The sequence below is a fragment of the Palaemon carinicauda genome, chromosome 33 (assembly GCF_036898095.1).
Source record: "Palaemon carinicauda isolate YSFRI2023 chromosome 33, ASM3689809v2, whole genome shotgun sequence".
Lineage (NCBI taxonomy): Eukaryota > Metazoa > Arthropoda > Malacostraca > Decapoda > Palaemonidae > Palaemon > Palaemon carinicauda.
The window spans coordinates 29,039,966-29,184,144 of record NC_090757.1 but is presented as its reverse complement, the minus strand read 5'-3'; the positions used below and the strand labels follow the sequence as shown (position 1 = coordinate 29,184,144).

General features: G+C 40.2%; 3 protein-coding genes across 9 annotated transcripts in view; 2 read left to right on the top strand and 1 right to left on the bottom strand.

The window, feature by feature from the left end:
• homer (protein) overlaps positions 1-58,675 on the bottom strand; it is a 455,167-nt gene extending 396,492 nt beyond the window's left edge. For all 3 annotated transcript variants that reach the window (XM_068356886.1, XM_068356888.1, XM_068356891.1), the window contains exon 1: positions 58,564-58,675. In XM_068356886.1, coding sequence (XP_068212987.1) covers positions 58,564-58,589 — 26 coding nt within the window. In that variant the 5' untranslated portion in view covers positions 58,590-58,675. The remainder of the gene's footprint in view (positions 1-58,563) is intronic.
• Positions 58,676-65,173: 6,498 nt separating this feature from the next.
• LOC137625907 (uncharacterized) lies at positions 65,174-74,339 on the top strand. 2 transcript variants are annotated; one of them, XM_068356884.1, is made up of 2 exons: positions 65,174-65,263; positions 73,449-74,339. In XM_068356884.1, exon 2 carries the CDS (start codon positions 73,451-73,453, stop codon positions 74,333-74,335), a length of 885 nt encoding a protein of 294 aa, XP_068212985.1. In that variant the 5' UTR covers positions 65,174-65,263; positions 73,449-73,450; the 3' UTR covers positions 74,336-74,339. The 2 variants fall into 2 exon arrangements, with proteins under 2 accessions (XP_068212985.1, XP_068212986.1); XM_068356885.1 differs by having other exon boundaries at positions 65,189-65,273.
• LOC137625906 (electron transfer flavoprotein beta subunit lysine methyltransferase-like) lies at positions 65,264-142,564 on the top strand. 4 transcript variants are annotated; one of them, XM_068356881.1, is made up of 6 exons: positions 65,264-65,403; positions 82,961-83,163; positions 99,134-99,309; positions 117,955-118,085; positions 130,264-130,444; positions 140,654-142,564. In XM_068356881.1, the coding sequence occupies exons 2-6, from the start codon at positions 82,963-82,965 to the stop codon at positions 140,808-140,810; spliced, it is 846 nt and encodes a 281-aa protein (XP_068212982.1). In that variant the 5' UTR covers positions 65,264-65,403; positions 82,961-82,962; the 3' UTR covers positions 140,811-142,564. The 4 variants fall into 4 exon arrangements, with proteins under 4 accessions (XP_068212982.1, XP_068212980.1, XP_068212981.1 ...); XM_068356882.1 differs by lacking the exons at positions 65,264-65,403; positions 82,961-83,163 and adding an exon at positions 94,335-94,668; XM_068356879.1 differs by lacking the exons at positions 65,264-65,403; positions 99,134-99,309; positions 117,955-118,085; positions 130,264-130,444; positions 140,654-142,564 and adding an exon at positions 73,560-73,698 and having other exon boundaries at positions 82,961-87,048.
• The last annotated feature ends 1,615 nt before the right edge of the window (positions 142,565-144,179 follow it).

The following is a 144,179-nucleotide window of genomic DNA, read 5'->3' as shown; positions in this document are numbered from 1 at the left end:
AACCTTGATTACTAATTGTTCTTGGAGATGGAAACGGCATAGCCAGGCCAATCATAGCGTTCCTATCACATGATCATACAGAGAAGCTGACTAAACATCCAATTCTGATAGGCCCATCTCGGCATCACGGCCGATTTATGGATATTATTGGCATGCGAGTTAACCCTTAGTCCCGTAACCCCATTGCAAAATCTCGTCCCCCTTATCACATCATGTACATGCTACTCAAAAGACCTCTCGAAAAGTATAAGCATATAAAATATGAAGGCCTTTCCCCCACTCTCCATATCTCTTAAAGATTAATGTCCTTGCACACAGCTAAAAGGTACGAAGAGTTCATGAATTTTAATGAACACAGACGGAAAAACAGACAAGAGTTCTCTCCTCACGGCTGAGGGCGATTTCATTTTTTCTTTCATTTATTTCCTTAATTACAAAAGCCTCTCCAAAGTCTTACGAAAGCAAGGCACCCACTCTCTCTCTCTCTCTCTCTCTCTCTCTCTCTCTCTCTCTCTCTCTCTCTCTCTCTCTCTCTCTCCAAATGATGTATATAATTAATTAACATATATAAGTCTGAAAACTCAATTGTTTACTTCCATACGTCACCGTCTAACTTGAGTTTAAAACAACCAATTGACTTTCTTAAATAATTTAATATAGCAATTGATTCAGTAAAACCAGCGTTGCACAGTATCCAGATGACGTAAGAAGTTCCCACGAAGAGCTAAATACAATTAAAATCCATCCATCCATATACCAAGGCACTTCCCCCAATTTTGGGGTGGTAGCCGACATCAACAAAGAAACAAAACAAAAAGGGGACTACTCTCTACGTTCCTCCAGCCTAACCAGGAACTCAGCCGAGTTCAGCTGGTACTGCTAGGGTGCCACAGCCCAACCTCCCACAATTCCACCACAGATGAAGCTTCATAATGCTGAATCCCCTACTGCTGCTACCTCCGCGGTCATCTAAGACACCGGAGGAAGCAGCAGGGCCTACCGGAACTGCGTCACAATGAAAATAAAATCGTATTTTCTATAAGAATTATCTATACGTTGTCATAACGAGAAATTGTTACTGACATTTTCGTGCTTAAATTGCGAAATTAGTTTAATCTTTTTTTTCTCGTGTTTAAACCATTTTAATAATATCTTCGTGCTTCTACAATTATATTTCATAAAATTTCCTTCCCGTTCACATAAGCAAACTGTTTTAAAATACATCTCGCTTGTATAATATTACAAAATTTAAATAACTAAATTTTACTTCTATGCCCATCAATAACATTAAATCAATATGACATACGTATACATCAACGACCTAACAAAAAATATATATTAATTGCAGAACAATACAAATTATAAAAATCCATTCATTAATCACGACTTCACTCGAGTGGTAATAAATATTCTACAGAAAATAGAAAATTCAAGCCTGGAGATTACAAAGAATTAATCCGTGGATGATCCGGCTAAAAGCAAGAGACAACGTTTTACATAAACTATTTTTAATTACAAAGAGATTGTCCGTTGCCGTGCAATCAGTAATAATAATAATTATTAGGCTTTTTTTTTTAATCACAGTCTATAGAGAGAGGTGGTTCATAGTGTGCGGTTCCACGTATCATCATTATACATAGACAAGGATGGCAAGGTGCACACACATAAAACGAACAGTTGAACAAACCCTTTCAACTGGAGTGAAATGTACATGTTCAATGCGAAATCAAAAAGATTGGTTGAACCTATCGTGATGCATTGTTTGAGAGCTACTTTAACGTACGTAAGATAATAAAAATATAAAAATATTAGCGTAGGCTTAGAATTATATATTCGAACCAATGCAGGGGCAGCAAAGGCCATTAATTATTATGAATTAAGTGTTAGTGACAGGCTGGTTTGGTGAGTTTGGAGATGGTTTGGCTACGTGGAAAGAATGTATTCTCCGAAGCGTTACGGGGGAGAACCTAAAACGTAGGACTGGGTGAGGTGGCACAGTGTTTGCACGAACTTTAAACCTCCCTCTGAACATCGGGGTTCATCCACAAATCTAATTTTTCTATAGATTTGGCAGAATTGTTGATGTTGCTTTTTCCCGGAGCCGCAATTGATAGGAAAAAGCGATAAATGGTGAGATTATTACAGGGCCTAATATTGTAAAGAACTTGAAATCATATACGTGAATGGAATAGAACTTTATCCTCAACAAAATATGTCATATGGGGAAATGTCTTTTAAGACACCTGTTTTTTTTTTCAAAGACAATATTTTTTTCCTGAGACTGGCTGGTTGTTCGACTGACTCGGATTTACAACAGTAAGAGGTTCGTGAGCCAACGACAGCACCTTTATTATCATCATTATCATCATCATCATCATCATCAGTAGTAGTAGTAGTAGTAGTAGTAGTAGTAGTAGTAGTAGTAGTAGTAGTAGTAGTAGTAGTAGTAGTGAGTAACATTTAAACGAGACTACCCCGTCGTTACATTTGAGAGCTGATCCAAAGAACTTGTTCTTGAAATAAAATGTCATATAATTGAAACAAGGAATTGGACAAAGTGTTACGATACTAAAAGTAATAAACGAGAGGTGGGATAGCACAATGCACTAGAGGTCGAAAGGAAACCGAAGAAATATTTAACTCTGCTTGCAAATCACGAACAAGTGGCACCGAAAACAGCAATGCCTCCTCATCCTATATGTATGAGAATGGCACCGAAAGCAGCATGCTCCCTCATCCAATATGTATGAGAATTATAAATGGATTCCACGATCTACCACAAAGTAAACTTCATCACCAACTAAACACACACTATTCTTCAAGTGTACTCGTGTCAATGGCCTAAGGCCAACCTTCATTGAAGGGTTGAAGATCGATCCAGATCTTCCTTGGAGGTTAAATGGTGTACCTTTTCATTTTTTTTCTCTACCTTTTCTTAGATCTCTTTCTAATGATGATTACGTTTACGCAGAGTTTTGTAACCAAATCAATGATGTAAATGATCACTTTCACGTCACGCATGTAAGACTTACTTGCTCCAATCAATAGTTTTCAGTGCCTCTGCCTTACTTCTGAATAATGTACATAGCTGTGTTTTATGGTATGCTCAATTTTATTGTCTCTTAAGCGTTGCTTCAAGCCTTAAAACCTGATTTACTTTGCCAGAATATGCGAATAGCCTAAACTTCTTTTTCTTATTCAATTCATTATCTGCATGCGTATGTATTACCATTGGCCTCCATCGTGTCATGCCATCTATATTTGTTATAAGGACCACAATGGAAACAAGAACCATGATTCTTGCGCTATCCTAGACCGTATTGTGCACGTCATGGTATATAGTTTATTCTTGTGTTATCCATGATTCATATAACTACCGTATTTCGATTTCACAGCTTTGTATTTATAACCATGTAACATATGCAAATGTGCTAAATAAATCTATCTACAACGTAAATTAGACCTAAGTTGGAGGCAGTCCTAAACGAGCACAAAGCCTTGAACTGACCCACCATTTTACTAAACACTAAAGACCTGGCGCGGGCTCGGTTTATGGCTAAGATGGAATCTATTATAAAGAACAGATATTAGTCACAAAATTATCAATGCTTCATTAACAGATTCAACGAACACTGCTGCTCTTGCTGAGAGCATAGCCTAGTGGCCTCAGCAGGAGTGAATGGTTTTACATACAGACCATCACACTGGTATCTATGCGAGTGGTCATGAAAATAATCCGAATAAAAATCTGAAAATGTTCAAGCCATCTTTTTGTTCCCGTTTGGGATCAAAATAAATCTAGACTATTACTCGTTTGCGGTCCCTAAAAGAAGGCGATGGTTCTAAAAAGATTAGACAACGAAAACTAAATAAACATCAGTACCAAATTTAATATGTTCAAGAAAACTAAGCTTACTCAGATGATGATCCGTGCTTTATTATACAGAAATTCTCAAAGGTGTTGTAACTAGTAGGATCCAGATTTGCCACCATTACACAAGAGGTTAAGTAGCAAACAGTGGAGATTGATTGATTGATTGATTCGAGGTTTTCTGGCATCCTGACATCTAAGGTCACTGACGCCGAACAGGGGAGACTGTGACTGCAAAAAGGGAAGGATAGAATACTATCAAACGTGCTGCCATAAATAAGAGCATATTTCTGTGCTACTCTCACTTTCTTGTATTGATAAATGATATTGTCGAGTCAAGAGGGGAAGTTGTTGAAAAAAATAACTTGAAATCTAGAGTGAAATTAAAGGGATACTACCTTAAAACTTTTTCTTATCAGCAATATGGTAAAACAAAAAAGAAAATAAAACCAAATTAAACATAGAAATATTGAAAAATCTAATAAACCAAATATATAACTTAGATTTCATTATAATCTAAATTTGCATAAATTACTACCAAGTAAAATACAAAACCATATGCCATCAAACTGAAGATCCACACGATAGGCAGAAATCTTTGGGCAAAATATTAATCTAACCTCATTTTAAAGCCTACTAAAACTAAAACAACGAAATTACAGGAGAATAATATTTAGAAACATAGGTATTGCGGCTTTTGGGTCAATGCTTACATAGTTTTCGTGCAAATGACCCTCATGAGCTATTTTCACCACAAGTTCCAATTCGATAATCGCCACCGTCTTACCCTGCCACAATAAAAGAAAGGAATAATTTATAATTAAATCTTTCATACCCCTTAGTCCACTGGTTATCAACCTGGCCTTCCCAGTGACAAATTCACGATCTATTCCAGTTGCAATACCATATGCTACCTTCCTAAGATATATCTGACCACACTTTGCATAGGCAGTACTTACACTTACTTAGGTGTCTCTCACCAGTTTACCCAGCGATGATAATCGTTGTAAGTGTACTGATTTTTATGTCTCTATACCCAAGTATGTATGTATACAGTAATATACATAAGTGTACACACACAGATTTATATATAATCATGTGTAATAACTATATTAAACTTATAGTTATTACACATGAATGAATATCTATATATATATATATATATATATATATATATATATATATATATATATATATATAAAATCATGTGTAATAACTATAAGATTAAGCCTTACTATAATGAATGGGAAAAAATGCTTTACAAATTTACTTTATGAATAAGACGGCCAAGACAAAAACAATATCAAAATAACTTTTATGACACATCATCAATCAAATATAATGCATATATACATAAATAAAACCTTAAGGGGAGTCATACACACAAACATCAGTGATAAAATAGAACATAACTTCTCTTAACACAATATTGTTAATTGATGTAATTTCAGATCCTTTACATGACACAAGGCCGATGTCTTGGCCACGATGACCATGGGGGCTGCGACGCATGGCATCTACAAATCAATCAAACCAGTCTATGAGAAACCAATTCACCGTAAAAAACATTTTTATTAATGATTCCTTGCTGAGTTCCGATGCAATCTGGATACGTAATGTTCCAAAACATCAAATAAACACTGATATGTTTGTAAACTACATATAAATAATTCAAGGATGAAAAACAAGTTACAGATTCGTTATTAAGAACAACAAAAAATAGAAGCACAATTATAGACAGACGTAAACAAGTCCACACTATGGAAACCCTATTATCGACCAAAGGGAAGTCGTGATCAAGATCATCAACAATGATGATGTCACATGACAATGCATTTGCCCTCGTCGACATAACGCACACCTCACACTGTCGAATACCGACAGTCCCCGAGAGATGGAATCCTTCCGTAGAGTTTCGTGGCATCCAACTAAAATTAAAAGAAAATAAAAATCCCGACAAAGGCGTGGTAAAAGGTGGTCAACGACGACACCCACCGAACGCATCCGACTTTACCCACTGTCACACAGCCACTGGTGAGCCAACTCTGTGGAAGCCGAAGCAGGGAGAAGGGCGACCGGCAGCACAAGGAACACCCTTGCTCTCCTCCTCCTCCTCCTCCGCCTACCCCAGACCCATCTCTCTCTCTCTCTCTCTCTCTCTCTCTCTCTCTCTCTCTCTCTCTCTCTCTCTCTCTCTCTCTCTCGTTTCCGACCTCACCGGCCTGGACCCTTTTCACCCCAAACAGAGGGCTACCCCAAAACCATTCTAGGGCTACATGGACGTTTTTTCCTTTGAGAGAGAGAGAGAGAGAGAGAGAGAGAGAGAGAGAGAGAGAGAGAGAGAGAGAGAGAGAGAAATGCCACGAATACCTCAAAGCAAATCTTCAGGTGAGTGAATCTTAACGAGGTAATCAATCATTTGATAAAAAAAATAAATCTTATATTAACATAAAGATAATAAAATGTACAAAGCTTATCCCAAAATCACACTTAAAATGTCCTGGTTACAAGTGGCTACTTTCCTCTTGGTAAGGGTGGAAGACACTCCGTTGTTCTCTGATCTTAGGTAGTGTCACAGCCTCTGTACCAGGGCCATCCACTGTCTTGGATTAAGAGTTCTCTTGCTTGGGGGTACACTCGGGCATGTTGTTCTATCTTACTTCTCTTTCTCGTTTTTTTTATGTGAAGGATCTAGTACAACGCTTTTACTATTCTTGAAATATTTTATCATAATTGTTTATTCGTTTTATGTAGTTTATGTATTTCATTGCTTCCTTTCCATACTGGACTATTTTCCCCGTTGTAGCCCCTGGCCTTATATCATCTTGATTTTTCACCTAGGGTTATAGCCCAGCTTGTAACAACAACAACAATAACAACAACAACAACAACAATAATAATAATAATAATAACAATGAGGTGTACATAAATATCAGGTACAGTAACCTCAGCATGGTGTGTTTACGTATTGTCAGCTTATTTTCACTCAGGAGAGAAGCTATACTACATAACTGAATAATGATCACCATTATTATTATTATTATTATTATTATTATTATTATTATTATTATTATTATTATTATTAGTAGTAGTAGTAGTAGTAGTAGTAGTAGTAGTAGTAGTAGTAGTAGTAGTAGTAGTAGTAGTAGTAGTAGTGTAAGCTAAGCTACAAACCCCCCTTGAAAAGCAGGATGCTGAAAGCCACGGGTTCCAACAGGGGAAAATGGCCCAGTGAGGAAAGGCAATAAGGAAACAAACAGATTAGTGTGCTTGAATCTCCCCTCAAGCAAGTGAACTCTTAACCCAAAACAATGAAAGACCTTGGTACAGAGGTCATGACACTACTCAAGACTAGAAAACAATGGTTTGATTTTCGAGTGTCTTTGTAGAAGAGCGGATTATCATCGCTTAAAATTCTCTTCTACCTTTACCAAATGGAGAACAGCCACTGAACAGTTACAGTGTAGTAGTTAACCTCTTGAGGGAAGAATATTTTTTCAGTTATTTTAGTGATACAAGGTGTATGAGGAAAGAGGAAAGTGTGTAAAGAGTAGGTTAAACAATTCGGTATACGTGAGTGAGCCGTAACCAGAGAGAGATCCAATGTAGTACTATCTACCCAGTGGAAGGACCCAATAACTCTCTCGCGGTAGTATCTCATCGGGTGACTGATGCCTTGGCAAATATATGGAAACTTTTACACTCGATCGGGGAATGCAGACTTCAAGTAGCAAAGCAGAGTACTAATCACTAATATTATCACAATAGTATATAAGGAATAGTAGTAAATAGCTACTTTAGCAAACTTCAATTTTTTTTATTATCAATGTAGAGGATAAGAGACCAAGACATGAGATCGAAACAACTGACAACAAACCAACTAAGCCAGTATTATCCATCAATAACTATTCTTTCAGAAAAACAAGATTTTTATTTAAATTACATATTTCGAAGTAACATTAATTACTATCATTTATAATAGCAGTATTCTCATAATTATCGTCATTGTTATCCCTCAAAATAAATATTCATGTAAAACTCAGACTATAAGTAAAATAACTTACATAGTAGAGAGAGAGAGAGAGAGAGAGAGAGAGAGAGAGAGTCAAAACATATAACACATGTTACACAACCTTGAAGTATGACACAGCGTCGTTTGTATTCTTATAAATCACAGTTTTATCACAAGACATGTATGTATGTATGTATGTATGTATATATATATATATATATATATATATATATATATATATATATATATATATATATATATATATATATATTGAAATAAGCCATGTATGTTTTTGATATATTAATGTCTGGATTCTCTTAACGACCTCGAGATCAGAGCCCCAGGTGAAATCAAACAAAGACAAGAGCTTGTCTAAATGTGCAAAATTTATCTCATATATATATATATATATATATATATATATATATATATATATATATCTCATATATATATATATATATATATATATATATATATATATATATATGTGTGTGTGTGTGTGTGTGTGTGTGTGTGCAAATTCATGCACAAACACGTGCGTACAATATATATTAATATATATACACACACACACACACATATATATATATATATATATATATATATATATATATATATATATATATATATATATATTTATATACATACAATATAAATACATACACCATATATATATATATATATATATATATATATATATATATATATATATATATATATATATATATATATATATATATATATATATATATATATAAAGTGTACACGACAATGCAGAAAGACTAAGTAATTCCTAAACCCTCCTCCCGGCGTACACTTCGAATCTAATAATCACAATACGATTACATATTCAGGTCACTTCGGCCTCTGTAAGCCCGAGGTAATCAACGGTAATCTACCGCCCTGTATTTAATCTCATTTAACAGGATGGCAGCATTTCCAACAGCAGTGGATACCAAAACTTTCATACTGCGATTGCCTTCAATGTAGTAATCCGTAATAATACAATCATACAACAAGAAGAACTGCAATGCCCTAATCCAAAAAAAACATGTTTGAAGAACTGGTTCATCGTAGCTCGAACATCAATTATACGGAAATCTAGTCCTTGAAGATATACAAGATAACGAGTTTGTTTCACATAGCTGATAATGTTATGCATCTACTCTACAACGCTGTTTATATACACCATTCTCTTATAAGTAAAGATGTTACGTTATTTGAAGTGACGTCGTTCTACGTAATATATATATATATATATATATATATATATATATATATATATATATATATATATATATATATATATATATATATATATATATATATATATATATATATATATATGTATATATATATATATATATATATATATATATATATATATATATATATATATCACTTTTTTCTTTTATGCATTTAACCTATAATACTGCCTTTATGTATTTCACCCAAACGTTATTTCCTATTAAGGGTTTTACCTTCAAGTTTATTATACTATTCCATGTTATGCATTTTATCTTCAGTGCTATTTCACCCAATACATTGTATCTGCTATTACAAGCTAAGCATTTCACCTACAACAATGTTATACAACACCTATTCCAAATCCAATAAATGTATCAAGGCTGCTAATAGAATTCACTGGTAATGTATACCATCCTGTCGACACAAGAAACCTTTGTACACACGTGCGTGAGGAGATTCCAATGGACACTACACAAACGTCAATGAATATTTACCGCGAAACGTCTGACAAAAAACCTAGTCAATGATTAATGATTGACGGGTCTTCCATCTTCAATCAGCTTCTACTAATCGCCTCCCTTTAATCTATGTCCAAGTCTTTTTTTTTTTTCTCAAGCATACAAGACGAAACCTACCAGACCCATTTTAACAAGCCTACTGTATTGTTTTTATTTTTTTTTTCAAGCATACAAGACGAAACCTACCAGACCAATTTTAACAAGCTTACTGTATTGGTTTTTTTTTTTCAAGCATACATGACGAAACCTACCAGACCCATTTTAACAAGCCTACTGTATTGTTTTTTTTTTTCCAAGCATACATGACGAAACCTACCAGACCCATTTTAACAAGCCTACTGTATTGTTGTTGTTTTTTTCAAGCAAACATGACGAAACCTACCAGACCCATTTTAACAAGCCTACTTTATTTTTATTTTTTTTAAGCATACATGACGAAACCTACCAGACCCATTTTAACAAGCCTACTTTATTTTTTTTTTTTTAAGCATACATGACGAAACCTACCAGACCCGTTTTAACAAGCCTACTGTATTTTTTTTAAGCATACACGACGAAACCTACCAGACCCATTTTAACAAGCCTACTGTATTTTTTTTTTTTCAAGTATACATGACGAAACCTACCAGACCCATTTTAACAAGCCTACTGTATTGGTTCTTAACCACGACCTTTAAAATATATTTGAATGAAATTATATCAAATAAGAAATTCAAAAGAAATTAATCTTCATTTGTATAAATCAATTAAAACAATGAAGTTAACAAACAGCAAGATAAGGCGAAAGGACAAAAGTAGAACAGAAGATTAAGATGTACGCATGGCTGGGAGCCGATGCCGGCCTACTGCTAGGACCCTTCAGTAATGCTTACACTGTATCGTGTGAGGTGCACCGCCAGCACTTAACACCTAAGAGGTCAAACATGAAAGCAAAGCGCCCCCCCCCCTTTTTTTTTTTTTTTTTTTTTTTTTTAAGCTATATTCCTTATTCTTCTTTTCCAAAGGCAAGAACGTTATATGAGCGGCGTTCATAACGCACAAAGCCATAACTGTTTTTTCCTTACTATGTTCGGAAAAGCTATATTCCTTATTCTTCTTTTCCAAAGGCAAGAACGTTATATGAGTGCCATGTCTGCATAACGTTTAACTCACAGTATTTTGACAGGTCATATAACTATATATAAAATAAAAAGTATATAAGTCTTAAATAAATGTACGTCATCGTCTTACAGCCATACCTTTAGTCATTAGATAAGGAAAGTCTATTTCCTAGAATTTATAAAAAAAAAAAAAAAATTAGGAATTAGTTCCTGATTTCACAACAATACTGAACGATTATTGAAATTTATTCTAGACAGGCTTTATCAAACAAATAAAATATGCAGATTCAAGAGCTGCTGTCTAAGAAAATGTGTCAGAAAAAAAAAATCATAAACAAGAGAAGACATTTACTCACAAATGAACTTAGATACTTATGAAAAGTTTCCAACTGAACACTTAGCTATAGGGCAGCACTTAGCTGTAGGGCAGTTCTGTGGTTCTGGTATTTCCAGTGATTTCTACTTGGAATGTCAAGTATTTCTACATGGAATATCAAGACAGGAATACAACTAAAAAGGACAAATAAAAAAAAAAACCTAAACCAACTGTTTTCTTAAATTTACATATCTTCTACTTACTAAAACGACAATGAAAAAACCAGTCATCAGCAGTCATTCGTAAACATGATTTGAGGATGAAATTCTTTATAAAAAAAAAAAAAAAACACTCGTTTGTTTATAAAAAAAAATCCACATCTTATGAAAGAAAAATTGGCTGGTTGTCTTTTAAACATTAGGAAAACTGGCGTTCAATATGTCCTCCCTTCATTAACTTGAAAGTTTTAAAGGCCGCTCATTAATGGCAAAGGCAAGGAACGGTGACATTTCCCTATCAAGTAGGACAATGCCCTTGAGACTGACCATATATACATATGATCAGCGCCCAAGTCCCCTATCCACCCGAGCTATGACCAAGGAGCAACAAGCAATGGCTGCTGATGACTAAGCAGACATAGGCTCACAAGGATGGTGAGGTTGCAGCGACCAAAGAAACTAATGAGTTTGAGCGGGACTTGAACCCCAGTCAGGCGATCATCAAGCAGGGACGTTACCAATTAGGCCAGCAGTGCACTTGGTGCAACGTCATAATTTCCAGTTACAGAAATTTATACCTCAACTTTGAGAGTAACAATTACATCTTTAAAGAACAGATCTTGAGGATAGTAACAAAGTCTGATCCTATGTGAATACTGGTAGAAAACAAATTCAATTACATCAATCCTTGAACAGGTTTTTCAACAAATTACACAAAAATCATTGACAGTCTGTTGCATATAGTATAGAGCTTCTGCTTGACAATGTCTATAAAGTTCTCTCAGTATCAAACTTATATTCATTTCTCTATCTATTTTCCATCTGCATTTAGAGTATGGATCGCAATAATTCAAACTGTCTTGAATAGATCACGAGGTCCAGATTGACAACTGCTAAAGAAAAAATACGCATCTTACTTTAAGTAAGATGCCTAGTTTTTCTTAATTCTCTTTTATCATTGAAGATTTTACCTCACTATATTGTTTAAGCAGAATAAAGTACAACCCAAACTTACTCGGTAAAAATTTTGACAGCTTTATTTTGAAATGCAAATGAGGATGAACATTTCTATGGATGGCATGGTCCTTAGGAGGTTTAACTCTTGTCTGGTATGGAGCAGTATGTGTATCTTGACTCCCTCGAGAGATGCTTTGCTGGGGCAGATTTCCCTTTCAAAAAGAGAAATCTGAAGAGAACACTAACATCCATGAAGCTACCACCTATTCAAATTGAGTAGGGGTCCCCCAGATAACCAAACTCCAAAAAAGAAAAAATATTAAAATTGATGCCCTAGAACACTGGTTTATGCAAGGGAACATGCAAGGACTAACCAGTTGTCGGGCATATGATAACTTACATCTATTTAAGTAGGAGGCAATTAATTTATGACAGAAGCCCAGCATGTGAAGACATACGGAATTGTGCTTGGCAAAAGTGCATAAAGCAGGATAGGTCTTTCCCCTTTAAGCACATCTCAAGTATGTATCCAAACCTGGGAGGATGAGGACATGTGCAAATATGTCCTCAAGTAACTAATCAATAGCAGTTCGTCAAAGCTAATGACAAATTATAAAGTATTTGAGTAGATGATGATTATAGTATTCTTAGTATCAGATGTGGTGTTACTGCTTCCATCATCTGTGTGCACTAATATATCTCATCAGGCTAATCATGAAATAGCATACCTTGCCACATGATGGATATGTCGGATTGAGAGCTTGGAGCTATGGGGATCTCCCATCTAGCATGTCACTGCTGCCTTTTAGAAGAGATATGCTGAGTGACTCTGCTCCACAGCAGTGATACAGTTGTTAAAATTACAGTCCGAAGTTTAGTCAGTGGAATTTTCCATTTCTTTAAGGTTGACCTGGCTTAGTCATCTTTGCATCACTTCTTGGGGTCACCAGATCTACAGTGGCCATTTTGTGTATAAAATTTGTCTAGGAGACTAACTGGGAGGCATAACGACCATATGAACAAGCCAGCATACTTGGCAAAAGGTTAACATGGCTCCCATACTTGTGCATTGGATTAGTTTCAGAACGTGTGTGTAGAGTCTGATCTTTCCAGGAGTGTCTCATAATTTCCTGCAAACAAGAAATATGAGTTTCAATCGGTTAATATAGCATCGATATAAAACCCAGATTTCTCCACCATAAAGGGGAATTGAAGTACATAATGCTTCTTATACCTGGAGATTAGTCGTCAGAATCAGGGTTGTTTTTTCTTATTTATTTTTGTCTTGGTAAACCCTCGTCCTTGGCAAGCCAAAAACAAATGAAACCCTGTGCATCATTGTTAAATATAGTGGTGGATAAAATAATGCTAACGAGGTATTTGAAAAGTACCACCATCCATAGTTGTATACCATTGGTAAAGACAGGCATATTATGATTTGGTTTAGTGTGTTGTACTTTGACTTCTGTTTTTAATTTTTTTCATATGTAAGCCAAGTGTTAGGTAAATTGAAGAACGGGTGTCCAAGATGTGTTGCACCGAGTGTATAGTGTAGAGCAAAATAGCGACATCATCAGCAAAAAGCAGTAGACGTAGATGTTTTTGTATGAGCTTATAATCATCACACATTGAACAGTCTACCATCCATTTGGTCTCCACTTTGTCCCCAACTTCTTCTATAAATATTTTATGTAATGAAATCATAATTGAGATAAACAGAGTTAACAACAGAGAACAAAACATCACCCTACTTTACTTCCATTTTCATGGGGAAGGACAAGGATTGCAAGCCGTTAAAATACAGACTTTTCCTTTAATGTTGGAATAAAAGAACAGCAGTATTTTGAAAGTTTTGCTAGGATCTACGTATTTTACAAGTACCTTCCATAGGACTTCTTACGATGCTTCAAATTGGGAGATACAAGGTTCACACAAGCAAGCATATGAAAAAGGCCTTGAGTGGTTGATACCTCATTTGAAAGCAAATAGAATATAGAGAATAGGAGGATACACAAGACAAGTAAGAGCCACAACTACCATAAGAATATAGGCATAAAAGATTTAAACTTGCATGATTCTAAGTGATTTTCATAAGAAACACAGAAACAGTGCCAGACAAGAGAGAAGAATCATCGAAGATCAAAATGATAGAAAATGGCTCTAATAATGTAAAGTAAAAAAAGGATTGAATTTATAAATTTCGGCTATACATCCCAGTGCTGGGGCTTTAAAGCCATCTATCACCCAAGTGCAAGTGGGGAAAATCTACAGAGGAAATGTAGGATCTACAGCAAGTGCTAAGAGGTGAAGGAACACTGCAAACGCTATAAGTAATTCCTAAAGAGCTATGCAAGGTGTGCTGATAGCGTTTCCCCCATGGAGTCAAAGGGGGAGGCCCTTTAAAATGCACCAAGTTGCTAAAACAAGGCCAGAGTTAATTAAAGGTTAAAGGAGTCAGAATATGAAGGAGGCTTACCACTTAACTTCTCAGTACCCTCTTTCACTAGATGGAAGCACAAGCTATACTGTACAACCTAAAATGACTGATGATCTCCAAGTACAGTTCAGCCTGTCTAGAATCATTTGGTATGATATGAATCACTCTAAAAGCATCCCTTTAAATATCATGTAAGAAATTCCTTACAAATATCAACCCAACTACATTTTTGAAAGAGGCACACCTGTCTGGCAGCAAAGGAACTACTAGTTTGAGAATCAAGAGACCCAAAGCATCCTTCTCCTTCAAAAACAAGTTGGTTAACTGGTTCACTGTCGTGTGTTATCAAAAAGGGACACTGCCTTTCCACCAGATAGCACAAGTCTCGTGTATTTATCCAAAGAATTGAGAGTTGATAAGCCAGTTGTCTTTTCAAAGTAGGTCACAGTGCATGACCACTGATCAAGCTATAAAACTGCTTGGAGGGTAGCCATGGCAGAAGTCTCCATATTTGTTGAATCAGAAGCCAATAATGAGAAGGAAGCACTTTTTGGTCAGAGTCTCACAAAAGGGAAACGGCCCCCAGTGCACACACTGATGAATCAACCTGATGTGGGCCTGATGTAGAAGACTTTGGCATGTAGATCCTTGTTATATCAAAATTTCTGGGGGGTTAGGATCTTGTTGGACCAACTGGAAGCAGGAGTTCTCATCCCTAACAAGGAACAAAATAATGGCAGAATGCTCATATCTATTTCTCCTATGAATACGAGTGCTCTGTCCCAAGGACAGAACCAGCACCATAAATGGGGACAATAATTGCCATTGTTGGCTGTCATATCTCTAGCACAGATCAAACCAGAGACGAAGGAGGTGCTAAGTACACTTCCTTCTGTTGACCATGGTGGAGTGTAATGGGTGGACCTATGCTGATGAGCAAGGGTCCATGTCAACTCTGTTAGGGAAATCAAAGTCTCCATAACAGAGAAAGGAGTAGTGCTACCCCGTCCAGGTATATAAGTTGGTGGAAGGCACCCAGGTTCTGCCAACACCTGGCCAACTTCAAGAGTCTACTTCTCTCCACAGGGAAGTGCATATCTGGCTAGTCAGGTTACCAGGGCAGTCGAGCCAGCCACATGGGACTCCAAGGCCATGGACCAGCATGGCCAATGGCAAGATGCATAGTCCAGCATGGAGCTGTGTATCTTCGACCAGCCTAGCTGCCGCAGTAATCAAGCCAACCATCCCAATCTCAACCCCATGGGGCCAAGGAAGGAGGACATGGTCCCGGCCATCATGGGTCTCGGAACCAGTTTGGGTAATGGAAAGTGCATTGCCTAAGGCAGTGTATCTCCATCCAGCCTGGTTACTAGGGTAGTCAGTAAGCCACCAAGTATTTGGGCCCTTAGGGTACAACCGGGAGCTATCCACATCCCCCAAGAGGTGGTGGTGTTAAGAGACCTATTTTTGAGACTATAACTTGCCTTCCTGGAATTGTTTAACTTGTCAAAAAGAGAGTCACAGTTACATTCAGAAGAGGGAGAGAGGCTGCACAAACTCTGTTTTTCCTCTTACCAACTGGTTACATGCTTGGTACATTTATTCTTACTGTAAGTAGCATGTAAAGAACAGTATGTATGACATAATGCATTATACCAATAAGTTTTGTTGTCCCTGTGACGAGAACTTAACCATACAACCAAAAACAGTGCTAACAAATTATAAATTAAAACAAAATATGTCATGATACATCCCCTATACACAATGAATATCTCTACGATCCCCATAGCTCAACAACAATAACTGAAAATTTATGTGGCCACAGAGCTATAAGGATAGTCAACATTCTAGTGGCATCTAAGTGCATTGTCTAGTGGGTAGGGTTTACCCGCCACCCCAAAGTAACTGCCACAACCTCATTACAGTACAGTATATGTTCTGACAGCTACATTCAGCTTTGCTGAAGCATACGCCAATTAAAGGATAAAGGTTTGCACTGTATTAGTGTACAAACATATAGAAATTTGAAAGGTTTTAGACAATTACCATCCTTTGCATATTTTTTTCTAATTTAAACAAATAAAACTCTCAAAGCTAAAGGCTTGTTTAAACCTCAAGAGGAATTGGAATATTACAAAGCTATGAGTATGTACAGTAGAAGGGAGAAGAGAAGAAACGACTTACAGAAGGAAGAAGGAAAAATATTACTAACAGCAGCTGGTTAGTCCAAAAACACTATTAAAAAGTTTTAACTGTAATGTGTTCTGTACATTTTAGGCCTATATCTACATACATATCCAATTGTCAAACATGTGATATGGAGGGAAACCTGCATTTCTCCCTCCAATTGCCTGTACATAGCAGTGCAAAGTTTGACTCTAAGTTACTTGGAATACGTGTCACAGAGCAGGGTACAAAGATAAGTACTGTATTACAAAGGCCCACACAATACATGATTGTACAGTATTCAAGAAAATGAAGAAAATACTTTGTAGGCCTCCTAGTGTTGAAAAAGGGAAATATCTCTGGCTAACTAGAATATAAGTAATTCCCTCCCTTCTTTCTTTTTTATTTTTATTTTCCAATAGCCAATCTTGCCCCTCCAAACATATAGCATATGATTATTAACGATGATTCACTGAAACTCTCAATGCATTCTTCTATTAAAAAAAGTAAAAGAATAAGAGCATTTTCCAGATGAGAGAGATAGTTCAACATGTTACAACTCTTAGAAAATAATTTTAACAATTAAAGCAACAGTTTATATTTTTGTTAAAATGGCCTATCACCTTTAGGCACTTCTTACAGTCTAGCTGAAGTACTCTTAAAGATAATAACACCATGCCAGCAAAGCTTTTTTATTTTCGAAATACCAAAGGCATCTATACACTAAATTTAATATGACTGCAACCCTATAGTTTATGAGCAGAATTTAAACAAATGCACCTAGAAATTGATAATCAGCCTTCACAAGAAAAACTTTTAAATGAAATTTCCTTTGTGCAGTACAGTAAAGTACTGTACTATACCAGAGATTGATAAGATGACCTTGTTTCCATTATACCTAAATACTGTATAACAAATTTAAAAGTATTTTGTTTTTTCCCAGCTATGCAAACATAAGCCCTTTGAATATGGACTGTCTTAATCAGAGCTGGAATGGTTGTTGATATCATTATGACAGTTAGTGCACGGAGAAGTCTCAAAGTCTCTTCACTTTAGATCTTTGGCTCAGGACTGAGTAGGATGACAGACAACTGATAATAAATCAATCAATCAGGACTGAGGAGGCTGGATCAGGAGGGAAGCTTAACTCTCAAACGAACTCGAGTTTGAATAGCTAGGAAAAGTCTCAAACATAATCTAATTTTTGTGAGTGATTTGCTCTTTTGAAATACTTCACTAATATTCTATTTACTTGTACTGTGAGTTGAATCGCATAATGTTAACCGGAGTTTCATTAAAGTTACCAATGCCCGATATTTTATAGTTTTAAGCTCTGTGGTGCTTGATTATAAAGCCTCAAAAAGAGAGAGAGAGAGAGAGAGAGAGAGAGAGAGAGAGAGAGAGAGAGAGAGAGAGAGAGAGAGAGAGATATTTGAAGCTTTATGGCATCATGAATAAGAGAGAACTAATACTGTAATGAGTTATAAATATATTATATAAAAATCATCATAGATTATAACACAATGGTGCTTATGTAATACTATATTAACTATTTATAGATGTTTTGAATAAGTTAAGAAAAAGTATACACAATACTCTGTTACTGATTTGTTCAGACAGACCTACCTATCTACCTACTTACCTACCTACCTACCTACCTATACAGTACATACATACATACATACATACACACTCTCTCTCTCTCTCTCTCTCTCTCTCTCTCTCTCTCTCTCTCTCTCTCTCTCTCTCTCTCTCTCAATATTCAATTTTGTTTCAGAAGCATTATTGCATTTTAGAAAATGATTATTTAAATAGTTAATTGTGCTTTATTAAAACATTATGTACTTTCGTTTTAAATTTTGGCTGTATTTTATCAATCTAAGTATTTTGGGTGCCGTGATCAGATCAGCTGATCGAGATCACGGCGCCCAAAATACTTAAGATTGATAAAATACAGCCAAAATTTAAAACGAAAGTACATAAATGTTTTAATAAAGCACAATTAACTATTTAAATAATCATTATTTTCTAAAATGCAATAATGTTTCCGAAACGAAATTGAATACAGAGAGAGAGAGAGAGAGAGAGAGAGAGAGAGAGAGAGAGAGAGAGAGAGAGAGAGAGAGAGAGAGAATCAGCTGTTGAAAAGTAATCGAATGAACTGTTTTTATTGAAAAGAAACAATTATTATAAAGATATTTGAAGGTTTTAGTTTATAAAATAAGCTGTATTTCTGTTTGATAAAGTATAGATATACAGTAACATTCTGCGCAAGAGACAACACATAGGAAGTTGGTCATGCTTTGAAAACGTATTGCAGCGTAGGCTACCAGTCGTCTGAACGCAAACACCGAACACTTACAGTTAGTACAGTTAAGCTATACCGTAGCGATATTACTGTACATATACTGTATTACAGTAATATATAGTACAGTATCAGTGAGTATTAGGTTACAGTACAGTATTACTAGATAGGAACAACTTTTGCTATACGGAACATTAAGGGGATGACGACGACTCTAAAACTTTACAGTAGCACAATACAACCTGTGTCCAGTACATAGTGTACATGTAAGCAAATGTACTGTACACTGTCCCTATGATTATAAACTGTTGTAGAAGCCAAATTAAAACAGTATTAGGCAGTATTTACTGTGATAATCATCAGCTAGGGCACCCGCTCGTGGCCAGTGGTAGTGACTTTTTAGGTTAGGAATTACCCCGCCCTAGTGCATTATTTATTCGTGAAAATTCCCTTTTCTTGCCTGTGCCTCTGTGTCACATAAAAGTGAAATCGCAAAGTATAAGCTCACGTAAAGCGTAGGCGGACTGTAGATATAAGATAGGTGTACAGTGAGTTTGAACAGCACAAGTCAATCTTTCAAAAATAGCGATCACTTACAAGTGTTAACTAAGCTGATTAAGCTGTATTGTAGTAATAGTACTGCCCACATTTTAGGGTAATACTACAAACTTGATATGATTTGTATTTTTCCTAGCTATACAAACCTTAGTAATTTATATGGTTTACTACTAATCATGTTTTCTAAAAACGGGCAATAAAAATTTGGTTGTGTCATGCTTAGTACTAGGTAAACGAAGCGCATGCACATGGAGCAAGCAGAAGGTTACTCGTAGCGTTGCTCATAGCCTCTCCTCACAACACTCACCTGGTCAGAGTTTGCGGGGTGGTTTGAGGAGGGACCTTAGGAAGAATACAACTTATATAAAATTTTTAGTTTATTCCTCTTCCTTGCAATTCTATTTCCATCCATTCTCACTAAATGTCCCAGCCATCTCAGCTGTCCCTTCTTAATCTTGTTCAACATAGGAGATACCCAAACCATTCTTCTAAAATTTACATGGGACTGGACGCCTGGTGGGAGGAGATCAAGAGGTAGACCACGTTAACACTGGAGGGATGGAATTGAAGAGATTCTGACAAAGAACAACATGCCAACAATTGAACAGCTGAGAAGAGAGGGAATTTTTAAAAACAGAATTGAGTGGAGAAGACAACTGATTCCACTGACAGGCTGAAAGCCTACCTGGGAGTAGAAGTGAAGTGAAGTGAAGTGAAGTGAAGTTTATTCCTACCTGGATACAAACTTCTGAATCATATCTCTGGAGAGTCTTCATTAGGAGGGAGGAAGTCTCCTTCCTCTCTAGAAGATATAATTACTTTAAGTACTGTAGTAGCAAGAGATCAACAGTGAATCCTATAAAAATCGGGAATCATATGTGAAGCAAGGCCAAACTTCCGAATCTTGAGAGGTAAAAACTTTTTCTGATCCACTTACTATAGTCTGTTTCATCCTAGCTGGCAACTGGAGCCAAACCTCGGATGAAAGCTCGTCGATAATCGGCTCTTGGTTTAGGCATCCTCCCTCCCACTGACCGATGACATAGCAAAACATTGTATTTGTCTGTGGTGCATGATGTTCATTTTTGCCTTATACCTCACTAGTTTGCAACAATACCGTGGTACAAAGCCGAATATCTCACCATTATCTTTCTTCCTTGCATTATTTTCTAAGGTTCATGACGTTCAAGAGGATTTTTCCGACAAAATCCACCTATTTCTATTTACATTTGCATAACATTTGTAGGTAAAAAAAAAAAAAAGCACATAAAAAAAGCCGTGTAAAGTTTTTTCAGCACTTGTTTCACTTCAACTAGTATCTTTTCATATATTTTTTCAAGATATGGATACTTTTTTCAAGGTAATAATCATCATCTACCTTTAATCTGTGAGTGACCAAAGAACCATGTAGATATTACACAAACTAAGTGAGGTATGAAGCAAAAATGAACATCATGTACCACGGTCAAATGCAATGTTTTGTTTCGTCGTCGGTCAGCAAGAGGGGAGAATGCCTGAACTAACAGCCAATCAGCGACGAGCTTTCAAACCGTGGTTCTGCTCCAGTTGCCAGTTAGGATGAAACTTACTTTATTAACAACAGTAAGTCAAGGGGAATTGCCAGGGAATATTGTAGCCGGCTGGCAACGAGGCACAGCTGAACAATCAGTTATTACGATTATTATTAAATTATTATTAACAGCTAAGCTACAACCTTAGTTGGAAAAGTTCCTAAAAGGTAATCTTTGCCATGGGTGAAGTAGCATGAATATCAAGTGCTACACAATAAACAGGAGGGAAATTTTAGTACGCACAATAAATAGTAGAGATTGAGGCACACTTACTTGCTATGGGGTGAGGAACCCCAGGGCAGGCTTCAAGTGTAAAGAAGATAGTTTCCTCTTCTGCAGGCTTCCTAGCCAAAGATGTCCTAGTAATGGATCCTGTGGCTGTAAACTGGAATGCACCCTGTGAGACTGTCAGTTAAGTTATCAAAGTCCTATTACCCTGGAGTCCATTGAAAAAATGTCCACTGACTTGAATGTACCTTTTAAAGGTAATTATCCAACAGTGTTTTTCTTCCCATCTACTAATTGAGAATTGTAATAGAGCATGGTCTTGTGGAACGCTGAGGTTGAAGCAAACCCACATGTATCACATGCTCAAGGGGGGTCACTAGTACTGCTTACCTTGAAGATATATAGGTTCTTATTTACGTTTTTCTTTATATAAGGAGACAGGGCTCCTGAATGCATTCCATAAGAGCCTGCAAATGCTCAGTAACAATGTAGTTCTAGAGGCTATTGTAATCAAGTGGTATTGCCAAACAATAAGGTAGTGGCAAATCCATCTGAATCAAATGCTTAAGGGGGAACCCTAGTGACGCTTCCCGGGGAACCCTAGTGACGCTTCCCGAGGATTCGAAAGATCTTCTGATATGCTATACTTGGAGAGAAAGGTAGTCCCCGACTACCATCTTCCGGAGCGGTCAAAGCTTTGGATACAAATACTGTACAGGGGTGGGAGCAATCTGTCCCAGTTATTGTTTTATCACAAACTCGCACTGCTCTATGGGTCAAACCTTGTAGATACTAGTATGATCAGGTAACTCTTTGAGAGAGAATGTCATGAAAGTTACCTGGGGTCTCTCTAACTTAGTCTCCAAGGACAGGGGTGACGGAGAATTTGGTTATCCCTAGGCTTTGAAACCAGTTCATGAAAGTTGTTGATGGAGCATTTTAATCACCGTCTGGTAGACGAGTTCACCAATGTTCCAGTGCGAACTTTTCAGATCTGGTTCTCATACTAAAAGGAGAATAAGATCATCCCAGGAAATATAGTTTTCCTGTATTAGGATACCAGGAAAGGCAAAACAAAAAGTGGTCAGAGTATAGGTACAGTAGTTAGATCCCTAACTAGGGCTCTTCTGTCCGGTATCACGAGGATAACCTTAGGGGATGAAGGAACACCCTTCCTCCCAACTCAATAGTAGGGGAGGGAAAATTACTCTTTTGAGACCGTTTCGTCCACCAGTGGCCTTGATAACGAGGATGTCGATAGTTCTTCCAGGCAGGGAATCCTAGCATTTCAGGCCGGAGCCTATCCCGAGATCTCTAACTAGACCTGAACCTTCAAGACGGCTATGGGAACTGTTTTAAAGATGTCAAACGTCCTTATACAAAGATGTGTGATCTTGGAAATCTCACCGTACTAAAGTTAATCTAGCGGGGGTTCTCTAGGACCAAAACGGCCCTCATGCTTATGAATTCCTCCCTGGAAAGACGTTAGTTTAGAATTCTTATGTGACGTATCAAGCAAACTCATTGCGACTGGTCTGAGTGATCCTTTTACTTGATCTGATGGTCTCTTCTGACTCAGCATGAGACTAGGCCCATTGATCCTTCTTAATCAAAGCAAGGAGAGGTGTCCATCTGACTCACTTGTACCTCCCAATTTTATTTTGGAGATGAGGGAGGAGGACACTGGTCAATACAATAGTACTAGATGAAATTGAGTTAACAAGCAGTTTGGCATGATAAATGTTTCACAGTAGGGATATCATTCAGGGTCCAGCCTTGTTAAGAGAAATGGAGTATATAGCTCTCCTAGTCCTTTCCTGGATAGTACAAATAAGTAATCATGACCGTTTTTACTCAGTGCTGTCTCGACTCTTCTGAGGGAACATCTAAATTATACCCCTTCATAAAGCTCCTTGTCAGGCTTCCTAGATGAGGTAGATGTAATTGCTGCCCTTAGTTCATTATAATTAAGTGGTTCTTTCCTACAGAGGCTTGTAGCTTTTCTAGATTAAGAAGGAAGTACCGAAGTCCTATTTAACCCATGAACGTAAAAAACAGGAAGGCAACTTACGATTCTTAGAGGGTATATTTTCAGGGCGTTATGTCCCCCCCCCAGGTTAATTTGGTAAGGATTACAGTTGGTACCTCAATTTTGATTGCCAATACTTCTGCAATACACAAAACTTACAGCTATGTCAATAAAATACTGAAACAAAAAGGAGAAAGGGGGGCAGGGAGGGGGGAAGATCCAAAAGAGTTCTGCCACTTCCTGCAAAGCTAGGGGACGAAGGTAGCTTGCACCAGGTTCTACCCTTACCCGAGTCGTATAGAATACTCTTGAGCAAGAGAAAATCTAATACCTGGGCTTTTCTTGACACCTACACAGTGGAGGCTTATATCTAGAAGAACCAAAGTAGGGAAACAGCAGGAAAGTGGGGAAAATTCATATTCTGAACATATCAACTTCCACGTCCAGACAGTGGACCTCGACCAATATCACTTCCCTTCTCAATACAAGATCTCTTCCTCACTGTGGCAAGTCTAGGCACGCTCTTACACTAGTATGAGCTATTGGGTCTTCAGTTCCTGTCTTCAAGGGGAGAGGATCTCCATCTCCTGGTTCGAGCAGTTTGAACTCCTGGGTGCCTGTAAATCTAATACAGGCCTCTCTGTAGGCGCTGTACAGCATGCCTACCTCTCGTTGTTACTTCTCTTCCTGAAGTTGCCTCTTCTTGTCTAGTGATCTTAGCTATCACCGACTCTACTTCATACCAGGGGAGCAGGTATGAGGAATTTAGCAAATCTGAATTTCTCAGATTTACCATCTCACCCATGGATAGCTGCTCTGTGCATAAGGTCAAGATTGCATCACTTTTTTTCAAGACACAGTTCCCCCCCATAGGGGAATGGACTGAAGTAGCAGGAATACTAGAGCTGTAGACCCTGCTTGCGACAAATCTTTAAGTTTTCATAAGGTATCACAATCTCTAAGATCTTTTGTCGTTGCATAAAGGGATAGTGCTCTAGACCAATGGTCGAGCCATGAACAGGTATGGATTGAAGACATGGCTGCTATCTCCATGTCCATTATTTCTGGGCCTGAAAAGCCAGAGGAGAATGTCGTCACGTCCTCTGTTTTGGAGGACGGTACTAAGTTAACCAAGTTCTTTGATAACTGCAATGGGCTCTGAAGAGCCCCTGAGGGGGTAATACTATCCCTTTGCTAGGACAAGGCCAGCAGTGGTAACTCTGGGATGTTGGTTTTAAGAGAATTTTCCAGGGCCGAAACCTGACTGTTAAATGTTTTGCGCCTCTTAAATTTTCCAGGGCCAAAACCTGACTGTTAAATGTTTTGCGCCTCTTAGAATTTTCCAGGGCCGAAACCTGACTGTTAAATGTTTTGCACCTCTTACAGCAGTTCCAAGAGTTTCAGGCCATAATTGAGTTTAGCTGTGCTTGCTACTGAATCGGTCTTCCGGATCGTCTTCAGTGACAGGTTTCTCTAAGGTGACTATCCTCTTTCTTAGGTGAAGGATGTCATCAATTATTTTATCAGGTTTATCAGCAGAATCCTGATTGCCTCGAACATCTTCCCTTTCTTCGTTTGTAAGTACATTATGGCGAGATAAGGGGGCAAAGACAGGTCTGGTGAATCCACTTCCTTGTTCATGCTGTCCATCCTCAGGATGTACTTTCTCCTCACCTGGTGCATTATAGGCAAAAGGCTTCTTACCTGAAAATCCTGTATCATCTTCTGTGCCTTTTAGACAGGTTGACTTCCAAGTCAGAATGTTCCTTCCCTACTTTCACCTTCTGTGTGGAGAAGCGCAAATCCCTGAAAAATCGATCATTATATGCTCATCAAACACATTCGTGGGGCCTTAATTTGGCCACCATCCAAACTTTCAAGGAAGGATACCTCAAGCTCACTGCGTTGCAGAGAAAAATACTCGTGCCCAAAGCTAGAATATGATTATGGTCTTTACAGGCAATGGCCTGGTATGAATGGTTTGCCTTGCTCACGAAGAGAAATCTTCATTAGTAGCAAGGTTGGCGCACGTGATGTCGTCATCACTAGTTGAGATGGCGGCGCATATAGCAAAATTTGGCAGAACAGTTCTCCTGCTTGAATACTGACAAGCATAGGAATCGGTGACACTCCTACTCGACTTCCCTACTCAAGGTAAAGAAGGAGAGAGTGGGCTGAAAGGAATGTATAGTTTTTGGAAGCCTTGGGGCATGACCACAGGCAAAGCGGTCTGGCCGCACTATTTACTATACAATATAAGGTTCTAAGGATCCCTTAATACTCTGTAGAGATCTCAGCTCAAGAGCCCTATCGTCATTCGGCATTCCTGGTTCCTAAGAACGTCTTAGGAAATGAATTCTTTTCTCATCCAACACTTGCCTTTTGATTTACGAGAAAAGCTTTCTCAACTCTAAGTTCCCTCCAGCGGGATCATCTTATAGATCACGTCTGTTCATTTATCATCCTGTAAGGCGAGCTACGACCTCGCTCTTAAAGGTCTTGCTGTGCGTATTCAACTCTCTCTTGATGAGTGTCTTTTGAAGATATGGGTTTTGTTAACTCTCGACATGTAACACTGAAGGGAGGTTCTCACCGCCTTGGAAGAGATTGTTCTTTAAGCCTCGTCGAGAGAAGACTCATCAAAGTAGAGATCGCTTTCAGATTCCTTCAGCGAGAAGCAAAGCTCTTCCGTTGGGAGGGAGACCAATCCCTACAATAATTAAATGGAGATTCTCTTCAACATCTCTTGTCTAGGCAAGAGGGACAAAGAGTGTTTGTGTGTCCATGTCTGCTCGGCTCAAAAGGATGCCACAAACGTTGCTATCCTGTCCTGGGCAGACATAAATACCGAGATTTACTCGACACAAGCACTCACTCATAGCTCACAGTTAAGGGGACCGTCCGCTTTGGTGTTCAACATAACTTTAAAAAATCCAAAAATCGTTTTATTGTTTCTATGTATGCAGAAACCTATTGTACTTGCTCTCCAGAAGTTTCAGCCAATTATTTTTACAAATAATGAAGATAAAGCGGTCTTAAATGATGATGTCATCTTTACTGCATCGTCGGCACGACTGAGTTTGACAGAATCCTCTATGCATGTTTATTTTTGCACTTAAAGTGTTTTTTTTTCACTTATATTTCAAAATCTTGTACGTATGGCAGAAATGGAAGGCATTGGTAGAGGGTAGGCGAACGAAAACTACAATCTTACGAGAAAAATAGCCAGAGTTTCCACAGACATATAGAATTTACGTTGCATGTGTTTGTTTAGGCTACTTGGAGTTCATATACATTGTATTTTATAGCAAGGCCAATGTTACCTAAGATCAAAGAAAGAAAACAAAGTAAGCAGAGAGCAACAAAATTTACCCAAAAAGAAAGGAAAACATGACATTTTTATAATAAAATAAATTTTTGAATATACAGTACTTAAACGGTAGTTATATATATAGCTTTAGTCCCTGACGTCACGGCAGAAATTTCAAAACTCGCGGCAATCGCCGATTGGGTAGCCAGTTGTACCACCAGTGCGCCCTCTAGCCAGGTACCTGGAACCATTCCAGTGATTCCTCAGATCTTCCATGCCCATAGGTCTCTAGAGGGGAGGAGGGGGGGAATTAAATTATATACTGTATAACTAACGGGTAAATATGTTCAAAAATTTATTTTATTATGAAAATATCATTTTTAAACATCTGACTTACCCAGTAGTTATATATATAGCTGATTGACACCCTTGGTGGAAGATCACAGACAGCCAACATTGTTGGAATTTACTTAAGAGTTAATAAACAAGCTTAAGGGTTCGTACCTGATAAGGAAGCTGACTTCAATGAATTCTTTCATTATGTCCGCTTTCCTTACGAGATCCAGCGATCCACCTAGGGGGCTGAAGACCTCTAGGAGCTTCAAACCGGTCTAAAAACCTCTATGTGACAGGACCTCCTCCAATACCCTTGTTCTGGGAGCTCTCAAGGAACAAACTGACCACCTGACTAAAATCAATGATTGTGGAAGATTGTCGTCCAATTTGCACGAACAACCATAAAAATACAAGTTCCAAGAGAAGAAAAGGGTATTAGGTTACGGGAATGTAGTAGTAGAACCTTCCCCCACAGCTCTAGCTTCATGTGTCTTGACCTTCAAAAGCTTGAGGTCTGCCTCACTACAATGTGAATTAGCCTCTCTTATTAAGAGCATGATCAAGAAGGACAGTTCATTCTTCGACATATGTAACGAAGACTTCTTGACCGAACACCAAAGAGCTTTTGACTTGCCTCGTAACTCTTTCGTTCTTTCCAGGTAGAACTTCAGTGCTCTTACTGGGCACAGGACCTTCTCTAATTCCTCACCAACCACATCCGAAAGGTTCGGAATCTCAGAAGCCATGGGCCAGGGTGGAGAAGGGCGTTCATTCTAGCAAGAAAACCTAGCTGCAAAGAGCAGATAGCTTTGTTATTCCTAAAGCCTATGTTCTTGTTAAAGGCATGAATCTCACTGACCCCTATAGGTGTCGCCAGACTGACCAAAAAGAGTCTTCATAGTGAGATCCTTAAACAAAGCTGAGTGCCAGGGCTCAAACCTGTCACTCAATAGGAACTTAAGGACTACAGTATATCCAGATTCCAAGCTGGTGATTCCTGGTGCTGTTCCTTAGATGTCTCAAGGAATTGAGAAGATCCTGTAGGTCTTTATCATTAGAAAGGTCCAAGTTCCTATGCCTGAAGAAGGCCGCTAGCATGCTCCTGTATCCCTTGATGGAAGAAGATGAAAACCTACGTTTCCTTCTAAGGTATAACGGGAAGTCAGCAATCTGAGTCACAGAGGTACTGGAAGAGAAAACAGAGTTGAATCTGCACTATTCTCTAAAAACCTTAATGGTCAAAGACCTCCTTGCTCTTGCAATCGCCCTAGCTGCCTCCTTCGAAAAACCTCTAGCTCTTGTGAGTTTTTCGATATTCTGAAGGAAGTTAGACGAAGAGCTTGGAGGTTTTGATGGCATCTTTCCAAGTGGGGTTGTATGAGTAGATCTACTCTTAAAGGAAGGCTTCTCGGGTTTTCCACCATCCATTCTAGTACCTCTGTGAACCACTCTCTTGAGGGCTAAAAAGGGGCCACTAGAGTCAATCTGGTTCCCTCGTGCGACACAAATTTTTTTCTTCACTTTGTGTACAATCTAGAATGGAGGGAATGCATACACGCCCAGGTAAAACCAATCTAAAAGGAAAACGCCTAGGTGGACTGCCTCGAGATCTGGCACTGGGGAGCAGTATATCTCCAAACTCTTCGTCTTCGAGGTTGCGAACAGGTGTACACAAGGACGACCCCAAAACCGCCACAGGTTTTTGCAGACCTCTTAATGAAGCGTCCATTCTTGTGGACAGAACTTGACCTCTCCTTTTGAGACTGTCTGCCATCACATTCCTTTCCCCCTGAATAAACCTTGTTACAAGGGTTACATTCTTCTCTTTTGTACAGTAAAGAAGAACTCTCGCAGTCTCGTGAAAAGACCTTGAGTGGCTTCCGCCTTGTTTGGCTGTAGAATTGTAGGCATTGACCTGCACCACTCTGTTCAGTACTGACCTTTCGAAGCATTTGAGGGACAACAGGACTGCCAACAGCTCCTTCTGGTTTATGCGGACGCCGAGTCCAAGGCCTCAGAACACAAAACAAGGTCTGGGTTCCTCTGTTCCAAGGAAAAACCTTCTTGAAGTTTGACCGGATTGTTCCACCACTGAAGGCAACCTTTACGAATTCCGTAATGGGGATGCATATTGTCTCTATTTCCTTTCCCTTGCTCCAATGGCGTTTGAGGTGGAACTGAAGAGGGCGAAGATTCAGTCTTCTCAGGGAGACAAACAGTTCCAACGAGGAGAGGGTTCCAGCAGATTCATCCACTCTCTCACAGAACACGTCTGTTTCTCTAGAAAGCAAAGAAGCTTCAACAGAGCTTGCTCCGTCCTTGAGGCAGACGGAAAAGCCCCAAAAAACTTGACTCTGAATCTCCATCCCCAAATAAATTATCTCTTGGGATGGTGTCAGTTGAGACTTGTATCTGTTTATCAGAAGACCCAGTTCTTCTGATAAGTTCAACGTCATCTGCAGATCCTCCAGCCAGCGATTGCAGGAATGAGCTGTGAGTAGGACACGCTCCGGACTGCTCCAATAGCTGCAACCTGGAGCCTGAGGCGTCATGACATGAGACTGTTGGACAGAGGCAATCTTCCTCTTCAGAGGTCAAGATGCGATACGCCAGCCCCGTCTGGGAGCTGCGTCATCTGATGAGGATGAAAACACTTTCACCTCACCTTTCACATGGCGAGGGCGAGCGTCCTGTGAAGAGTCAACAGGTATGCTCGGGGAGACGAGTGCTCAGGCGCTAACGCCTCTCGTTTCCTTTCGTCGTTTGACATTCCTTCTCCCAGGGGTTGGGGAGCTTGGAAGAGGTCTATGGCTAGAAGAACGACAGGTCCTAGCAGACGCACCATCTATTTGAGGGGTGGTACTTAGGCCGAAACAAAGAGCCCAAAACTGGAAAAACTTCCTCCTTATACACGAACCTCAGGTATTGCTTGAAGTTCGGATGGATGGGGATGTGGAAGTAAGTATCCTGGAGGTCTAAAGAGACTATCCAGTCGTCCTTTCTTACTACTGCTAGGACTGATTTCGATGTTTCCATGGAGAACTTTGTCTTCTGAACGAAGGCGTTGAGAGCACTTACATCCAAGACTGGTCTCTATTGCCTCCTTCTCCAATAAGAAAGACATTTGATGTTGCATAGCCTGTCTTTGACTCCTCTCTGTATCTGGCAGAGAGATCTATCGGAGTTACTAATAGAACCTTCCTTGCTGTTTTAGACACCAAATCCTGTGTGGCCTTTTGGGCTAAAGCGTAAGAAACTTCTTTGACCAAATCTTGAGGAAAAAAAAAGAGGAAGAAAAAAGGGTGCGTACCTCAATTCTGACTTCTGAATGGGTGCAACCCCAATGGACAGAAAAGAACACATCCGGGCTCTTTTCCTAAGGACCCCCGCTGAGAAAAGGGCTGCCAACTCATTGGAACCGTCTCTTAAGGCTTATTCATGCCTGACATAATGAGGCTGAGACTATCAGTGTTCGCATCCTTCAAGGCAGAAACCTTCTTCCCCAAGGCTCCCAGAGTCCAGTCAAGGAAATTGAATACTGTACTTCTAAGGCTCTGAAGACGCCTTTGAGAGGATGATCAAGCTCTGACGTTGACCAGAGTATTTTGGTTCTTCTCATGGCCATCCGACGGGGAGCATCTACTAGACTCGAAAAGTCTCCTTGGGCAGAGGTAGGAACTCCCAAGCCGAGAACTTCTCCCGTCTCGTACCAAACACTAGATCTGGAGGCTAATCTAGCCGGGGGGATAGAGAAAACAGTCATTCCCTGGTCCTTCTTGGATTGCATCGAGTCTCCCATTCATCCTCAAAGCTCTTTTAGATGATCGAGACAGCACTATCTTTGTAAACAGAGACTCCTTCGACATCTTCCCTAGCGTAAACTCTGAAGGTGGGGGAACGAGGAGCCGCAGGCACAAAATAATTCGGAAACTCTTCAGTAAAAACTCTGAGTTTCTATAAGTCAACCGAAGGATGAAGGATCTCAGGATCTTCTCCTTCGAGACTTCCTCAGAAAGATCAGTAGGGGGAAGGAGATCGTCGATCCCTCCCTCCTACAAGTCTCTAACTGAGCTAGAGACGTCTTGTTTCCTAGGAGTCAACTCCTTACGGTCCTGACTTGTGGCATCAATAGGTCCAAGATCATTACACCTGGCGTCACGTTGTTCCAACGCTTGACGCTCGGGACTATGACGCTCGCGATCATTACGATCGGAACTAAGATGTTCGCGATCTCGACGCTCGGCTCGACTAACATCATCACGACGTCCAGGGCTCTTACTGCTTGATGTTCGGCGTCACGTCTAACTGCTTGACGCTCGACGTCAAGACTAACTTCACATCTAACTGCTTGACGCTCAGCGTCAAATCTAACTGCTTGACGCTCGACGTCACGTCTAACTGCTTGACGCTCGGTGTCATGAGGATCAGTTTCTAGATGCTTAGCAAGAGGATCGTCATTACGCCACTCAGCGTCACGCAATCGCGATATCATGACGTCTGGCGTCACATTGTTCCAACGCTTGACTCTCGGAACAATGACGTTCGCGATCTAGACGCTCGGAACTATGACGTTCGCTCGTCCAACAAGAGAGACATTAGAAGTTGCACTCAGTGTCAAACATCGTGTCTAACTCTTACAGCAGCGTTAGTAGCTTGCAGTCCAATGCTCTGATGCTCGGCGTTACGTGTCATGCTTTCAACTACTCGACGCTTGGCGTGATGTAGACCAACTTCTTAACGCTCGGCGTCTTCCTGACGCTAGCGTTATGGCGTTAAGAATCTAAACGCTCGGCATCCTGACGAGCAACTCTCTTCTTGTCTAGCAGGAAGGGAAATACATAAGACGCCAGCCCCGTCTCTGAGCTGCGTCATCCGATGGTGAAGATAACACTTTTACCTCGCCTTTCCCATGGCGAGGGCGAGCGTTCTGGGGAGCGTCATCAGGAACGCTCGAGGGGACGTCTGCTCGGGCGCTAACGCATCTTGTTTCCTTTCGTCGATCGACATTCCTTCTCCCAGGGGTTGGGGAGCTTGGAAGGGGTCTAGGGCTAGGAGAACGACAGGTACAAGCAGACGCACCCTCCACTGCACAGATTTAGCACTGAAACTTGCACTTTTTAACTTTCACATTAGATCATAATTTAGATCTGCCCGCTGCGAGAGATTATACTCTTTCGCCCAAGGCTTGAATGAGAATGCAATAGGATACGATTAGTAATAGAATTCCCAATATCGAAAAAATAAATAACGATACAAAGTAATTTGTGGGACTGTATCGATCGTCATGAGTACTATGTAGCGTAAATTTAACTGTACGCTAGTTTTATTTAATCTCTGAAAATAGATCAATGATTATCTAAAGAAAGTATACTAATAGGACAAATATTTTCTTAAAAATATAATATATTCCTTTTACATTATAGAAAATTAAATACTTTTGTTTTGTAAGTATTTTCTTTTCATTCCTTGCAAGAATTTTGTAAGTCATACTATGTAGTTCACGTCACCTGATTTGTGACGTCATAGTGTTGGCGGAATAATTTCCTTCCGCCATCATGTTTTTAAAAGTAGGTTCGCTAGTTTTACAGTAAGGGGAAAAAACTCCTAATCCTACCCCTTTCAAGCTACAAACATAGCGATCATATTCCAACCCCTAACTCTCAGTCAAAATAAAACAAAAAAACCAAATGAACGAAAGCCAAAAATAAATTGTACATCACCCAGATAACTGCAATTATACAAGTTACAGCGAGTGAAAAATCCAACGATGTTGCCCGTGCGGCGGCAGGGAAGACCTGAGGAATCACTGGAATGGTTCCAGGTACCTGGATAGAGGGCGCACTGGTGGTACACCTGGCTACCCAATCGGCGATTGCCGCAAGTTTTGAAATTTCTGCCGTGACGTCAGGGACTAAAGCTATATACTGTATATAACTACCGGGTAAGCCAGATGTTTAAAAATGAAAAATAGTACACAAGCTTGAACATTCTAACTAAAACTCTGGCAACAATGAGAGGCTGCTGGCAACTCATGACATCCTTACGGTCCCCTTAATCAGTAGACACTCAAAATGACCATGAATTATAGAAAAACACAAGTCAAGAATCCTACACACTAAAAGGGTAGGCAAGGTGAATGCGAAAGGCTTGATCGTAGACAGTAAGTGAGAGAACACCCTCTTCATTTCGCAACTGGTAGTGCTGTGAGGAGACGATAATGAGCAACTTTCCACTTGCTCCTTGCGCATGCGCTGTGTTTACCCAGCACGAAGCATGACGCACTTAACAAAATTTTAATTGGCCAGTCATAGAAAATATGATTGGTAGTAACCCATATAAATGAATCAGAAGTTTGCATCTGCGTAGGAATAAATAGACTACAGCACAGTATCGGCAAGTGTTATATTAGATAGGAACAACAGTGTTTTGTCATCACAGTACATTATTTACCTATAAGTGTGGCGATGACATGTTTTACGTGTACCGCAGTCTTACATACACAAGCGTACATGGACAGTACACTTATTGAAATTTGCTCATACCATTATACAATATTTATACTGTGATAAAAATCAAGTAAAAACAATAGACGGCTCAGTGGGTTACTTAAAAGTATTATTCGACCGCGCGAAGGCAATGGGCAGTGAGTTAACCTACCCTAGGGAAACCAGTATTACCATTCTCACTTTTCACTCACGCCTGTTTCTGTTACCTAACCCCCTGCGAATAAGGAGGGCTGAACGTAAACATAAGATTACATACAGTAGTGAATTTCCTTAAGAACTAGTACTGATATTTCTAGGCATACAGTAGGTCAAATCAGCAAAACCTAAACAAAATTGAAAGTTTCAAAATAGAAGCGCAACTTTAAATACAATACATCTGTACTGTATTGTAAAAATTCCCAAACATACCTGCCACTGTAGATGACCCGAGACCTATAGAACTTCATACGATTGTCACTTACCTAGAAAGAGAAAATTTAAACTAAATAAAACAAAATTACATGGAAACATTCATCAAATAATTGTATGTTTATATACCATGACATGACAATGAGATTAATTACAGCACTAAAGGATAGAAGTGGGATTTCAGCGAAGCTGGAACTCGGCTGTTAAAATTAATAACAAGGATGTGGTAGTTACTGAAGGGGGAAAACTTTGGCCCCTGCAAAAACAGCGAGTGGCCACTTTAACCTTCAACTAGGAATTGTGGAGTGGATGAGGGGGAAGTATAACTTAAAGGATGCGGGTTTGTATAGTTAGAAAAAATAACAAATTACTTAAGAAATTTGCGATTTGTTCCCACAAGAATACAAACCCTCAACATTTAAAAGGACCTTATATTTGGGAGGGAGGAAATTCCTGTGACTGAACTGGCTGGTTTAAAATTCCTCAGGTTTTTCCTGAAGGCTAGTATAGCACTAAAACCTCTAACTATGTGAGTCTACAAGCATTGGTTCTTGCAGGTCCCTGTTGATGTGCTCTCCTTATTGTTTACTAAAGCCTGAAGGAGATGATGTTCTTCGAAATATTTTTTTGGCACCTGCCTAAGCTAATAAGCAGGTTTTGGAGCAGCTGTCTGAAGAATGAGTTCACTTCACGCAGCGTCTTTGCGCCCACACAAGACAAAGCAACTAATCATCTGGATCATCGGTCACATCTCTAAATGAGATGGAAAAGGTCTCAAACCTGAGGTTGTCAATGGTTGGGTTCTAAGTTTTAGCCACAAAATCCGGGAACGAGGCAAAGTATGACTTAATATGTGAAATGCTGTTAAGTTTGCCAACGCGCTTTTCCAAGGCTAGGCCAAGCAAGAAAACTTTTAAATCTTTGAATGACACTTCCCCATTGGGCCGAACAGAGCCATCTTTAGAAACATGAGAGCTTTGTTGACGTTCCACAAGGGTGGTTTGATTTCTCTGGGAGGGTAGGATTGCTTGAGTTCCTCCTAAGTATTTACAATTCCTACATTGAGGAAAGGTCTAGGCCTTAGACCTTCAGTCTAAAGATTTGGCTTAAGGCTAAGCAATAACCGTTCACCGCTAAGACTTAAGAGCAGCTTCTTTCGGAGGTAAACGCGAAAATAAGCTTGTAGGCGTGTTACGATCCTCGTGGGGATCGAACCAGATTCTTGTGACTTGATTAATGAAATGGGGACTTTTCAACTGACAACCAATTAGAAACAATAGGAAATATAGAAAGAAAACTCGCAAAAGAAAACAATTTTATTTACAACTAGTCAAAGGTGAATGTTTCTTGATTGAGTACTTAGGAAGCACTGAACTAAACAAAGAAAATCATTTGATTAAACTACACTCCAGCAAATAGGGGAACAGTCAAGATGGTAGATAAATAATAAAAAAAAGAATATACTACTCTTCTCAGCAGCTCTCGACGGTTGACAGGGACGGAGATATCTCAGGTCTGGCGTTTTGTCGTTGGTAATGAGGGCGGGAGGCAACTCGGGTTACATATATATATATATATCTCTCTCTCTCTCTCTCTCTCTCTCTCTCTCTCTCTCTCTCTCTCTCTCTCTCTCTCTCTCTCTCTCTCTCTCTCTCTCTTGGGTTTCTTCCTCGTCTCTTTTTCGTACTGTCTCCCTCTCTTGATCGTGTGGAAGTTTATATATCCCTGTATGGGAGGGGTTAACTATGAACAGGTCCATATGAGGAAATTTTCTCGTTTCTGCATCCTCATTGGTGTTCCTTGAAACCGCTGATAACACCTAGGCGAATGCTCTGCTGATGTAATCAAATTCCATAACGTTGACTCCTTCAGCTAATGTATATCTTTCGGCGACACACTGTTATTCTTGTCCTATGGGTTCCTTGGTGCTCTATAGACAGGGGATCGTTGTGCTCAAAGACCTCCAACCTAGGCACATAACTTGACGATGACAGCTTCAATAAACAATAGCGGGACCTTATCTCTCTCTCTCTCTGCTTCTCTGAGAGTAGAAAAATCACGTGTTTTAACATTCTTTCCTATATTATTCCATCTACCCATGACAAGGCGTAAAGATTCTAACCAAAGAAGTACTGCTGCTATGGCACCAATTGCAGAAAATTACCCACTTTGCCTTGTAGACTGCCATAGAAGAATTGCAGAGGTTTTCAGATATCTGTGCAGTGCCTAGTAAAAACCCTTTCGATTGGAGAAGTTGAAAAGTCTTCACCTGTGATGTCATCAAGTTGTAGTACTGTACAGTACTTCTGCAGATGGGGATGGCAAAGCAGGTTGAACTATTTGGGTTTGCCTAGATGCCCTTGTGTGCTTCAAAGTGACAACACAGTGGCAGAGGGAGTCTTGACTTTGACTTCCCTGGGTGATGTCCTTAGCAGCAGCGTTGTCAGGAATTTGAGTCGGGCTCGCCAAAAGAAAGGCAGGGATTACCTGTTTCTCTGGGGGAAGTAGATAAGACCGCCTCACCCATAGTTTGCCCCCAAAGGAAAGTCGGAATTGTCAACCTTCATAATTTCGCCGTAGGAGGAGGGAGACACATATGGCTCAAAAGCTCAAGTACCAGTGGATTTATTAGATTACAAGGAAAACTCCCATGGGGGAAGAATCCCCATCTCAGCCAGTACTCTGGGAAGCCAATTTGACTTCACTGGCCAAGCTGGTTTAATTTTTCTTTTTCTTTTTACAGCAAGTAATTACTGTTTGTGAAAGGGAGCTTAATGTGAGGGCATGTGATCCTGCCTTGGAGTTGCTGGCACCATCATGAACAGGAGCAACATTGGCCCTCATTCTTTGTGTCCTTGCAAGGCATAATTGCTCAATGTTTTCCCCCTGTAGGAAGCAAAATGAATGGGTATTGCCACAGTGGGTAGAATAGGGCAAGAGGAGGAAGATAAAGACAATGTGCCTGTTCCCATTTGGGATCTTCCTTGAGGGTGAAGAAGCCTATTACTTCTCTTCTTTTGCCCTTATGTATTCTACCTTCTACCCTTTGTGCTTTCTACATATTCCCCCTGCAAGAGCTTGGCAAAGAAGCAAGAAAACCTAAATCTTCAGCATCCAGTAGTAGTGTGTGAGGTGGATTTAGCTGGTTCCCATAGTGAATCAGGCGAACCCCATTCTTAACTACGTACTGTACCAAACTTGATTCGCCATGAGCAAATTCTTGGTTCTAAAGACACTGTGGCCTTCATTAGGCTTGAAAGGCATTCTGTCCACTGAAAAACTACAGTAACCCATATTTACCAATCACCCATTGTTGCCACTTAAACTGCGGCAAAAGCAGTGTCTGACGTGACCCACTCCAGCATGACCTAGACTACAGTGGGTGCAGTCGACGCCTCACCTTCAGTAGCCCTGTAGCATCTGATAAGGTTTTTCTGTTGATGACAACAAGAAAAAGGGCAAAACAGTCAGATCTCTATCTGACACTCGCCTCAGGGGCTTGTATAGTGGATGCTTGCGGGAGCTGAAAACTTTCAATAGGTTCAACTCAGGGGGCCTCATTTCTCTAGGCAGGCAAAACTGCTTGAAGTACCTAATGAGCATGGACAACTGTGGGGAGACAGGTCCAGGCCTTTAAATCTAAAGACTGGGCTCACGGGTGAGTGATATCCTTTCACTGCTGTGACTGAGAATTCCATAGAGGCTCCAAACAGTAAAGAATCCCTTTTGCAACATCAATCCCAGATGTCCAATTTCCTCAGGTAGACAGTGGCAGAGGATGTCAGCAAATATCCAGAAATCTCCAGTGTAGTACCTAGAGGAAAGCCTTTAACAGGGATGCCACTGAAGAAAAGAGATTGGGCCATATGGGTCGTTCTCTCGTTACTTTGAAAGGGAGCATCAGCAAATCTAGAAATAGTTTACTGTGTGGTCACCTGGGAGTTACCAGAGTTAGCCTGACATTTGGGGTCATCAACACAGTTGATGATCCATTGTATCAGGCTCATGGGTGGAAAAGCCCAAGTATCAATGCTGTCCCAGGGATGTAGGAAGGCATTCTCAATCACTGCCAACAGGTTCGGGATTGGTGAGGAATACAAAGTAACGTTCTCATTCAACTAGATTTTCAAAGAACAAGAAGCATTTCTGCAGTGGAAGGGAAGTCCCATCACTCTGCTCCTACCACTTACCCCAGGATACAGTGTAGTAGTTTTTCATTAGTTTTTAAAAATATAATTCAACTCTCTTTTGTTTGCCTCACATTTGTCAGTTTCCACAATTTTGTTCTTTTTCAGAATGAGGTGATACAATATTGTGGGTAACTTTCCTTCCATTACCCAGCTGTTGTTATGAGACACCAGATCTGGTAATGTGTTTTAAAGTATTTAAGAAACTGTCGACAGGGAGACAGGTAAGTTTTTGTTAGAATTCAAAACCAAAACCTACAATCAGAAGGAAATAGAAGTCTAATGACAGTAATAAAGTAGTGAGGCCTTTGTAAATTAATTTTGTACAGACAACCGTAAGAAGAGAAAGGTGAATTTAAATGAAAGTAATGATAGACTCAAACCAGCACTAGTAATGGAATGTCACTTTGCAATTGCAGCAGGACTTCTTGGGGGAAGATAATGGCAGGACCAGTATTGGTATGCGTAAAGAGCTCCTGGTTTGTATAGTTAGGAAAAATAACGGCCAGCCAATCCGTGCGAATTTAGCATTGTGACTTGACCAGGTAAACGTCAACTTGGAGCTAAACCCCACACTCAACCTAGAAGTTGCCCGACTGCACCTCACATGGAGGTCGGGGACATAACAAATATAAAGTATATAAATAGATTACACAAGGGATGGACAATGGTACCCACCAGGAGTCAGAGTTAGAGTTTCTTGGTTGCTGAAAATCCCAAGAGAGAGGAAAATGAAGTACGAAAAGAACAGTCACACTTACATTCATTCTAAGCTTATTACTCAGTAACATCTTCCCTCAACCGACTGCTGCTTGTCCTACAGGAGCTGAGGTGTTCGTGACCACGTTTAGTGCAACCACCACGGGATCTATCAAAAAGGTATCTAGATTCCTGTGGGTCACGTCTTGCAGGTAGCAGGCTGTGAACAGAGTTCGAAGTTTCCACACACCCGCTTGCAATACTTGTGACTGACTAATTGATTGATTGATTGATTGATTGATTGACAGTGTTCTGGCATCCTGACAACAAACGTCATTGATGCCAGTATCATTTGTAATAAATAAAGAATAAAAGGAAATTAAATTTAAAACAATAAAAGTAAAGATGTCCTTATACAAGTTGAATAGCTTTCAGAAGACCTGCTTCTGAAATAAATCTAGAAATACCGCTAGCATGGTACGACATACCACAACCAAGAATCTTGGCAAGGATGAACCTACCATCCTCACCTCAAGCCTCCAACAGATATCTACTTCTCAAGGTGTTAAAAGTGGGGCATTCAGTCAACAAGTGCCTTACTGTCAAGGGTACCAAACAGTCATCACAATATGGATAGTGTTTCCCGGTTATCAGAAACTCGTGTGTTAATCGAGTATGACCAATGCAGAGACGACAAAGATTAGTCTCTCACTTTCGGGCATCATGAATACCTCCAAGGATATATAACAATGGTTTTTTCTCTCATCTTGTTTCCAACTAAACTGTCCCAATACTGTTGCCAATAATTATAACACAAACTCTTAAAGCTCTGTAAAACTTCATTACAGCAGCTGCATTCTTTGCCAGTAAATCGGCCTTCTCATTCCAAGACACACTTACGTGTGCCGGAACACAACAAAATCGAACTGTTATACCTCTCAGGGAAATACAGCAATGGAAAGCTATTCTAAAATCTTTAAAACTAAAGGGTTACTGGAATTAAAAATTTGTAAATCTTGTAGGACACTACAAAATGGTAAAACTGCCCTCCTCTTATAAGACTATTTTTTCAATAGCGGTTAGTATGCCATAAAGTTCAGCAGTAAATATAGAAGACTAGAGAAAGTCTACCTCTACAATTACAAACATTACTATATACTCCAAATCTAATGCCAACATCAGTTTTGGTGCCATCAGTATATACATACATACATATACCAAAGGCACTTCCCCCAATTTTGGGGGGTAGCCGACAACAACAAGAAACAAAACAAAAAAGGGGATCTCTACTCTCTACGTTCCTCCAGCCTAACCAGGGACTCAGCCGAGTTCAGCTGGTACTGCTAGGGTGCCACAGCCCAACCTCCCACATTTCCACCACAGATGAAGCTTCATACTGCTGAGTACTCTACTGCTGCTACCTCCGCGGTCATCTAAGGCACCGGAGGAAGCAGCCGGGCCTACCGGAACTGCGTCACAATCGCTCGCCATTCATTCCTATTTCTCGCACGCTCTCTTGCCTCTCTCACATCTATCCTCCTATCACCCAGAGCTTTCTTCACACCATCCATCCACCCAAACCTTGGCCTTCCTCTTGTACTTCTCCCATCAACTCTTGCATTCATCACCTTCTTTAGCAGACAGCCATTTTCCATTCTCTCAACATGGCCAAACCACCTCAACACATTCATATCCACTCTAGCCGCTAACTCATTTCTTACACCCGTTCTCACCCTCACCACTTCGTTCCTAACCCTATCTACTCGAGATACACCAGCCATACTCCTCAGACACTTCATCTCAAACACATTCAATTTCTGTCTCTCCATCACTTTCATTCCCCACAACTCCGATCCATACATCACAGTTGGTACAATCACTTTCTCATATAGAACTCTCTTTACATTCATGCCCAACCCTCTATTTTTTACTACTCCCTTAACTGCCCCCAACACTTTGCAACCTTCATTCACTCTCTGACGTACATCTGCTTCCACTCCACCATTTGCTGCAACAACAGACCCCAAGTACTTAAACTGATCCACCTCCTCAAGTAACTCTCCATTCAACATGACATTCAACCTTGCACCACCACCCCTTCTCGTACATCTCATAACCTTACTCTTACCCACATTAACTCTCAACTTCCTTCTCTCACACACCCTTCCAAATTCTGTCACTAGTCGGTCAAGCTTCTCTTCTGTGTCTGCTACCAGTAAAGTATCATCCGCAAACAACAACTGATTTATCTCCCATTCATGATCATTCTCGCCTACCAGTTTTAATCCTCGTCCAAGCACTCGAGCATTCACCTCTCTCACCACTCCATCAACATACAAGTTAAACAACCACGGCAACATCACACATCCCATTAGTATATACAAAAGTCAATTCCCTATGTTCTGCAACATGTTCATAAAAAGAGACCTGGCTTTTTAAGTCAGTCATGTTCGTTTTTATACCAATAATATTTCCAAAAAGATATCTCTGGTAATTTCCATGGAAGTGATATCTCAAATGGAAGCACCTTACTTCTAACTATATCAAGACTGTTTAATAATTGTTTTACCCAAAAACCATACAGTTGAGGAGATTTTGGGTGCAACTCAAAATATGTTGTGAACCTTACAATGTTTGCAGTCTGATAGGCTACAGAATTAGGAAGTCTTTGCAACCTAAACCAATACCAAACAATAGTAGACTTTCGGTAAAGGTCTAAAGGTAATTCACCTGCATCAACAAGGAGGCTTGAGATAGGCAAAATTCTAAAGGGTCCTGTGGCCAATGTGATACCAGTATGGTGTATAGAATCTAATATCTATAACAGGGTTGGGGTGGCTGAAGAGCATATTTCACACAAATAGCTAATTTTCTAAAAAATTAAAGCTTTGTTAACTTTCAATTTGAGATCGAGCGCTCATTGAAGGGAAACAAGAGTGCTGCTCGGATGTTTGCCTCTAGGTGTGAGAAATTCCCCTTCCGAAGGAAAGTCTGTATATAAATCTTGAGCACGATTGAGCACGATCACGCCGACGCTCAAGATCGTGAGTTAAACACTCATGGTAGAAAGCTCTCGATGCTCATGATCTCGATCATGAACGTCTTGTGGTCCCGATTATGAAACAGACACTCGTGATCACGAGTGAGATGCTCACGCTCAGGATCCTGAGCTACACACTCATAATCACGAGCGAGACGCTTGTGACCACGATTGCGACACTCGTCTCAAAACAACCCTTGAGGACGCTCACGGTCACAAGCTAGTCACTCGTGTTCACAAGCGAGACACTCACGATCACACTCGCGATCGTGAGTTGCACTCTCAGCATGATTACGACACTAGTCTCGACACAACCCTTAAGGACACTCACGATCATGAGTTACAGTCAAGATCACTCGTGATCACAATTGCGAGCGTCTTGTGGTAAAGATCAAAAGTTACAGTCTCATGATCACGAACAAGACGCTCGCGATAGCAAGCTAGACGTTCATGATCATGAGCTATAAACCCGTATCCAGGGCTAGATGCTCTCAATCAAGAACTAAAGCTCAAGATCAAGAGTTATAAGTTCACAAAATGGATGCTCCCAATCATGCACTAGATGCTCACGATCGCGAGAACGAGCTCGACGTGCATGATAACAGGCACAAGCCAGATACTAAACCACAAGCCGACGCCCATGATTATGAGTTAAATGCTTACAATCATGAGCTAAACGCTCACGATCACAAGCTACACGGTCACGATCACAAGCTACACGCTCGTGATCTCAAGCTACATGCTCACGATCACAAGCTACACATTCACGATCACGAGCTACACGTTCACGATCACGAGCTACACTCTTACAATCACAAGCTACATGCTTACAATCACAAGATTCATGCTAACGATCACGAGCTACACGCTCACAATCACGAGCTACATACTTAAGATCACGATCTAGACACGCAAAAGCTCTAGCCGTTTACGATCGTGAGCCAGACACTCACGATCGCAAGCTAGATACTCAAAATCATGAGCTAGATGGCCACATTCACGAGCAAGACGCTTGTGCTTTCGACTAAACACTCTTGCTTTCGTGCGAGACGTTCGCGCTGTCGTACGAGACGCTTATGCTCTTGTGCAAGGTGCTCGTACTCATGAGCAAGGTGTTGTTGCGAGACACTCATGCTCACAAGCAAGACGCTATCGCTCTCAAGCAAGATGCTTATGCTCTCGTGCGAGGCGCTCACGTGGGAGACATTCACACTCGGGAACGGGACTCACACAAGCTCATACGAGGCGTTCAAGACTTAGAACGAGGCGCTCACAATCATGAGCACAGTCACGAGCGAAATGATCCTCACCAATTTGGTAGGTCTCGAATTTTCCAGATCTTCGATGTATCAGCTGCCAATCGCTGTTTTTCAATGGCTAGACGATTCCCGATCGCTTATCAATAGCACCGTTCGCTGTTTTTATGTTCAACCGCTAGTCGTTTGTTATCTTACACGATGGCAACTCGTAGTTCTAACTTGCTTGCCTTTTTACTGGCCTGAAGTTCACTGGTTGGAGACTAAGGATCACTATCAGCCTGCTCCATTCTAGGCTTCTAATCCAGCAGCCAATTCCTGCGAGGGAGTTGCTGAAGAGAGCACTCTCTCCTAGATGGCATAAATCATCTTTCCTCACTTTTGGGTTTATACTACTTGGACCCTGCAGAGTTGATGAAATTACGGGTTTTTCCTTCTGGTTAACTAAGACTACACCATTCTTCGACCATAGGGATAATACGCTAGTACAAGGTTCAGTGTCCCTCGCTCTTTGGATTCTTGTTCGAGCATCACAAACAGGGCTTCTTGGGTTCCTGAAGTTTTGTCAGTCAGCGGAATCAGAGGGATCCGCATCAAGGCGACCAGATTTACGCATTGAATCCGGTACACTCACGGGAATTCATCTCCCATGAACGTACTGTAATGGGAGATGAAGGTTGTACAGTAATGGGAAATGCCCATTTTAATACACCGTGGCAAAGCCTTAGAAAGTAATATGCTTACCTTATCATGCAAAATCTTACTATCATTAGATGATGTATTTCTTTTCCTGGAATTACTGGCAGCACCACGTGAGTTTGATGTCTCCTGTGGTATATTTTCTTTTGATTTTAATGCCTTTGCATTGCTGTTTGGTTAATTCAGTAGTCTTATGTGTTCTACACTGTCAGTGGATTTATGGTTTAAATTTCAGTTCAAACAGATGGGCTCAAGTGTACAGTCTCCATGGTAAGGTCTGGAACAGATGCTACACATTTCTAAATTTTTACAAACTTTAGAAGGGTGTCCAAATTTGAAACTATGGAAACATTGTAGGGGCTTCTGTTTGAAAGGGTGAACTTTAATTCTTTCATTTTCAATAACAATGTGGAAAGACACATCAGTATCCTGGAAAGTAGAGATAATTATCAAAGTCCCAGGAACCTTAGGCACTTTCCACTGTTAATGGACATATGGCCAGTATTTCCTCCTCTGTAAATTCATACAGGTCTTTATTGAAAACTAATCCCCTCCCGTAACTGAAATTTAGTTGGGGTTTGACATCTAACATATCATCATCACTACTTGTTTTGAGGTTAGACAGTATTACCAATTGCATGCATGATTTGGCATGTATTAGAAGCTATTTTTTCCAAAGCGAGATATATCACATGGTGCAATGGTTCCTATATTTTTCTGAATTAGTTTGCTAATTTTAAAATAATTCCCATTACTCCCTATAAGCTCAGCAACAAGCCACATTGGAGGTTTTGGCTTTCTCTGGGGAGGCATAGTTATATCGACATCTTTTTCAAACCAGTCAACCGGTCTATACACATCCAAATTGTTTGGTATCTTATCACATAGGGCACCCATGACATTTAAGTTATTAATTTCAATATTAATTTTGTTACATATTGCATTAAATGCTTCTTCATGATTATTATACGATATCCAAGAATGGCATTTTTCATTTTCAAGTTTCCTTCTTATTTCTTTTATCACTCCATCGAATCTAAATGTTTTATATAGCATTTCATAATCAGTATCTACTGGAATTTGAGTAACATGAAGGATTTGAAGTTTCCCTTTGTTACCCGACATACTTGGTTTTAAAACCTTAGTAGAGGGGTCCTTTTTTGTTCCTAGATTGTCAACAGAATTTTTCTTAATTAAATTAGCAGAGGTCGTCAAAAGTGCTGGGAGAGAGTTAGCGTATCCAGGGAACGGGGGTTCGTAGCTTGAAGACTCCATAAGACGGGGGTTGAGATTGAGAAAGTGACTACATGTAGTTTGATTTACCTGCGCGAGAACATTAAGGCATCACACGTCAGAAAGGAAATTTGCATTCTCCACTATCAGCACAATTAGAATACACAGTACAGTACTTCCCAGATGGTCCACTCCATACCCTACCCGAAGGATAGCATCAAAACAGATATAGAGGCACAGGTGTAAGCTAAACCTGCCTGTTAGGACAGAAACCAAGAAACTATGGAATAATCCACCTAATATCAGTAATGATGGTCTTACAGCCAAAAGCCAAGAGTCCTACCCCAAGCATTAGATTTCCCCGGGTTCCGAAGACCCAACGCTTGAGAATAGTTCTGCCAAAAAGGTCCAAACCATCTTCGGGATAGCCGAGATCATCCAATACTCTCACATATAGCTTTAAATGCAAACACCTACCAACCGTGACACCTCCTCCCATCCATCGAAGCAGGCAGCAATAACGGATGTAGAAACATCAACGTCATTACTATAAATACATCCATACATAATACATACATATATATACATATACATGCACACACACACATACGGTATATGATAAGGGAAATTTTACTCATTGAGTTGGGAGAGCAACATGAAAGAAAGTTCATAAAATTAGAAGGTTGAAGTAATATTCAGAAAGAAAAGATGAGAGAGAGAAATTTAGATTAGAACTGGGGGAGCAATTTCCCCAAGTTCAAGAGCTCTCTTGACCGTCACAATGCTTCAACATGAAAATAATATTTCCTGTTGAAGCACGATGACTTCGACAAGGCACTCTCTTGTTAAGAGGGTCGTAAGAAGTAAGGGGAATGATACTTCTATATTGTATAAAAAAGTTGCAGGCTGAGTGAGGCTTATCTGTATTCGAATAGTCAAGCTGGCAAGGTTTCCAATAATGTACCCCAGAGAGAAGACCAAAAGGAAAGAAAAAGCCCAATCATTCTTTACTTTCATTCCAGATTCGCAAATAACCATGGCCCTCGATCCAAGGCTAAAGGCCCTCTGAGAGGACCTGAGGTAATTATACAACCTGCTATGCAGCAACCACAGGCCCCAAGGAAAAATGTCTAAATATCTGAAGGCAGTAACTATTGGCTGATCGTTTCCACACCCCTGCCTGTAGTACGTGTCAATGGATATTCTTCTTAAATGCCAAAATTGTACTAACCCTCCTGACACCACCCTCATCTATAAAAAAAGCATATTTTTTTTTTGTTTTTCACTTTCCCTTTGCTGACAAAAAAGTGTTGCAGGTATAGATGTTCATGTATATGTTTAAACGCATTCACAGGAAACAAAAAGCAACGGATCAGGATCATCAGTTACCTCTCCAAGACTTGCGATCTGAAATTATAAAAACCTAGAATCAGGAACTGACGGATTCTAGATCTGGCAAGAAACTCAAAGACAAAGGAAAACGAGACCTGCCTCAACCCCTTGGAATGGGAGACGTTATAAGTTTTAAGAGACTTATAGCTTGCTAACCAGTTGGTTAATGCAAGCAAGGTGACCATCTTAAGGCCAGCCTCAACGTTTCATAAAGTACCCCCTTTAAGGGACCGCAGCACTTTGACAACGTTCCAGGGTTGCGGTCTCACCTCTAATGAAGGGCAGGTCTCCTCAAAACTTTGTATGAGCATAGAAAGTTCCACCAAGAAGGAAACATCAACTCTTTTCAGCTTAAAGACCTGGCTTGAGGATGAGCCATAGCCTTTCACCAAACAAAATCAGCTATTAATGGAATAAAGGCTCCGAAAGAAGAAATGCCCCTTCTACAACCCCAATCACAGAAGATGGCCCACTTGGCTTGATATGACAGAGGTTGATGATCCCACAGAGATATTCAGAATCTCTACCGCAACTTTGTATGAAAAGCCTTTCTCTGAGAGGAGATGCTGGATAATCTCCACCTGTAAAGCCAAAGTGATTATAATGTGCTGTGGAGCATGTTTGTGTGAGGTTGGCAAAACAGGTAGGGAAGGGACGCAATTACTTCGGAGTCTCCACCCGCAGAAGTAGAAGGTTCGGGTACAATTTTACTTGAGGTTGGGAGTGGCTAGAACTATATTTAGAACGTACCTTATAAGGCAGAACGGCAGCAAAGCATAAGCGTCTAGGTCATCCTATGTTTGCTGGAATGTGTCCTCAAACACTGCTCTAGACATTTGTGGTTTAGCGAGGTCATGAATAGGTCAATCGTCGGTGAAGCCCACAAAATCAGCATCTAGGACCATTCAGAGGCAACTACTTGTGTCCTCCTACTCAGTTTGTCTGCCATGATGTTCTCCTTGCCTGTAAATAAGTGAGGTGCGAGAGTGATTGAGTTGAGCCCTGCCCACTAGTGAATCTCTACTGCAAGTTGACAATGCTGCATTGACAGTACCTTGTTGCCTGTTTATGTATGCCATAATGGCGGTGTTGTTGCTCATCAATACATACTAACGGGTGATCAATTAGAGGAGGGCAAAAATATTGGGAGTGCCAGCAGAGCTGCTAGCAGTTCCATCACATTTATATGACATCAGCAATCTTGCTTGGACCACTCTTTTCATGCCATACACTGAAGGAGGCGTGTTCTCCAGCCTCCTCTTGACGCATCTATAAACAACAAAAACTCTGAAGGAGGTTCAAAAGAGGAGAGCCCCTTACAAGCTTCGCCTCATACAGCCACTATTCCATGTCTTGTCTGGACTCTTCCCCTATTGGCACCAATGCCAGAGGATGGTCTAGATGTTAAGACCAGAGCCCCTTCAACTCCCACTGGAGCAAACGTAGGTGAAGGGGATCGTTTGGAATGAGATGTTCCAGGGATACTAGATAACCTAGGAGCTTCTGCTTCTGATGAGCTGACAGTTGGGCTGTTGAAGGCGTTCTATCCTGCCCTACGACAGGAGGATCTTCATGAGGACAGTATAAATGTCCATTCCGAGGAAAACTACTCTTTGCATTGGCACTAGCACAGAATTCTTCCAATTCACCACAATCCCTTAATTGCAGTAAAACGAAAGGAGTCTTGTCTCGGAGAATGAGAACCACTTCCTCCGAGTCTACTAAGATCACCAAATCGTCTAGGATTCATAAGAGATGAATACCGTTGGTTGGCATGTGCCCATGCTGACAGTAGCATGAAGGCTAGTTAATACTTGTGGTGCTGTTGAGAACCTGATGCAAAGCACCTTAAATTGTTAAAATTTGTTGGACATGATGAAGCACAAGTTCTTCCTAGAGACAGGATGGATTGAGATCTGGAAGTATGCATCTTTGGGGTTTATTGTCATCATGAAGTCCATAGGCCAGATTGCCTGCGTGACTGTGGCTGCGGCCTTAATCTTGAATGCTGTTTGAAGTAAAAACTCGTTTAGGGCTGACAAGTCTACCACTGGTCTCCAGCCTCCAAATGACTTCTTTACAAGAAAGAGTCGACTGAAGATGCCTGGGAAGCCATCCATGAACTCTTGGAGAGTGCCTTTGTCCTGCATAACCTGGATTTCTGCCTGAGGGGCTACATCCTTTGCCAATCCCTGGTGATAGGATGATGACATTGCTGGTGGAGGAATTAGGGGAGGACAAGAGCTGATGAACGGGAGGAAATATCCTGATTGAAGGGTGCCCACCGTCCACCTTTTTGCCCTGTGATACCACTACCTCCTCCATTTGGATTGCAGGCATCCCCTACTGGTGGCATCAGGGGAGGATTGCTCACCCCCCGGTGGGGCTGTCATCCTCATCCTTTGCCCCTTCACTCAACTCGCCCTGGTCCCTGTTAAACACTAATGGGCTGGCTCGTACCGTTTCAGAATGGACGTAATGGGGTGAGGGTGGAGGCAGACTGCAGCTGACAGAAGTAAACTGCCCAGTGCAGCACTGAGTCCCAGCTGGTTTTCTTCCATTCTCAGTCGCTGTTTCTCCTTCCTCCATGGGGAATAGAGCAGGAACCTTCAGGGAGATGTTTCTAAAATTTAACATCTCAGTATGCATAGGTGCTTAGGTTTGTTACTGTGCAGGAATCATCCACCTTTTACTAACCAGTTCTTTACTTCGAACTGTCCTTGCCAGAAGAAAATGGGGTTAGAAATGTTACTCCCAGGAAAAACAGGTAAAGGAATATGACTGATCACGAGTACGTGACAGGAATATGACCCACAGCGAACAGGAGAGCATTTGGATATAGACAACTATTTCAACAAATAGCTACAACATGCAAATGTTTGCCATGTCATGCTGTTCTCTTAAGAACATGTCAATCCTAGTAGTCCATATAGTCTAGTTCTCTGGGAAAGCAAACTAGAGAACAGCAGCTAATGACCAGTGAGAAAATACTAAATAATACAGAGATAACGTGCAAAGAAGGAAACATTCCTAAGATGTTTCAAAATCAATTGTGTGGAAACTTTCTAAAGCTGCTACAATCAGGGTGTCGTTCCAATGTTTGCTCGGCAAGAGCAGATAGCCATTCAATCGCAGTCATAGATTACCGATGGAGAAAAAGCAACAGCGTTCAACTATTATAATTTCTTCATCTTTGATAGAGGGCTGGCTAATCTTATTTCTTCCTATGAAAGATTAAAGAACGGTAGGAGTATTCACTAAAATTCCTACTAAATGGTCTTGAAATCTATGTGATTAAACAAAAGAAAATGGTTCCATTTTCTCTCACTCAATTGTCATCAGCTGACTAACTACCTTTCTGATACATAATATTAATCCACAAACAAAAGCTAGTGCAATATCCTCTATACATGAAACTTACCAAGAAAACTGAGAGCAAGTGAAGAAACAAATAAAAAAGAAATACGTTCCCTTGCCATGCCTAATGCTAGGTAACCTGGTTACCACTGTACCAAGGCATTCTAATCTTTCTCTACTCTGGGAAGGCTAGTGTTTCTCACAAGCACATCTGAATTCTTGTTGCTTTCTCAAAGATAGAGCCGATTGCCTTCACAAAGATAGAGTCGAAAGCACGAATGTAATCATGCATTATCGAAAGAGAAATGATATTAGTAAGAAAATGTCAAATCCTGCAAAACCTTTATCGCTTGCCTTAAGGCAGACTCAGGCTTTCAAAGGATTTTGTTTCCATAAACACGCTCTTAAAATGTGAACACCGGATAACGTACACATAAATGCAAACAATCAGCTATCGCAGGCGCACAGGTTTCTCAATAAGAAAACATACCCTTGAGCTCTTAGACTAACGTGATGTCGTGGCCCAAGCTTTAAATAAACCACTTACTCTAGATTCCAAAGTGCCTAAAGCAAGTTAGGGGCCTAGTAAAACAGTCACTAGCTTAAAAGAGCATTCGTGAGAGAGCCAAGCGACCACCTTGTGCCTTTAGCGGCAACGCTCTACGATCACTCAAGTGAATGTTGACAGAAACATGACAGAATTGTGAGCCCGCACAGGACAGCAATCAGCCACAGGTGTGCAAGCCTGGCTCATGTGCTCTACCAAGCTCAAAAGAGCCTGAGCAAACAAAGCTGCTGATCCAGGCTTGCTGTGAGCCTGGATCATGCTGCAATGTTAAATTGCCCGGCGTTGAAAGAACAGCTTTCACCTTTGGTGCTGTGAGCTTGAATCGCGAGGTGCTGAGAGATTGCTTGCTTCCAGCAAAACTCTCACCTGCAAACCCTGGTCGCGAGGCACTGAGAAATCGCTTGTACATGCGAAGCTCTTAGGTGAAAGGAAAGCCTTCACCTTTGGCTGGCGCAATCAGCCACTGAGACAGCTTACTAAGATTTCCTTGGAGTTCCAAAGAGCTGGAAATTCTTGCATAGATACGCAAGAACTCTTCTGAGCCACCTGGAAGATAAACTGCCAGGTTAGAACAACAGTTCGCGTTAGCAACTCCGTACTGTACACTGAAAAACCTCGAAGGGTTGGGGAGGTCAGAGGGAAAAAATGGTAAAGCATACCTCTCAAGTGAAATCTATCTTCCGCCTGAGTGCACTGAGAGATAGCTTGTAAAGCAAACCTCCCAAACAATTTGATCTTGGACCAAGTCAGGCAATCAGAGCGTTATGCAACTACTTCCAGTAAGCTAGGCTGAAAACATTGATTCAACATCACTTGGTAGGACACTTGTTGCTCACGTGCGTCGCCCAATGAATCAGCACACACACTTCCTCTTATCGGTTCTCTGATCCTAAGACTTCAGGAAAGTCTAACTCCAAGGAGTTAAAGCCAGTGTTCACTTTTAGCCAACCAAAAGAGTTATAGATAGGAGTCAAGATTTCCAACTCCAGGACAATATCCCCCAGACTTTAATGCGTCATACCATGAATGAAATCAAGAGTAAAAAGCTCAATTTGCCACAGCCAGTGAATGTAGTAGATGTCTTATCTTCAACCATGGTTGAGATCAAAGTGAACTTAACAAGGTATGAGTGAACATAGGGGGTGCTTCTCCCTGCTTCCACTGGTAACAACAGGAACAGTTGTTTACACCACCTTAAAAGTATTATAGCCGTATGCTAGCTTGCATACGTAGCGAAGTTTCCTGACGTTAGGGAACTTGGTGAGTTACTTCCTTATCAGCAGAGTGATACGACTGCATGTCCTGTAGCAAACTCAACTTAGGATCAACTTGCGGTAAAGTTGGAGTGGAAACGTCAGCAACAAAATCGCCTTCTTCATCACTTGCGTCACGCGTAGATCGCCCAGAGGACAACAACCAGTCAGATGGTAGCGGCGGAGCATGAACAGAAGGAATAACAGATCCAGGAACTTGTGCAGCAATAGGCTGGGCTGGACGCTTGACAGGGCAGACGTTCTAACAGGACGTTTAGCAGGAGAACCTTCTTCAGAAGAAGGAAAACACTCTGGACTGCCCCAATGACTACAACCAGGCGCTCGAGGTGATAAAATACGACGCTGATCTGCTGCAATCATTTTCCTCATGAGAGGTCTAGAAACTTGACGCTAGTCAGGATTCGACTGCTTGCTAGCTAACCACTGCATCATCCGAAGATGAGGTAAACTTAACCTCACCTTACCCAAGGTGAGAGCGAGCGTCCCGTGAAACGTCAACAGGAACGCTCCGTAGCAAGCGACTCAACTCTTACAACAAGGGCTTGAATAGCGATCATCATGTCCTTAAGTGTAGGCTCAGCGGTAACAGTAGGGGGATCAGGATCTACCACTACAGGGGAAGGATTAGGTTCAGTGACACGGGAAGAGGATAATTCTCTAGAGCGAGAAGAACTACGTCTAACTCTATCTCTCTCTAACTTACGAGTGTAGCGGTCGAAATCCATCCACTGACTCTCAGACAACAAAATACATTCATCACATCGATCCCTTACTGACAAACTTTACCTCTACATTTAGTACAAATGGAATGTGGATCGATAGAGGCTTTAGGAAGGCAGGTTTTACAGCCTTTTACACACTTTCTCTAAGCTGGGGAAGGGTCAGCCATTTTGGAAAAATTTAAGAGAGAGTTCAAAACAAGCAATGGTCAAAGTAAATCAAAATAAAAAAAGGCTCAAGAGAATCCGTAAGCAAAATCCTATCAAGCGAAAGCCAATAACCAATATGAGTACACCATCAAAGGTACTGCAAAAATCCAGGTTATAACGAGCGAATATTCCATTGTTGTCGCCAGCAATGGCGGCAGGGAAGATCTGAGGATTCATGGAATGGTTACAGTTACCTGGCGAGTGGTGGCGCTAGTAGTACACCTAGCTAGCCAATCTGCGATTGCCGCGAGTTTTGAATTTCTGCCGTGACGTCAGGGACTTGAGCTATATATGTATCCACCAGTTAAGTCAGATGTTTAAAAGAGAATGTTTGCCTTCTGAAACAACTTAGTGTGTGATGGTCTGTAAGGGGGAGGCGATGGGATTGGTGCACTCTGAGTGAACAATAAGTTAAATGAATCAAGGGATAAAAAGGCAAAAGTCTAAGATGATGTGAAGGGATAAAATACAAAAAAAAAAAAAGAGAGTCCATGATTAAGGGAAAATGTGAGCCACGTAGGTGGTTGGTTGGAGTTCCATGAATGAAGGGTGAGGAGGATGAAGGAGGTGGATGATGGGGAGGGGTGCGTTAAGGCGCAACTGGGCCAACATAATGAATAAAAAGCGTAATAACGAATGAAAGGGATTTGGGAAAATATTAATTATGAAAACAGTAATAAGAGTATGTGAACAAGCAAGTCTTGCAAGAGATAAGTAGAGAGAATTGGTGATAAATTGAAGAGTGGCCCAGTAAGCTGTGGAGACGTGGTAACAGTGGGGGCATCTGTTTAAAACCAGGTGTTCTCCCCTATCGGCCACCTCTCGCTACGTTAAGTATAGGATTAATTGGTGAGTGAGTTTGTCCTTATACAAACTTCTCCAAATACTTTACACAATTATTGCATGACCGGACGTCAATTTTCTATAACCATTTTCAGAGGTTTTTCAAAAGGGCAAAATTAAGGTAAACCATTCAGATATAATATCAAGTAGTTATGGATCTGGAATATTTGCCAGTCTAAATATTTTTATTTATGAAGTATAACCCGGTTTTCTATACTGTATGTAGTTAGGATGTAGACCATGCCCCATTTTTATTGATCACAGTCATAGTTTTTATTTTCAGTAAATATATGATACAGTACATACATTACCTCTCGAAACCCTGTACTTCACTATTTGAAATGGACGAGTACTTGCTATTTTGGCATGTTTACCTGTACGACTAAAGGGGCTGGGGCATAACAACTGATTTATCAACAGACTAAATGGGGAACACTATCTAACTGTCTAAAGCCATTGTTTACTTTTTTAAGAGCATCCAAGTATCTATGCAGTTTCCAGATGCTGTTTTATAACTATTTTCCCCCCATCCTTCTTCTTTGGTTCCAGCATGGCTGCCCTCATAAAATGACGTCTCCTAAAAAGAGTTTGAACCCTTTGTAGCTGGTTGCAAGGGCAAGTGCAGTAATTAAAATGTGGGTAATATTTACTATAGCACAATATTCCTAATGAAGAAAATAATAAGTGTTCCCAGAATATTTCTAGGTAATTTGAACTGTCCTGTGGCAAATAATTGTAGAGAAACTAATATTTTTAAAATTGTTGACACCTTAATATTCTTAAAGATGACTGTAAAATCAAATTTGAAAAGAGAAACAAACAAGAATATCAACTAACCTAACCTAGACACCCTAGCCATATCTACCAGAGGGCTGACCGGCACTGCTCCCTTTCTTAGTTTATCCTAAGACTAAGACTCAACCTTGTGCTTCCCAACTTAGGTTGTGGTGGCCTATTGGATATGTCCCTGCCTGGCGATCAGCTGGACTCGGGTTCGAGACAAGCTCAAGCTCGATAGTTTCTTGTAGTGTCTATAACCTCACCATCCTAGTGAGCTAAGAATGGGGGTTTGGGAAAGCCTGTAGGCCTACCTACTGAGTCATAAGCAGCCATTGCCTAGCTCTCCCTGGTCCTACCTTGGGTGGAAAGTGAGGTTGGGTGATGATTACATATACTATAAATATGGTCAGTCTCTGGGACTTTGTCACTTTTCCTTGCCTCTGCCAATTATGAGCGGCCTCTAAACTGGCTCCACTCCCCGCAAGACATCACAAAATCTTGTTTTGTAAGTTGTAAAACTATCTTAATAATATCATATTTCAGCCAAGATAACATTTTCCCCATATAGAAAACTGATTTGACAAGTAGGCTATGAAAATTTACGCCTGTCCCAACCAACTACATACACCCCAAGAGCTCAATTACATAGAAATTACTATAGTGTCACTTCTTAAATTTGGTAATTGCTTACATTAATTACTCTCCAATCACTTGAAAACTGTTGCTTCTCATCTGAAAGTAAATAATACTGAATCACCAAAATAATGACCCACATGGTTAGATGCATAGCAGATCCACGACATCATGCTGGATTCATACCTATATTATTATTATTATCATTACTTGTTAGGCTACAACCCTAGTTGGAAAAGCAGGATGCTAAAAGCCCAGGGGGTCCAACAGGGAAAATAGCCCAGTGCGGAAAGGAAACAAGGAAAAATAAAATTTTTAAGAAGAGTAACATTAAAATAAATATTTCCTATGTAAACAATAAAAAAACAAACAAAACAAGGGGAAGAGAAACAAGACAGAACAGCATGCCTGAGTGTACCCTCAAGCAAGAGAACTCTAACCCAAGACAGTGGAAGACCATAGTAAAGTGGTAAAGCAAGCATGTTAGTTTGAGAGCAAAACAAGCAACTGCTGAGCATAGACCAATTGAGGGAAATTATATGAATTACATATAATTATGATACTTTAATTTCCCACTGGTTATCTTATGCTTTATATGTATTTCTGACCATTAATATTGGTGAAAACTCTAAATTTGTGGTTTGCATCAATATTCATGGTCAGAAGGAGATAAAACATGATATAACTTGTCAGAAAAGTCTGTTTTGTTTATGTCTGAAATCTGTGTATCATATATTCACCTCGGTTTCTTCTTTTGGTAAATATATGATACTTTAATTTCTATCCAAATACATGAACCATATGTTTTTCCTACTCGTTATCTTGTATTTCATGCCTTTCTGACCATGATCACTGGGGCAAACCACCTGTTCATAAATTTTTGGACCCCCTTCTATAAAGACAATTATGAGGGACCCCAGTGGCAAATGGGGGTTTTTTGGGTGGGGAAATGTCATAAACGAGTGATTTGCGGCAATAATAATGGTCAGAAATGTAAAATAAGCCCAAGATAACCAGTTGGAAAAAAATATGGTTCATGTAATTGGCTGGAAATAGGCCAAAAACATGATTATTTAACTTTTGAGATTAGTATAAGGGTACAGAACCTAACAAACCCACCTAACCTAACCTAGTAGTTCCCAGGTCACAACCCCTTGCTGGGGGGGGGGCCCTCCCAAGCTCCCCAGACCCCCCTCCTAGGTCCAGCCCCTAGCCTGGGGGGGAGCCCATGGACCCCCCCTTCCCCGGACACAACTGCTAGCCGAACCCCCTTCCCAGGTCACAAACTAAAAGTAAATCACAAATAAATCCTTCCATCATGAAAAAGTAAATCACAACTAATTCCTTACCTTAAGAATGACATCATCGCCTTTTTTTTTCTTGACAATCTTTACAAAAGTTTTGCGGTAGAAAATGTTCTGACCTTCCCTGGAAATTAAGTCAGAATCGGACATTTGAGGCCTTATTTCGCTGTTATTTTTTAATTTCACATGAGTAACAATAGCTTTACACTGAACGGAGAGCATTTCCATCATAATCAATTGCTGACATAAACAAAATTAAACTAAATTTTGAAATAGATTGATGTGCTTCCCCTAAGTTCACTCTAGGAGACGTCTTTACGAGATGGTGGCTAACTTAAAACTGAAGGCGAAGGTGGGAAAAAAATTTCTGTTGTAGAACATCCAGTAACTTATGAAGAAGTACTTGTAAGGTGTCAATTGGTTTAAAAAAACCACCTGACAGATACGTCATTGTAAATGCACAGAAAGCTCCCCAAACTACGGGAATAAACGCATGTGCAATAAGTCCCCTTCGGTCTCTCAGATGTAAACAATGGACTTAGAGTAAAAAACGTAATTCACATTTTAATAGACCGGTATGTAAGTTATTATGCTCCAGCCCCTATTAAACATATAGAGAAAAATACTAAACTAGCCAGCAGTCGTATATTTTTTATGGCGAATTCCAGTTTCGCTAGAAATTAGAGTATCATATATTAACCTTTTTTTTTTTTATCACTGACTAGTTCACCACTGCTGTCAAAGCAAAATACCTTACTTGTTACTATTTTTCTCACCTATAGACTTAGGCATACCGGAGCCTTTGTAGGGTGACGGCCAGATGCCGTAGAAAACGGGAATATTCTGAACTGTGGCCGTCGTTCTAAAAACGATTTTGGCGGGAGAAGCTAACTTAAAAAACCCACCTAACCTATGCTAATAGCCGTATCCTTACCCCCTTACACAACATATTCAAGATCCGTAGACCATTTCCAAACGTTTTTATTCTATACAAGATAACAGTCGGAGCAATAATAAGCAAATTAGGACAATTGGCCGTAGCGCTACAAACTACCTGGCATACCAATATAACCACCTTAAAGAAATTGGCTGGATATTGGGAAGAGAGTTAGTTGAAACACAGTACTTATTGGTTAAAGTAGATGAATCACTTTAAAGTGATTTACCCCAAGAACTTTCACAAAGAAGGGGACCACGAATTACTAGAATCCACGGGATTTACTCGAATCCCCAGGTAAATACTGGAATCCCCTTGAAAATTACTGAAATCCCCTACAATGTCACTGCAAACCCTTAGAAATTGATAAATAATGTTTTAATTAATTTACATTATTTCTTTAGTAAATTAATTAAATAAAATGTGTATTTTAAAGTATTTTTCTATGTACCCTTTACACAATATATAAACAAACCTAACCTAACCTAACCTGCAATTCTATGAAAAAATATAAATGCTATAAACATAAAAATAACGTATTTTAATAAAAACACGTATTTATCAATTCCTAAGGGTTAGCAGTGATATTGTAGGGGATTTTGGTAATTTTCAAGGGGATTCCAGTAATTTGACGTACCGTCACAAAGAATGAAAATAGAGGGGGGGGGGGGGCGATGTAGACTTCATATGCTGAGGTAAAATTTATATTAGCCTATCATCTAGTTTACAAAAATAAATTTCCTTTTCTTTATAAGTTAATTACATGGGTCTATGTCTATTAATTTGTTACTAGAAACGCTTGCCATGAGAGAGAGAGAGAGAGAGAGAGAGAGAGAGAGAGAGAGAGAGAGAGAGAGAGAGAGACTGTAACAACCTACGGTACCTTAACATACATTAACAAGTTCAACCTGACAAACATTTCTCGAAAAGAAATAAATTACAAATTACAAGATACAAATCGTAACAACTAACATACGTAGGCCTAGGTGAAGTCAATGCCCAAATTATCCCTGGCATAGGCCTAAAAGGCTAAACTCTATCTAATAATTTAAAGATTTAAAATGACCATGAACCACAGGGTCTGACTCTACAGCAATCCATATCAAGATAAAGAGATAATGAGATAAAGAAAGATAAAAATATGAAAACATCATCTCCCGTCCGGCCCACAGCATCCTTTTATTGACAGATTCTTCTTCGTCCAGACACAACATCATGAAGGGAGAGGTGGGCTGGGCTCCTCCTCCTCCTTCACAAATGAATCCTTTTTTTAAATGTCCCAAAGGACCCTTCTTCCTCAGAGACACACACACAAGCCACAACAGTACATCTACTCACCCCATATTTAAATTTTCAATTGTCATTGACGTCTGGATTCTTAAAAAATAGTAATGACTTGTTTCCTATCCGAAGAAGTTAAGTGTTGGTTCACCATAATAAGGAAACAGACTCGACGTAATGATTATTATACTGGAAAGGGGGATTTTCCATAGGAGGATCCAATGCGTTGTTTACTTACTTCAATCCGCCATAGTCTTACTCGAACCTTCTATTTTGTTGACTTATCGACAGTCTTTTGTTCAAATCGCGCAACAACGACACCTTTTGTCGTCTATGAAAACGTTCCCTCCGGAGTTTATACTTGGTGAGCGCAAGGCAGGGTTGCCATTCGTACGATAATTATCGTACATGTACATTATTTTAGGTCCAGTACGATGTGCGATACATACCTTAGGTATATACAATGTATGTGTGTTTGTTTGATTAAACAATTATACTAAAATACCTTGAAGTAAGTTATATATGTTACTCCCTAATAATCATGTTGAAAGTGTGTACGATAATTTTGGTTAAAAAACGATAATTTTAAGGTCCATGTACGATAATCCAGTGGAAATAATCTGGTAACTCTGGCGCAAGGCAAAATCGTCAGTATGTTGCCGACTCCCCTTATGAAAGGTAGAGAATGGAGCACTAAAGGGGATGATCGTATGATAACATTGTAAGAGGAAATCGACCATTTATAGTAGTGGGCTGACACACTTATTAAGTTGCATTGGTTTATCTTTTATAGTCTTATATTTCTTTGAAACTCGTAATACTGGAAATTATCCATATCATCTTGGGGGTTCAGCGACCCCCGATTTTCAGATAGCCTTAGAACTGAATTAAATCTTACAGGAACAGAATAAAATAATTAAAACATTCACTAGTGTTTACAAAGTAACATGATCATAAACGGGGGCACATGTCCACCATAATACTTTATGATATATAATTAGCCTTGCTCTCTTCATGGATCGACATATATATATATATATATATATATATATATATATATATATATATATATATATATATATATATATATATATATATATATATATATATATATATATATATATATATATATATATACTATATGGAAAATATAAAATGCTCTAAAATTATGCAGGGACTTAAGATGCTTTCCTTTGATATATATTCATTACTTTATTTCCATATAATATACTTAGGTTTTATGGGATTGTACAAAGATTTTTTAAATTATTACGTGTTCTTTAAAACATATATGTAAACATTGAACTGTAACACAAGCATGAAAGACAATCAATATGCAGTGCCCCCCCCTTTTTTTTTTGCCTGCAATAGGCCCATTCCATCTCACTTCTGCTATTTTCGTTAATTAGGGCGCCCCAGCACTGAGCGATATAGCCTAAATAACAAAATCCTTGGATTCGTTTGAATGGCCGTTCTTTCATTCTTTTATTGTTATCATTATTAGCTAAGCTACAACCCTAGTTTTAAAAGCAGGATGCTATAAACCCAAACGTTCCAAGGAAAAAAATAGCCCAGTGAGGGAAAGAAATAAACTACAAGAGAAGTAATAACAATTAAAATAACACATTTCAAGAAAGGTAACAACATTAAACTATATCCTTCATAAATAAACTATAAAAAGAGACTTACAGTATGTCACCCTGGTCAAAATAAAAACATTCGCTGCAAGTTCAAACTTTTGAAGTTCCACCGATTCAACTACCCGATAAGGAAGATCATTTCATAACTTAGTCACAGCTGAAATAAAGTTTCTAGAATACTGTGTAGTATAGAGTCTCACGATGGAGCAAAAAGGCAATTAGAATTAATTGCATACCTAGCACTACGAACAGGATGGTCTGTCCGGGAAGATCTGAATACAAGAGATGGTAAGAATTTTGAAAAATCTTATGCAACATGCATAGCGAATTAATGGAACGACGATGCCAGAGAGTAATATCTAGATCGGGGATAAGAAATTTAATAGACTGAGCTTCAACCCAACAAATTAAGATGAGATTCGGCAGCTGGGGACCAGACAGGAAAACAATATTCGAAACACGGCAGGAGAACCTATGATGTCACCGCAAATCCTGAGATTCTCATTAAGCTATTTTTTTGTGCAATTGAAGAGAGACAGACCGAATGTGCTTATGAAAAGTAAATTTGCTATCAAGAATCACACCAAAAATTTTAAGTCATACAAACTTAGAAAAAAAAAAAATCAATGCTGAGATTCGGATGTTGAGAGCCACATTTTGTTAAGGTTCAACTTCATGACCCATAATTTGCACCATGCACGGACCACAATCAAGGGATTTCTGTAAAGGGAATAGCTGATTACCTTAAGCATACCTATTAAGGCGTTTTATCAAAAGACGTTCGTAACTTAGATAATATGGGAGTTATGGAAATTGGGCGGTTATCAGCAGGTTTAGAGCTACCGCAAGCAAATTAACCTGATGGTGTGACACTACCGATTCTCTATCGTGCAAAAGGAACCTTTTTTTTTCTAACTTGCGAAAATTAACAGACAGATTAGGAGCTCAGAAATCAGCTGTCTTTAAAAAATATTACCATCAAAGTCCAGTAAGTATTTTAATGTTGAGGGACCAAGAAGCTAAACTGGTCAGATAAACTTACGGAAAACATGAATGATGAAAATCGAATTATCATTGGTCTGCTTACAGTAAACACATCAGACGAAGTGGTCTCCTTTTCCTTTGGATAGTGACAGAGCCGTCTGGTTAAAGCAAATGAAGAGTTGTTAAGTATACACCAAAGAGTAACACACACACACACAAACACACACACTCACACACACAAACACACACACACACACACACACACACACATATATATATATATATATATATATATATATATATATATATATATATATATATATATATATACCAGTGTGTACGCAATCCGTCAAAATGACGGTTAATTCTTAAGATAGATATCCACACCCACATTCCTTCCCTCCCGCTCCCACCTACCTAACTCCAATCTCTCTCACAGGATAGTTGTCTTGCCACTGAGCATGACCGGATATATATATATATATATATATATATATATATATATATATATATATATATATATATATATATATATATATATATATATATATATATATATATATATATATACACACACACACACATATATATATATATATATATATATATATATATATATATATATATATATATATATATATATATATATATATATATATATATATATATATATATATATATATATAGTGTATAATCTTCGAAATAACCCATTTCATGAATTAGGCTGCCAGTGCGCCTAATCCATGATATTGGCATTTCATTGCTGTTACATAAAATATGCAGCAAGTTGCCTAAAATGTGTATGGACACTTAGAAATTGCCTAATTCACAAATTAGGCAGTCTATTTCAGGAAATATGCAACTTGCCTGGTTCTTGATTTAAGCAAATCATTTATAGCGGCACTATAAGCAGTTAATATCTTAATAATGAGGACTTTGTACTGGACTCCTGCACTTGGAAATTTCAGCAATTATACAGATGAATGTGATTCAGGTAATGCTTAAGAAACCCAGATTAGGAACCTTGGTTAAGAAATAGCAGAGGGAAGTGATTCACGAAGATTCGTTGATGAATCACCAAATGGGATAGATGTATTGAGAATCATTTTGAGTTTAATCGGTATTCCACGACAAGATGCAGCAATTGGCCAAGGAAGAAGTCTGGATGAAATGCTGCGAACAATTTCTGAAAAAGTTTGATACCATTGAAACTGGTGATTCTGTTTTTCTGCCCGTGAGTGAGTTTGACATTGGTCGCCTGTACTGTCGTAGGATGCCAGGAGTCGTTCTTGAAGTGGACCCAAGGGACTTTTATAAGATCAGCAAGGGTGCCAGGAGTCGTTCTTGGAGTGGACCCAAGGGACTTTTATAAGATCAGCAAGGGTGCCAGGAGTCGTTCTTGAAGTGGACCCAAGGGACTTTTATAAGATCAGCAAGGGTGCCAGGAGTCGTTCTTGAAGTGGACCTAAGGGACTTTTACAAGATCAGCAAGGGTGCCACGAGTCGTTCTTAAAGTGGACCCAAGGGACTTTTATAAGACCAGCAAGGGTGCCACGAGTCGTTCTTGAAGTGGACCCAAGGGACTTTTATAAGATCAGCAAGGGTGCCACGAGTCGTTCTTGAAGTGGACCCAAGGGACTTTTATAAGACCAGCAAGGGTGCCAGGAGTCGTTCTTGAAGTGGACCCAAGGGACTTTTATAAGATCAGCAAGGGTGCCACGAGTCGTTCTTGAAGTGGGCCCAAGGGACTTTTACAAGATCAGCACCAAGTATGGAGTAGTTAACACATAACATTGCAGAGACCAACTTCTGAAATCCAATGACGTACTAGTAAAGTAAGGTTAAGTTATAAAAGATGTGTTACCTTTCTGTTAAATTGCAGCACATCAATGTAGAACCGGAGGTCGAGGCTTCACAAAATGTTGTTTTTCTCTTAAGTGTGATACCAAGCGGTGCACTTGCAGGAAAGAAATGGCAAATTTGTCACCGCCATTGCCATCCTAATAACATTTGAGTAAATAATTATATGACGCCTATGATGATGATATGATTACAGTATTTTCTATTATGTCTTATGCATTTTTTTATTGTGTATCATATTCCTTTTCATTCATATCTTAGCCTAGGAGTAACAGTGAGGAGGGTGTCAGTGTACAGTTTAATCATAAGAATTTATTGCACATGGAAAAGAAATGCATAGACAAAAAGGATAAATAAAGTCCAAAGAAATACTCTTATCGCATATTAAGAAGAGAAGTGAACAAAATAACGACAGTTTATAGTTTGTGAAACAGACAATTTGCCAGAGTAAATTGAACTTCGTAAGTACAGGGGTCCTGTATCTTAATTTCATTATCAAGATATTAATAGCTTATGTTGTCACTAAAATTGATTTGCATAAATGAGGTACCAGGCTAGTGTACCTCCCGTGGTACTCCCTCTCACCAGGGTATGAGTACCCCCCTACCCGAGGGACAGGAGAGACTGAGTAGTCATGCGTTCAGTACTGCCACTCAGCGTGATACACACACACTTGAAAAGCCTACCTGGCGTCTGGTGAGAAAACACACACACACACACACACACACAGACATATATATATAAAAACAAGTTTTGTCTTCAAACCGGGTTCCAATAATGATAATCATCACCAAAATCACGTTTCTAGTCTTTTGTGACCTTTTTTTTTTTTACTTGGGATGGAGTGGGTTCAGATTAAATAAATACAGAATGAAAGGTATCAGACAGCGAGGTTTAGGAGTCCAGATGAAAAGGATGCGAGATAAAGAAACAGATGTTACAATATATCATAATGGGAAATGTTAAAAAGCTAAAGTTCTATGTAAAGGTGAACGCATATATATATATATATATATATATATATATATATATATATATATATATATATATATATATATATATATATATATATATATATATATATATATATGAACCAAAAATGATTCCCATGAAGAAATTATAAAGATGAATACTATGAAGAACTGCAGTGTAATAGATGAGATCCCAGAGAGAGAGAGAGAGAGAGAGAGAGAGAGAGAGAGAGAGAGAGAGAGAGAGAGAGAGAGAGAGAGAGAGATAGAGAGACACATATATATATATATATATATATATATATATATATATATATATATATATATATATATATATATATATATATATATATATATATATATATATATATCGGATTTTGACAGGAAAAATGGAAAAATCTATTTATGGGTGAGATAGCCATGTCGTCCTGAGGGCAGTTCCTCATTGGCTGCTTCTAATTGGGATATTTCTGCGAGTGATATACCAGAGAAATTTTACCTTAGAGGTATCAACAGAGTTCTGACCTCTGGAGCGAATATCTCGAGATTCTCTCTCTCTCTCTCTCTCTCTCTCTCTCTCTCTCTATATATATATATATATATATATATATATATATATATATATATATATATATATATATATATATATATATATATATATATATATAATACATACATACACACACACACACACATATATATATATATATATATATATATATATATATATATATATATATATATATATATATATGTATATAACTCTTGCTTGAGGGTGCACTCGGGCACACTAAACTGTCTTATTTGTCTTCCTCTTTTTTATTTAAAGTTTTTATAGTTTATATAGGAAATATTAAATTTTGTGGTGTTGTTGTTCTTGGAATATTTTATTTTTCCTTGTTTCCTTTCCGTATTAAGCTACTTTTCCCTGTTGGAGCCCTAAGGGCTTATAGCATCTTGCTTTTCCAACTAGGGTTGTAGCTTAGCAAGTAATAATATATATATATATATATATATATATATATATATATATATATATATATATATATATATATATATATATATATATCAGGCTGTGGCGTTATTTCTGTTTAAGGAAACATAACGGTCTTGCATACCTTTAGATTAAAATCATACTGACGCCGACCTACGCATAGCAATGGGATACATTACCATCTGAAAAGTAATCGCAGATTCATTTATTATCAGTTACTCGCACGGTCGCACCTGGCTGGCAGTCGGGCTCAAACTTCAGCGGAGACACTGCGACTCTGGGAGACTTCAGACCAAGACTCGGTGTCAGTGAGTATCAGTGAGTAGTAGTACTCTGTACGTACGTGAGAGCGGAACCCAGTTAAGAATAGTTCAATCTCGGATAGAATACTCGTCAAGGTCATCTGTTAAATACTGAATTTAAGATCTTGTTACTGGAATATACACAGGTAAAGCCTCTTAAATCCTATCATTTGAAATGATTAGGCATTCCGGGATATGAAGAGTTCTAAGAAAGCATAGTTTAAATCTTATCTGAAGTGGGTGTACCGTGCATGATGTAGGCTAGATCAGCTTTGATGTAGTGAGAGTTCGTCGTCAGGATAAGAAATGAAGTAATATTTTCACTGAAGTTTGAGAGTAGTCAAATTATATCACATTTTGTTCTGCTTTTAAAACCAAAATGTCACTGCGTATTCAGTGAAGTTATGATGGTTAAACCCGAGATCTATAGAACTTGGTTAAACCAGAACCAGTACGGAACGTGATGGCGGTGATGCTTGCATGGGGAAGAGAAGAAATGTATAGTGGGAACATCATTTTTCGATTCTAGATGCGAATAAACAAGTATTCGCACATGTGCTTTCAACAGAAAGATAGAACACTGGAAAATGCCGTAATTGTTAATCATGGGGTTGATAAATAGGAAGAAGAATGAGCGGAAGACTAATCGAAACACGAGCTGAGCATAAAGTGGTGCAATAATTCGGGGAAGGGGGTGGGGGGAGTCTGATTGTCTTGCTTGGGTGGGGGGGGGGAGAAGAATTTAGGGATAGCGTCGGGCGGGAACTTTGTTTGTATCGAATGCCTCGTTTAAGCTACCTGACAAAAGCAACAGGTGTCTCAATTTTGACATTTACTGTCGCTGTCTTTATAATGATTATTCCCTAACGCCGCAGGAACACTTCTCATTTCTTGAAAACGGCGAGTTTTTAGTTATTCTCGTGGTCCGTAATTCTATTTATTCAATATTATTTTGAAATTTCGAGTTTTGACACATATAAAGCCAAGTGATTGCATTGAATCTAATACTCTTATTATTATTATTATTATTATTATTATTATTATTATTATTATTATTTGCTAAGCTACAACCCTAATTGGAAAAGTAGGATCCTATAAGCCCCAGGGGCTCCAACAGGGAAAATAGCCCAGTGAGGAAAGAAACTAGGAAAAATAAAACATTTTAAAAAGCGTAACATTGAAATAAACATCTCCTATATAAACTATAAAAAAAACATTAACAAAACAAGAGGAAGAGAGATAAGATAGTACAGAGTGCCTGAGTGTACCCTCACGCAAGAGAATTCTAACCAAAGACAGTGGAAAATCATGGTACAGAGGCTATGACACTACCCAAGACTAGAGAACAATGGTTTGATTTTGGAGTACCCTTCCCCTAGAAGAGCTGCTTACTATAGCTAGAGTCTCTTCTACCCTCACCAAGAGGAAATTGGCCGCTGAACAATTACAGTGCAGTAACCCTTTGGGTGAAGAAGAATTGTTTGGTAATTTTAGTATTGTCAGGTGTATGAGAAACAGAGGAGAATATACAAAGAATAGGCCAGGCTATTCGGTGTGTGTGAAGGCAAACGGAAAATAGACCGTAACCAGAGAGAGGGATCCAATGTAGTACTGTCTGGCCAGTCGAAGGACCCCCATAACTCTCTAACGGTAGTATCTCAACGGTAGTATCTTACAAAGGATATTAGTGCGCATAACTAGCCTTAGAGCTTACTAAAAAAATGCCCATATAAAAAAAAATCTTTGAAAACTATTATTTAGTGATTGGTGCAGAAGTATATTAATCACTGAATACGGTAATAACTCAGGGATTTAGAATCCAAGTAACCTTAGGTTTGCAAGTTTGACATAGGTTTGGTCGAAGTGCTGGATGCTTTACTCTTCCAAAATGGGTTCAGGGCTCGGCAGAGAATGGATATTTAATCTCTCCACCTATTCGGGATTTCTTAAGGAATTTTAGTGGGAGGGCATCCAAATATATCTGGTATATAATTTTTTCCATTAGAAGCGGACAGTACGAGATGAGTAATACTAATATCTCAGAGTAATAGGATGTGAAACCTTGACATTTTTCCTGGTTCCAGCAAGCAAGTGCTAGTAGTGTCCATTTAAAGTTAGGTGGATTTGTGAAAGAGAGCTGTATGGAAATATGGGAATGAATATAGGCCTAGAAATTAGTAGCATGAGGACTAAATCGGATAGCCTGTCACAACAAACTGTACGTCCTACCCATCGCTCAGGGTTGCCAGATGACTCGCAGTACTTTTGGCCAAATCTTTATTGGAAATGGCCAAAAAGTTTCGTACATTTCCCTCAATACTGAAAGGTTCCAAAATAAATGGGTTTAATAAAGACAATTAAAGGAAAACAACTTACCTCAGTTTATTTTTGATTACCGGAACATTGCTAAGTCTTCCTGTTCTTCCAAACTTTACTTTTAAGTAGAGGCACCTGAAGTTGTACTACCATAGGAATAAAGAATTTCTGACTTGAAGTTATTCAACATTCTTGGTGTGATGCATAAGTCTTTGCAGCAGGTTGAATTTTCGAGGAGGTGTGCTTTGAATCTAATGATTGCATCTAGAAGGTCGAGTTGCATTTGGTTTTTAGGCTTTGTTTTGATTGAAGTCACAAGGGAAAATAACCGTTCCACCACAGCATTACTGGCTGGTGTGACCACACAATTAAGTGCATAAGTTGCCAACTCCTTGAAGTTCTGATGGTGATAGATACCAAACTAAAATATGACTGTATCTTCTGGAATTTCATTATTTTCAAAAACATTTTCCATTCTCCAATCCGTTAGGTTAATTTTCCTATACTGTTGTTCAATTTCATCCAAATTATTTTGAGCTAAATGCAACATGGGTAAATCTGAAAAAAGAACCCTTTGTTATTTGACTTAATAGTGTTGCAGGATTCAATAAGGCAAGATTTTTAAACACTTCAGTTGCATCACACAATCTAAAACGTAGTTGATAAATAGATTCAACAATAAACATTCGACATCTTTTTTTCATGTCAAGGACTTTATTTTCTTCTTCAACCGCATGCTGTCTAACCTTGAAGTCATTGAGATGTCTAAGAATTTCTTGCTTAAATTTGGCTCTAAAATCAATTTTTACAGTTACTTTTTCAGTGCCATCATAATTGTAAATTCTGTTGCAAAGAGTTTTTCTGAGCATCTCTAATTCATTAGATAGCTTATACGGATCTGTCTTAGTGGCCTGAAACATTGCATTGACAGCTTCAAAGTCTCTTATAATGGGTGTGGCAAACACAAAACATGAGTAATTAATTTTATCATATAACATTTCTTTTAATAATCTGGCTTTGTATTTTGTATTTGTTTGACCAGTATTTTCCAAGGCTGCAAAATAAGCCTTCAATTCTTCCCAATTTAGCAAAGATCTTCAACATCACCTTCCCTTTTACAAGCCACCTAGTTTTAGAAGCCTTCTGAAAAGGCAATGGTGCTTGGTACCTACATTCAGTTTCAGAATGTGAATTTAATGTCTCAAATAGATTTGTATTCTTCTCTACGTAAGTTACTGTTTGAGAACCAAAGTGGTATCTCACTTATGAGGAATCCAAGGCTAGATGGGAGTTTTTCGAAAGCATGTTGAATGCCTAAAGCCAAAGCCAATGAATGACAAACACACTTCATTTGTGTGTAGTTTAGTGCAACATCCTTGATTCGAGTCCAAACTGAATTTTTAGACCCAACCATAGAAGCAGCTCCATCACTGGAAAATGCAATACAATTTTCAAAGTTCATATCATATTCACGCAACTTAATCTTTAGTAACTCAAAAAGAGATTCTGCTGTTGCTGAAGATACAGGAAGCATGCCTTAAAAAGCAGTCAGTTTTGATGCCTACATTTTCAGAGAAATATCTCACCACTATGCATCAGTGCTTTTGTATTGCAACATCTGTTTATTCATCTATGAGTAATACAAATTTCTTGTCCTTTATGTCTTCTTTCAAATCTGCCTGTAATGCTACACTGACTACTTTTTTTTTATAATCTGAGTGCAGTTAGTTCGATGCAGTTTTGTATGTTCTAGAACACTTCCCTTCCCATGATCTTTAATCACATCACTCAAATGATCAATAGCCATCACTGAACAGTGATAAGTAACTGCCACCGCCAGTTTTAGTTCTGCCTTTTTAACTTCATCTTCTGACACCGTATCTTTCTTTGTCACTGCCACAAATGATGCTAGATTACTTTGATTCAAACCGGTTATCTTAGATTTGTGCGTAGAGGAAGTTGCTCAAGGGGTTAACTACTACGCTTTAATTGTTCAGTTTCTAGTTTCCTCTTGGTAAGGGTAGAAGAAACTCTGTAGTTATGGAAACAGCAAGATAATGACCCAGAGACTAACTACCAGTTTGTATACAGTACTGTACATATGATCAGCGCCCAAGACCTTCTCTACCCAAGCTAGGACCAGGAAGAACCAGAAAATTGCTGCTGATGACTCAGCAGGTAGATCTAAAGCCACCCCTAAATCTGTCCTCCTTAGCTCACAAGATGGTGAGGTTACAGACACTGCAAGAAAATACTGAACTTGAGCGGGATTCGAACCTCAGTCCGGCTGATCGAGAAGTAGGGACGTTTCTAATATGCCACCACAATGCCAAAGATAAATCCCAAGTAATGGTGGAATAAGAAATTTGATAGAGCTCGCATTTCATTATACATTTCAAGGTGCCATTCAGCTTCTGAAGAAAAAAAAAAAAAAAAGGGAAGTATTAATCTAGACAAAACAGCCTAAAGAAAAAATCCTCAATGTGTTGTACCATTTAATTGTGCAACTAGGGAAGAGACAGAATTTATATGCTTTAAAAGGTGAATTTGAAGTTCAGGTTGAAACCTTGAAGTTAATGATTTGCAGTTATAAAAAACAAACATTGTCAATGAAAATGTGGGCAGTGAGATCTCTCCAAGACCTATCATAGTTCTTTTAGTTTTGTTAAGTTTTAACAAAGTTCCTCAAAGGTTGCACCATGATCTAAGTAATCTTAACTAAATATCTACGAAGAGACTCGGCGATTACCTGCCTATAATCAATAGAAGATATTCCCCAAAATCGAATAAAAATGAAATATATGCATTCTAATCAGTTTGATAAGGTCAGGTGATGGTATATACTTTTATGAAATGGCATCTTTAGCAAGCGAATAACCAACTACTTGGTTATATACAGTATATACCATCAGGTTCGTGATTAAGGACTCCCACACACGAGCTAATTTTCAGTTGTCGATGGCTTCCACTGTTTCTAGTTGCCAGCTAGTGTTCGGGAATCCACAGAAACAAATGCGTTTGATTTCTTGCCACGAAACATTGGCAGCCACCGTCCACTGAAAATTGTCCTGTGTGTGTGGGGATCCTAATAGCTTAGGTCATCCGAAGCAAAATGCATTTTCGACTGATCTCCTGACTCTCCAGATGTAGACGCACAAAGGCTACTTAAGGTGACCGATGAACCATTGTATATGTTTTTATATACCCCTACGATTCATTTTTAAGAATCCAAGAAGCTCGAGTGTCACCTGACCATCATTATTCAATCGAAGCCTCGCGGCTACCATTTCAGTAACCAAGAGTCCGTGCCAAGTTAAAGTTTGGTAAATCGAAAAACAACAAATAACGGCTCCTTTTCAAAGGTGGCCTCAATTTTCTAATATATTTAGGCTATCTTAACTTTCTTTTAACCAACACCTCCCGTATGATTATTTTTTTATGTCAAATGTGGCCCTTTGTTCCATAGGAAATAGTGTAACATCTGAAATAAATTGCAATTCAATTTACATGCATGTATTTTTTATATAGATTTAGTTTCTATATATATATATATATATATATATATATATATATATATATATATATATATATATATATATATATATATATACGGTATATCATTATCATCATATCCCTTGTCTACTGACGCAAAGGATCTCTGTTAGATTTCGCCAGTGGTCTGTATCCTGAGCTCACACATCATAGTCCTCAGCCATGTAGGCCTGGGTCTAATGTTCAAATATATATATATATATATATATATATATATATATATATATATATATATATATATATATATATATATATATATATATATACCGTATATATACTGTATATATGTATATATATATATGTATATATAATATATATCTATGTATATATATATATATATATATATATATATATATATATATATATATATATATATATATATATATATTATTCTATGGCTCACGACTGGGAACCAAACATATAATATATACTACGACTGGCAAGTCAATCAACCTCTCGAATTCCAAACTCACTTGTTTGCTTTTATATTAAAACTGTTACACTTTAAAATATTAATACACGAACTCTGAGACAGTTAAATAACTCCCAGACAGCAATATATAAAACACTGAATATCCAAAGGTCTCTTAAGTACACTCACAACCATACTGAGTAATATTTCTTAAGAATGATTTAAAACTAACTACTACGGTTCTTAACAGGATACACGCTAATATTATTTCAAACAACGGTGATTGGAGTAATATACTCTTTACAAGAATAAATATATTTCATATAAATTACAACACTTTGAAAGAATTTACATAATTCAAATAAATCACTTGAAATATTAAGTCTGAACAAAACTTAGAATAAGACAAAAATGTTACCATCTGAAAATTATATATTTACTTGACTTTACATGTTAAGTCTGAATAAACCTTAGACTATGAGAAAAAAAAATACTTATGAAAAGTGTACAATCACTTGTTTCACTTGAAATTAAATCTGAATAAAATATTTAAGTTTGATACTTAAGGAAAATAGATAACCAGATCACAATACTAGAACCTATCACCCTCCTACAGGGCCGTTTACAAATACCCTAAGAGAATTTTTATGAGTACTCACTATCCACGATATATGCAGGGCACAAAATCACTTTGGAGAGGACACACTTCAGGTACTCAACACTTTTAAAACAATACTCTGATGCGTGCGAGAGTGAGAGAGAGGGGAATATGGCTATCTTAAGGCTGGAAATCTCTATCTCTGCAACCCAAGGGTTGCCTTATATAAGAGACTTAGCTACTTCCAGAATGTTCCAAATAGTTTTGGAAGCTTGGGCAGTTGGCCTAATGAGTCAGAGTTACCAAAGTATTACTCTCTCGAACGTGTATTCACGCAACGCCAGACAACTCTCAGACAGCTAGCTCCGCAAACCCTTTGTCCCCAAAATAAAAAATAAAAAAAGAGATAACATCATATCACTAGGTTTTTCGCAAAAATTCCAAAGCATATGGTACCCAAAACAATTGAGTATTTTCTCTCAAACATGACACAATACCTCATAAAAATATAAAACATCATTACATAAGCCCTTGTTCATATTTCATATGGTCACATAACACTCTCAAACAAATTATGTAAGACTTACTAACTAACAAAAATAGGTGAAATAAAAAGTTAATTCTTAAAAATAACGTAAATTTACATATACTAACTTGAATAAAGAATACAATGAAATTAATGACGAAAGTCTTATGTAATTTACATAATAAACTTACGTCTACACGAGAGGAGCTTATCTTAAGAGCTAGCTATTCATCTCTTTAATGCACAAATGTAATATATGTAAATAAATCATGAATAAACTATTGTATTCACTCTACACTAGACCAGCTTCGTAAAAATATACATACACACACACACACATATATATATATATATATATATATAAATATATATATATATATATATATATATATATATATATATATATATATATATATATATATATATATATATATATGATAACTGACTTAATTTCCTTATGATACAAAATGTGAAAGTTTTGACCTTCATCAAGACTAAGATACATACTTATCTGTGAAATTAATTGCATGTTTGATTGACAAAACTAATTTCAGCAATTTAAACTCATATATGTCCATAATATGTATCAATACGGTGAATTATAATTTTTGTAGGCTGTAAAAGGTTTTATGAATTTTCATGAGTGATATAGTTTCTATTGCTTTTCAAAGCTTATTTTAGTTAAGGACGCTTCAGTAAAGAATATAGTGCGTTTATTTTGTTAAAACTGAAAAAAAAAATATATAAGAGAAAACAGTTTCAGTATCCCCATTGGTTTTTATTCCAGGAATGGCCGAACGAGGACACCAAATTATGTTTAGAGGAAAAACCTCAGTTGCCTGGAAGCACAAGGATGGTCCCTACTCTCTTTTACTCTCTCTCGTTGATTACAGAGTTTTTCACAAGATTGCGAAAAATGTCCATTTACACGAAGTTGAAAGAATTCAGCAATCAAAGTGTTTTCCCCTTCAAAGGCTTGGCATTCAAAAAACGACAAGTCATCTGCTTTACAAAGAAAAGGATTTAGAACTTATATGGTATGATGTTGTTAATCCTAAAGAAACCACAAATGTCTATGGGAATGTAAGTTTTGTACTAGACATGGTTAAGTTCATGAATTATTGCCAACATTCATTTAATATATATTATGTTGAATCAGTGGATTTCAAAACATGTAATGTATCCCACATTCTTTTTACCAAAAAGCGCTACGACTATCTGACAGAATATGACCCGACAGTCTTTGGGGGTCCTTGGTATACTGACCCAGTTGGAAAACATTATTGCCTTAAAAATGCCCGAAGGCTTGATGGGAGAACAAATATCAATGGTCACAGATTAGAGTTTATGTTGGAGTTCGAACAAGATGATGCATTTTGGTTATATAAAGAATCATCTGTTCCAATTGCTGTTGATCACCAGGAAGCTAGGGTGGACAAAAGACACATATGCCTGAGGAATTGTAATGTGCCTTGTCCTTCTCCCTTTAACAGAAAACAAATGAGGGATTTATTAGTTGCCCAGGGCCTCACTCAATTAGAAGATGAAGTTCCCAGTGATGTCTCATTTTCTGTAAGCGGAGAAGAAGCAACTTCACCTTCAGATACTCAACAGAGGCAACAACCATCAGGCGTTCTATCTAGGGATACAAATACCCGTCGTTGCCTGTTTTGAAGTTGCTGTCATATACCCCCAACCAACCAAGAGATACAAAGCAGTGTAGCGGCATTAGCAAATACCCTCAAATCTTATTCAGCAAACCGACATATAAGTACAGGAATAAAAACGCATCACAGTTCCAAAAATTTAACCATCTAATCCTCTACAGTACAGCCCTCTCTAACCTCACCTGCACAATCCACACAATATTTGTATAATTTTACTACAGTAAATTGATTCTGTTTAAATTTCCTTAAATTTTTATGTTGAGGTGCCTCATGGGATACCACAAGGTTAGCTGCCCTCTTATCATTTATTAATTACGTCTTATTTTTCACACTATATATTGCTCCACATCACAGTTCTTCCAACCCATGATGGAAGAGAGAAAAGGAGGATAGTGTTGGCAATATATAACTAACTGCGAATTTTGTAGGCTTACGGCTCCATTCCTAATTTGTGTTCATTGTTTGAATATAACTTTTGCCACTTAGTAGCTTTCCTCCAGATACTTTATTGCTAATAATATACTTTCTAATTATATACAAGACATTTCACACAGAACTAGAGTTCAAATTTTAGGTAGAGCAAAAGTAGCCCTCCCAACTTCTCACTCCTTTCTTTTAGTTTCTCTTCATGCAGTTTTCCTTAGGATTCAGGAGTATTGAACCGTGGTCTGGTAAAACAAATTGAACTGCAATGACTAATACATATACAGTACAGTACCTGCATACACAAATTCATCAAATATATATATATATATATATATATATATATATATATATATATATATATATATATATATATATATATATATATATATCAGTACTTGATTAGAAATGAAAATATAAGAGAGATTACTCAAGTGCCATATTTGTATGGGATCATGGCGAGGGATAGACGGAGATGGTTTGTAGATGCTCTTCGCACTCCCCAAGAGAGATTAGTTTACCAAACTTTCAACTGGCCTCCATTAGGCACTAGAAGAGTTGGAAGACCGAGGCTTATGTACTGAGGACTATGAAACGTGACATGGGAGATGATGAATGGAGAGGTATTGAATTAAAAGTTCAAGATAAGAGACGACTGGCGAAATCTAACCGAGCCCCTTTGCGTCAATAGGCGTAGGATGTGATGATGATGAGTATTTTATGATATAGAATACCATCAAGCAGAAGTAGTGAAGGCCATTAAATCTCTCGAGCTTGCGCCTAGGGACTATAAGGCCGGGAGCACACTAGCGACTCTGTGGCGCCACAAATCCACAGCGTCGTGTGGCGGGGATGTGGTCTCCCATAGGTTTCCATTGTTTTCAAGTTTTGCCATGCAAACTAGCGACTGTGGCTCTCTGTCGCTCATCCCTGCCACAGGTGTGGCGTGGCTTTGTGGCGCCACAGAGTCGCTAGTGTGCTCCCGGCCTAAAGCAAACGGAAGTAGGTTTGTTGGTCGCAGAGTCGTCTTGCCATGTGCAAAACATTTTCTCTTTCTGAATGCTGGAGAGAAAAGATATTTTGAACAGTGTATATATCGAGATCATCTAATCTTTATTCATGTAGTGCTTCGCATGGTTCTATTTTCTTGAAATAGTTTCACTTCTCCCATGCTGCCACTTTAGAAATGTAAGACTTGGATTTGACATTTAGTTTTTCTTAGTCAGAAATATAAGGTATAATGATGGACTTCTCTTTATAAAGTATAGAGAAAAAGGAAGAAATGACATTAAAGACATTCTTTTGATAAAATTTTTCGCCTTCTATTAATACTCGTCAGAGGAACTTCATTTAATTTTTCTCGGATAAACAGTATATATATATATATATATATATATATATATATATATATATATATATATATATATATATATATATATATATATATATATATTTGACCAGATAAAATGTATAAAATCCAATGGTAAGAAAAGTTATTTCTTCATGAATAGATTTATTAGGAGCAAACACTTTTCCTCCATGTAACAAAAAATCAGTACAAATTATGTAATCAATTGACTTGGGTATTTAAACAAGCACTCGCCTTACCTTATTATGCACTATAGTCCATTTCTTTTAGCGAGTCATACTTGCACAGACTCGCAACGGTGCCCTCTTAGCTCGAAAAGTTTCCTGGTCGCTGATTGGTTAAACAAGATAATTCTAACCCATCAGAGACCAGGAAACTTTTCCGAGCTAAAAGGGCACCGCTGCGAGTCGGTGCAAATATGACTCGCTAAAAGAAATGGACTATAGTCTCTAATATACCTCCATGTTAACTTGTTATGCCTGCAAGAAAGTATTACAACATTTAAAGGTTTAAAGGTTACTCATGAATGGCAGAGGCAAAGGTCAAGACAATGCCCTAGAGACTAAACATATACATATGATCAGTGTCATAGTGCCCTCTCCATCAAGCATAAAAGGACCAGGCAATGATACTCAGCAGGTAGACCTATAGGCTCCCCCAAGCAGTCTCCCAATCCCTAGTTTACAAGGATGGCGTGGTTTGCAGACACTACAAGAAACGATCGAGCTTGAGCGTGTCTCAAACTCCATTCCAACTGATTGCCAGGCAGGAACGTTTACAACAGGGTACAGCTATTTAATAATAGATAAGGGATGGGGAAGCCTGTATGTCTATCTACTGAGTCATCAGCAGCCACAGCCAGACCCTTCTTGGTCCTAGCTTGCGTGGAGAGGGGGCTTGGGTGCTGATCATATGTATATATGTTCAGTCTGTAGGGCATTGTCTGCTTGATAGGGCGATGTCACTGTCCCTTGCCTCTGCCATTCATGAGTAGCCTTTAAAGCCTTTAAAAGCTAGGGGCCGAAGTAAAGCTGCGATTATCCTTTAGCAATACCAACACTGCACCGCGTGAAGTTCACGGTGGCAATAATCTACAATTGTCAGGACAAAAGATATAGGTGACCAACCAATGAAATATTTTAATTTAGTGAGTAAGACGCATAACCGAGTCTTTAAATCAATTAATAATTGAATAAAAAAAAATGAGAATTGTACAAGCAAAGGAAGACAGACAATTAACGGTTAGCAATGATGAAAACAGACTGTTTAATGAAATTTCATGCCAGATGATATTATATCTTTTTTAAACACAAACTTTTAGGGGAGTCAATTTTATTAATTAAATCTGGTTTATCTACAGTATGTCTTAGGTCATAACCCTTTGAATAATAGCCTTACTTCTCGCATAGCTTATTCTTCCAAGGCTTGAAATGAGTCTACATGGTTTTCGTTTCTTTCTCGGCTACCCATGTGTTATATACAATTGTGTTTTCCCAGTCTCATAATTATCAACAATCATAAGTAAGCTATTTACAAATATTCTCAAATATTGTTCCGCATAATATTTTTGGTCATATGCTGTTTTAATTGAATTTTGTATGATAGTGATTATGTGTTTTTCCTGTCTGTCATTTATTACGCATATTCACTAATGTAAGGAAGCTGGTTTAATAAATAATATATTATTTTAATTGGCTTTGCTTTAGTGAACGGACAAATTGTTGCTCATATTGTATACTGTATGCTCCACAATTTATACCCTTTCAGGCAATTTCGAAATCATGTAGTCATATTATTCTTGCCTAAAGGTAACATTTTCTTGAGTTATTTAATTTTTTTAGAATTTCAAAATAGTTTGTTATAAACTATATATCATGTTATTGACAGTGGTAGATTATAGAGCAAGTGCAATGCCTTTATGCTTGCTCTGTAAAAATGTGCTTAACAAGAGCAATGATGATAATACAGTAATATACCTTCGATGCCGATGCAGTATCTTTTTCGTTTTAGAGAACGTGATATCTGGTTTAACATAACAAATACCATGATGTACTAAACTCTCTCTCTCTCTCTCTCTCTCTCTCTCTCTCTCTCTCTCTCTCTCTCTCTCTCTCTCTCTCTCTCTCTCTCTCAAAGGTACTACAAGGATGGAAACTAGGCAATGTTCCTCCAGTCTACAAGAAGAGACCAACAACAGTCCTGTGTTTCTAACTTCAGTGTCTTGAATTTTTTTTTTTTAATCAATTATAGTATATTCAATAGTAGAACATACAGAAAAAGATAATCTTTTGATAGACAGCCAACAAGGTTTTAGACAAGAGATCATGTGTGACAAATCTTTTGGAAATTTTCCACATATTTAGCATTTATGACAAAAGCAGGACAATAGACATCGTATACCAAGACTTTCAAAAGGCTTTTCACGAAGTTCCTCATGAAAAAATTAATGGTCAAAATTAGAGCACTAGGCATCGTTGACGAGCCAGCGGAATAGAATGAAGCTTGGATAACAAACAGAAAACAGAGAGTTGTAATCAATGGAGAACTTTCCGAGTGAGCATCTGTTACAAGCGGAGTACCTCAAGGATCCGTCCTCGGCTCATTGCTATTTCTGACGACATAGATTTAGGATTAACTAGTAAAATACCCAAATTTGCCAACGGTACTAACCTAGGTATAAATGTTGCGAACTCAAAAGACGTAGAAGCCTTAAGAGAGGATCTAAGGAAGCTAGGAGAGTGGTTCAGAAAATGACAAATGCCTTTCAAATGTGGGAAATGTAAAGTCATGCACATAGGTTATATTACCCACAATCAGATTACTCACTGCTGGGCAATGAACTAGAAAGTGTGGACCAGGAAGAAGATCTCGGTATTATTATCAGCAAGGATTTGAAGTTCGCCAAACAGCATAAAAGCTGAAAAGAAAGCACAAAAACTAACAGGTTACATAAAGACACAATTCAAATACAGAAACAAAGACACTGTACGACAGCTGTACACATCACTAGTAAGACCCCATCTAGAATTCGAAGTCCAATTCTGATCTCCAAGCATTCAGGATTAGATACTCTGGACTGGAAGCAGTAGAAACTGGGCCACCAAACTAGTCCCAACACTAACTCAATTTGGATCTAGACGGAGGATGAAACGTTTGAACTTATTTGATCTACAAACTCTATGAATAAAGGAACAGTTAATAGAGGCCTTCAAAATTCTTAAAGGAATAACAAATGTAGATTACAAGCAATCTATTCACGCTTAGCATAAATCAGTCCAGAGATAACGGATATAAACTGGAATTTAAACGATACAACACCACTAAATGAGGCAATTTCTTTACATACTAAATAGCAAATACTTGGAATAGACTTTCAGCGGATGTAGTAATCAGAAACATGGGAAACGAGTTCAAGAATAAGTTAGATAAGATCATAAGAACTCTAAATGCTTAAAGTAAATTCTACCAGAGACCAAATGGAGTCTCCGTAGATGGACTAATAAGTATTTGAGACATCCAAAATCCTTGTAACTCCTTATAAGTCAGTCAGTCAGTCAGTCTCTCTCTCTCTCTCTCTCTCTCTCTCTCTCTCTCTCTCTCTCTCTCTCTCTGTGTGAAGAAAAAGAAGAACGATAGTGGTGGGGAGGTACAGATTACAAAATTTGTCTTTTCATCATGTCCACTAGGCATCATAATTCAGATGAAACCATCGATCAGTTCCTACTTTCTCTGAATAACCTAGCCAATGACTGTCACTTTACAGCAGTCAGTGCATAAACGAACCATAGCCCATTCGTACAAGACTCTTTCATTCGAGGACTTTGTCACCCAACTATCTGCACTCGACCACTGGAAAACCAAACCCTCAACCTGGAGGCAGCAATCCAACAAGCCAGGTACGTAGAACAGGCGCATCTGAATGCCGAATTATATGCTGCTACTGCTGTGCCAGTTGCAATTGTATTTTCCAACACTATTGTTGCATCCACAACTCAAGCTAATCATGATACAGGTGCTATGGATCCACTCGATAAGCAGTTAAATCTCACTGTATAAAAAAAAAAAAAAACATCATCTGAAATCAGCTTGCCCTGCCAGGGACTGTACATGCAACAAGTGTGGAACAAGTGAACACTGGAGAAATGTTTGTTACTCCAAATCGCCCTTCAAAGCTACGCCTTCAGCTTCCACTGCAAATTCATCATCATTCACAATTACAGCATCCAATTTTGCAGCAGCCACTCACAAGTTGATTAAAGCTACCATCAGGGTCAAAGATCATGAAATTAAAGCTCTCATTGACATGGGTACTGCGGTAAATTCCGTTAGTGTATAGTTAGCCGCTTTACTCCATACTTAAATGTATCAAAGATTGGCTGCTGCCTCTATGGCATCCTCAAGCCTCCCTATAGAAGTGAAAGGCTACTGTGTATCCGTCAATATTCAAAAGGATAGTAAAAGAATATAAAATTCTCCATCCTCCCCAACCTCTGCATGGACGTCCTCCTTTGGCATTGGGTGGATGTGAACCAGGACTAAGCATCTGTGGTCTCACATTAAAGTTACCAAACAAACGCTGTTCAGTAGCCTGCCTCCAAACTGTCTTATTGCAACTAAGGCTCAGCATTTCAATGTAGCAGATAAAAATTATAAACGACAAAGTCCAGTGGCTCTTGAAGGAGGATGTCATTGAATCAACCCATTATCCTTGGCATGTTTAAGTAGTAGTGATTCACAATGAAACCAAGAGGAAGTGTATGGTGGTGGACTTTACAGAAACCATCAATAGTTTTTTCCAGCTAGATGCCTACCTCCTCCCAACAGCCCCGAGCAAGACACCAAGATAGGCAGGAACAAGTTCTTCTAATGGTGCAGCAGCTTTTCAAAAAGTAATGAAATACATCATATCAGACCAAAATCTCAAGGAAACCTATTCGATGATATGATGATATGCAGTGCTAGCTGTGAAGAACATTATGGAACACTGAGGCACTTTTGTGAGGTTGTCAGTGCAGTGGGCCTGATATTCAACAAAACCAAACGCAAATTTGATTTGACATCAGTCAATATCAAGGAGTACTTTGTTGCCATGGACAGTTAAGACTAGACCTAGATCACCTTTCTCCTCTGCAGGAACTTCCAGTGTCACACCGCAACAAGTACCTACGATGACTTGTTGACTTATTTGCATATTACACTAAATGGATCCCCTGCTACTCTGTAAAGAATCGCCATTTTGTGAGGGCAGCAGAATACTGCGCTGCCATAGATCATCTGAAAGAAGAAATATCTTGGGCTATAAATCTTCACTATTGAGACTGATGGATCGGCGAAACTATAGCAGTCCCGTTACCTCTAGATGATTTGGACTCCTTGTAGCCTTTTTCCCTTGAATGCTGAATGATACTGAAAAGAAGCATCATATCATCAATAAGGAAACATGTCATTGTCGAATCTGTCAGAAAGTGGAGAAAATTCCTAACCAACAATTTCAGTTCTCTTACTGGCTAACGTAGTAGGCCTTCACGTTTAACAGAGTGGACAGGAAAATCAAGAATGAAAAGATCCTATGTTGGAGGATCTAGCTGTCACAATGAAGTTCAGGCCGGGCAGCAACAACATTCCTGCTGCAGTGCCCATGCCTCTTCCATCATCCCGTCACATATTTTTGCCTTCATAAGCTTCAATACTAAACAGTATTCCAGAAGTTTTATTCCAGCTGTGAGGGGAGTGTGGAATGATCTTCCTAACCTGGTGGCTGAATCGGTGGAACTTTAAAAGTTCAACTTTATTGTAACAGTTTTTCTGTCGAATGGGTTGACAAAAGCTTTGTTTCATAATATATATATGGCTACTGTACATAAGCATTACTGATTTTAATTCTTTATTTATCAAAAATAGTTTATTAGTTATTTCTCTATTTTTTTCTTACTGGGCTGCTTTTCCTGTTGGAGATCTATGGCTTGTAGTATCCCACTTTTCCCATTAGGGTTGTAGCTTCGCTGGCAGTAATAATAATAATTATAAGTCTTTCTGTCTCACGGCTAAACAGTGTCCATGCTCATTGCTTTCGCAGTAGAGTTTTTTCAATATCCTAGTTTCAGTTAAACTGGGGAACAAATTGCCTCCAAATTTTAACAGATGAATTACTTCATCAAATCATTAACACAATTTCTATGTACTACGATAGTGTCAATCTCGGTTGAAAACAGACGTTGAATTTTTAAGTCAAGTAAAGCAGAATAGTTTTCTAAATTCAAATGATAGCAAAAGTATTTTTTTAATTGTTATCCAAAAAGACACTAAAAGACATAAAGGTTTCTTTCGACTTAAACCATTCTTTCCTCGGGGAAAGAATTTGAATATTAGCGTCTTCCCGTCGAGTATCTAGCCGATGACATTGGTCAATTCAAAAACATTTCATAGGTGTAAAAATTATTCATAGCACTTACTTTATGTTTATATTAAAACTCCATACTCTCCGATACTGGCTATTTTGTGTAAAAGTAAAAAGCAGCAAATTAAACTAGTTATTTATGAAAATGGAGTGACTTGGTGAATTTTTAAAGTGATTCCATTTTGAAATATTTTGGTTAATGTTTTGTTGCCCTTCAATTATAGGTGTTTATTTCTTTAAGGTAAAGGTTGTAGGCAAATTAAAATTCTATCACAAAACTAATTGTATTACTCTTCCAATTTCTAGTCAGTTTATTTAAAATATTTTCAAGACTAACAGAAATACAGTTATTTTTCTTTTATAAGACCTACATAATACACTAAAGATAAATATATGAGGTGGTCGACCCAACCACGTCTAATTGACACTAAATTCCATTTCAGAGATGACCAGCAAAACACACAAAGTCCTCTACAAAAATGGAGACAAAATTGCCTGGTATCCCCAAGATGGTCCTCACTCCCTATTTTTTTCTCTTGGGGATAACCAAATATTTCATAAAATTGGCAGAACTGTCCACCTGAGAGAATACGAAGAAGTGCAAAAATCACAACGTCTAATTCCGAAGCACCTTGATGTACGGACAGTAAGTCAGCTAAAGGAAACAGAACAAGATTTAAAAGTACTTTGGTTTAGTCCTGTTGATCCTCACAAAGACGACAACAGCTTTTATGGTAATGTTAACTTTGTTGTAGATTTTGTGAAGTTCCTGTCCTATTGCTCACAGAACTTATTCAACATTTACTTTGTGGAAGTTTCGGATTTTAGGACGTGTAATGCGACTCACTTTCTCTTCACTAGAAAGAAATATGAATACCTTTCCAAATATAATTCAAAAACATTCGGTGGCCCTTGGTATACTGATCCAATAGGTAAGCATTTTTGGCTTCGGAATGTCAGAAGGTACGATGGAAAAACAAATATTAAAGGTCACAATCTTGAGTTTATGTTGGAGTTCGGGGAAAATGATGCAACGTGGTTATATAACGAGTCAAAACCCATTCCTGTTGAGCACTGTGAAGCTAATGCAGGTAAGAGTCACAAATGTCTATTGTATGGCATAACTAAAACATGCCCTACCCCATATAAAAAGGAGCAAACTAAAGAACTTTTGACACCACCGAAGTCTCTAGAAACAGATGACAAAAGCATTCGCAAGAGGCCGTTATCAAAAAATAAGGAAGAAACTCCTAGGAGTAATGGAGCTAAGAAGGCATTCTCTGAGTCAATGACGCCCATGTCTAAAATAAAACGTAATCTGTCGGAGAGATTCTGACCTACAGTACATTGCATAGATTTGAGTTTTAATTATAATAAGCATTGCATGTTATTTTAAAGATTTTATCCAAAGGACACTTTTTGGGCATCTTTTTTTTTTTTTGCCAGATTTTACCAAGATCTTTTTTTTGCCAGATTTTACCAAGATCTTTTTTAGCCAGATTTTACCAAGATCTTTTTTGCCAGATTTTACCAAGGTACCCATTACCATATTCTGCTAAGCTAAACATGAAACCAATTGCTGTTATTGGGGGCCCAGGTATAAGTGGTTATGTTGTTATCAGTTATGCGTCGTATTGATTGAATTATTTTTTTCTAATTTACCGACTTTTTCCATCACCGATACTATATAGCGACACTAATCAGCATTACAATATTGTTAGCAAAATCAAAGTCCCACTTTTTTCGTCACTTTCGTTTAGTTGGAGGAGATGGAAGGGAACGTCTGTCAAATACCTTCCCCTAAACTGACAGCAAAGCAATTTTAACCAATGCAATTATTTTGAATAATTTAGGCAATGAGATATTCGTGCAGAGGGTTACAATAATGGCTGATTATTGTAGACAGCCTTCGTAAGTAAATTCAATCGAACTTCACCTTCCAATGAAAATAATACGAAATTATGGAATATTTACTAAATCATTGTAAAATTAGAGTGAATATAATTCATGACTATTTCATAATGAATCAAAGTCACGTATCAACCGAAATACATTAGTTACAAAATGATGTGGTAAGCCAGAACATTGATCACCGAGAAATGTTCGTTTTCTAAGGTAGAAGAGAACATAATTCATATAGATTAATTTGATTCTTTCCAAACTAAAAACAAATTAGTCTCAATTAACATAAAAAGAAAAAGTGATCGCTCAAAAATCTATCTTAAAGTATGTGAATAATTAGCTTTGTATTTGAAAACAATACTGGATAATTATTTTCTTTTTATTTTGTCCTGCGCCGGTTGAGCTAGGAAGAATGGTTTGTTGATTACGGTCAACTTGCCTGTGCAAGTATATCCCGATGTCAGCTATACTGTAGTGGAAGCAAAGTCTATCACAACGTCACGATCATCATTATCAAGCTACAACCCTTATTCGAAAAGCAAAATATAGCAAGCCCAATGACGAACAAGGAAAGCAGTCAACTACAGATAAAAAAAGTAACATTAACCATAAGAGAGAAATAACTTTTTTTTAGATCATTCACAGTGTTAAATAGATAAGTAACATATAGACCATGAAGTGAGACTTATGCCAACCTGCTTAATAGAAAAGCATTTAACCTCATTTTGAAATTTTGCCACCTATTCGACTACTTGAATGGGAAGGTCGTTCTACAATTTGGTCATTGCCAGAATACAACTTCTAGAATACTTCAAAATATTGAGCCATATGAAAGAAAAATCAAGCCTTTAAGATTTAACAGCATACATTGAGAATTATACAGACCAGAGGCATTTATAGAGACAGACTGGGAAGATCTGCAGGTAAAGGATAGCCAAAATTTTGAAAAATCTTAGAGCCAACATAAATCCCTATTTCAACTATGGTGCCAAAGATTGATATCCAGGTAGGGGGTGTAGAATTCAATACACCTGAAGTCTTTGTCCAAGTTGAGACTTAGCTGATAAAGGCCAGACAGAGGAATAATGTTCTTAAAAGGGCAGAAGGATTAATTAAAACATTTCTTCACAATAAACATGGCTAAAATTCTTGAAAGTCTTTCTCAGTCAGTGAAAGGAACAATGTTAATGTAAATATCTTGATGTGGAGGATCATAAATTTTGATAGTATAACTTAATTTCCTGTTATATGCACCGTGCACTAATTTTAACTAGATCTTTGCTAAGAGAATCGGCCACCACGTGTCTACTGTACATTCAGATGGGTCGTTGTAAAGACAGTAGCATCATCATAAGTAGAAAGTTTGTTTACAGGGCCAAAATATATACTGTATATGTATATAGTATAAAAATTAAAGTGCCAAGAACACTACCATGAGGAACACCAGCAACTACTCTTTCAATCCATTGGTTGATTGATTGATTGATTTAAAGTTTTCAGCCATACTGACATCTAAAGTCATTGACGCCGTCAATCCATTGGGTAAAGATTCAATAACAATACTAAGAAATTTCCCACTAACCCTATCTCTTAATGTTTAAAAACAAGGGCCTCGTGATTGGTATGTTCAAAAGCAACATTAAGATCAAGTCCAATCATATGAATCATATGAACTTGCCTGACCACAATCAATGGGTTTGGAGATTGTAAGAAGAGCATCATGTGTTCCAAGGCCCTTGCAAAGCCCAACTGCAGACAGTGGAATAGATCATTTCTTTCAGCTGATTCATTCAGATATTTTGTCAATATTTGCTCAAAAACTTTAGATAATATCGCAGTGTTGGAAAGTGAGAGGTAATCAGCATGGCTAATTTACCTAATTAGTAATAAAACCAATTCCCTAACAAGTAAATAAAGAATCTCTTCTTGCCTAATTTAGCAACATAATGAATTCAGCGTGTTTGAAGTCGAAGCTATCATTAAAAATACTGAAGAGATGGCCTGAATACGAGTGACAGACCCATCTGGTTTAAGCACAGGAGCAACTGTTCAGTCTACACCAGAGTGCAGCCTAAGTGTAGCCCACCATTCATGTTCGTATTTGTCTCTGGGAGAGTCTCTTTTATGGTCAATTTGTATTAATATTCAGCTGAGGCATAAACTCTTTGAGTGACAACTCCTCCTACCTGAGTATAGTTATTCCCATTCAGTTCTGATCTATTTCATAAACACAACAACCAAAACACGAGCTATATTGTCCTTGATGCAATAGTGCAACACCTTAGAGGGAATGTACCTCTCAATTACATGGGGAAAAAATCCTTTAGAAGGACAACAGGTTCATCTTCTACATACAACTGTGACCAATTCAACTGCAAACATCCCTCAAAATGCCATTTTAATCTTCTTCAAATTTTATAAATATCTTACAAAAGTATGACACTAGTGCATCAGTGAAAAGCATGTCCAGATAATTACCACATTCATATGTAGCCTCATTTAAAGTTTGTTCACAGCCAGATTCAAAAGGAAAAGGCCAAAAGCTTTAAGAAAATATTCTATTAAGCCCTGTCCACACGATTAAGCATGCCCGATGGGCAAACAGTGATACCAGACCACAATAGTTAGTAAGAATCAGGGTTAATGTCGTCAGAAGCAGGAAAACCACAGGCAGGGATCTGGCATCATAAGTGTTGCCAGATCCCTGCCTTTAGTTGTCCGGCTTCTGACGTCATCAACCCTCATTTTCACTAACTATTGTGGCCTGGTATCATTGTTTGCCCGTCGGGCATGCTCGATCGTATGGACAGGGCTTAAAAAAAGGAAAAAGAGGAATAAGGATTGTTGAACCATGTCGAGTGGATACAAAAGTGACGGGTTTAATACTTGCACAGTCCTTAATGGGTGCAGCGACCATTATGATGCATTGTGAAGTGATTTATTGGAAATGGAAGAATTTGTGTAAATAAAGATGATGGTAGTCTTTAAAAAGTACAGTAAAAAAAATTATTAAGTGTTAATCTTAACAGTGCAATAAAGATTATTTTTTTCCTGAGATGCATTGTTGTGACATATAATATTTAAATGGTGTTATGCAACACCACAGTGTCTTTTTAATTATAGGTCAAATTAGTGTCTTTTAATTATATGTCAAATTAGTGTCATTTAATTATAGGTCAAATTAGTGTCTCTAATTATATATGTCAAATTCTTTCAATTATATGTCAAATTCTTTTAATTATATGTCAAATTAGTGTCTTTTAATTATATATCAAATTAGTGTCTTTTAATTATATGTCAAATTAGTGTCATTTTTAATTATATGTCAAATTAGTGTCTTTTAATTATGCCAAATTAGTGTCTTTCTAATTCTATGCCAAATTAGTGTCTTTCTAATTCTATGTCAAATTAGTGTCATTTTTAATTATATGTCAAATTAGTGTCTTTTAATTATGTCAAGTTAGTGTTTTTCTAACTATATGTCAAATTAGTGTAATTTTTAATTATATGTCAAATTAGTGTAATTTTTAATTATATGTCAAATTAGTGTCATTTCTAATTATATTCTAATTTTAGCGCTAAGTTCAATCATAATAAAGATATGTATGATACGTAGCATTAATTGAATTAGATGCAGTATATATTGAGTTAGATACTCACTCATTACTGTATGATTTTGTAAGTTTGTTAATGGTTGGATTATTACAGGGGAAGAAATTTTAGTGTTTTATTCTGGTCCCTAAAACCACCCAGTGTTTCCCAACCCTGGGGTAAATTACCCCAGTGGGGTAATGGACCCGTATTTTTGGGGTAATCAAGATGTTCTGAAATTGAGTTATTCACTGATGATGGTTCATTTTTATATCCATTAAAATGGAAAAGTTTGCATTTGTTTTGGATCCTTAACTATAAGCAGCCAATAGCGGGCTACATGATCCATACAGTTCATCAGGTGGCTGCAGAAAAACATCCGATGTTACCGGGTATATGTTCAATGGGGTCATTGATTAGTTGGAAATAAAATTTTGGGGTAATCATTTAAAAAAGGTTGGGAAACACTGCTTAACTACAACATTAGTGATTCAATGGAGGTATTTTCTCAATTCATTGAACTTGAATCAGAGCTGTGCAGACTGGTATATCATTATGACGTCTTGATACAATTCTAAAAAAAAGAAGAAAAAAATCATTGCAACTATTCAGCAGTATTGTGTGATAACATGCAGCTTAAGTTAGGGCAGAATAATTACACTCTCAAATACGGTTCAATATACTCACTAGGCTGTAGTCAATTTCTTTTAGCGAGTCATATATGCACGGACTCATAACGGTACCCTTTTAGGTCGGAAAAGTTTCCTGGTCGCTGATCGGTTGAACAAGATAATTCTAACCAATCAGCGACCAGGAAACTTTTCCGAGCTAAAAGGGCACCGCTGCGAGTCGGTGATAATATGCACCGCTAAAAGAAATGGACTATAGACCTTGGTTCAAAGTAGGCCTACGCTTACAAAATAACATGGTCCACAAATCATTCCTTCTTTACTCTGGGTACCCGTTTGAATAAAATAACTGCCGTTCTTAATAATCTAAATTAGAAATATATATGCAGGCACATGAAGTTATTATTTCAAAATATAAAAATTTATCGTTTATGCTTATGCTAGTTAGTCTTGCAATGATCTAAAAAATTATATAAAAGTATTACCAATATCTGTTTCAGTTTAAGTTTATTCTATTATAACTTCATTGATGGCTATTCATAATAAAGATCCAAGGTACAATCGTTGTTACATTAGATTTCATGGTAATTACTAAATATGTAGGCCTACATACTATTCCTAAAATCTATGGGAGAGACGTCAAGTGAAAACCTTTAAATCTGATATTCTTTCAAAATATTAGAATTTGATGTGTAGGGTTAGACCCTGTTATTCATTCAAAATGTTATAGTCTAACATTTAAGCCTAATTTCACAATTATATTGTCATTCGATGTGAAGGCCAATGTTGGATTATTTCCTCAATATCCGAACTGAGTAAGTCACTGCTGCATTTCTTGTTTAATCTACAGTACATTATAGAAGATCGTTTATGTAGGCCTATTCATGAGAAATAAGTTATACAAATTAGAACCGAGATGTTAATCCCTTTTTCGAAAGTTAATTGTCGAGAACCAAGTGAGTAACCTTTTATGAAATGCCATTTTTTTAAACATATCTCACCCAACTCGTAGCCCAGTCCTTCCGTAAAGCGGCCCACAAACGCTCAAATTTTTGGTCCAATTTTTTATGTTAAATTATTTGACATGAATTTGATCGTGTGTGGCGTAATTTGATGGCCTAAAAAGTTTGATGTCAAATTTTTTACTGATCTGATTTCAGTAGATTTTTTTTTTTTTGAGGCAACGTCAAATAATTTGTCCGTGTGTGGTACCTAGCAATAACTTACGCAAATTAGTTAATGATTAGACATAATCTGAGGACATGCGCGGCTCATCGTCATCATGGCTCCAACAAAACATGAAAAGAAATTTCTTCTTGAGCTTATTGATGTTTATAGAAGTTTACCACAACTTTGGAACATTAAGAAATTTGCCCAAAAATTTGAGCGCTTTACTTGGCTATTTTCCCTGTTGGAGCCCCTGGGCTTATAGCATCCTGCTTTTCCAACTATGATTGTAGCTTAGCAAGTAATAATAATAATGATAATGTGTATGTATGTATGTGTATATATATATATATATATATATATATATATATATATATATATATATATATATATATATATATATATATATGTGTGTGTGTGTGTGTGTGTGTGTGTGTGTGTGTGTGTGTGTGTGTAGGCGTAATTATAGATTATATAATCATATGTATTTATAAAAGTAAATATTTCTTTTTGTAAATATCTATGTATACATAAATATTTACTTTATATATATATATATATATATATATATATATATATATATATATATATATATATATATATATATATATATATATATATATATATATATATATATATATATATATATATGTGTGTGTATATATATATATATATATATATATGTATATATATATATATATATATATATATATATATGTGTGTATATATATATATATATATATATATATATATGTATATATATATATATATATATATATATATATATATATATATATATATATATATATATATACAAGGTATGTGTATCCTCATGAATGTTTTTTAATCGAAAATAATAACAAAATGCATATATATCCCATTCAGTTATAGATTCCAAGTTTATCCGTGTATTCCAGTACAACAAAGTGCAGAATTCATTGCAAATATATTGCAAATGTTATTGAGAGTCTTTCAAATGGTGATATCGCACAACGCATAGCTGTGTCTTCTTTGGTTATATATGGTCTCACAAGATCTAATAGTTTGTCAAATGATTCTCCGTCCATGCGAAGAAAGTTCTTGAAGACACCAGGTTCACTAATTCTCAGTTCATTTAATAAAGGAGCATGACCAAATCGTTCACGACACAAATACCATTTCTGGGCCCACTTTGGTCTCTTTCGTTTCTGTGTGCTCTTCCACGCTAAGCCAAGAGCCAACGCTGTGTATGCATCCATGATGCCACTCGGGAGAAAAATGAAAATTTGATGAGAAGTTTGAGCGTGTAGGGCGAACGTCAAATAATTTGACATAAAAAAAATTTGACTAAAAATTTGAGCGTGTGTGGGCCGCTTAAAACTAATTTACTAAACACATAATTATCAGTGAAATTAACTATGCGACAGAGGAGTTGATATTGAATTTAGTCAAAATCCACTTAAATATTCTTTGGTAAAGAAACTAGGCATACAATTAATGTAATGAATATTGAAACTTAACAGAGTAACCACAGGATATTGTTTAGAACGTAAATTAAGGTAAAATCTTTTAAAAGTTTGTGAAATATTTGAACAAGATAAAGAATATCAATGGAAGGGGGAGCATGGATATTGTTTGAATAAAAGTTATAAGCCTCGTGAGGTGGAATGAAAATAAAATTAATTTAATTCTGTGAAGGAATTGACATCTACTGACAGACCAATATCTTAATTTAAACAACTGCATTGACATGTTCTAATGTTTCATTTTGTATGATATTCACAGGAAAGTACATTGGCTCCAAAGATTGAGCCAGTTCTCCTACCAAGATAGAAGAAGAAAACGAAGAAGAGTAATAGAGTGACCGCAAACGGGTTTTACTTACTGTCATTCTGTCCCCCGTCATGGGCCAAGACATGAAGAATAGCTTGAGAGAAATTATAAATTAAATTGAAAAGAGAATAGAAATACCCGATGAATGGGATGAACTGGAAATATCCTCAGTGAGTAAGTCTAAAGGCAGCAGATTAGATATAGACAATAGAAGAGGACTATTTATTACGAATACAATTAGTAAAATGTTTAAAAAATTAAGGCTAATGAAAATTAAGGATAAAATTAATGAAAAAATTAGAAGACTCCAGAGTGGTGGGATAAAGGGTAGATCTACAGCAGACCATCTTATCACACTGAATGCTGTAATAAACTATAATCATTACTTGGGAACCTCAACATGCATATGGTTTGGGGATGCCCTCAAGTGTCTTGATAAACTGTGGTTGAAAGGTTGTAGCAAAAAACTAATTATGATGTGAGGGAACGATGATGCGAAAATGATATATAAATTAAATGAGAAAGCTAATACAATTATCAAGAGGAAATTAAGAAGGAAACGTAAAACAGGAAATAGTATTTGGACCAAAGTTATGTTCAATAGTCACCGGACAATGTTAATTCAACAAGTGAGAAGACGAAAACATTAAAATAGAAGCCTTAATTTATGTAGATGATGTAATGTTCCCTTGCAACAATCGATACAAAGTAGAAAGAGCCATTAGCAACTGCCACAGTTTGGAAAAACTTAAGAAATTTACTTTTAGCACAAATCCACAGAAGTCTGCGGTGTTAGTAATTAGACACACAAAAAAGAAGAGGTTAAAAAGGGCGAATGGAGTGGTTAGAAATGGAAGGATAGAAACATTTAATAAATATAAATACTTAGAAGAATGGTACTCGGATAAAGGAAACCAATGTCACAGCATGAGCAAAAAGGGAAGCAAAAATAAAATACATGGTACAAGAAGTTAGGAAGTATGGAGACAGTAACAAAGAGATTCGGCACTGATAGTTAGAATAAAGATCTATGAGATGGTAGTAGTACCTACAATGTCTGGAAATATTGAGTTCAGTTCAATAAAGATTGCCTTGCCTTCTGCAAGACACGGGCTCTTGCGTTGGCAGCCCGTAAAGGGCAAATATTGAGACATGGGGTGTAATAAAAGAAAAAGAAATGAAAGAACTAGAGAGTATACAGTACAAAATTATGAAAGGAATGTTTGAACAGGTTGCTACCACAACATACTGGGGACTAATAGCTGAAACAGGAATGTGGCCGGTTGAAAATAGAATATATTATAAAAAAAGGTGATGCTATATCATAATATCATAACATCAGATGACAAACTGCTAGTTAAGGTATTATTATTATTATTATTATTATTACTTGCCAAGTTACAACCCTAGTTGGAAAAGCAAGATGCTATAAGCCCAGGGGCCCCAACAGGGAAAACAGCCCAGTAAAGAAAGGAAACACGGAAAAATAAAATATTTTAAGAACCGTAACAACATTAAAATAAATATTTCCTATATAAACTATAAAAACTTTAGTGGTAGATCAAATAAGAGACCCATATGGGGAATGTTGGGGAGAAAGTATCATAGAAATATGTAATAAATATGAAAATAAAATGGAAGTAAGAAAGTATAAAAAGTAAAGAAAAAAGAAATAAGTAAAGTGGCAAATGAAATTAAAAGAAAAATAGAAGAAAAGAAAGCAGAGATGACCAAACTGAGGTTTGTGAATAGTATGGTAGAAGAGATTACATAGAACTTGACAGTAATGAGGCCGTAATAGTTATGAAAATAATGTTAAATATACCAGAATTAAAAGAAAATTATAGAAATAGGAATGATAATGATAAGCTTTGTGTGTTGTGTAGGAAGGTAGAGGATACTACAGAGCATATTTTTAACTGTAATGAGTTGAGGAAATTTAGAAATAATAACATAGAAATAAGGAATTTAGAAACCCCCACTAAATAGGTTCCCCGGTCTATAGGAAAGGTCCTAGAAGTTAGAAGTAAAAGTTATGGGGTCCTTTGACTGTCCAGACAGTACTACTTTGGATCTTTCTCTCTGGTTGTGGTTCTTTCCCTTTGCCTACACATACACCGAATAGTCTGGCCTATTCTTTACAGATCCTCCTCTGTCCTCATACACCTGACAACACTGAGATTACCAAACAATTCTTTTTCTCCCAAGGGGTTAACTACTAAACCGTAATTGTTCAGTGGCCACTTTCCTCTTGGTAAGGGTAGAAGACACTCCAAAATCAAACCATTGTTCTCTAGTCTTGGGTAGTGCCATAGCCTCTGTACCATGGTGTTCCAATGTCTTGGGTCAGAGTTCTCTTGCTTGAGGGTACACTCGGGCACACTGTTCTATCTGGTTTCTCTTCCTCTTGTTTTGTTAAAGTTTTTATAGTTTCGATAGGAAATATTTATTTCACTGTTTTTGCTGTTCTTAAAATATTTTTATTTTTCCTTGTTTCCTTTCCTCGCTGGGGTACTTTCCCTGTTGGAGCCCTTGGGCTTATAGCATCCTGCTTTTTCAACTAGGGTTGTAGCTTAGCATTTGATAATAATAATAATAATAATAACTAATGATTATGAATTTTCTGGAGACTGCAGCGGTTTGCAGCTATTACGCTTCATCTAGTAGTCTGACCACAATCAGTGAATCACAGTGTTGTGGAGAGAGCAACGAGGAACCTGGTGTAAACATTCTGACTCTGTGGCAAGGCTACTGTCTGGAGAAACTGCTGTGATAATATCAGTTTTAAAACATTCATGTAAATCCTGCCATTTGTATTTAAAGGAGCGGTGAAATATAATCTTGATTTAGATGACGACAAAGAACCGAATTTTCATAGAGTCAAGCTATATTAAGGTGGATTTATGATATACCCGATTTTGGCCTCATACAAACTATCCACAAGGATGATTCGTGGATCACTGAATAAACCTAATAACTTTATCCGAGGCCTACGGCATTGCAGGTTTTCTTCAGGATGCAACAAAAAACTCTCAGATTCCACTAAAAAGGTTGGGAAACCAATACAACTTTACCAAGTTTCCTGCTATCTGATTGGTTGGACAAGATAATCCTAACCAATCAGATAGCAGGAAACTTGGGGTGAATGTTGTTCGTTTGGACAGGGTAAGATAAGAGTAGAGCAGTCTAAGGGTTATTAGGGGGGGGGAGTAAATATGTAAGGATATGGCTCATAGGTTAGGTGGAGAACATTAAGTTGGGTAATATTTAGGTAAGGTAGGTTATGTTAGGTGGGGAACATTAGGTTAGCTTAGGTAGGTTAGGTTAGGTTAGGTTAGGTGGGGAACATTAGGTTAGGTGATGTTCTTATGTTTGTAAAATGTGGGTTTTCACTGTCCCAACAAACTACAAAAGGCTCCAGAAACTTTTCCGAGCTAAAAGGGCACCGCTCTGAGTCTATGCAAATGCGCCTCATTAAAATAGATTTTTTTTTTTATAGAAGTTGTTAGGCATTTCCTAGAATTAACTAGTTTGCTTAACTACTACCTCATGTTTTAGTTTATTGTATCACAATATTTGTAGACTGATTTTACTAACATAATTTAATACAACCTGTCATGTTTTTTTATTTTTGTTATTTTCATTATTAATAATAATTATTAAATTATTAAAATAAATATTAAAATATTTGGAATGTAGAGAAGTGTTCCTGGTGCTCTCACAGGTACTGTTTTGATGCAAATGATTGGGAAAAACTTGTATTTTTTAAATTTTACAAGTTTTAAAGCTTTCAAAGCTATGACTGAAACCACAGTTTTAAAGGGAAAAAACAGGAACACAGTTTTATTATAGTTCCTTATGGAAAAAGCTTTTCTACTAAAAAGACGGGTGTTTCGTATAAAAAAAACGTGTTTTCTTTAAAAAATGACTTATTTGCACTGTATTTATAAACAAAATTATCCGTAAAATAATTATCAATGGGATAAGCGTGTGCAGCTCAGCATGTACCACTTGCCAGTACATAGGACTTGATGTTTTTCTTTTTCCCCGAGGGAAGCGCGCTCACGACGGAGCAGAAACCTTTAGATTTCTTAAAAGATATCCCCATTCTTAGACGGTCTAATGGGTTTTTGGTTTATTTGCTGTAAAAATGGTCAATTTCAGTGAAAGCACATTATTACTAGAGGAAAAACTATCTTCAAAATCTTCTGTCCTTAACTATAATTTTACCCAAGAACACTACCGAAGGTAAGGTTCCCCACCTAACCTATGACCTGTATCCTTACCTACTTGCCTGCCACCACACCTTAGACTGCTGTATGTTTAGCTTACTCTAAGATTAAGTGTCGACCCTGTTATTGCTAACCAACTGGCTTCACTCCTGGTAGGGTAACACGAACTCACAATATTTTGTAAAACTAGCTTATATATCACACAAACATGAACAACATTTTCTCATAGAAAATCGATCTGACAAGTAATAAGTTTCTGTGTGGCCGAACTAATTACGTATACTCCTATAAGCCTAGTAAAACACTATTTTTCGGCTTAGGCTAGCTAAAAGATGAGCCATAAGATATTAGTGAGGGGTAACTACCCCAATCGCTAGTTAGCGTGAGCGATGATGGTAACTTACTCAGGCACTTGCACTGAGCACCCACTTTGCTTTTGGCTCGGTAGAGTGTGGACGTTGCCACTATCTCTTGCATTAAACCTGATTTGCCATTTGTTTGTTTTACAATTAATTCTGTTTTTTCTTTCTCTTTTCAGAGTGTGCATTTCTTCTGACTGGCCTCGTGTGCCCCTGACGTGGACCTGAGGGCCACTCCTGCGGTACCTTTATGTCTGCCCTTGAGACGAATCCTCACCAACTGTGTCCGTCTTGTCAAGGGCAACTGTGAGACCAGGACAGCACTTGTCCCGAGTGTTGGGAGTAGTCTGTCTCCCAATGTTAGTGGTTTGGGCGTAGGAAAAAAAAAAAGTCTAGCAAGATTCTTCACCTTCGGGGTCTACCTCGAAGTCGAAGAAATCTCAGACTACTTCTTTCACCCCGGTCTCTCCCCGAAGCTGCTCCTAGACTGGCAGTCCTCTCTGGGGAACGACTGAGTAGCAGCGCAGCCATGTTAACCCTAAGTCCACCTGGAGGATAGAGGAACAGTACTGTTTCCCCTGGCAAAACAGTTCTGCCCTTCCCCCGGGGAGCGCCTGCTCTTTGTTTTATTTGTTGCAGATGTGGCCGTCACCGCTGAGTGTAGATGGTCCTGCATCAAAGGAAGTTCTGTTCGAACTCCTTCAGTTGGGTGGTGAGAGGAAGCGTACTTTGACTTGCTCATAGGTGAAACTTTCCCCTTTGGGTACAGCACCGGACGACCTTGGCGTTGGGGTTTGCCACTCAAACTTTTGGTCCCCTGCTGTGGCTGACGTCGAAGACTACACTTCTTATCCTGCTGAGTCTGGGGGAGAGCAAACTCCAAGGCTATGTCCTACCTTCGGGAGGTCATCTTTCTCGTCTGTAAGAGTGACTTCAGAGTAGGCTCCCTTTTCGGAGGAACCTGCTAGACGTTCCCCTTCGGGGGTTCGTCGGGGGGAGAGGTTCTTAACTTCTCCTCACCTTAGTTGTGCTCCCCCTGCGGTAAGGAGACGCCTGTTCGATCCTTCGGACCGACTCCATGAGCCTTTGGGTTACCCTTCTTATACTGAGACTTTGGGCTCTGCTTACGCTGAGTCTTCGGGCTCTTGTGACACTGAGCATTCGGGCTCTTGTGACCCCCAGGCCTTTGGGCTCTCATTATGCTGAGCCTCTGGGCTCTCATGACCCTGAGCTTTTGAGCTCTCATGACCCTGGGCCTTCAGGCTGTTCTCCCACAGTTTGAGGACCACCCGATCTTGAATAGATTCAGACTTTTTTACTCGAGTCTCATCAAACTTTTCTGGGGGATATAGCCAAGCATCTAGTGCTCTTTTCCTTTCATAAGTTCTAGCTGGCTTAAGGATGGGTTTAGCCCGAGTAATAGTTCTCGTAGGACGGTAACTTTTCCTTTGTCGTTGGGACTTTTTACAATCTTGAGACCAAAGTTATGATGTGACAATTGCAGCCACCCTATAGGAATCACCATCACTACTAGAACCAGAACTCTCTGAGACTTCAGTGGAAGTCGGACTATTATCCACAAGTCTTGGACTATTCTGAGTCTCAGTTACAGGGTCAGGATCCTTCGGTTACCAGAGAAAGTGCCTCCTAAGATAGACCGGAAGTTCAAGCCAGGCCTTTAACTGAATATGGTGAGCTTTTACCAGTTCACCATCGGGCAATCTCTGCAGCTCATAGGTGACCTTATTCTCTTGTGCCTTCGTAACACGGAATACCCCCCTCAAACCTTGGGATGAGCTTTTTCGACAGAAGGTGTCGTAACTGGTGCACCTTCTTAAAAACCAGAGAACCCTCCTTAAACGGTTTGTACCCAGGATGCCCTTCAGCCCGTGGGTCTCTCGTTTCAGCTGACAGCAACGGGATACTGTCAATATTACAAGCACCCTTCAATATGTTCTCAGCTAGAGTATAGCCAATCTCAGTGTGGTAGGAATGGTTGTAGCTGAGAACTGCCTGGGATAAGTACTGGTCCCATTTCCAAGATTCCTAAGAAATCACCCTCAGTAACTCACCGATGGTACGGTTCACCAGCTCCACTGCACCATTTCTAGAGGTTGTATACGGAGTTGTTTTCACATGTACAACGTACCACTCCATCAACTCGGTAAATTCCTGGGAAATAGACTCGGGCCGCTATCAGTCAATATCAGGACTGGAACACGTGGAGTAATAGGAAAAACTCGGTCTTCAAGTGCTTGGCATATCGTACTGCTCTTCTTATTCTCTATGGGTACTGCCGTCACACACTTGGAATAATGGAATCCTGCCTTCCTAAGATTAAGTCTCTTATTAAAGGAAAATGTTTGAGTTACATGTAAGAAATAATCAAATTTTTAAAATAATTTGTATTTTTTATAACTATAGAAATCTTAGACTTTTAAGTTGCACTGCCTTTCTCAACCACCCAGTAGATCTTAAGTTTAAGTAAAAGGTCAAATAGTATGTTGCTCCACCTGTGGGATGGGCGAGGCCTACTTCCCACCCGACAGTCAACCATGGTTTACCTTGTTAAAAAGTTTAAATGCTGTTGTAGCTTCACTGAAGTCATACTGTATTCCTAATAAAAGTCTCAGGTTTGTATAGTTAGGAAAAATATAAATTACTTTAAATATTTATGACGTTAAGACTGAAGAGGCTGCTCACTGCATTGTCAGGTAGGTGGGGCTTACCTGCCACTGTGCAGTAATTATTGCCACCTCATTACAAATTTTAACTGCCGAATTCCAGCTGCATCGAATCCTACTCTTATTAAAGGACTAAGGGTTGTATAGTAAGGAAAAATACAAATATACTTAAAAAAGATTTTGTGATGTATAATTCTCTAATATTCAGTCTATCAATTTAATTTAATTATGAATTTTCAGAACCACAGGGACCACATTATAGCTGAAACTGAGTTAAGTCGGGATCATTTAACTCCAGAGCTTCAGCTTTATCTCATTACCCAGAACTGTCGACTGTGGAGGGCGCGTCCAGAAGATTCACCCTTTTATGAACCCTTTTGGGCATTTTATTGGCCTGGTGGACAAGCACTTTCTAGGTTAGTGAATAGTAACATTGAAATAGCATCACAGGAAATTTCTATGTTTTTCATTTACAGTCCAGATTTGACCTGTAGTTTACATCTTTATAAAATTAAATTTCCCTTCATTTCAGTTATATTTTTCTAGATTGACTTAAATATGTGTTGGTTGTAATTGTATTAACATCATCTAAGAGGTCAGTTGTGTTTAAATTATGTAACCAATATTTCTTCCTTCTTGTCTATTAATTTGTTCATACACAAATTGAAACCATCACCGTTTAATAGGAGTTTGACTTCAGTGAAGCTGGAATAGCCATTAGAATTTTAAAAAGGTAGTTATTTCTTCTGGCAGGTAGTGGTTATCCTTGCCCACTCGTCAGTCACCGAGACACTTAGTATTGAATTCGGCTATAAGCAGTACAAATGTACAGGTACTGTACTTTTGCTGCCATCTCAATCTCGGCTGTTTTAATCTTTTCTCTTTCTCTACAGTTTTAGTGGAGAAGTATGTTGACATGTGGTTGTGTCCGTTGACGCATGATAAGTAGTGTGAGAGGTTTATGTCTAATCTTGCAGTTGATCCCCGCAATCTGTATTTCTTGCCGAGGGCATAACTATTCACTGTCATCCCCTTGTGATGAGTGCAGGTCATGGCCTCTTCTGTAGCGAGTTGAGTTTGCCAATAAACTGAAGAAGAAGGCTATTAGAGATTTTTCGGTATCAGCACTGGCTACGTCTAAACATGCTCAAAAAGCTCTACAGTCGAGCGTATTTTCACACAGGTTCTCCCTTCGCGACATCCCTTACTCGCCACACAGAGAACCGCATTACCTATCAAGTAAAATTACAGTCGCAATAAACACTCAAGCAGCGCGGTGATTCACATAGCCCACGCTCCTCTACACTGGGAATGCTTTGTGCCACTTGTCTATCTCTCCACCCAGCTTGTCATAGCTCTCGCTGTTCACTGTACAGTATATCCATTTACTGAAGTAAAAAATTTCAGCTTCACTATATTTGAAATAAACCAAATTTTGATTAAACTGGTGTATTTAAACTGTATTTTTCAATATTAAACTTACCCGATAATCATGTAGCTGTCAACTCCGTTGCCCGACAGAATTCTACGGGAGGGATATGCCAGCTATCACTATACTAGAAGGGGGTGTACTCACAAGCGCCACCTGTGGCCAGGTACTACAGTACTTGTTGTTGACGCCACCTCACTTTTTCCTCTGTCGTGCTTCCGGCAAGACGTTCTTGGATACGCTTATGATTTTGGAGTATTGTTCACGGTTTGGTGAAGTATTTCTCTAAAATTTGCAGCTATTCGCTATACTGGAAACTTCTATATTAGCTTAGTTAGCTTTTGGAATTAATTTGATTAATTATGGTGACGAAGAGAGTATGAACTCTCTTTCACCTTTAAATGGCCGACCCTTCCCTTAGACGGAAGTGTTGGTGTCTAAGAGAGTATAGACTCTCTTTCTTAATTTTGCTTAACAAAAGTTATAGATTTATTTTATATCTCTCCGCCTTTTATAGGCCTCTTCGATTAACTTCCTTTTATTATAAACTTATTAAAATTAATTTTTATATTTGTTTATATTCGACCTTTCCTAATAGTAGGCGGTCTTTTCTTGGTACCGAAGTTAATTAACATTGAGCCCGTCATTTCGGTTTTACCTGTTAACATATTTTGCTATTTTAATGTTTTTGAAAGAATTTCTTTGATAGTCTCGTACTGTTTTCAAAGTTGAACTAACGTTTTGTTTTGTCTCTGCAGTTGTTGACGTTCAGAACGTTCAACTTGCGCTCTATCGTCACGATAGAGAGAGAATTTTCACGGTGTCACGTTGCAGTAAGAGTAACCGTGTCTAGCGTTTTGTTCATTCTTTCTTAACTTAATGGTTTTAATTCTAATAAATTGGGAAATATTTCAGTTTTTTCCTTTAACAATAATATGTTTTAACGATATATATGATTGGGCTCTTCTCTCAGGTTCTAAGTCAAGAGAGAGAGAGAGAGAGAGAGAGAGAGAGAGAGAGATAGAGACGGAGGGAGAAAGAGGAGGATAAACGTTTCGTTCAAGCGAGTAACGTTGTTATCGTTTTTGCTCTTCTCCCTAGTCTCTTTAGGGGAAGAAGGTAAACGTTTCTAGAGTTTTTTCTTGTTCTCAAGCTTTATGCGGTGAGAGATTTTAAACGTAGTTTATTTGATCTAGTGTTTAGTCTCTTTCCAGCCACTGAATTATTTATCTTTCATTAGATTTTTCTGTTACATTGTAATTCTGTTTTCGCAATTACTAACTTTTGAGAAAGGATAGAATTGCGTGTTTCAGGTACAAACCACTTAAAGTTTCGTGTTCAGTGAAATAAGTGCAAACAGAAAATCAAAAGTGATAAGTGATTAGCGCAAAGTGTGTCAGTGTTGTTCGTGAGGGTACTTCTGTGCGTGCCAGTCGTCCTCCCAGTCCGGGACCTCTTGCAAGCTCCCAAGCCCAGGGGAGAAGCAATGTCGAAGGGCAAAAGGGTTCGGCAGGCCTTGATCGGCGCACAGAAGTATCCTCGGTGGTTGCGGGCGTGTCTTACAGAGACCGTCACTCCCACCCGCAGACGATTGAGCCCTTATTTTGCTCGTCTGCAGAAGAAATTTCAGGGAGAAAACGCTGGTCTCAGGTCTCAAGACCTCTTAAACGTAAAGTCCAGACCTATGCCAGACGTACGAAGTTAGAGTTCAACAACCCGGATGCAGTCATTGGGTTAGCTCTGACCCTCCTCAGTCATCAGGTGACTGCACACCTCCTAAGAGAGGTAAGGCGATGCCTCTACAGACCTCATCTTCTATTAAGGCTTTGCCTTAACAGACCTTATCGTCTGTTGATCCCAAGACGACTTTGCTGCAGTCCATGCAGTCGCAGCTTGCGGTCTTAATGCGTGAGTTTCAGGCTGAGGTTACCAGCGGTGTGCAGCAACCTCCGCCTCCTCCTGCGAGAGCTCCGCCTCCGCAGTCCAGTCTGCCAGGCGTACGAAGTTGAGGTTCCTCAGGCTACCTTACCGCGTTCTGAGTTGCCAGTTACCAGCGTTGTGCAGCAACCTTAACCTTCCTTAAGGCAACCTCAGCAATGGGAGCAGGAGTCTTATGCCTTACTTCCTCCGCTTCCGCTTGCGGTTCCACCAGCGAGGCAACAATCTCTTGAGGTACGACAACCTCTTCCATCAATGGGGCAGCCACCTCAGCACTCGCTGCAGCGACCACCTTAGGCTAGCACCTCAGGAACCTCAACTCGCGAGACAAGAACTGCGTTCTGCGCAGCCGCTACCTCAACTCTCGCAGCTCACACCTCAGGAACCTTAACTCGTTCCTCAGGAACCTGCTACTGCGCATCCGCAACCCTTACAGCAAGCGCAACTCTTAAGGCAGCAACCTCATACTATGAGTCAGCCACCTCAACGCATGCATCTGCCATTTTTTCCTCAACTTGAGCTTCTTCCCATTCAACTTGGGAATAACAAATGACAATAATAACACCTCATTACTTTCATAACTTGCATTTGTAATCATATACATGTATGCCTACACAAACATTATGATAATGGAGGTTATTTGTATTACTTATATAAAAATATATATGTATTCCTTGCAATATATTTTTAACAAATCGCAAAATATGGCAAAAATATCTTCTAAACAAAAATGAATCATGAGTTATGAATGTAAGGTAATATTATGTTGATATTAAACCCCATGCAAGCATGCATGAAGTAATGCAGTGTTGCCAACAGGGCGAGTTTCCCTTTCCTGAGGTGAAGTAGATTATAGTACATTTAGTGTAGCTTAATTCTACGATTATCATGCCGGCTATCAAATTCATCAACAAAACAGTCTAAATCAATTCCCTCGGCACGTGCACTTTCAATGAACGGTAATGCGATATTACTCACTCTAGCACTGGTCATGGAATTTCTGAGAAATGTTACACGCCATGCAACACGCTCTGCTTACCTTACAGCATGCTCTACATACAGCATGCTCTGCATACAGCATGCTCTGCATACAGCATGCTCTGCATACAGCATGCTCTGCATACAACATGCTCTGCATACCTTACCGCATGCTTCTCAGTCACACATCTTTGGTTGTTGCCAACTCACTAGACTGTCAAGCAGTTTCATAACGTTGCCTTCTAGTCTGCTGCTTTTGCACCAGTGAAACCCTCACTGAGAGAACTTAGCTTTTCTCGGATATGGTCCCTGTAGATGAGAAAGTGCTTTTCTCCCTCCTTCTGATATTCCCTTGAGGACTCTGTCATTTGGAGAGGAGCCTTTAGCTGCGTAGCCTCCTATGGACTTTTATTTAAGCATAACATGCTTCCAGGGAAGGTAATGGTTCCACTTCAGTCGCTAATCCCGTCTGTTACCACACCTGCTCCCATAGACCTTGAGCTGTGTTGCAAGACATGCAGTCCAAGCTTAGTCCTTGTTAGAGGATTTTTTGTTTACGGAGTCAATGTGTCACTGGGAAGACGTTCAACAACCAGCAGAAGTGACTTGTTGTGACGCAGTGCGGCAACCTCAGCAACCCGATAAGGAGTTGTCTGTACGACCCAGACAGTCTAGACAGCTTCGGGTTGTCACTGTACTTCCTCGCTTCCCCATGGTTGACAGTTCACAGACTGTGCAGCAGTACCATGATCTTGTGTCCGGCTCCGTCAGACGACTGGCTTTTAAGAGCTCCCACAAGTCGTCGCTGTCTGGAGATTCTCAAATGGACTATGGATCTGACCAAGGAACTGGGCCTCCTGGTCAATTTTGAGGAGTCTCAGCTCGTCCCATCCCAGACCATTGTCTCCTTGGGTATGGATCTTCAGAGTCGAGCTTTTCGGGCTTTTCCGTCGGCCCCAAGGATCTTCCAAGCCCTAGAATGCATCCAGAGCATGCTGAGAAGGAACCGATGCTCAGTCAGGTAGTGGATGAGTCTAACAGGGACACTTTCATCGCTGGCCCTGTTCATCGTGTTAGGGAGACTCCACCTCCCCCCCCTTCAGTATCATCTAGCTGCTCACTGGATAAAGGACATGACGCTAGAGACGGTCTCAGTTCCTGTTTCCGAAGAGAGGAGGTCTTCTCTCGCGTGGTGTAAGAACAGCTTTCTTCTCAAGGAAGTCTACCTTTGGCTGTTCAGAAACACGACCGCCGTCTCCTCTCGGACGCATCAGACACGGGCTGGGGTACGACTTTGGACGGACAAGAATGCTCGGGAACATGGAATCAGGAGCAAAGGACACTTCACATCAATTGCAAGGAGTTGTTGGCGGTTATTCTGGCCTTGATAAACTTCAAGTCCCTCCAGCTTAACAAAGTGGTGGAGGTGGACTCTGACAACACCACAGCCCTGGCTTACATCTTCAAGCAGGGAGGGACTCTTTCGTGGAAGTTGTTCTAGATCGCAAGGGACCTCCTCATCTGGTCTAAAGATCGAAAGCTCACGCTGGTAACGAGGTTCATTCAGGGCGGTATGAATGTCATGGCAGATCACCTCAGCCGGAAGGGTCAGGTCATCCCCACAGAGTGGACCCTTCTCAAGAATGTTTGCAGCAGACTTTGGGCCCTGTGGGGTCAGCCAACCATAGATCTGTTCGCTACCTCGATAACCTAGAGACTCCTGTTGTATTGTTCTCCGATTCCAGACCCAGCAGCAGTTCACGTGGATGCTTTTCTGCTGGATTGGTTCCATCTCGACCTGTATGCATTCCCGCCGTTCAAGATTGTCAACAGGGTACTTCAGAAGTTCTCCTCTCGCAAAGGGACACGGCTGACGTTGGTTGGCTCCGCTCTGGCCCGCGAGAGAATGGTTCTTAGAGGTACTGCAATGGCTGGTCGACATTCCCAGGACTCTTCCTCTAGGAGTAAACCTTCTAAGTCTACCTCACGTAAAGAAGGTACACCCAATCCTCCACGCTCTTCGTCTGACTGCCTTCAGACTTTCGAAAGACTCTCAAGAGCTAGGGGCTTTTCGAAGGAGGCAGCCAGAACGATTGCCAAAGCAAGGAGAACATCCACTCTCAGAATCTATCAGTCTCAAGGGGAAGTCTTCCGTAGCTGGTACAAGACCAATGCAGTTTCCTCAACCAGTACCACTGTAACCCAGATTGCTGACTTCCTGTTATATCTAAGGAAAGTAAGATCCCTTTCAGCTCCTACGATCAAGGGTTACAGAAGTATGTTGGCAGCGGTTTTCCGCCACAGAGGCTTGGATCTTTCCACCAACAAAGATCTACAGGACCTCCCTAGGTCTTTTGAGACCTCTAAGGAACGTCGGTTGTCCACTCCAGGCTGGAATCTAGACGTGGTCCTAAGGTTCCTTATATCATCAAGATTTGAACCTCTCCAATCAGCCTCTTTTTAGGACCTCACATTAAAAACTCTTTTCCTCGTGTGCTTGACAACAGCTAAAAGAGTAAGTGAGATCCACGCCTTCAGCAGGATCATTGTTTTCACATCTGAAACGGCTACATGTTCCTTGCAGCTCGGTTTTTGCTAAACGAGCTTCCTTCACGTCCTTGGCCTAAGTCGTTCGAGATCCCAAGCCTGTCCAACTTGGTGGGGAATGAACTGGAGAGAGTACTTTGCCCAGTTAGAGCTCTTAAGTACTATCTAAAAAGGTCTTAACCTTTACAAGGACAATCAGAAGCCTTATAGTGTGCTATCAAGAAACCTTCTTTTCCAAGTTCTAAGAACTCAGTTTCTTACTATTCAGGCTTCTGATTAGAGAAACACATTCTCATCTGAAGGAAGAAGACCTTGCTTTGCTGAAGGTAAGGACACATGAAGTGGGAGCTGTGGCTACTTCAGTGGCCTTCAAACAGAGCCATTCTCTGCAGAGTGTTATGGATGCAACCTATTGGAGAAGCAAGTCAGTGTTCGCATCATTCTATCTCAAAGATGTCCAGTCTCTTTACGAGTACTGCTACACCCTGGGACCATTCGTAGCAATGAATGCAGTAGTAGGCGAGGGCTCAGCCACTACATTCCCATAATCCCATAACCTTTTAACCTTTCTCTTGAATACTTTTTATGGGTTGTACGGTCGGCTAAGAAGCCTTCCACATCCTTGTTGATTTGGCGGGTGGTCAATTCTTTCTTGAGAAGCGCCGAGGTTAAAGGTTGTGATGAGGTCCTTTAGTATGGGTTGCAGCCCTGTATACTTTAGCACCTTTGAGTTGATTCAGCCTTCCAAGAGGAACGCTGCGCTCAGTAAGGAAGACGATCTTATTAAAGGCAGAGTAACGGTTCAAGTCGACTTCCTTACCAGGTACTTATTATTTCATTGTTATTGTGGATAACTGATTATATGAAATACGGGATACTTAGCTATCCTTTAGTCTTGTACACTGGTTTTTCACCCACCCCCCTGGGTGTGAATCAGCTACATGATTATCGGGTAAGTTTAATATTGAAAAATGTTATTTTCATTAGTAAAATAAATTTTTGAATATACTTACCCGATAATCATGATTTAATTGACCCACCCTTCCTCCCCATAGAGAACCAGTGGACCGAGGAAAAAGTGAGGTGGCGTCAACAACAAGTACTGTAGTACCTGGCCACAGGTGGCGCTTGTGAGTACACCCCCTTCTAGTATAGTGATAGCTGGCGTATCCCTCCCGTAGAATTCTGTCGGGCAACGGAGTTGACAGCTACATGATTATCGGGTAAGTATATTCAAAAATTTATTTTACTAATGAAAATAAGATTTCAGTAAGAAGTTTGCTAAATCTAGAAAACAAGTCACAAAAGGCAAGATAACTGTTTAATATACCAGAAAATGCGGAAGGTATGGCAGAAGTTTAGAAAATTAATGATTCCTATAGCAGACCTGTAAGACATACATTAAAGCATAATGGCTCACTAATTCATGTACAGTAACACCAAATTTCCAATATTATTGGGTGTAATGTTTAAACCGTGCTGGGCGGTATATCTAGCAATTGATGGTTGCTAACGGTTATATAAGCAGATGAGCAACTTGATGGAGTAATGAGAACTTTAGGTGTGGAGGAAATGCCCCCTTAAATTTTGATGAAGTAACTGGCTGCAGGGTGACAGATTGGGTTTAAGGTGATAGACAAGATGTCTTTCAGGCTTTTACTCCTGATGCCTGGCAGATGATCTTAATGGAATTAGTATGGACCAGCAAGGGTCTTTTGCCTTAGTTAGATAGGCACTGTGCATCACAAGGAATTGGCTATCCTTTGATGAATTTAGCCAATGAATCCTCTATTGATTTAGTCTGTCAAAATGACAGAACTAGGCATCATTGATGAGAGCCAGCTGAATCGATCGAAGATTGGCTAACAAACAAAAAATAAAGAGTTGTAATCAGTGGAGAAGCTTCAGAGTGGGCAGCTGCTACAAGCGAAGTACCTCAAGGTGCCGTCCTTGGACCATTGCTATTTCTGATCGACACATAGATTTAGGATTAACTAGTCGAATAGCCAAATTTGCAGACGTTACTAAATATGGCATTAATGCTGCGAACTCCGAAGACGCACAAGACTTACGAGAGGATCTAATGAAGCTAGGAGTGGTCCAGAAAATGGCAAATGCCTTTCAACTGTGAGAAATGTAAATTCATGCACACAGGTTGTAATAACCCACAATCAGATTAATCACTGCTGGGTAATGAAATAGAAAGTGTGGACCAGAAGGAAGATCTCATTATTATTATCAGCAAGGATTTGAAGTTCACCAAACAGAGCATAAAAGCTGAAAAGAAAGCACAGAAACTAATAGGCTACATAAAAAGACAATTCAAATACAGAAACAAAGACACTACTACAGCTGTACACATCACAAGTAAGACTCCAACTAGAATATAGAGTCCAATTCTGGGATCCAAGTATTCAGAAGGATATATATAGATTGGAAGTAGTACAAGCTAGGGTCACCAAACTAGTCCCAACACTAAGGCCCTTTGGATATAGATGGGTGATGGAACGTTTGAACTTACAAACTCGACAACTAAGGGGACAGTTAATAGAGGCATTCAAAATTCTTAAAGGAATAACAAATGTAGATTACAACAATCTGTTCACGCTTAGCTCAAATCAGTCCAGAGGTAACAGATACAAACTGGAATTGAAAAGATACACCTCTCAATGTGGCAATTTCTTTACATACAAAATAGAAAATACTTGGAATAGACTTCCAGCAGATGTAGTAAACAGTAACATGGTAAACTAGTTTAAGATTAAGTTAGACAAGATCACAAGAACTCTCTAAATGCTTAAAGTAAATCGCTCTACTAAAGAGCGAAGAGTCTCTCTGCGGATGGACTAAAACGTCTTTGATACATCAAAAATCCTTGTAACACACACACACACACACACACATCTCTCTCTCTCTCTCTCTCTCTCTCTCTCTCTCTCTCTCTCTCTCTCTCTCTCTCTCAAATCATAGCTTTAAATATCTGATTTCATTTTGGAAGCATTATTGCATTCTCAAAAATTCCAATTATTTAAATAGTTTATTGTGCTTTAATAAAACAGTTCTGTACTTTTGTTTTAAATTTTGGGTGTATTTTAACAATCAAAGTATTTTGGGTGCTGTGATGAGATCAGCTGATACCCATACAAATCAATAACAAAGAATATTGTTTATACTATTTCTTAACTTATTCAAAACATCTACTATATATAATTAATATATTTTACATAAGCACCCATGTGTTACAAGCTCTCATAATTTTCATATACATTTATATCTCATTACAGTATTATCTCTCTCTCTCTCTCTCTCTCTCTCTCTCTCACACACAAATGAAATCTTTGCTTCTTTGCAAAGTCTCTATTGGATACTCTCTGGTAGAGCCATAATAAATAATTTAATAATTTCCTAAGCTTTATAATCAAGCACCACAGAGCTAAAAACTATAAAATATCTTGCACCGGCAACATGAATGAAACTCCGGTTAACGTTATGCAATTCATCTGAACAGTACAAGTAAATAAAACACAAGAAATGTATTTCAAATAAAACTATTGAAATTAGTATATTGGAAAATGATGGATCAAGCAATAATTGTTTCTTTTAATAAATATGAAATATCCTTTGGTAGCATCCCTTAATAATAAGGGAGTTATTTGATCCAGAAATTGAGGTTGACATCAGGTTACTCAAGGTTGATCAGCTAATTTGAATGTAAACAACGCCTAGGATTATAATTCGCTCTATTTCTAATTATAAATATGATACAGTACTAGAATATGAATATTTCATACATTATTATTGGATACAGTTAAGTGAAACACCAATTTAATCAAAACCGGGGTTTATTTCAAATATAACTGTAATTTTTAACCACAGTAAATGCATATATAAAGTGATCCCTTGTTTATCGCGGTTAATGTGGACCGGAGACCCCCGCGATAGGTAAAAATCCATGAAGTAGGATTTGTACCCTCCCCTGTAATTTTTGTGTGTGTGGGGGTACAGGAATGTTTAAAATACTGTATTTATATATATGCTTTATATACAGTAAATTATGCTTAAATCTATTGTATTTAAAGTATAAAATCATTACAGTACAGTAATAAATCTACTAATAATATACATTAACTCTCTCGTATATTTTACTTAAATCTACAGTTTTTAATTACTGCATGAAAACCATTCTCACACACATGCACCCCCTCCCCTCTCTCTCTCTCTCTCTCTCTCTCTCTCTCTCTCTCTCAGGATATGATATTATTCACTAATGACAGTGGTATTTTCACTAATGACAGTGGTATTTTCAGCGGTAATGACGACGATAAAGGCGGTGACGATGATAAGGCTGATGACGATGAATGTGATGATGAATGATGATGTTGGTGTTACTGTACAGGTATAATGAGGCCTTTAAAGCAATTCTGGAAGCACCTAATCATCATCAGATATCAGCGCTGGGTCTTCGTCTTCTGCTTGTGAGAGGCACAGCGGCTCCCACTCCACTCGTAGATGGTCGAGATTCACCCGAAGGCTCTTCTGCTGAAGGCGCTGACGGTGTAGCTGGTTTTTTCAACTTTGTCAAGAACATGGTGGTGGGTAGTTGCTGTCGTTGCTTTTTCTTTTGTTGCAAAATACCCTTGTATAATGCCATAACCCCATAAACACGGTTGCAAAATTCGACAGCTCGAACCATGTTCTCATCGACTTCTTATGCAAAGCGTTGCAATGCCCTTGCCATGTTGCATATTTCTTGCAGGTTCTCCAGAGTAAGGCCAGTCTTATTCATCTCTTCGTCTTGCTCTTCTTCACTTGCTGACTTTGTCATTTCAAGGAGGTCTTCCTCTGTCAGCGGGTCTGAATGGGCCTCGATAAGGCTGTTCAAGTCTTCTTCCGTCATGTCAGCGAAACTTTCACCTTTAATTATGCAGGCCAGTGACACTGCCTTCTCCACTGCCGAATGATGGATTTCCTCAGGAGGGAAGCTTATGTAAGCATGAACAGCAGCAGGGCTTAATTTCTTCCAACTTGAACTAATGGTTTCTGTTTTCATTTCTTACAATGCTTACTGCAAGTTAGTCAAACATGACGCAATGTTGTACTTGCGCCAGTACTTTTTCAAGGTGAAGCCTTCTTTGTCGTCTTAATCATTGTCATCGTCGTCAACTGCCGCGATGAGGCCCTCATCGTGGCACGAGTGTAAAGTGCCTTAAATACACGAATGACCCCTTGATCCATCGGCTGTATAAGCGCTGTGATGTTAGGGGACAGAAACTCGACCTGCACCCGATCATACGGCAGGTCTGTTGCATGGCCTCCTGCACAGTCCATCAAGAGAAGGACCTTGAAAGGGAGGCCCTTCTCAGCCAGATACAGCTTTACCTCGGGAACAAAGCAGTGAATGAACCAGTCGGCTGTCAGGGCTTTAGTTATCCAGGCCTTTGCACTATTCAGCCAATAGATGAGGAGCATAGCCTCAATTTTATTTTTCAAGGCCTATAGCATTACCACACAAGTGTGACTCAGTCCTTGTGCTCCTTGTAGCCTGGTCTGTGCACTTCATCCTATAAGAGGAATGTACGTGATGGCATTCTCTTCCAAAAAAAGACCTATCTTGTCCATGATGAAAACTTATTTGTGGAGGTACTGGCCATCCTTGATCATTTTTGGAAATTCAGCCCCCACGTAACGACGAGCAGCATTGGTGTCGGTAGAGGCAGCCTCGCCATATAAAAGCACGCTTTTGAAACTTTGCGAACCAGCTTTTGCTGTTTGTAAAGCCTTGTCCTCGAGGCGGAAAATCACTCGTCATAGTGCTAGTACGCTGTGGTTCGTCAGCATTATCTTCATCGGCTTCTTCTTCTTTGTTGTCATCATCGGGCAAGATTTGATTAAAGAGAGACTTGGCTTTTGTTCTGATCATATTAGTATCCAAGCTCACATTTTTTTTCCTACAATCTGCAATCCACAAGGCTAATGCAGCTTCCATGTTAACAATTCGCTTATTATGCGGCGTTACCAAACGTTTGCTTCTTTGTTAAACGTTATTGTCGCAGTGCTGTGGATGTTTCGTTATATAGTGCAGAGTAGATACGTTCATGCTACAATGGTGTGCCACCGCGGCATAACCTCTGCCTTTCTTCAATGTATCTAAAAGTTTTACCTTTTCAATGATTGTCATTATCTTCCCCCTCCTCTTCGGCTCAATAAAGGAATCTTTCATAGGGGCATGGCGCTTAGCAAGCATTTTAATGGCTTTGCAAAAGTTAAATAAATCACAGAACACTACGAATGCGAGACCCTTGTAAGAGTACAGTACAGCTTGAACGAGAGAGTGGCGGAGCGGCGGGATACACCAAGGGAAGATGCTAGGAAAGGATGCGATAATGCGCAGCCAATCAGCTCACGGGATACAACCACTCGTGCTCTGATTCGTCGATCTAGCGCCGGTAACCAATCACATGCCTTGTCTGACTTCCAGTGGGTATAAGAGCAAACTGCTCTCCTTGTCTGGCAGCCCGGGAAGGCGTTTCTTTCGCACATCAAGATGAAACGTGGCTGCTTTCCGCAATACGGCGGTATTTTTTAATTTTTATTTTTCTATAAAAAAAAAACCCTCAATGCACTGAGTCCGTAATAGTCGAACCGCGTAGTGGCGGCGAGGGATCACTGTACACTGTACAGAGAGATAGGTAGTGGCACAAAGCACTCCTAGTGTAAAGGAGCGTGGGCTACTTGAAATAATCATGCAACGTGAATTTTATCGCGAATATGAGAATTTTTATTTAATAGGTATTTCGTTGTTCTTGGTCGTGTGAAACTGAAACCGCAAAAAAAGAACCTGCAATAAAGGAGGGCCGACTGTAATATCTGGGACTTCTCCTCTCTACGGGTTAATGAATGCATCACAACACTCAAATGGCTTTGGTCTCTGATAACTGGTGATCTCCCTTACTCTGTCATGTCCTCAAAGAACAACGGTCTCCTAGGATATAATCCTTTGAGGTTATTTTTGTAACCCTCAATTTCCTAAGGAATGGAATCTACTCATGCTTACGTGTTCGAACGACAGCACACCTGTATTTGCTTACAAGTACACTTGTCCCATCCAAGGGTGGGGAAGTCCCTTTTACCGGTAGAGCTCATCGCTTCGTTAGCTATATGCTCACGAATATTTTCATGTTCACAAGGCTATAGCTAGTCGATGGAGTTGATCCAGTCAGGGGCACAGAGGAAGTGCTTCCTCAGAGGTTGACCTTGGTCTTCTTCCTGGAGACTAAAGTTAACACACTAGCTGTGTCTCTGGTGCCCCTACCTGGTTCTGTACCCTCGGCTGCTTTGTCACTGCTTGAACGGGCAACCTTGGTACTTGTGTAAAAGCAGCTTCGATCCAGCACTCCTCAGAGTTCTCCGTCGGGATGGTTAATGCGGCCAATCCAGAACTTGACCTCAGTCTTGCTTGCTAGTGCAATGACGATGACACTTTCCCTCAACCTGAAAACGCTCGGCCTGCAGAGAGTTTGCGAAGTCTGAAGCATCAAGCTGTCCCTCTCAAAGGGGGTACCACCTCTCTAGTTCGCAAGTTAGGTCTTCTCCTGATTGGTCTCCTCTGTGCGGGCTGATGGAAAGAGTCATGAATTCGTATATGCTCCGATCTATCCTGTTGGAGCGAGGTTCATCGAAACGAGACGACTAGGTAGCACTTGGGCTGGATGCAGCTGTGATGCCTCGCTGTCAAGTTCTGCAGACTCATCTCTCTCCAACCAACATGACTCAAATAGTCCTTGTAGCAAATCCTAATGCTGGATTGCACAGGCTCACTCGCCAAAACTCTTGCGGGAGTACTAACGAGTGTCCCGCAAGTAACTTAGATGTGTTAACAGGTATCGACGCGTAAACAGGTAATCCTGGAAGCACTCGCCGACGACGATCCTCACGAACCAGTGTGTTCGCCAACGCCAGTTTGTGATCCTCATAGCAGAGTAGATCACAGTTTGGCGAGAAAGCTGTACGCACTGTCGTGTACCCATCCGCTGGTTGATGTGTGAGCGAGAGTTTCTCTTGCTGACGGCGACATACTTTATCCAGAGCTGTCACATAAACATCCAAACTTAGGCCTTACATCAACAACGCGTTATTACAACACATGGTCACAAGCAAGGGAATGCTATCTCGCTACCACCTGTTCTCCAAGGAAGGAAAGCAGAGCATGCTCGACAATAGGGGTCTCCAGGCCTCTACTGTTGACTCTTTCTTGTAGAGAAGACTCCTGGAGGCTGGAGACCAGTTATTAACTTCTCCTCTCTGAACAAGTTTGTTCAACAAACTTCATTCAGGATGGAGATGACAGACATAGTCAGACAGGCCTAGACACCAGACTAGGCAAAGTCTATCCGTCCGAGAGCAGAATAGAAAGACTAAAGAAGATGGTAAGCCCCTTCTTGCTACCAGCACATTGGTGACTCCGTCTAATAGGCCACTTATCCGCTTTGGAGCTCAAGGTGACCAATGGACAACTACGCAGTGGCAGCTTAAGTCCAGTTGGACCCAGCAAGGACCCACTGAACCTTCAGGGTCCAAGAAGCAAAAGAGAAACCTGAGGTGTTGGGCATTAGATACCAACCTCCTCAGGGGGGTTAGATCTTCTTTCCCCTTCTGGAATTGATGATCGTCACAGATGCATCAAAAGAAGGGGGTGGGGACTCTGGCCCCGTGTCCGAGCGACATCGCCACAGAGACCTCCTAGAAATGAGGGCAGCCTTTCTGGCCCTCCAACAAAAAACATCCAAAGAAGACTCTGTTTTCATTTTGACGGATGGATCCAAATCCAGCACTGGCGTTGGATGTGAGGTACAGTATGTTTTCCAAATTTTAATCAAAGTGTTAGATTACCTAATCAGGCATCCATTTTTACAGCTGAATGCCATGCTATTTTAATGGCAGTCAAGGAAATCTTTCAGCTACCTCATAAAGATTGTGTTATTTTTGCAACTCCATAAGTGTATTGATGGCAATGAACCACTTTAATTCATTGCATCCAATAATAAAAGAAATTCTTGAATGACCCTATCTACTTGGAAATAGAGGTAAGAATAATAAATTTTGGTGGGTTCCTGGTAATATTGATATAAAGTGAAATGAGAAAGCGGACTCTCTGGCAAAGGAGGCAGTTTGTAGGTCTAGAGGAAATGACTCTATGGTACCTGCAAAAGATATGTACCCCATAATTCATTCTATACTTACAGAAAATGGGTTATATTGTCAAGCCATCTCACCCAGGAACATATTTTGACATGTAAAGATCAAGAGAATTGGTTTTGTGCCAAATGAGAATTGGTCACACCAGTTTGACGCACAGCTTTTTGATGAGTGGAGAACATCAGCCATTCTGTGACTAATGCCTGGTACCATTGACTGTTAAGCGGTATTAGTTGAGTGTCCAAGTTACTTGACCAAGAGATTGCACCAATTTCATAATTACATGGATATCAGTGGCATTTATGTGCTATTTCAAGTTTTCAGACCTGAATGCAATGTTGATTGCCATTTTAAGTTTATTGCGGAGACTAGTTTACTTAATAAGATTTAATCATGATTTGAAATAAATATATAATAATTGTTAACTAAATTTGTTGGCATCAATGACCATTGCTGTTATAATGCCAAATAATATCTCAGAATCAGTCAATCAGCTCTTGTCGGATCACTCCATGGTATTGATGAGCAACGACACTACGGTAGTGACATATATAAACAAACAATAAGGTACCTTTTCACAGCACCTATGCACCTGGGGAGATACTAAAATGGTCAGAAGACAACTCAGTGTTCCTATCAGCTTGCATCATCCCAGGCAAGAGGAATGTGCTCGCAGGCAACCTGAGCAGAGCGACTGGGATAGTGGGCTCCGAGTGGTCTTTGAATCATCAAGTAGTCAACAGAGTCCTGACTTTGTGGGGTTCCCTGATGGTGGATCTGTTTGTAACATCACTGAACAACAAGCTCCCGCTGTACTGTTCTCCAATGCTGGATCCCCAAGCACTTTGGCAAGATGCTTTTCAACAACAGTGGGACAGCATAGATGTCTATAAGTTTCTCCCTGTTTTGCCTAATGAGAAGACTACTCAACAAGGTAAGAGCATCCAGCAGCCTATCAATGACCCTTGTAGCTCTGCTATGGTACCATGTAGAATGGTTCCCGGACCTTCTACATCTTCTCACAGAGTTCACGAGAGAACGCCCTCCACGCCACGATCTACTCTGACACCCACACGTAAAGATTTATAACAAAGCCGTAGAATCCCTACGTCTTTACGCCTAGAGCTTGTAAAGAGAGAGAGGTTGCGAAAGGATGTCTTATTACCTCTGGGAATCTTCATCGGCAGTATACCAGGCAAAGTGGGCAGTCTTCTGTGGTTGTTCTCGTGGAAGGAGCATCTCTTCTCTCAAAGCCACTATCCCAGTGATAGCGGGTATCTCCTGTACCTTCGAAAAGGAAGACTCCTCTCAGTCTCGGCATTGAGAGGGTATCGCTAAGCCTTAAGCCTTGCATTTAGACTGAAAGGAGTTAATATTTCCTGATCGTTGAAATGCTGGAAGTTAGACCACCTCCAAAGGAAATTAGTTTGTATACGAGTACTATGATTGCTCAAAGGAGCTCCGTACTAACTGTTACGTCGGGCATCAGATCTTCATTCAACTCCTAAAGCGGTGTTCCTGCTAGCTCGGGCCTCAGCCAAGGCAGTAAGCAAACTTCATGGTCTTTCCTACGACATCTTCCATTTAAGGTGATTGGAACAGATAATGCTCAGCTTCGTCCCTGAGTTTATCGCCAAGACCCATAATGCGGCAGTAGTGGACCTTTGATTTGGGCCTTTCCAGATTGAGAGTCTCTATAACGTAACCGACAACCCAGATCAATTGCTACCATGCCCAGTGAGGGCTCTTAGGTGTTACCTCAAATGACCTTCAGGAGCTTGTACCCGATTGAGCAGATTGTTTGTTAGCACAGGGAAGGTTAAAAGGAAAATGACAAAGAATACGAGCTCAGCATGGATTCGCGAGGTCGTAGACTTAGCCTTAAATCCAGATTCTCTTCCGCAGACGCGGAAACCTAGAACTTACAACGTTAGGGGCATTAATACGTCCCTAGCATTCAAGAAAATTACTCTGTGGTGCAGGTTCTTCAAGCAGACGTTTGGAAGTGTCAGACGACCTTCAACCCCCCATTACCTGCAAGACGTAACCCTCTGGAACATAGAGACATTCTCCATCGGACCTGTGGTGGCTGCACAACAAACGGTTTAAACACCTCAAACTTCTTAATGGACAAGTAGCAGATGGTGGAGGGCAGACGTTACCCCAGATTAAGTCTAGGATTAATGATAGGAGGGACTGGCATCTTCTTTCTTTCATTTTCCCCCTCGCTTGGGGCACAGCACCTATGCTACACTGCAAGCTGACCTCCGCTGTCTGCAGGTTATGCCATTTCTCTTGTGTAACCGACTAGAGGAGAGATGGGAATTGGGCAATGTCCATTGGTTTGTTCAAGGAAGTCCTAGGATTCTAAGAATGCCTACCTGGTCAAGTCAGAGTGCTTAGTTATCACACAATCATACTGGTTGATAATGCTTGCACATGCACGGAAGTGTAGCTAGGTGTCAGGGTGATTCCTCTATATCTATAAATTTACACCCCGGGTCAAAAACCATGAAGTTAGTTAAGACTAACACTCACCTTAGGGTGAGTCTTCCCTAATAAAAATCAAAAGGGTTTGTAATAAGGATGAAACAAATGAAAAATTTAGTCATTTTTATTTTTCCTAATCATACAAACCTTGAGCTTTTAATACAAATTTGTCACGTCAGCACCTATCCCCCTGCAAGTCCTACCTGCAATCAAAAGCGACGATAAAACACAGGCGTGTGTGTGAGCATGGTAGCCAGTACTACCCTCTACCCCCCCAACTAACTAGCGGTGCGGTTGTTATACCTCGCTAAAATTCTTAGGGCTAGTCTTCCAGCTTCTCCAAAAGTATACTCCCAAATAAAGAGCTCAAGGTTTGTATTTTTAGGAAAATACAAATTACTTTAAAATTTGTCCTTTTAAAGTTGTTTTGTACTCATGTTACATGCATAAAGTATCTAAGGCCATTTGTTCTCGTGTTTTTCAGGTACCTATTTGATAATAGAGATGCTGTAAAAGGAAGAAAAATACTTGATTTTGGCACAGGCTGTGGGGCAAGTGGACTAGCAGCAAAGATATCTGGAGCAGGGCATGTTACTTTTAATGACATTGATCCTAGTAAGGCAAAATGTATAAAGCAGTAGCATTTTGTTCCTACATATATACAAATATTTTGTTGTTTAAGATAGGGAATGTCTTTAGTGTAAGTTGAGTTTTTCAACAAAATAAATATTTAATGACAGGTAGTGGACGTTGGTGAATAGCCCCGCCTACCTTCCTATCGGTGACACACTCGTTTCATCTTTGGCAGCAATGAGTACAGACATACTGTTGTGATCTATCCAAAGGCTTTGATCTGCAGTATTTAATTTTCTTTCAGAATTAAATGGTCAATAGATCGATTCATCATGGATATGAAACAAGAGTTGTGTAAGTGTGGGGTAAAGTGTGGACTTTGCAACTGGTTTACGGTAGGACCAGTGGTAGTTCCACACACTGTGTACACTTTTATGTAGTGGGTATGACTGTTTACAAGCATCACTATTTTCCGAGTGCAGATTGTTGCCTTCCATTTTGTGGCAGGCTTATGCTTTGAGGAGGAAGTAGTTTTGTCTTCTCCGGTGTCATCCTTGGCAATTCCTAAGATAATGCTGAACAAGCTTTATAGCTTCTTCTCTCCTCATCAAGTTCACCTATTGCTGAGGCTTCTGTGATTACAGCACTGGTTTAGATTGCTTGGTAGTATGCAGCAGTAACAGGGAGAACTCTGATCTGCATCAGTGAGATATGTTTTTGTGAGGGAAATGGTCAGATATGTAAGAGTTGAGCGTGATTCACTGGTCTGATATCCTCTTTTAGTAATAATGATTTGAGGGAGTCGGTAACTAACACTACTTTAGCACCCTTGTCCCAGTGCCAATAGATTGAGTGCTGACCCGAGTGAATGGAGGTGTGATGTCAGTGATACCAGGCTGATCCCCGTCAACCTTATGCCCATTATCCCCGTGCCTTTCGCCTCAGTACCTTTCACCCTTGCCCTTATGCTCATTTTCATGATGAAGGAGTAGGTTTCCAGGAGTCTGCCAAACCCTCTACCCACGCAAGGTATGAGGGTAATCATAATTCTTTTACCCACAGGTACCAGACCTTGGCCTGATACCAACAGAAGCAAAGGACGCTGAGACAGAATCTTCTGTGATTGACTTAGTTGCACTCATTCGGGATTGCTATAAACTAGGTGAGGCGACCACGGCACCGTTTTCAGGTACGATCTTGGTCATCGATTGATGCCCTTTAAAGATTGAGTTCTTTTTTGGAGCTACCATCCCTCTTAATGAGTTAATGCTTCGACTTAGTCATTTGGCTTTAACACAAAATAGTGTCATTTCTGTGTTGAAGCCTTGTGATGGAGAAGAGGGCTCTCAAATTTGGTAGCAATTTTTTCCTGTTTGACTCTAAATTTCTCATACTTTTAATATTGCTAAATATTATTTCACCCTCCATATTTTATAAATTGTTTCCAACCTTGCTGTCCAACCTCTCCCCATTTTCACAGTCTAGATTTTTGGAAAGGGATACCATTGCTGGAATTGGAGTTTTTTTCAAAACTAATTGTGGAAGCTGTGTTGGTCTGGCTAATTACCCAATAATGTTTGGACCAAAGGAGTGACGGTATTCTCATGTTGGCATGTGTAACTATTCTCCTGAAAAAAAATTTGGCCTTCAGATTCCTACCCTGGCCAGTTTATTAGCGATATCGGCTGTAGTGTTTGCATTTTTTACATGTTTTTTGCGTTAATCAGTACAGAATTAAGTGAATAAGCAATGGGTCCAAAGCAAGCAAGTGCAAACAAGGGTAGTCAAAAGAAAAAGCGTATGATAACAATTGAGATAAAGCATGAAATAATGGAAAAACATGAGAGTGGTGTACAAGTGACTGAGCTGGCTTGCCAATATGAGAGGAGTACATCAACAATATGTACCATCCTCAAGCAGAAGGATGCTATAAAGAGCACCAAGCCTACCAAAGTACTAACCATCCTTTCCTAGCTGAGCAGTGATATTCATGGCGTGTCGTGACAAAAGGCTAACTTACAACCACACGCCAACTTGTCCAGGTGCCTCATTTCCATAAAATCAGAAAACTCCTGCCACTTCGCTAACATGTCTCTTTTTCAATATTAAACTTACCCGATAATCATGTAGCTGTCAACTCCGTTGCCCGACAGAATTCTATGGAGGGATACGCCAGCTATCACAATACTAGAAGGGGGTGTACTTACCAGCGCCACCTGTGGCCAGGTACTCAATCATTTGTTGTTGACACCTCCTCAATTATTCCTCTGTCGTGCTTCCGGCTAGACGTTCTGGGATACGCTCATGGTCTTCGAGTTTATTCATGGATATTTGGTGAAGTATTCTCTTAGATTAACGGCTGTCTCATACTGGAATCCTTTTTATATTAGCTAGTTAGCTTTTATATAAACTCTGATTAACGGTTAATGAATTTTTGCTTGTTTTTGGATCACCCTTTGACTTACTCTTTGAAACAAGATGTCTGACGTTTCGCAAGCTCCCTCCCATAGACGATGTAGGTCTTGCAATAGGCGTATTCCGAAGGTCTCGGTAGATCCTCACACCGCTTGTTCTGACTGTAGGGACAGGCCCTGTCTGTTAGAAAATCGGTGTGAGGAGTGCGCCGGACTTTCGGAATTGGATTTTGTACGTCTTTTAAAATATTCATCCAAGTTAGAGAGAACTAGAGTTAGGAGAAGTTCTTCTCACTCTTCTATGTTTTCCTCACCTCATGATCCCCTACCTTTTCCTACCCCTGTAGTGGCTACCCCCGAACCTACTGTGTGCCCTCCGCCTGATATGTCAACTGTTTTGCGTGCTATTCAGGCTTTAGGAGATAAAGTAGAATCAGTGGTAAGTGACCATAAGTCTCTGATGGCCGAGGTTAAAGAACTGAAGGTCAAGAGTGCAGTGGGTGGAAATAGTGCCAGTGCTGTGACGAGTGCTAGTGTCTGTGCAGTGCCAAGTGCTAGTGGTGCCAGTGTGGTGCGTGAGGATTTTTCTGTGCGAGCCAGTCGTCCTCCCAGTCCGGGACCTCTTGCAAGCTCCCATGCCCAGGGGAGAAGCAATGTCGAAGGGCTTAAGGGTTCGACAGGCCTTGTTAGGCGCACAGAATTATCCTCGGTGGTTGCGGGCGTGTCTTCCTTAGACCGTCACTCCCACCTGCAGACGATTGAGCCCGTCTTCTCGTCCGCTGATCTTCATGCAAGGAAGAAACGTTGGTCTCAGGTCTCGAGACCGCTTAAACGTAGAGTTCAGTCAGCGAGTGCTCAGCCAGGTTGTAGTCATTGGCTCAGCTCCGACTCGCCTCTGTCATCGGTCGACTGTACTCCGCCCAAGAGGAGTAAGATTCTGCCTATACAGACCCCAACTGTGACTTTACCTCAGTCTGTTATCGTTTCTGCCGACCCCAAGTGGACCCTGCTTCAGTCCATGCAAGTTCAGCTTTCGGACTTGATGCGTGAGTGTCGGGCTGAGAGGGTTGCACCGCCTGCACTCCCTCCACCTGTTCTCGCTGCACCTGTGCTCGCCCAGCCTGCACCTGCTCCGCCTGTGCTCGCCCAGCCTGCACCTGCTCCGCCTGGTCGCAGCACCATCTGCCAGGCGTACGATGTTGAACCACTTTCGGAGTTTGCTGTTCACAGTGTTGTTCAGCCTCAACCTTCTTTAAAGCAACCCTTGCTTTGGGATCAGGAGAGTTACACTCTTCCTCCTCCTCCCCTTGCTGCTCCACCAGTGGTGCAACTCTCGGTTGGGGTACAACAACCTCTCCCCTCCGTGAGTCTGTCTGCTCAACCAGCGCTGCACCGAGTTCAACCCTCATCTAGGCAAGCTCATCTACACCATGGACTTGCGCCTCAGGAGCCTCAGCTTGCTAGAACTTTACCTTGTTCTGCGCAGCCTCAACCTTCTCATGCTCCACTCATCTCTCAGGAACAGGAACGGACTACTCCGCCTCCGTCCTCCGCTCAGCTGGTGCAATCCTTGGGTGCAACTCTTGCTAGGAGTCAACCTCCTTCACCCTTGCACCTGCCTTCTGCTCCGACTGTTGTTCAACCTATGCAGTCTGAACCTCAGGTTTTCCCTCAAGTTGAGGAAACCTCTGTTGTTGTTCCTACCCGTTCTGACTCTGCGGTTCAGCATTCTGGTCCTTTTGCTTCGCTACCTTCTGCTGATGAAGTGTCGGATGATGAGGAGGCACATCTTGATCCCTCATCAGACGTGGAGGAGTCTAAGCTTTCTCCATTGTCTATTGATTTTAGAAAGGTCTTGGCTCTACTCAGGGAGCTTTACCCTGACCACTTCGTCTCTGCTGTTCCCCGCTCTCCTCCATCTGAGTTTTCGCTAGGCGTACAACAAGCTAAGTCGAGCTATACTAAGCTTGTCCTAGCTAGATCCTCCAAGAGGGCCTTAAGGACCTTAGGGGAGTGGCTTCAGTCTAAACAACACCTGGGCAAGACTTCCTTCATGTTCCCTCCAACGAAGCTCGCTTCGAAAGGTTGCGTTTGGTATGCCACAGGGGAAGCACCAGGCTTGGGAGTTCCTGCCTCTGCCCAGGCTGACTTCTCAAGTCTGGTGGACTCGCCTAGGAGGACTGCGATGAGACGCTCGAAGGTTTGTTGGACCTTCTCAGACCTGGATCATCTTCTGAAAGGGTTGTTCAGAGCTTTCGAAATGTTCAACTTTCTCGACTGGTGCCTGGGAGCCCTCAGCAAGAAAACATCTCCTGCGGACAAAGACTCTGCCATGCTAATTATGTCCTGCATGGATAAGGCTATCAGGGATGGATCGGGTGAGCTAGCGTCGTTATTTGTATCAGGGGTGTTGAAGAAAAGGGAACAACTGTGTACCTTCCTCTCAGCCAGCATTACACCGTGCCAGCGGTCACAGCTCCTTTTTGCTCCACTCTCAAAGTTCCTCTTTCCCGAGGAGCTAGTTAAGGACTTGTCGGCTGCCCTGATACAGAAGGACACGCACGATCTTGTAGCCTCATCGGCTCGTAAGTCTAAGGTTACCACCTCTGTCCCCAAGACTTATCGCTCTCCAGTGGCTGATACCCCGGCCACTAGGTTCATACCGCCCTTTCGTGGTAGAGCCCCCAGCCGAGGAAGCTCCCGTCCAGACTCTCAAAGGGGCAAGTCTAGGAAAGGACCCAGGACATCTAAGGGAAAGCACTGACTCTCAGATTCTCCAGACAACAGTAGGAGCCAGGCTCAAGATCTTCTGGCAAGCCTGGGAGAAGAGAGGTGCAGACGCACAGTCTGTCAGTTGGCTGAGGTACGGTTACAGGATTCCATTCTGCCTCAAACCGCCTCTGACCACATCGCCCATCAACCTCTCTCCCAACTGCAAAGAAGAGGACAAGAGGCTAGCATTGCAACAGGAGGTGTCGCTACTTGCGCAGAAGAAGGCAGTGGTTATAGTCCGGGACCATCAATCCCCGGGCTTCTACAACCGTCTCTTTCTTGTGGCCAAAAAGACAGGAGGTTGGAGACCGGTGCTGGACGTCAGCTCTCTCAACGAGTATGTCACCAAGCAGACGTTCACAATGGAGACGACCAAGTCGGTCTTAGCAGCGGTCAGACAGGAGGACTGGATGGTCTCGTTGGACTTGAAAGATGCATACTTTCACGTTCCCATTCATCCAGACTCCCAACCTTTCCTGAGATTCGTTTTCGGAAAGGTTGTCTATCAGTTCCAAGCCCTGTGTTTTGGCCTAAGCACAGCTCCTATGGTCTTTACTCATCTGATGAGGAATGTAGCGAAATTCCTGCACTTATCGAACATCAGAGCCTCCCTCTACCTAGACGACTGGCTGTTGAGAGCCTCCACGAGTCGTCGTTGTCTGGAGAACCTCTCTTGGACTTTAGATCTAATCAGAGACCTAGGTCTATTAGTCAATATAGAGAAATCTCAACTCATTCCCTCCCAATCCATTGTGTACCTGGGAATGGAGATTCAGAGTCGGGATTTTCGGGCTTTTCCATCGGCCCCCAGGATAAACCAAGCCCTAGAGTGCATCATGAGCATGCTGAAGAGGAGCAATTGCTCAGTGAGACAGTGGATGAGTCTCACAGGGACCCTCTCATCTCTGGCCCTGTTTGTCGAGCTAGGGAGACTCCACCTCCGCCCTCTTCAATTCCATCTTGCAGCTCATTGGGACAAGGGCTCGACTCTAGAAGCAGTCTCTATCCCTATCAACCAAGAGATGAAGACCACTCTCCGGTGGTGGAAGCACAATCTTCTTCTCAAGGAGGGTCTATCATTGGCCATCCAGACCCCCCATCTTCATCTCTTCTCGGATGCATCGGACTCGGGCTGGGGTGCGACCTTGGACGGACGGGAATGCTCAGGAGTATGGAACAAGGAACAAGGATTACTCCACATCAACTGCAAGGAACTGTTAGCAGTCCATCTTGCCCTGTTGAACTTCAAGTCCCTCCTGCTAGGCAAAGTGGTGGAGGTGAATTCAGACAACACCACAGCCTTGGCTTACATCTCCAAGCAAGGAGGGACCCATTCGAGGAGCCTTTACGAGATCGCAAGGGACCTCCTCATTTGGTCAAGAGGTCTAAACCTCACACTGGTCACGAGGTTCATCCAGGGCGATATGAATGTTTCAGCGGATCGCCTCAGCAGAAGGAATCAGGTCATTCCCACGGAATGGACCCTCCACAAGAGTGTGTGCAACAGACTTTGGACGTTGTGGGGTCAACCTACCATAGACCTGTTTGCCACCTCCATCACCTAGAGACTTCCGCTTTATTGTTCCCCTGTTCCAGACCCTGCAGCGGTTCATGTAGATGCTTTTCTTCTGAACTGGTCCCATCTCGACCTGTACGCATTCCCTCCGTTCAAGATTATAAACAAAGTTCTGCAGAAATTCGTCTCGCACGAAGGGACACGGCTGACGCTGGTTGCTCCCCTTTGGCCTGCAAGAGAATGGTACACAGAGGTACTTCAATGGCTAGTCGACTTCCCCAGGACTCTACCTCTAAGAGTGGACCTTCTACGTCAACCACACGTAGACAGGTTGCACCCAAACCTCCACGCTCTTCGACTGACTGCCTTCAGACTGTCGAAAGATTCGCTAGAGCTAGAGGCTTTTCGAAGGAGGCAGCCAGTGCGATTGCCAGAGCTAGAAGAATTTCCACTCGTAGAGTCTACCAGTCTAAGTGGGAGGTCTTCCGAAGCTGGTGTAGAGCCAATTCAATATCCTCTACCAATACCTCTGTGATCCAAATAGCTGACTTCCTTCTTCATCTTAGGAATGAGAGATCCCTTTCAACATCTACGATTAAAGGGTATAGGAGCATGTTGGCCTCAGTCCTCCGCCACAGGGGTTTGGACCTGTCTTCCAACAAGGACCTTCAAGACATTCTCAAGTCTTTTGAGACGTCTAAAGAACGTCGTCTTTCCACTCCAGGCTGGAATCTGGACGTAGTCTTAAGGTTCCTTATGACATCTAGGTTCGAACCTCTCCAGTCAGCTTCCTTTAAGGATCTTACCCTCAAGACTGCTTTTCTCGTTTGCCTTGCAACAGCTAAGAGAGTCAGTGAGGTTCATGCCTTCAGCAAGAACATTGGTTTCACAACCGAATCAGCTACATGTTCTTTTCAGCTTGGATTCCTAGCAAAGAACGAGCTTCCTTCACGTCCTTGGCCTAGATCGTTCGAAATACCTAGCCTCTCCAACATGGTAGGTAACGAACTAGAGAGAGTTCTTTGCCCTGTCAGAGCTCTCAAATATTATCTGAAGAGGTCTAAACCTATTCGAGGACAGTCAGAAGCCTTATGGTGTGCCATCAAGAAACCCTCGAGACCCATGTCCAAGAATGGGCTTTCGTACTATATAAGGCTTCTGATCAGAGAAGCACATTCTCTCTTAAAGGAGGAAGACCTTGCATTGCTGAAGGTAAGGACCCACGAAGTAAGAGCTGTAGCTACTTCGTTGGCCTTTAATAAAAACCGTTCTCTGCAGAGCATTATGGATGCAACCTATTGGAGGAGCAAGTCAGTGTTTGCATCATTTTATCTGAAAGATGTCCAGTCTCTTTACGAGAACTGCTACACCCTGGGACCATTCGTAGCAGCGAGTGCAGTAGTAGGTGAGGGCTCAGCCACTACATTCCCTTAATCCCATAACCTTTTTAACCTTTCTCTTGAATACTTTTATTGTTGTTTTTATGGTTGTTACGGTAGGCTAAGAAGCCTTCCGCATCCTTGGATTTGGCGGGTGGTCTATTCATTCTTGAGAAGCGCCTGGGTTAAAGGTTTGGTAGAGGTCCTTTAGTAGGGTTGCAACCCCTTGTACTTTGGCACCTTTGGGTTGATTCAGCCTCCAAGAGGAACGCTGCGCTCAGTAAGGAAGACGAACTTTAAATAAAAGGCAGAGTAACGGTTCTATTCGACTTCCTTACCAGGTACTTATTATTTCATTGTTATTTGAGATAACTGTTATATGAAATTTGGGATACTTAGCTATCCTTTAATCATGTACACTGGTTTTCACCCACCTCCCTGGGTGTGAATCAGCTACATGATTATCGGGTAAGTTTAATATTGAAAAATGTTATTTTTATTAATAAAATAAATTTTTGAATATACTTACCCGATAATCATGATTTAATCGACCCTCCCTTTCCTCCCCAGAGAGAACCAGTGGACCGAGGAATAATTGAGGAGGTGTCAACAACAGATGATTGAGTACCTGGCCACAGGTGGCGCTGGTAAGTACACCCCCTTCTAGTATTGTGATAGCTGGCGTATCCCTCCATAGAATTCTGTCGGGCAACGGAGTTGACAGCTACATGATTATCGGGTAAGTATATTCAAAAATTTATTTTATTAATAAAAATAACATGATTTCCTTCAAAGAAAGGTGGTCCTTCTCTTGCACCTCCTCCTCGCTACTGAGCTCCTGCAACACCTCTGTATGTTGCATCTCCTGGAGCTCAATCAATTCCTGTGTCGTGAGCTCTTCCTGATGCTCCTCGATGAGGTCGTTCACGTCAGCCTCATCTACCTCCAGCCCCATGGACTTTCCAAGAGACACGATTTCATCCACCACAATAGGTTCGGATTCATCAGGGTCTGGCGGCGTATCAAACCCTTCAAAGTCCCTCTCAGCGACAGAAGCTGGCCACAATTTCTTCCATGCTGAATGAAGAATTCTTCGTGTGACACCCTGCCATGCATCGTCAATAATTTTTAAGCAATGGACAATATTGAAATGTTCCTTCCAAAATTAAAGAAGGGTGAGATTGGTGTTGTCTGTGACATCAAAGCATTTCTTAAACAAATGCTTTGTGTACAGTTTTTTAAAGTTGGAAATTACTTGGTCCATGGGCTGGAGGAGTGACGACGTGTTGGGCGGGAGATAAAGGACTTGATGAACCTGTACTCATCAAGAATTTCCTCTTCGAGACCAGGAGGGTGACCAGGGGCATTGTCGAGGACCAGGGGCATTGTCGAGGACCAGGGGCATTGTCAAGGACCAGGAGACATTTCATTGGCAGGCTTTTCTCGGCCAAATATTTTTTGACTGCCAGACCAAAGCACAGATTATCCCATTCTGTGAAGAAATTGCGCGTAACCCAAGCATTAGCATTAGCGCGCCGCATCACTTGCAGTTTTTCTTTCAAGATCCTTTGTCTCTTGAAAGCACGTGGATTTTCTGAGTGGTACACCAGCAGTGTCCTGACCTTACAATCACCACTGGCATTGGCACACAAGTACAAGGCTAGAGTTAACCGGTCCTTCATGGGCCATAAACCCGGTAGTCTCTTCTCCTCTGCCGTTATGAATGTCCTCCTGGGCATCTTCATCCAGAAAAGGCCAGTTTCATCGCAGTTGAACACTTGTTGGGGGATGTATCCTTGTTCTGCGATAACTGAGGCAAAGGTTTTGACGTAGTCCGCCGCGGCTTTCAAGTCAGATCTCGCTGCTTCCCCATGCCTCATAACTAAGTGCATCCCAGCCAGTTTTTTAAATTATCCAACCAGCCACGACTGGCTTTGAAGGTTTCCACTGGCGTTGAAGTCTCCCCTCTCTCAGCTGCTTGCTTTCCTTTCAAGTCATCGTAGATTCTGCTGGCCTTTTCACAGATGATCGTCTCGGTCACGCTATCTCCTGCCAAATGTTTCTCCTTTATCCATATTAAAAGAAGCCTCTCCATCTCGTCATGAATGTCACTGCGCAGCTTGGAAAGGATGGTTAGTCCTTGGAAGGCTCGGTGCTCCTTATAGCATCCATCTGTTTGAGGATGGTACATATTGTTGATGTACTTCTCTCATATTGGCGAGCCAGCTCAGTCACTTGTACAACACTCTCATGTTTTTCGATTATTTCATGCTTTACCTCGATTATCATCATACGCTTTTTCTTTTCACTACCCTTGTTTGCACTTGCTTGCTTTGGACCCATTGCTTATTCACTTAATTCTGTACTGATTAACGCAAAAAAAATGTAAAAAATGCAAACATTACAGCCGATGCTCGGAGATAACTTTACGCGATGGAGATGACGGGAAAGAGCGTGTGATGCTGTCCTCGTGAGCAGCCTCTCGCACACTTGGCCACCTAGTAGCCGCATAGGGAACCGTCTCTTATGATGACAAAAAGAAGCCTCTCCATCTCGTCATGAATGTCACTGCGCAGCTTGGAAAGGATGGTTAGTCCTTGGAAGGCTCGGTGCTCTTTATAGCATCCTCCTGCTTGAGGATGGTACATATTGTTGATGTACTTCTCTCATATTGGCGAGCCAGCTCAGTCACTTGTACACCACTCTCATGTTTTTCGATTATTTCATGCTTTACCTCGATTATCATCATACGCTTTTTCTTTTCACTACCCTTGTTTGCACTTGCTTGCTTTGGACCCATTGCTTATTCACTTAATTCTGTACTGATTAACGCAAAAAAAAATGTAAAAAATGCAAACATTACAGCCGATGCTCGGAGATAACTTTACGCGATGGAGATGACGGGAAAGAGCGTGTGATGCTGTCCTCGTGAGCAGCCTCTCGCACACTTGGCCACCTAGTAGCCGCATAGGGAACCGTCTCTTATCCTCATACCTCAAATTTTTCTCATCTCGGGGCAAAAATTTGCTTGAAACTTTCCTTGTATCTCAAATTTCTTGTATGTTGGGACACTTCTATGTCGAGGTATTACTGTACTATATATTTTATTTTTTTATTTATTAGCTTTAATGTAAACAATATTTTTTTTCTCCCAAATTTAATCAGGCCAGCTGTTTAAGACTTGGGCTTAACTCATTGGGCTAGTTGAATTATTACCTTTTAATAATAATAATAATAATAATGATAATAAATTGGTTTGGCCAAGGCAGCAGCAGGCACCCTTTGAGATACTACCACTAGAGGTTTAGTTGGTCCTTTGAGCTCTACACTGGATCTCTCATTTTTCCTTTGCCTGCACATACACGAATAGCCTGGCTTAATGTATGCAAACCTATTAATTATAAAAGATCATGCATTCAGACAGCATATCCTCTACACATAATATAGATTTCTGCTTGACCATCTATAAGTCAACTGTTAGGAACCTAGCCTAACACCTGTAATACCTATGATATCTTCATGCCCAGGTCATTAAGAGGTTGATGCTTTGGTTATTTTACAGGACCGAGTGCCTTGACAATCCTGGGAAAGTGAACCAGCCATGTTTGGTTCTGGGGTTTCTTCCCTCCTAAGGGTAAGTCTCCCATTAAAGGGTGATTGTTTGTATTAGAGGAAGAACAGATCTCAAATTTTAAAAGTAATTTGTATTTTTCCTAAAAATACAATCCTGATTCCTTTAAGTTTCACTTCCAACTTTGACCATCCCTAGGTTTAAGGTCAAAAGTTAGAGCTTTACTGACTGCCAGGTGGGCAGGTTTACCCTCCACCCGACAGCAACTACAAACACATAATTAAAAATTTAATGGTCTTTCCAGCTGTGCTGAATTCTTACCCCTATTAAAGGGGTCAGGTTTATATAGTTATAAAATATACAAATTCATTGAAATATTTGTTATATTTGAAATAAAGATTGGATCATTAATATTTTGTACTGGATGTTTCTTGAAAATCTTATAGAATATAACTAAAAGATTCTTTTAACTATATTATAGGTCAAGATAGTCTTGAAATAGTTTATTTTTTTATTCATAAGTGATAATCTGTTAGTGTTATAAATTTAAATTTTTTATTTTTTTCAGTTGCCACTGAAGCTGTTTTGTTGAATGGTATTAAAAACAAAATCAAAATTGATGATTTGTCGACAGTGAATCTAATTGGATCTTGCTGTGAGATGTTTGACGTCCTGCTAATAGGAGATATGCTGTATGATACAGAATTTGCAGATGAAGTTTTAAGGTGGTTGAGAAAGGAGCATGAAAAGTAAGTTGCCCCTACAAGAATACATACCTTCATCCTTTAATAGGAGTATGCTTTCAGTGATGTTGGATACGGCTGTTAAAATTTATAATGAGGTGATGGTGGTTAGCTGATAGGTCACTGAGCTCCCACTGTTTTCAGCTGCTGGACAGTAAAAAGGAACAGTACTTTTCAGCATCCCCACCTGGTTGTTTTAAATGTTTGATTTTTCCTTCAAATAAATGTGTTGGCAGATCGTTGTGTTACAGTACATAAAAACAACCTTCGACCCTTAAGGGGCTACTCTGCCCCCATTAAAACAATATTATTTTGGGGTCATTTCAAACTTAATCTACTTTTTTATTTCTCAGCTGATTTTCATCATTTATAAACCATTCTAAAGATAATTTGTTCCGTAACTGGAATACAAACCACGCTATTTATTAGGGGTTATACTTTAGGCGGAGCTGAAATGACGAGCCATTAAAATTTAGCGGGGGTTAACTACCCACACCATTAGTTAGCGGGGGAAGGGGGGTTAGCTTGCTACCACTCCCGTTCACACACCTGTGATTTAGTCACTTTACTTTTGGCTCGGATGGAGAGCGGTTGTTTCCTCTCCCCCTCTCTCCTCACCTATTCTGGGCTGCCATTAATTTATGCCTTTTAACTTACTTTTCTTATGCAGTACATGTATATATATGAAAACATTCTTGATCTTTATGTATACATGTGTATAGAAATATGATAAGTTTCCTTTTTAAATATTAAACTTAGCCAGTGAATATATAATAGCTGACGTCTCGGACGGCTCGACAGAAACACAAAAACTCGCAAGCGATCGCTGTGAAGGTTGCGGGTGTGCCCACCAGCGCCGACTATCGGTCAGATACCGCATATACATGTAAACAGCTCCAGTTCTTCTCTGTCGGTCTTTTCAACAAGTTGATTCCGTTCTCACTGTTAACCTGGAGTTTTTTCGTCATTCTTGGTGAAGTACAGTACTTCTTTTTGGTTTTGAGCTTTCGCAGTGACAGGTGTTTTTCTCTTCAATTAAAACTCTTGAACCCTTTTTTGGATAGCGTTTATTGTTGATGACTTTGGATTGTTTTTGGATTTTCTTGGACTTTTCAAAATGGCTGACCCTTCTCCTATTCCTAAATTTCGTAAATGTAATGCTAGGGATTGTAACAAACGTCTTCCAAAGGCCTCTCTCGACCCACATACCGTGTGTTCTAATTGCCGGGGTAAAACCTGCCAATTAGGAGATCGGTGTGATGAGTGCGTGGTACTTTCGGAATTCGACTGGCTAGAGTTTGATAAATATTCTCGTAAGCTTGAGAGAGATAGGGTGAGGAGAAGCTCCTCTAGGTCATTGGATTTTTCCTCCTCCCATGCCCCTGAACCTAATCCTTCCCCTGTAGTAGTTGTACCTGAACCCTCTACTAGCACTCATGAACCATCCATGCGGGATATGTTGCTTGCCATTCAAGCTTTGGGCGAGAGAGTTGAGTCCTTAGCATCGGACCGTAATCAACTCATGGCGGATGTGAATGTGTTAAAGTGTCAGAGTGCCAATTCAGAAAATCGTGGGGATAAAGTGATTAGTGCGCAAAGTGTTTTTAGTGTTGCGACCGAGGGTTCGTCTGTTCGTGCTTGTCGTTCTCCTAGTCCGAGACCTCTTTCAGGCTCCCATGCACCAGGGAGAAGTAATGTCGTAGGACTTATGGGGACGAGAGGCTTTATCCAACGAACAGACGTTCCCTCTATGGTATCGGGCGTGTCTCGTCAAGACCGACCCTACCATAAGACGAGCGAGGCTGTTTTCTCCTCGTCATCCGAAGACTTCTCGCGTAAGAAACCGTGGAGCAAAGTTTCTAGACCCTTAAAGCGGAAGTCAGTCCCTTCAGGACATGTCCAGCGTCCTGTATGTAGCCATTGGGATAGCTCTGACCCTTTGCAGTCATCGGAAGACTGCTCGCCACTTAAACGAAAGCGTAACACGGGCTCCGAGAGTCTCAGTAAAGGCAATGTTTTGCTGTCACAGACGTTACCATCGTCCCGGCCCGTTCCGACTCCCGTTATTCCTAAATGGGTTGTCCTGCAGGATATGCAGAATAAGCTTGCCTCCCTTATGGAGGAGTATACCGTTGAGCAGGTTCACGATGATCCTCGCCGTTACGCTGATCGAGATCCTGGCCGTCAGCCGCCCAAACGAGCCTTTACTCGTCCTGTTGACGTTACGAAACGTGATGTTGGTAGTTTGTCACGTCAGTCACGTGACTTGGAGCCTCACTCGATGCAGTCCCGTGTTGGCTTTCAGCCGCTGCCGCAGTCTCGTGTTGACGTTCAGCCGCTGCCGCAAGCTCGTGTTGACGTTCAGGACGTTCGCCAACCAGCTCAGTTGCCTTGTTTTGACGTTGAGCGTCAAGCACCGCAGTCAAGGGTTGTTTTAACTGCTCAATCTAGGCAGTCAAGGCAGTCTCGACTTGACGTCGAGCGTCCTCCCGCTCCTGTTGTTGTTGCTGGTCAGTCCTTTCAGCAGTTACATGACGTAGCTTCCTTGACTGCTACTGATGCTCCTTTGCGTGTGGACTTTGCTTGTCAAGCATTGCCGCCGCGACAGGTCTCTCCCTTACTTGAGACTCATTAATTGTCGGACGAGGTTCCTTCTGATGAGGATGTTGCTGATCCTCCGCCTACTGATAATCCTTTGGATGTTTTGTCAGACGTTGAAGAGCCTAAGGCTGCGCAACCTTCTATGGATTTTAAGAAAATCATGATGATTTTTAAAGATCTTTTCCCAGACCATTTCGTTACTGCTGCTCCTCGTTCTCCTCCGTCAGAGTTTGCGCTAGGCTTATCTACTGCCAAGCCTTCTTTTACTAAGCTAGTGCTCCCTCGCTCTTCTAAGAGGGCTTTACGTCTACTAGGCGACTGGTTGGTTACCAGGAGGAGTTTGGGGAAGACGGCCTTTGCCTTCCCTCCTTTTAAACTAGCTTCTAGAGCGAGCGTCTGGTATGACACGGGAGAAGTTCTCGGCTTGGGAGTCCCTGCCTCTGCCCATGGTGACTTCTCAAGCCTCGTAGACTCTCCCCGTCGCCTGGCCATGAGACGCTCTAAAATTTGTTGGTCCTCCTCGAACCTTGACCATCTTCTTAAAGGGGTTTACAGGGCCTTCGAAGTTTTTAACTTTTTAGATTGGTCTCTAGGAGCATTAAGCAGGAAGATCTCGTCTGCTGACCAGGATGTTTCCGTGCTTATTATGTCTTGTATGGACAAAGCCATCCGCGATGGCTCCAATGAGCTCGCCGCCACCTTTACGTCTGGAGTCCTGAAGAAGAGGGAAACCCTTTGCTCTTTCCTTTCAGCAGGAGTTACTCCCTGTCAAAGATCGGAGCTTCTTTTTGCCCCCTTATCGGCTGCCTTGTTTCCTCAACAGCTGATCAAGGACATTGCTGCTTCGCTTGTACAGAAGGATACACATGACCTGATGGCTACTTCTGCTCGCAAGGGAGCTCCTTCTTCATCTTTTGTTGTGAGGCCCAGAATCGATACTCCTGCGTCTAGGTTTATCCCGCCCTTTCGTGGCAGAGCCCCCAGCAGGGGAGGCGCTCGTGACGACGGAAAGAGAGGCAAAAGGAGAGGATCCAAGTCCTCCCGTGGCAGAGTCTGACTGCCCACGTCCTCAGACAGCGGTAGGGGCCAGACTGAACAACTTCTGGCAGGCCTGGGAGAAGAGGGGTGCAGACCAAGAGTCTGTTTTGTTGCTCAAGGAGAGGTACAAAATACCTTTTGTACGCAGACCTCCTCTAGTAACAGTTCCTCTAGACCTCTCTCCCAGGTATCGAGAGGAGTCAAGGAGACAAGCTCTACATCAGCAGGTGTCTCTGTTGCTAGAGAAGGGAGCGGTGGTGAAAAGTCTCGGACCTTCAATCACCAGGATTTTACAACCGTCTCTTCCTAGTCCCAAAGCAAACGGGAGGTTGGAGGCCAGTGCTGGACGTCAGTGCGCTCAATGTTTTTGTTACGAAAACAAAATTTACGATGGAGACCACGAAGTCCGTCCTAGCAGCGGTCAGAGAGGGAGACTGGATGGTCTCTCTCGACCTGCAGGATGCGTACTTCCACATTCCTATTCATCCAGATTCTCAATCGTATCTGAGGTTTGTTTACAGGAATGTGGTGTACCAGTTTCGAGCACTGTGCTTCGGCCTCAGCCCTGCTCCTCTCGTGTTTACGAGGCTCATGAGGAATGTGGCAAAATTCCTTCATTTATCGGGAATTCGAGCCTCCCTGTACTTGGACGACTGGCTTCTCAGAGCATCGTCCCGTCATCGCTGTCTGCAGGACCTTCACTGGACGTTGGGTCTGGCAAAGGAGTTGGGACTATTGGTAAACCTAGAAAAGTCTCAACTGATTCCATCCCAGTCGATTCTCTATTTGGGGATGGAGATTCGCTGTCTAGTTTTTCGGGCTTTTCCGTCTGCCACCCGAATAGAGCAAGCCCTGCTCAAAGTTCGACTCATGCTGAAAAAAGACCGTTGTTCAGTAAGAGGTTGGATGAGCCTCGTAGGGACTCTGTCATCCCTGGAGCAGTTTGTCTCGCTAGGGAGACTTCACCTTCGCCCTCTCCAGTTCCATCTAGACTCACACTGGAACAAGAGCAAGACTTTAGAAGCTGTGTCAATCCCGGTCTCTGAGCCAGTAAAAGCATGCCTGAACTGGTGGGACAGCAACATAAGTCTGAGAGAGGGTCTGTCCCTGGCAGTCAAGAACCCAAACCACGTGTTGTTCTCAGACGCGTCGGATTTGGATTGGGGAGCGACTCTGGACGGTCGGGAATGTTCGGGTCTTTGGACGTCGAATCAGAAGAGCATGCACATCAACGGCAAGGAGCTGTTAGCGGTTCACTTGGCCTTGATGAGTTTCGAGAGCATTGTTCGAAACAAAGTGGTAGAGGTCAATTCAGACAACACCACAGCTTTGGCGTACATCTCCAAGCAAGGAGGCACTCACTCCCACACACTGTTCGTCATCGCATGGGACCTCCTCATCTGGTCAAAAAATCGAGGCATCTCCCTGTTGACAAGATTCATCCAGGGGGACTTGAACGTCTTAGCAGACTGTCTCAGTCGGAGAGGTCAGGTGATCCCCACGGAATGGACCCTCCACAAGGACGTGTGCAAGAGTCTTTGGGTGACTTGGGGTCAACCCTCCATAGACCTCTTTGCCACCTCGTTGACCAAAAGGCTCCCGACCTATTGCTCACCAGTCCCAGATCCAGAGGCGACCCATATAGATGCGTTTCTACTGGACTGGTCTCACCTGGACGCGTACGCATTCCCTCCATTCAAGATCGTCAACAAGGTACTGCAGAAGTTCGCCTCTCACGAAGGGACAAGGTTGACGTTGGTTGCTTCCCTCTGGCCCGCGAGAGAGTGGTTCACAGAGGTACTTCAAAGGCTGGTAGACATTCCAAGGAGTCTTCCTCTAAGGATGGATCTCTTACGGCAGCCCCACGCAAGGAATCTTCATCAAAGCCTCCCCGCGCTTCGTCTGACTGCCTTCAGACTATCGAAAGACTCTCAAGAGCTCGAGGCTTTTCGAAGGAGGCAGCCAGAGCGATTGCGAGAGCTAGGAGAGCTTCTACCATCAAAGTATACCAGTCGAAGTGGGAAGTCTTTAGAGACTAGTGCAAGTCATCATCCATTTCCTCTTCCAGTACCTTATTTGGGTTTTGTTATGATATAACTGTCAAAAACTCTAAGCATATACACCGTAATTGTTTTAATACTGGTCTCTACCCACCACCATGGGTGTGAATCAGCTATTATATATTCACCGGCTAAGTTTAATATTTAAAAATGATATTTTGATTATAAAATAAATTTTTGAATATACTTACCCGGTGAATATATAAATTAAAGGCCCTCCCTTCCTCCCCGATAGAGACCCAGCGGAATGAGAAGAACTGGAGCTGTTTACATGTATATGCGGTATCTGACCGATAGTCGGCGCTGGTGGGCACACCCGCAACCTTCACGGCGATCGCTCGCGAGTTTTTGTGTTTCTGTCGAGCCGTCCGAGACGTCAGCTATTATATATTCACCGGGTAAGTATATTCAAAAATTTATTTTATAATCAAAATATCATTTTCAGTGTTTGTGCTGTGTGTGTGATACATATACGACAATGACACTTGCGCAGATTAGCAAGGCCAGCACAGTGGGGAACGACCTCTTCCTCTCTGGTCCATCGGTCTTCCCGTCGGCATATAACCGTTAACTTGGCTGTCGCAGGGGAATCGTCATCGCCTGGACCCTCTTCATTCAACCACTGTCTTCGCCTTTTCCTTTTTCTTACGGGAAACATGGATTTCTGGTCATTCACTTTTACAACAACAGTGTACTATTGGAGAAGCTCCTTTCCCGTGCGCGGGTTAGGTTGCTCTTCCAATTATTTGTCTCAATTATTTTTAGTGAAATTATAATTGTATCTTAACTTTTCAGCTTTTCTCCGTGGGGAACACTTCCCTTCGGAGGATCAGTGGTTCTCAATATTAGTGAATATTCTTAGCTGATTTAAATAATTGTAATTCTGTTTGTATTACAGTTACTCCGTTCCCCCCTTCTCCTGTGGATGTCGACTGGAGAAGGAAGGGTGCAATACTTATTTTTATGTTGTTCCCTCGGGGTTCCTCTTTGGAGTAACTCCCTAGCGAATTTCTGTTAAATAATTAATTTTATTTTTTCCCAGTCATCTATGCAGCTTTCCTTCGTTCGACTAAGAGTGCCGACGGAAGCAGAGCTGTTCTGTTCATGCCTGGGGAATCTGCTGTCACTGCCGTCCCTCAGAGGACGTCATCATGGGCTTCATCCCTTCTCGTAGAAGTACTCCCGTGACAACATAACCAGCACTTCAGATCATCTTAGAACGCTAAAGGAGGTTTGCCTCCAGGGGTTGGACAACTTCCCTTCCAAGGGAAAGTTCTCTCCCCAGGTGTGAGGTTGTTTCTCCCTTCAGAAGGAGAACTTCCCACGTCTAAATAAATTCATCGTCTCTGACTGCTGTTGCTGCCTTCGCCCAGATTTCTCTCCCCCCCTTGCTGAGTTTCTCTTCCTTCAGGGGTGGAGCACAGTCTTGGCAAGTCTCTTCTATGAAGTGCTTTTCTCTCTTGTTCGCGAGAGAGGCCACTCATAGAGACTCCTCTTTGGAGGATTGCTACTGTTAAAGGTCAGCTTGCTGATCCACTGGCCCTCATGGGCGTCTTCAAGTCTCTTCTACGAAGTGTTCACCTCTCTCGTTCGCGAGAGAGGGCACTCATAGAGACTCCTCTTCGGAGGATCGCTACTGTTAAAGGTCAGCTTGCTGATCCACCGGCCCTCATGGACATCTTCAAGTCTCTTCTACGAGTGTTCACCTCTCTCGTTTGCGAGAGAGGCGCCACTCATAGAGACACCTCTTTGGAGGGTCACGCTGCTCATCAGTTCCTGATCATCCTACCAGCAGACCTACCAGTGCAACCTGCCCAGCAACTTAGTCCGTGGATGTCGGTTCTGGACTCTTCTATGGACCTATCATGGTTGCCATCAGTGGATGTTTGCCCTTCCAAAGGGCACATCCCAGTTCCTGATTGTCTTACCATCTGCCCTGCCGCTACCAACACATCCTTATGCCGCTGGTAGTCCTTTGGACTTCGGTCCTGGACTCTAACGTGGACCTTTTTACGGTCCCCATCGGTGGATGCTTGCCCTTCCAAAGGGCACATCCCAGCTGCTGTTAGTCCCTGGACTCTTCCGTGGACCTTTACGGTCTCTATCATGGATGTTTGCCCTTCCAAAGGGCTCATCCCAGTTTCTGGTCGTCCTGCCAGCTGACCTGCCAACCTACTAGAGCTACCTTCACGCGTGCCATTAGTCTCCCGTGGGCGCACGCCAACAGTCTCCCGTGCGCGCCCGCCAACAGTCTTCCATGCGTGGGCGCCAATGGTTTCCTGCACACGCGAGCACCAATGCTCTTGGCGTGCCGACGGTCTACCGCGCACCGACGGTATACCGCGTACGCGCGCCGACAGCCTTCCGCGTGCGAGCGCCCGATGCCCCTCCACGCGCACCAATACTCTTGCGTGCACGTAGTCTTCCGCGCAGGCGCCGATGGTCTCCCGCACGCGCGCGCCAGCAGTCTCCGCGCAAGCACCAATGCACTCGCCCTTGCGCAACCAGTCACACGCTTCGCCGCATTCTAGTGAGAATGCACAAAACTACACAGTGCCTTACTGCGCGCCAGCGCTCTCCCGCACTTTACTGCGCAGTTGCGGTCTCAGACCCAATGCGCCAGCTCTTGCCAAACAGTCAGGGCTCGCAGATCCAATGTACCAGCTCTTGCCTAAGAACCAGCGCTTGCCTGCTCTCCAGGCAGAAATTAAGCACCAGCATCATCCTGTGTGCCATCGCTCCAGTACTCTAATACACACTTGCACAATAGGCAGTAAAAAGGAATAAAACTTTTTGGACAGGTCACCATTGCCCCATTCTTCCCTGCAAAAACATAACATTGCCACCGGGAAAAGAGGAATAAGGCTTCACAGAAGGATTCAAGATCCCGAAGATTCCATCTTACAAGGGGAATCGAAATGGGGAATCCTTGGTCCCTGTCTCTTCTGAAGTTTCTTTTTTCCTTGACAGACCACCGTCAGCAAACAGGAAAGCATCAAAAGTCTGATCTCTAGATCACTATTTGCTGATGGCTAGTTCACGGATTACTGATCGCTAGGTCGCCCTCTAGTCCCTCCAATGACTAACGATCTACGATAGCTAGCGTTTCCAATCACCGATTGCTAGTCAATAACCAGTCATCAGCTTGCTGATCACTAAATCACCGATGGGCAGCTCATCTTTCTTCGATCATTGAACTCAGCTCGCTGATCTCTGACCAGCCCATCTTCAGCTTGCTCATCTCTGACCAACCAGGGTGGACCATAATTAGCTTGCTCATCTCTAACTCACCATCGGCTCACAGACCACCGATTCATCGGTCATCGGCAATTTGCCAACAGTTCGTGACTCGATCTTACTAGTCAACCTCTTCCTATAGTTTCGTAGATCAGAAGGTATACAACATACTTCTCGCTACTGGCCGTTCGCCTTCACACTAAAGTGATCGGCAAACGTTTGACAACCCTCATCAATGGCTGGTCGACAACTTGCGAGCACTCCCAAACTGCACAGTAACCACGATACCCAACGGTTAACCATTGATTAACATTCGCCAGATTGATTCTATTCTAAGGAATAGAATCAATCCCATCAGGGCGCATGGTAAGGCTAAGCATTGCCTTCCTTCTGTTAGTTAAAGAAATTCTCTCTCAGATAAGAATTCTTACACTGGGTATCGCGCCTGATCCTTTACGACACGAGTCAAGACTCCAGCGTCGACAATCTTCCATGCAAAAGGATCCGCAAGGAGCTGTCCCTTTGGGTCGATGTCCACACCATGTTGGAGTTCGAACAAGGGCTAAGACCTCAGGTCTTCATTTGCACACTGGACCTAAAGGACACTTACTCCCAGGTCCAAACCATCCATCTAGGAAGGTTGGAAGATGAGAGCAGCCTACTTGGCTCTTTATTAGTTCCAACAGTTGCTGGCAGGTCACTCTGTTGTGTTGATGAGCGACAACACCACAGTAGTGGTGTACATAAACAAACAGGGCGGTACCTTTTCGCAGCCTCTATGCCATCTTGCAGTAAAGATCCTCAGATGGTCAGAAGAAAATTTGGTGTCCCTATCAGCTAGCTTCATTCCTGGCAAGAGGAGTGTGCTCGCGGACAATCTGAGCAGAGCAACTCGGATAGTAGGGTCCGGATGGTCTTTAAAAAGTCAGATAGCCAAGTAAGTCCTTACTTTGTGGGGTTCCCCGACTGTAGACCTGTTCGCAACATCTCCAGCTGTAAGTGATAATATATGACCCTAACAAAAACACAAAAGCTACAAAGTCCACTGAACCTAAATTATTCTGTCTGGACCTTCTGTGTGTTTCTATCATTTAATACAAGATTTTGTTTCCTGTTAGTTAATTTGATAATGTTTAGATACTTGTGGTCTTACAATTTGTTGCATTTTGTGGTTGAATTTGTATCATTCTCTTTTTATTGTTATAAATAGGATTTATGTGCAAGGTCTTATAGTTCACAATATTTTCATTTTTTTACCTAGATTTTTTTTTCTTTGCAGGGGATCTGTTGTCCTTATTGGAGACCCAGGGAGATTTGCATTGGAGTCCCATCCATTGAAGTCAAGTCTGAGGTGTCTAGCAAAATATGAATTGAAAGCATCCACAGTTCTTGAAAACAGTGGACACACCCAGGCTTTTGTTTGGACTTTTACTTAACTAAATTTTCCTCTTAAATTTGTATAATTTATTCTATGATACATTGAGTCTGTGAATTCTGTGATAGCTGTCTAGTTATATTTTTTATGTCAAATACTGCTAGGCCTTTGAATGGCTAGAAATTGGTTGTGGTATTGTTAAAACTTATGAGTATTCTATTATACAACTTAACATCCTTGTTTAATTGGGTGGAGGTATAATTAAAGTCCACCTCAATAAAGCAGAGAACATTCCCTAAATAATTTTTGCATGTAATCCAATATTCTTCTATACAGTATTTATACAGCTGGAGGATGGCGACACAATGCTTCTCTTGCTAGAGAGGGTGGCTGGAAAAGCACAATAAATAAGACTTACTAAGCAGTGTTAATGAAGGTAAGGGCAACGGTAATAGTTCTTGTAAAAAAAATTGGCTGTATAAAAAAGTTGCTTGCAATCTTGTGAAGCATAAAGGCCTGAACAGTACATGGACTTCAACTCAAGCAACTGGAATATTTTCACATTTCATGTTTAGAAAATAAATGGACCTCACCTGGAGAAATTAGATTCCACATACACAGATTCCAGTAGAAAAAATGATGGACCTCATCTGGAAAAATTAGATTCCACATTCACAGATTCTGGAATATACAAGATGCAATCTAAGGTCAACACTAATTTATTTTTATTAATGTCCATCTATTATCTGTCATTCTTATCATATGTCCTGCCCATGTCCATTTCTTTTTTTTGGCTCGCTAAGGACCAGGATCTTCTGGAATAAACGCCTAAAACTGACCACCAAGGTCCATATATATAAAGCAATATGTATCTCAACAATCTCCTATGTCATAGAGGCCTGAATACTATATTGATGCCAACTAGCCAACTGGAACATTTTCATGTTTTGAAAAAAGGATGGGCCTCACCCGGAATGATTACATTCCATACACACACATTCTAGAATAAACAGGATGCACATGCACAGAAACCCAACCCCAACTAGTGTGGCTTGGTCACATGATGTGTATGCCTGATGAATGGCTCTAAACACAAATTTTATTGAAACAACCAAAATATAGCCACTAAAGACCTAGTGATCCCAAGAATAGATGCAAAGATCAAACCAAGTGAACTTTAAAGAAATGCAGAATTCCACAAGCTAACCTGGAAACCCTTAATAGAAATAATTAGGTTTAGAGAATGAGGTCAATGTCCTGGAGAAGGTTTGTGCAGCTTTTCTTCATTGAATAAAAAAAAGAGCAGCAACACACAAGTCAAGAGGTCTCTGTGGCCTCAAGTCTTCAACTGATGTGGCCAACATATGGCAAGGTATCAGGTCCAGGATTGACCTTGTGAGCCATACCCGTGCACATAATTGGCGAGAGCAAAAACACTTATGTCCAGGAACTCTTTATATTACATTCATCATCTACTGAAGAACCTTTAAATTCTTCATTGGCTATAATAGATCGCTATTAGATTAGATCCAACTAAATGTGGTATACAGGTAAGATTCGATGAAATGTAGAAAATTTCAATTAAATTTATTATTTCAGTGCTCACCAAATATTCATTTATATTTCCTCCCACTTTCCATTAATCTAGAGGATTTAGAAACAATCTGAGCAAGGGTAAAAACAAAACACTGGTAATGATACTTAGTGATGAGAACCAGTTAAAATTCAGAAAAAATACTGTAATATTATTGTATTTTCATGTTTTTATTCCAAGTTGAATTATTGATTATATGCAAATACATGTTTGTAGATTCATATTACTTTGATAAATCTTACCATACATTAATTGTCCTATGCATTTTGAAACGCAGTTTGGCCGATAAAGAATTAGAGGATTAGTAGTGGGTTTGTAAGAATAGTACTCATATACCTATACTTAAGTACTACTACATTATGAGGGGGGATGGAGAGTAGTTGTAATTTTATCAAAACTAATCAAGTTTCTTAAAAGTGGTGCAGTACAAGGTCCAATACTGAGCAATTGGAAGGGAACCTCAGTGTGATAGGGAACTGGAGAATTATGATAACATTTTTATATTTATTTCTATCATCAGTATAGAGAAGTATGAAAGATAGAGAGAAAAATGTGGAAGTAAAATGGAAGGTCACCAAGGCAAAGAGGGAGGCTAACTGGAGGTGGGGTTAGAGATTGGGTAGTTTGTATGAAGAGAATAAGTAGTTTTGGAAAGAAGTGAAGACACTAAAGAAGGGTGGATTGAGTAGGAGACAAAAATGAAAAATAATTGATTAATTTGAAGTTTTCTGTCATCCTGACATCTTAAGATCATTGATGCCGATTATAAATAAAAAATAAAACGGATTTTGAAGCAAAACGAAAAATCTATTTTTGGGTGAGATGGCCATGACGTCCTGATGGAACCATCCTACAGACAGGTTTCTAGGGTATATTTGGCTACAGTGATACTCCTAGAGAATTTACCATAGGTCTCCAGAATTCTAACTCCTGGCACGAGTATCCTTAAAATTTCTCTTAAGGATATCGCATAATATCAGGTCACGTATATCTTGATACGACACATGGCAATCTTCACCCCGAATAGCGTTTTCGCTTCGAGGGGGAAGAGTGGCGAAATTGAAGGGGAGCCGTTATCAAGGTTACCCTTCCTCCCCTACTATAACAGGGCTCCAAGAAGACGCTCATTCCTTGTAGCATTGAGCATGGTGCTTCAGATATACTGTAGTAGTTTTGGGAGGGAATATTACCTAAACCTTTTCTTAGGAAAGGAGGGTGGGTCCATCAAGACGACATGGCAATCTCACCCAAAAATAGATTTTTCGCTTTGCTTCAAAATCCGTTTTTTGAGCTCAAGCCATGTCGTCCTGATGGAAGTTTACCTGAGAATTACTTGAAAGTACTGTATCTGTGGGTTTGTATAAGTGCCTCAACCTTGGGTCAGCTTTTAAATGGTCATCCAGACCACTGAAAGATATGACAATACCGTTATACGTCATTACCGCTAATCATGGAACAATGTTAGGGCTTCCTGCCCCCTGCAGGGAAGTGTCTTGCTAGACAAAAATTCTCAAGGTTTGTATACGTGTAGGAAAAAATAAGCATCAATCAGATCTATTTGTTCATATACTTCAGTACCATCAGTATGAGTTTTACTTAGGAAAATAAGTAAAAGGACTCCAGCTACATTTTATTTTTGCTACTTGTGGGGCGAAATTTGACGCAATTACACTTTTAGTCATTTATTTACGATATATGAATAAATAGAACATGCGTAAGATAACATAAAAGAGAATTATACAATTCAACATATACAGACAATGTTTTTCTACCTGAAAGGGAAAAAAAGGGTTAATGCCACTCAGAATAGATGAGAAAATGATCAAGATAATTTTT

Coding starts and splice junctions, on each gene's coding strand:
- LOC137625907 (XM_068356884.1), top strand. CDS start 73,451: ATGGCCGAACGAGGACACCAAATTATGTTTAGAGGAAAAACCTCAGTT.
- LOC137625906 (XM_068356879.1), top strand. CDS start 82,963: ATGACCAGCAAAACACACAAAGTCCTCTACAAAAATGGAGACAAAATT.